Source organism: Rhinolophus ferrumequinum, chromosome 4 (genome assembly GCF_004115265.2).
Source record: "Rhinolophus ferrumequinum isolate MPI-CBG mRhiFer1 chromosome 4, mRhiFer1_v1.p, whole genome shotgun sequence".
Taxonomy (NCBI): Eukaryota; Metazoa; Chordata; class Mammalia; order Chiroptera; family Rhinolophidae; genus Rhinolophus; species Rhinolophus ferrumequinum.
Window position 1 is genome coordinate 104,910,649 of NC_046287.1, and position 121,646 is coordinate 105,032,294.

Genomic DNA, 121,646 nt, shown 5'->3' on the forward strand with positions numbered 1-121,646 from the left:
AGCACTGAATTGCGTTAGTCCGACGCCTCTTTCCTCAGTGTGAGCAGTTTTCAATTTGTGTCACTGTTGTTTCCCCTTTAGTGCTGTTCTCCATGGCCGTTCCCTTCCCTCTTCCCCTCGGCCAACAGTATGGTTTCCATATGTTTTTATATGCACAAATGGTATTTGCCCCTTATCTTCTTTTTTGCTTTAAACTCAATATTGTATTTCGATCTGTCCATGTTCCAATTTACAGCTGTAATCCTACCTAGTACCCACAGCATACACTAGTCGCATTTCCCAGTGACGGACGCACATGGGTCCTGTTCGTGCCCACGACAGTCCACACTGCGATGGGCACTTTGAGCGCGTGCTGGCGTAGACTGGCCTGGTTCTCTGGGGGCGTCTTTCCAGGAGAGACCCATCATAGGCTGAGCAGGTACCTAATTTCACTAAAGACGGCCAGACTGTTTTAACCAGCCGCTGAGATATCCTATTTCCTTGCGTTCACTCGAACATTCTGTGTTATCAGATTCCCATTGTTTGCCAATCTGATACGTGTAAATTGGTACCTTGTTGTTTTACTTTCTCTGCTTACTAGTGAGCAAGTGTTTTCCTTAGCCACTCAGGTCCCTCTGCTGCTCACCACCTCTCCTCCCCTTGGTGAATTTCCAAGATCCGTTTTAACTGCTTATTTTTCTATTGAGTTCCTCATTGGTTTTGTTTTTGTTACATATACCAGGGGGTGCCAAAGAAATGTATACACATTTTAAGAGGTATTATCGATGCTCAAACAGTAGTTTCGCTGTAATCAGAAGTGTCTGGACGCTGATGGGAACCACTTTGAGCATCTCTTTTAATTGCAGAAGTCACACGTGACTTGTATTTATTTTTTGTTATCGGTATATAGTATTAGAGTTTTTTCCTTTCTTAAATGTGTATACATTTTTGTGGTACCCTCCGTATATGTAATCTAGATGGTACCGACCTTAAGAGGTATTTTACAAATACACAGGGATTTTTTTTTTTATATTCTAGAAGTGCCAGAATACACACACACACACACACACACACACACACACACACACACGCATTTATATATAGAGAGGGAGATACATATAGGTATACATATATATAATGTTACTTTATTACAAATTTTTATTTATATGTTAGTGCCTTGTGTTCTTTTTAAAAATGCGCGTAAAGTTATGTTACTATGAGTTTCATTTCAGGATAGTAAAAAGGGCATTACAATATATTTTTTAAAAATGTGGTGGTGGTGGTGTGTATGTGTGTGTGTATGTGAGAAATTGGGTCTCATTTGATTGAGAACCACTGACTTAGATGTTAATCCTTTGTTGGCTTTTAACATGTCTACTTGTTCTCAATCTATCACCCATTGGTTAATCTTGTCTATAGTATACATTATATATTTTTTAAATAGCTTCTTTAAGATATAATGCACATACCATATAGTTCACCCATAAAAAGGATATATTTTGGCGTTTTTTGGCATATTACATTACTAATTAAGAAAAATTTTGTAATATATATATATAACATAAAAATTGCCATATAAATCATTGTTAAATGTACAATTCCGTGGCATTAATTATATCCACAATGTTGTGTTACCATCAGCCCTATATATTTCCAAAGTGTTTAATCACCCCAAACCACACTTCTGTAGTGATTAAGCAATAACTGCCCATCCTCCCTCCTCCCCAGCTGGTAACATCGACCCCACTATGATGTTGCCTATTCTAGGTACCTATGTAAGTGGAATTGTACAGTATTAGTCCTTTGTGTCTGGCTTATTTCACTAATATAATGTTCTCATGGTCCATCAATATTGTACCAGATGCCAGAATTTCCTTTCTTTCTGTGGCTGACTAACATTCCACGTGTGTACGCACATGTTGCTTTCCCATTTGTCTGCTGATGGGCAGCGTTTCCCACTTGTCAGTCTCAAGCATTAAATTATGAGGCGTCCGATTTAGCAGATTACCATCTTTCAAGGCCTTTTTCTTTAACAACCATAAGGGAGAGTTTCCCCTTGCCCCAGGAATCAACCCATTTTCAGTGTAAGATCACATTTCTTATTTTATTCCGTAGGTTATAGTCCGAAACTGACATTCATCACCCTGATGCTCAAATGACACCAGATCTGGCCAGAGGGCGTCCTTGTCACAACTTTGACATGTCCCCGTTTTTTCAGCACTTCCTACTAGGCACCATATGCTCCAGGCACCTCTGTGCCTTCCCTGCCCCATCTTGGGACCACCTATCTACCCAGGGAGTGAGACATCTTTTCTTTTCTTTTCTTTTTTTAAAGATTTTATTGGGAAGGGGAACAGGACTTTATTGGGGAACAGTGTGTACTTCCAGAATTTTTTTCCAAGTCAAGTTGTTGTCCTTTCAGTCTTAGTTGTGGAGGGCGCAGCTCAGCTCCAGGTCCAGTTGCTGTTACTAGTTGCAGGGGGGCACAGCCCACCATCCCTTGCGGGAGTCGAACCGGCAACCTTGTGGTTGAGAGCCCACTGGCCCATGTGGGAATCGAACCGGCAGCTTTCGGCGTTAGGAGCACAGAGCTCAATCACCTGAGCCACCGGGCTGGCCCGAGACATGTTTTCAATATTTGCAATATTCTTATTTGAGAAACATGTTTTAGAAATAATTTTTATTTCCAATGTTTACAAATATACCATTTTATATTATTATATATTTAATGTCAATTAATTTCTAGTGCCATTTTAAACATTCACCTACAACCCCAAAAATGCGAAGGGACTCTGATCTTGTGATCAGGATACTCCCAATTACACTAATTTTTAAGAATATGAACTAATGAGGTTGGCAATGGATGAGAATATTTACATTTAAAAAACAATGTGTTTTTTTTAAAAAAAGATGTAAAACAAAACATGCCTCAGTAATTTTTGTATCTTTGTAAATACTTTATTGTTTCCAGATAGAATACTGAAATTTACTTGTTATTTTAAAGACAACTAATATAAGACATAAGGCAGACATGAGAAAACCTGAAATATTAACTTATTTTGCCTGCGAGGCGCATCAGGACTTGTAGAATTGATACTGGCCTGTATGTCAGTTACTTGTTTCTATAATTACTGCTGACCCCTCCAGACAGCATATTGTGCTACTGTATCTAAGAAATCAGCGAATAACTAGGTTTTCCATCTCATCAAGTACAAAGCATTACTTCAATTCTAGGCCTTCTGACAGAATCTGTTTTTGTAGAAGAATATTGTCTTTTCTTTTTACTAAGTTCATTAATTAAATGTTATTAAGATATTATTGAATCAGAAAGCAAACAAGGCATCTTTATATTACAAAAAAAAAAAAATCAGTGAAGACTTAAGAAGGTCAACATCTGGTACTTAAAAAAAAATTCCCAAATTCTGACAATCGGAGCAATAAAATTCCCACATGATCTCCTATAAAAGACCTTTTCCAGCTTGTTTCCAGACTTCTTTTACTCCTCCAATACTTTCTTTTTTCACACATTTCCAGTATTCTTGTACACTTAGTTGCTGTGGTACCTGTTCACCAAAAGTAAACATTAGGGGTCACTCTCTTCAAGTTAAACGTGATTCTTCTATGAGTTGTTACTGTTTATTTCTCACACTCCTCCAATACTACCCCGGTGGATTAGGTTGTGAAACACGATTGCAACAGGACTGTACATTAAGGTAAGAGACGGAAAGTGAATGTGATGTAAGAATATCTGCAGGGTGACTAAGGAATGCAGGCAGAGGATAAGAGAGTGGAGATTCCTCCCCAAAAGATAAGGAAGATGTTGAGTGACCATCTTTCATATATTGGTTTTAAAATATAACTATTTCATGATGTTTTCCTTTTATAATACTTTATAATGTTTTCTTTTTCCTGGTGAACTTTATTTAGCTTTGTGGAATACAAATTATAAGTCTAAAACTTTGATTAAACCTTGGCTAAAGCTAAAAAGAAACTATAGGTCACAATATATTTGATGAAAAGCCTTAAGAAATCATATAATTCATGTTTTAAGTACTTTCTGAATTAAAAGTACCGTGTGGTTATTATTCCTCTCAGCTCCACGAGAAAGTAAAAGTTAGGAAACCTTTGGACTCTGGTGACCACAGCAGCACAGCAATGCTGGAAATCCACCAAATGGACGCCAAAGTCTACTTTACCTTTTCTCTGTATGTGTTTTTTTTCCTATCGCTGATTTACAGTTCTTCTCTTTAATGTCATTTGAGAAATGGCAAAGAGGCTCCTGGGTATATCAAACTGTGAACTGCAAAGGTTGGTTTAATTTCCAGGAATGTGACCAAGAGGTGCTGGGTGACTGACCACAAAGCTTGTGAAATATGTTTGCTAATGGGAATCACATTTGTTCATTTTCCATCAATAATGTTTGCAGCAGCAAATGAATGTGCTTTCCTAGGTCGCAGACAAATAGCTTTGTTTTTGTGCATCCACAGTACTTTCTCTCTCCCTTTCTTCTGGCCTAACTGCCTATTTACGACGAGGCTCTCTCTGGACCCGAGCTTCCAATCTGCAAACAGTTTTCATGCGAGTGCTTCCAGCAGACTCTTATCTAACTATACTCTGGGTTTGATCTATCCCACAGTTATAGACCAATATGTGAGTCTGAATAAATAATGACAATAGCTAACACTTACTGCAAGCGTCTCAGTCACTATACTAAGTATTTTGCACTTAATCCTCATAATAAGTCTTTCTGGTAGATTCTATTAGTTTCCTCATTGTACAGATGAAGAATCTGTAGCTCAGAAAAATTAGGTAGCTTTGCAAGATTTAACCTTTAATAGATGATAAAGCTGGGATTTGAATCTAGGTGTTTTTAACTATCGAGCCCAAAGTAAAATTCTAGGCCATGATTTCTGAATAGTGCTTTCTGATTAGATTTTTTAAAAAAGCAAAGAAAAATGTTAGATTCCCATCCCGTTTATAAAGATATCTCTTTATAAATGATGAAAACTCCATTTAAGATGATACATTTGCTCAGATTCTAGGTTTAACACCATCCATTTAATTACATGTAAAAACGTGGTGATTTAAAAAGCCAAAATCTGTTACCCATAAGCCTCGATGCATCCTGTTTTTCAACACTCCCAGGAACTCTCCATGACTGAGACACTCATCACCATCCAAGTCAAAGATCTTGAACACGGTGTCCAAAATGTTGTCCGAGAGCTCCTGTCCTGTGGCTACTTTCACTGCTCTCTTAAACTCCGCTGGAAAAGAAAACAAACGACTCATCAACCACGTGAAACAGTCTACGTGGAACTAATCTAATTTTCCATAATCTGAGAAGTAAAAACAAATCTAAACATTTACTACATGGGAAGTAAAACAAAAACAAATATGCACATCAAGAATGTATTTAAATGGGCCGGCCCGGTGGCTCAGGCGGTTGGAGCTCCATGCTCCTAACTCCGAAGGCTGCCCATTCGATTCCCACATGGGCCAGTGGGCTCTCAACCACAAGATTGCCAGTTCAATTGCTCCAGTCCCCCAAGGGATGGTGGGCTTCGCCCCCTGCAACTAAGATTGAACCCAGCACTTTGAGCTGAGCTGCCGCTGAGTTCCCGGATGGCTCAGTTGGTTGGAGCGCGTCCTCTCAACGACAAGGTTTGCTGGTTTGACTCCCGTAAGGGATGGTGGGCTGCGCCCCACCCCCTGCAACTAGCAACGGCTGGAGCTGAGCTGTGCCCTCCACAACTAAGACTGAAAGGACAACAACTTGAAGCTGAACAGCAACCTCCACAACTAAGATTGAAAGGACAACTTGACTTGGAAAAAAGTCCTGGAAGTACACACTGTTCCCCAATAAAGTCCTGTTCCCTTTCCCCAATAATAATAATAAAAAAGATGAAAACCTTAGTTAAAAAAAAAAAAGTAATAAATCTGGCGGAGAAATGCCACGAAAGTAACTGCATGAGAAGCAGCTATTTTAATCTAAGCTTTCAAACCCAAATATCTCCTCCTCCTTCTCAGGGGCAAAATAAGAAAGGAAAAGCAAACAGAGTAACAGTTAAATGTGAGTGTTGGTGTTATAAATCCAGAATAAACATGATGAATTAATTAAAAGGCCAATTCATTGTTTTACTGATAACTGGCTCCTTGGTTGGTATCATCCAGTTGAAGAATATAGTGATATTGTCTAAAGATGGTAACAACTAAACGATTCATAGAACTTACCTAATCGGACAGGGCGATGAGCTAAGCTAAACATCTGCATGGCAATAGTGAAGTCTTCCAGGTGGGTTGTAAAGTGACAAAACGACTTGAACTCGTCCAAACTAATGCTCTAAAACAACAAAATGGAGTTCTTAGCCCAATTTTGTAAGTACATTAAATAATCTTATAAGTATAAGTCCTCTTTTCTATCATAAAGGTCATGAACTTCTATCTTTCTAAGCAAGTCTATTAAAAAGTTTGAGACACAGAATATTGTAATTTTAGAGATTAGGAAGAATCCCAAGAGATTAACCAGCAGCCACTGTATATGGTTGCGGACTGTGCACTGTGGGAATGGGTCTCCTGGAGTCGTGCAGTGTAAGACCCCGAGTGGTCCCGTGCTATGGACTCAACTGTGTCGCCTCAAAATTCCTGTGTGGAAGACTTACTCCCCGTGTGCTGTATTTGGAGATGGGACTTTAGGGAGTAATTAAGACTGAAGGAGGTCCTAAGTCTGGGCCCTGATCCCCAGGGCCTGGTGTCCTGATCAGAGGAAGGGACCCCAGAGCTCTCTCACTCGGGCGTGAGCACAGAAGACGCCCCGTGAGGAGACGGCGAGGAGGAAGCTGTCAGCTAGGAGCTCACCAGACACCAACCCTGCTGGCATCCTGATCTCGGACTTCCAGGCTCCAGAACTGTGAGCACGTAAATTTGTGGGTTTAGCCCCAGTCTGTGGTGTTCTGTTATGGTGGCCTGAGGAGACTAATACATCCTGTTAGGAGGCCTCCCTCCTAGCTTTTCTGCTTAGTTTTATCAGTGGCCATAGCATGGAGTGAGGGCACTGGGTTTTGTAGTTACAGACCTATGCTGAAATTCCAGTTCTGTCATTTATTATGCATTTACGCATTAAATAGGGTAGAATGTCAGACCCCTCAAAATTCTTGATTTTTTAAGACCCCATTACAAATTAAAGATTGGTCTATTACATGTGATGTCAGTATTTGCCCCCATTTTCTTCTAACTTCGATTATAATTTGGGGGAGGATGAGGGCATGAAACAGACCTTAATTTTTAGGTAGTAACTTCATAAATTTTTCTTAAAAGCTTCCGGGTTTGCCCAGAGAGAGATGTATACTCCACTTCTAAGATGACTGTTTCCAGTTTTCTTCTGTACTTACTCAATTTCCTTTTTCTCTTTAACATTTAATTCTTTGATCCATCTGGCATTTGTTTTTACAGTAATGAGTGAGGTAGCGACTTACCTTCATTTTCTCTCTCAGATGGCCAGTGGCTTGTCCTAATGCCATTTATTAATAATTCTTCTTTTACCCAACCAATTTGTAATAGTTTACATATATTAAATATCCATGTGTATTTGGGTCTATCTCTGGATTTTACATTCTGTTCAATTGATATGTCTGTTAAATTCATTGTAACTGTTTTAGTTACCAGTGGTTGTTAGTACATTTTAATACCTTGGCATTCTTTTTTTTTTTTTTTTCCAAAACATTTTTTTTTTGAGCAGTTTTAGGTTCAGAGCAAAATTGAGGGGAGGTACAGAGTTCCCATACACCGCTCCCCCCGCCCTCAGCATTCTTTTCATATAAACTTTTATGGCATTTTCATGGAAGCCCATTAGTGTTCACCAGTGTCTGGTTCTCCGATTCCTGCACCCAGGCAAGACTACACTTCTGTGCCTCCTTGCAGTTAGGCAGGGTCATGTGATCAGTCTGGTCAGTAGCCAAGGATCCTGACATTTCCAGGACAAAACATTTATGAGGTGTGATAAAAAACTACAGTGAATGTTTAAATTAAAAAAAATATATATATATTACGGTAAGAGACACATTGCCATTAATCCCCCTCAAAATACTCCCCCTCACTTTGAATACATTTATCCCATGGTTTTTGCCACTTTCTGAAGCAGTTCTGGAAGTCCTCTTTTGTGAATGTCTTTAGTTGAGCTGTCATGGCTGCCTCGATGGTCTGAATTGATTCAAAATGTTTACATTTCATGGTCATTTTGACTTTGGGGAAGAACCAGAAGTCGTATGGTGCCAGATCCGGTGAATAAGATGGATGAGGACACACTGTAATGTTTTTATTTGACACAAATTGCTGTACCAGAAACAATGTGTAACATGGAGGCTTTGAACAAATACAGTGACTGCTGCTGCCAAGTGCCACCCAACGGAAAAGGCAGGGATCTTCAATACAGGAAGCGGTGTGTCAAACCTTAGCAACAGTGTGTGACAAATTTCAACGTGTTCAGGGCAGTCAGTTGGGTGTGAGCTTGAAAGAAGGTGTGTTTTAAAGTGTGATCTAAATCATCCTTCATCATGACAATGCTCCATGTCACACATCAATTCTGGTATGGCAGTTTCTGTCAAATAAAAATATTACGGTGTGTCCTTATCCTCCACCTTGTTCCCCGAATCTGGTACTGTGAGACTTCTGGCGCTTCCCCAAAGTCAAAACGACCATGAAAGGTAAACGTTTTGAATCAATTCAGGACATCGAAGCAGCCACAACAGCGAAACTAAAGACACTCACGAAAGAGGACTTCCAGAACTGCTTCAGAAAGTGGCAAGAACAATGGGATAAGTATGTTTGAAGCGAGGGGGTCTTTTGAGAGGGATTAATGGCAATGTGTCTTTTACTCTAATACTTTTTTTTTTTAAATTTAAACATTCACTATACTGTTTGATCACACCTTGTAAGTGCCAGGATGTGGCTCACTCCTTCCTTTTCCTTCCCAAGCCTCTGAGGATGGTGTTCTTTTTCAGCTGGTGGAGCTCCAGGATGGCTGTGCCTCGAAAAGCCTGGGTCCTCAGCAACCACGTGGGTGCCCTCCCCACCGGCATGGAGAGGTGGCATGGTTGACAAAGATGCCTTTGTGTTGGCCACAGCGATTTCAGGATAGTTTGCACCTGCCGCAAACAGAGGATGTTCTGACTGCTGTGACCATCCCACTTATAACTACCTTAAGGGAGAGCTGCTGTGCTTATAATACTAAGAACTTCTACTCAATCACAGGGAATGTCTCTCCAAATTAGGTAAGTTTTGTTTTATAGCCATCAAGATTTTACAGTTTTTTCCTCATATATTTCTTGTTAAATTTATTTCTAATTGTTATGTATTTCTATTGAAATTATAAATGGGAAGTTCATTATGTTTTATCTTTTTCCTCAGTACAGAAATAGCTTAAAAAATTATAAAAAATACATGCCCATTAAAACAATTTTTTTGGAATATAGTAAAAACAATAAACTAAAAATCACTTGAAATCTCACCACTGTACATTAATCATTATTAATAGTTTGGCAATCATCATTTCATGTAATTCACATATACACACATATATGTTACTGCATTTTGGCCTGGAATTTTGACAGCTATTTCTCATATAATAGCATTGTAACAGGCACTGTATTTAATCTTTATTGTTTCTAATGGTTTTCGATTAGATTACGTTCTCTAAGCATATAATCATATTACATGCAAACAAAGACAACTGTCACCTCCTTTCATGTTTTAATATTCTTTATCTTGTTAACTTGCACTGGTTGAGATTTCCAGAACAACAGAAAGTGATGGCAGTGATAGTTGACACTTCTGCCTAATTCTGACTTTACTGGAAATGCCAAACTCATGGCTGCTATACTGACTTTACCTTAGGCAGTATATCATTCGCAAGAAAATAGTATGTGGAGAACATACCTCAACTTGATTTTACATTAAATAATAGAGATCAGTTTAGTCTTAATTAATTTGGAAGTCACTGTATTACATAGATACGTCTAACTTATTATTTCATGTTCATCACAAGCGTAACAGAAAGGCATACCAACCTCTCCTGCTGACAACTTCTCTCTCACATTTTTCCAATAAATGTCGTTATTTTCAGTGTTAGTGAAAAAAAGGAGCCACTCAGCAAAGTCTTCTTTTCTCATGAAACTCAAACCTTTAGAAAACTGAAGGAATTCCATTTCTTGGACCTCTATTTGTAGATTTTCCATAAATCTAAACAAAGTACAAAGTTAATAGAAGTAACCATTGGCCTTCAACAGTAATATTGTAATGGGGACTGCAAAACACCTTCAGCATCACCTGCTGAGTGGCCAGCCTCCTGGGATGTGAGTGGGTGATCTGCTGACCTGCATGCATGAAGCCTGAGAACTCTGCAAAGCATTGTGGGAACAGGCGGGTGCAGAGTCGCTAGTCAAGTGCAACACCTGCTTCAATGTGACTTCTTACCCTCGTTTTGTTTGTGCAAATTATACTCGGCAACCCACATTCTGATGAATTTAAGACTTAAAACATTATCAAAACGTTGCTGTCTTACAGCCATAGAAAATAAAATTGCATGGAAAACAATTATTTTCCAATTTCAAAAAATCATCAGTAATAAGACAAACTTAAAATTCAGTTGGGATACTGCTTTGAGAATGTCAATCATAACTAATGGTTCCTAAGATTTTTCAGGTGCCAAAGGTTGATTGAAGTAATCAATGGCTATGCATCAAAAGCTTAAATTTACCTAAAAATATTTATAATCTTTTGGACAATAACATATGTCTATGTGACTCAACATTCTTCTTCTTCTTCTTTTTTTTTTATAAAAACACATGGCACTTTGATCAAACTGTCATCAACAGCGTCCTGTGAAAGGTACAAGTTGAAAGAATACCAGATTAAAAAATATTTTCTTTGAACAAGGACCCAGAAATGCTGCACTTGATTTATTTATAACCTAAATCATGTGAAAAGTCTTATTATCTCCATGAGGTTTAACATGCTGCAGATCCTGTTATCCACCTTTCCACATGTGAAAAGATCTGTGCTATCTGTCACGTCACAATTTAATGGAAATACACATGGGGTGAAAAAGAGGTACATTCCAGCATTGCAGGAGAAAAGCTGCCACTGTTAACAATTACTTGCTTCAGATTCTACACGTGTCCCCTCAGCCTTAGAGGCAGGCAGGGGAAGTGGGCTTAGGCTTCTATCTGTGTGGGAGGTAAGGTTCTGAATGTATTCTATACACAGGTTTATCAGTGTTATGCGTCTTTTGGGGTCAAAGAAGAATTTTATCTAGAACTTGAAGCATTTCAAGTATGGATCGATAGATCAACAAAATCTTCTACTAATATGCTTCATCCTTTGTTTTACTAAGTTTTATTGTACTGTACTGTGATGACATTCAATTTTTTCTTATTAGGATTGTTAAAAGAATGCTTTACTTGCAAATGAGTGTACAGTGAATTAGGGAAGTGGGAAATATAGTATAAGAACATTACCACCTTGCTCCTTCCCATTTTCTTTTGCTTCAGGTTCTATCTGAGGCTGAAATATTATAAACTTAATTGCTGTTAAAACTATACATTGTCTGGTTTAAGCTACTTTCATCTTAACTAATTATACTACTATTGAAGAACGTTATGTTTTATGATAATAATCTTTTCTAAGTCTAAAATTATATATCTTGTTATGACATGAAAATTTGGAACATGATACCGGACATAAATGTATGAATTGAAGAATTTATGTTCCATAAGGCCACCAGATGCACTTGGAACACATTTAAATAGTTGGTAAATTAGTGGGCTAAGTGGAGACGCTGCGGAGAAGCTGCTTTTCCTTAGCTGGGTGCTGCTGGCCCTGGTGTCCTGGAGCTGGTTCACCAGCTGTGACGGTGTATGTGCACAAGTCCCCCACCCCTACTCCGCGTCTGGCACCGTGAGGCCAGCTTGCTGGGGGACTCACACCATAATCTGCAAATGCTGTCCTGCCAGAGAGCTGAGCGAGAGCTGAACGTCAGCCGTCCTTACCAGGACACCACTGCTTACACACCTTGGAATTGATGACAACTCCATGATTCAGGACATCCTCAACTAATAAGTGGTATTTCAGAATTAAAAAAAAAAAAAGTCCTAAAAGGTACATCAGTATCAATATCCTCCTAATTTTTCCGGACAAGAAAACTTGACACCACTTTTATCTCCTATTTCCCTAATTATTTTCAGCTTTAAAAATTTATTGGGATAAAAAATGAGGTCGAATGTACCACACCAGAAATAAACTTGGAGATTTTTTCTGCTCACTACTCTTAAGGCTAACCATTAGAGTTTAAAAGAATGGAAAGAAATGCAGAACAAGAAAAGGCCCCAAGTAAAGGAGGGAAGCGAGAACAAGAGACAGGAAACAGCGCACAGAGGGGCCCAGCCATCAGCAGCAGCCTCACTGGCTGAACATCAGTGTTTTCTTCCCTCAACTGTAGACATGCTGCCTTTTCAAATTTAAATTACCTGTTGATTTCATAACAATGAATACACACCAAAAAGTTCCAGGAGCCAGGATTTAAATTATACTTTAGTTTTTACTTAAGTGCCTAAGTGGTTTTTCAGTTAGAAAACCTTTTGACTAGTTATAAAAGTTAAAAAAAACCCCACAAAACCCACAAATTTATCCACTTGCTCCCTCATTAACTGGCTGAGTTTCCCTTGACAGGCGGTGGTATCTACTTAATGTGTCTGTCCCTCTGGCCACCTGGTCTGGTATTACTTCCTTGAAAGCCCATTCAGTGCACCCAGCACGGACCTGTGGGGCTGACTCTTCCAGAAACTTTGTGACCACTTAAACCTTTTAAGACAAACCTGAGTCTGAACATCACTTCTTTAATCTCTGAGGTATATGACCCGGGACCAAGTCCCTTCATCTCATCAGGTCCCAGTTCTAAAAAGGGAGACCACGGGTCTCAGGTGGTGAGAACAGGTGAAACAATACACGTAAAACACGCAGTCACAGGCCAGGCACACAGTAGGCACGCAGCAGACGAGGTGCGACGGCATTGAGCACTGGAACTGCCTCCCCTCACCCTTCCGCAGGCCCAGACTCCACTCTTCACGGCTGCGCCGCTCTCTGCTCCACCTCCTCCGCCCACGGCTTTGCCGGCCTCCACAACTGCAGCTTGAAGAAAAGCAGACAGGAACCGCACACAGTGCTACCGGCTGAAACTCACGGTCTACACCTCCAAACAGGCCCTCAACCCTTCCAGACACCTCGCCAGCCAGTGAAGCTCTTGTTGACTTTGCACCGTGGTTATTTGGAGCCCTCTACACCCTCTACAAATCCATCTCAATGGCCTTCTGTCTGTCCTCAGCAGATGACCCTGCCCTAACTTCTCAGAGAGATTAGGGATCATTCTTAGGAAATTTTCTCACTATTGAAACGTGACAGCCCTAGAAAAAGGGGAGTTCCTTCCTTTGTGGATGGCTTACTGGCCATCTGAATCCCGCCTCTATTCTCATGGTTCCTCCAGTTTTCTGTTTTAACTTAAAAAAACCCTTCTCTCTGAATTTTTAAATAATCAATCCCTGGGGGAAAACACACTGAGAACCCTACCCTTTATTTCAGTTTTGGACTTTTTACTTTAGATGTTGAGTTGAGGAGCCTTTTGGGAAAGAAACTGAAGACACTCCAAGCTGAAAACATGTAAGCGAGAGAGCTGAGGAAATGCAAACAGAGAAAGAAGCCAGGGCAGCTGAGAAAGAGAACCCCTTCGGAAACATCTGGTAGCTGGGAAACAAGCTGTGGGAGTGTCTGAAAATAATTCCGGTGGATGTGCATGCAGCACACATTCTGTGCTGCCCACGTGTTCTGTTCTGTGCGCTTAGGACATACTGTCGCATTTAATTCTCATATCAGCCTCAGACTTCCCATGTGGGGGACAGAATGTTAATGGAAACGAAAGGGGAAAGAATAGAAGATTAGGAAGGAAAATATTTGCATGAATTAGAGATTTCCTTTTTTTTCATGATTTGATTATTATAATATTAATTATTATTTATAGTTTTAAAGTTTACTTTTATATTTACTCAAAACTTGTAAAGTAGGGAGGACAAGCATCATCATGTAAATATTTTAAAGACTAAAAGAAGGTACAGTTGACCCTTGAACAACAACGTGGGCTCACTTATACTTGGATTTTAAAAATTTACACGAATTTTTGAAAATCACGTATAAGTGGACCCATGCGGTTCAAACCTGCATTGTTTAAGGGTCGACTGTACTCAGTTGTTTCTTCACTTATTACCTATAATTTCCCTAAGTGAATATAAGTATTTGCATTTACCTTCGAAATTCTCTATAATGAAGTTTTCTTTCTCCTCTCTTTCCAAAGAAATGTATCTGAAGGGTTGTGTTAATTTCAGGTTCTTTCACTGTTGGTTCCTGTAAAAAAAAAAAAGGCTGCGGCAATTTCAAGTAATTATAACCAGGAGAAAAATAGACTCTGTAGCCTGGAACTCTCAGGACAATATCCACAAAAGCTTCCGGTCGCAGCACCACCACCACCACCAACAACAACAAAGGTAGAAGAGAAGTAGCCATTATATCCGTCTGTTACTTTGCATAACACTATTCTGTAATCATCTTTGCTCAAGCAGGAGAAAAACAATGAGGGCTAAAATACTCAAAACACTCAAGGTGGACCTCGACAGTAAGCAAAATTTTAGAAATGTTCACGCATTTTGACCCAACAATTGAATTTCTGGGAAGTTATCCCTCAGATATATCCACCTAGGTATAAAATGACATAATTACAGGATTATTAATTGCAGCATAATTTGTAATAGCAAAAGACTAGATATATTTAAATATCTTTCCAAAGGGGAATGGTTACATAAATCGGCCAAAGTACTATGGAGGCCCTAAAAGGAAGGACACCCAGCTATATTAAGGAAAAAATGGGACAGTGGAACAATGTATAGTATGTATGCCACTGCTTGTATGTATAAAAATGGAATAAAGATACATAGATGTAATCAGTTACATATTTACCTACATGCTTATATATGCGTACCTCTGGGGGACTACACGGTGCTCACTGATCAAGGGGACATGATGCCTGGGAGGCAAACCCTACCCTATATACTCCTGTGAACCCTCTGAAGTCAGGACCATTGAATATAGCACATCTACTTAAAACATTTAGAAAAAAGTGAGTTACTGACAGTTTTCCCAACTATTTGGAAATACTTATTTGTACAAACAGAATAGAGAAGCTATTATAATATCAACTGTTTGCACATACCTGGCATTCTGTGTCATTAGTTCTCATCTTCACGTCATCTTGTTTACTTATGATCCTCTGTAGCTAAAAAGATTGCAAATATGAATTTAGATGTGTCTACTGGATTTTTCACAACAACCTAAAAAACAGAGACTGAGTTTTTGTTTTAAAACATATGTTAGATATTTAAATTCTTTTTATATTGTAACTGCTAATATTACGTTTTTTCTCAGATCATGTAAAAAACAAAGGAGAAATAGATATGCAAGTATTAACAATATTATTATTCTGATTTTTTCTCCTAAGAAAGCTAGATTACTTAGTATATACATACTCTAAAGGCATCACTCTATAACAACTTCATGATTACCCTCATTCTTCAAGAGAATTTTTATTCGTTTTTTTGTATCACTGATAGTTTGTGGCCACATTTTCAAGTATACTCATGTAACTCTTAAGAAGCTATTTATATCATGTAAATATTGTTCCTTTTCCCTTTATGCATTTATAAAGTATTAAAATAATTTAAAGACCTACATTTCTACCAATTATAAAACTGTCAATAGTACCCTGAGACTGAGCACATTAAAAACCTACCTTTCAGAGTCTTTTGTACCAATCCTCCTGTGGAAAGCAAAGTTTTTAAGAAAAGATTTAAAAAAAAAATGAATATAGGGGCGGCCAGTTGGATCAGTTAGTTAAGAGTGCAGTACTCATAACACCAAGGTCGCCCGCCGGTTTGATTCCTGCATGGAATGGTGAGCTGCGCCCTCCACAACTAGATTGAAAACGACGACTTGACTTGGAACTGACGGGTCCTGGAAAAACACACTGTTCCCCAATATTCCCCAATAAAAACTTTTTTAAAAAAAGGAATATAGACAAAATCTAAAACTACGAATTCAAATCAATTAGGAGGCAGACCTTCACTCGTTTTTTTTTTTTCTAGGCTACTTTTTTGTTAATACTTTAAAAATTGCTGCAACTAAATTCCAAATTAATTATCTCAAATTCAGCATCTTCCACTATGCTTATTTTAGGCAAGTGATTTATCTCTAGTTATCTAAATCCCTCAAACTTTTCAACACAGTTCATACTCATTTTAGGGAAAAATGTTGAAAAGCTTTATACTAGTTTAATCCTTCATTTTGTAAGTTGACAATCAAATAGTATAACACCAAGTTCAATACCCAGACATTTCTCCCTAATGGTGGTAAGTCAAAATTTATCATATAGATAACAATTTGAAAAATAGAAATGTTATTCATAAAATGATTATAAATTTTTATCAAATATTCAAAACTTATTTTTCTTCTATTATAAGACAATTATTATAGTTGTTGTAATCTTCACATAGTCACTGTCAAATAGTTACAAATAAAACAAAAATAGCAAATAGGAGCTGTTCATTGAAATAAGAATTTGTTAGGAGACTTACTATATAATATTGGCTTATTCTAATTGGTGTGGGACTTAGAACAAGGGTCTGTCCTAGAGTCTGCCCAGTGGGTTTAGTGCCAGATAAACTGTCATGTTAGTCTTACTGAAAACATTTTGGTTTGGATTCAGGGAGGGGGTTATAGCAAGTTGTAGTGTGCTTTAAAGATTATGGTACTGCACATTTAGTTCTATAGTAATCACTCCATTTGAAAGATCATAAACATTTTGTACCCAGGTGTTCTCTTGTGCCAAAAGATCTTGCCGGTCTAGTGAGACACTTTCTAAAATGGCTGCAGATGACGCTGATTCATGACAGCAATGTATGAAGTACCCCGCCTGTGATGCAAGTCCTGTTCTAAGTGTTGGGAACACTGGGGTGAAGGACAGATGATGTCCTTGCTCTCATTAAACTTACATGCTAATTGGCAAGTGAACAAATCAATAAGAGAATTTCAGATAATGTTAAGTGCTACAACTAGGATACACTAAAATAAAGTAGGGTACCAGGATTCAAGACTACTGGGAGGGCTAACTGTTAGACAGGCTTCTTCTGGGTCCTTCTCTTTGTGAACATGACATGTGGCTGAGATCTGAATGACTCGAAGCTACCAGAGGCATGGGGACAGGTTATTCTAGGTGGAGGGAAGAGCAAAGTTCCTTGTGGAAATAGGGGTACTTTGTTAGAGAAACAAAGAAGTCGTTACACATAAATGGTAAGAGAAGCAGGAGGACACATTCACCAAATACAAATTGTGAATGTCTAAAAAGGTATGGACAAACTGGCCAAATTTATATTGATCCGTGTTTTCAATTTCAGGCTGAAAATGGAGAAAAGTATGTAGGGTTGATTTAACTTATTTGTGTTTTCAGATCATGATAGTTTAAATTCTGAAGCAACAACACTATTCCAAAATCAGGAATAAAGCCTAGTGAAGGTTTGTATTCCTTTAATGATAACTCTCGCAGGTACTTCACAGGACAGAACTGCAACAGCACCATATTAAGGGTACAATCCCTACCAGTGTGAAACGGGAAATAAAAGAACCACTGTAATAAAAGGAGAAATTTATATAAAAAAGACTTGTCATCAATCTATTATTTAAAGAAATTGCACTAGGACCCTGGCACTTATCCCAAATAAGCATTCCTACTGCCATCAAGTTTGCACGTCCTGCTCACTCCTCGTCAAACGGCTTCTGCGATGGCTCCCAGGGACTCACCAGGCCCCAGGGCTCTGTGTCAGTCTGTCCTAATGACCACTCTTGGAGAATATGCTATGGAACTGCCCTCAGGGTCCCCTCTTCCGACTTGGGCTCCGCACACTCTGGGCTCTCCCTCCCTTCTTTGTCCTCCACTTAGGACCTGCTCCTTGCAGCTGCGTCCCTGGGCCTCAGCTTCAGCGGGACCTCCTACCTGAAACCATTTCCAAGACTGGCCTTAACCCTGTGATGTCACACGCACAGCTTAATGGTCACCTAATTTAATTAATAGAATGCTCCCTGCTCCTGGTCACATTTTTTTTTTTTTAAATTTATTGGGGTGACAATTGTTAGTAAAGTTACATAGATTTCAGGTGTACAATTCTGCATTACATCATCTATAAATCCCATTGTGTGTTCACCCCCCGGAGTCAGTTCTCCTTCCATCACCATATGTTTGATCCCCCTTAACCTCATCTCCCATCCCCCACCCCCCTTTCCCTCTGGTAACCACTCAACTATTGTCTGTGTCTATGAGTTCTTGTTTCTCATTTGTCTTGTTCTTTTGTTGTTTTTGGTTTATATACCACATATCAGTGAAATCATATGGTTCTCTGCTTTTTCTGTCTAACTTATTTCGCTTAGCATTATACTCTCAAGATCCATCCATGTTGTCACAGATGTTCCTATATCATCTTTTCTTACCGCTGTATAATATTCCATTGTGTATATATACCACAACTTCTTTATCCATTCATCTATCGAAGGACATTTTGGTTGTTTCCATGTCTTGGCCACCGTAAACAAAGCTGCAATAAACATTGGAGCACACGTGTCTTTATGTGTAGATGTTTTCAGATTTTTTGGGTAGATACCCAGGAGAGGGATTGCTGGGACATATGGTAATTCTATTCGTAATTTTTTAAGGAACCTCCACACTCTGGCCACATTCTTGATCCCACACAGCTGCTGGCTACACTGGTCACCGCCACAGGGACAGCCTCCGAGCAGTTTATCCAGCTCAACATTTCCACGCTCAAAGAGTTAACATCTTTTCCAGCCCATTCCTTTGAATTCTTAAAACAAGAAAGGCTGACATGGAGAAGAGCAGCTCTAGAACCAGAAGGACTTGGAACCAAATCATCACATCATTCTTTTCCTTCCCAACATTTACAGCCTTTCTTGAGAGGCTACAACCATTATGCCCAAAAGTATACAACCTCATTTCCCATCTAAAATTAATGAGAATATGTTTTACTTTAAATGGGACATAGAGGCAAAGTTCTGAGAATTAAAGTGTGGGTGGAAAAGGGGCCACATATTAAACCTGACAAGCTCAGGACACTGAAAAGAACTACATAAGATGGCGTGAGCATAAAAAATTTCATAACTAAGTGGGCCATGGCAGGAAGTCACATCTTTAGCCTGAAGCTTCCTTCATAGTCAATCTTCACCTTAAGTGAGTCTGTCTATTGTCTTTTTGCACCTAAGATGACATCTTTGGAATGTCAGTAATCACTTTTTTCAGACCAGAGCAGGAAAGTACAGAATCCCTCATTATGATTCTTGTCCCTTGATTAACAGCTCTATGTGATTACTAACCATCCTGTACCCAACTATGGGAAAGAAGTACCTGTCTCTCCAATTTACTTTTATCCAATCCCAGAGATTTCCCCCCCCTTTGCTTTCTCCCACCCCCTTAATATACCACCAGTGGGTTTCATGTAACCCTCCTCCTTTGATTCTATGTATAAAATAAACTGTAAACTGCCATTTCATGGAGCATTTTCTCAATCCGTTGAGATTTTGCTTCCCAGCAACCGTCATCAGTTTGGCTCAAATAAACTCTTATAAGCTTTCTCTTAGGCTGGATGATTTTCTTCAACAAAAGTATAACCATAAAGTCTTAAATACATACGTCAATATCAAAAGAAGCAATTCCCCAAATCATGAAAACATGATGAAGTAACTACATAGAAAAAAAACGGACATTTCAGTCATTTCATTTTTTCTTGTATGTTGCCACACAGCAGCCTACCCGTCTGTCTCCTCGTACCTCGCCTAAAGAAAGGAGAGTCTGTGAGACTAATCCTTTCAGGGACTTTGCTTCACCTTTGTGCTTACACCTTATGCCTCCCTGTTTGGCCCCAGAGGATAGCTGGTTAGCCAATGACGGGTAAGATTCCCCACGGGGAGGACAACTCAAGCCAGGCACAGCCCAGTGGGGACCAGCAGGAGAACCCACGGGGTTGATAGAGGTGGGCATAGACCCCCACCTTCCCCCGGCTAAGGAGAGCTTCTGCCTGTGTGGCTGCATTCCTTCCCACAACATGCTTGGGAAGAGATTCAAGGGTGTAGTAATAACAGTTCTCCATCTATCCATTTCAATAAGTTTCAGCATAAAGGTTTTGTCTCTTGGGGAGGTACATACTGAAACTGACAGTTCAGCTGCTTGCAGGCAAGGGTAATTAGTTCAAATCAGTTTCTTAGTACAATGTGTGAAATTCACAGACCTTGGAGAAGACAATGTTGCTTTCTTGTGTGTGCATCAATATTGGGGGGCTTTCAGTCCTTTGAGGCTGTGAGACCTTTGGCCCCTGTTTCATAACTGTCTCAATTTTTGTTTCTTACTTTCTTAACCCTTCCCGCCCCTTCTCATTCACTCACTGCCTGTGTTGCGCTGGACGCAATACTTGTATATAGTGAAAACATGTATTTATAACTTCAGCCTTCAGATAGCAGATTTCATAAAGTCATTATTCATTTAAAATAGACAAATGTTTACAAAGAACATTTAAATTAAATTTCATAGTTGCTTATGAAATGGTATTTGGAAGGTTGACCTGTCTGAGGAAATAAGAGTCCTGTCAAGAGAGATGGTAAACTATAAATATAAAATATGCCAGTGTTAAAAACCTCACAGTGTTCTATAGGAAAATCAAGAAAGATAATCTTTTTTGGGAAAAAAATATTTAGCATTATAAATTTGAATGTAAGTTTTATGTATGAATTCAATAAGGAATATCTTTAAACCTTGCACTGTCACATAATCATCACCTGTTTTGTGTAAAACAATAAAAATGATGTACTTTTTGAATGTGCATACATCAAAACCAAAAGGTTAATTTTCACTTTTTCCTTTATTGGCAACTTGGGACGCACTTCGGGTGTCGGTTCCCAGAGGACACTTTTCACAAATCATGAGGGCACCTCTGCCCAGTGTGCCAGCCTTCTCCTGTCTGTCATGTCCCTGACCCTGTTCATGTACACGCTGGTTCCCTCCAGTCCCTGCTTTGCTGGACGCTCTTTAGGATTAACTCCCTGAGCTGCCAAATAAACCCAAACACTGAATTTAGTGTGCAAGCAGAAGCTAAATCCACTTTTGCTTGGTCAAGTGAATCCAAATTCTGCAACAACTCCTGTCTAGAAACAGACATTGTGGTCTTCAGCATCTCATCCTCAAATGTGGATCACACTCATGAATCCTGCTGGAAAATCTTCACTGATCTCACCTCTCCTGCCATTACGACCAACTGTGTCCCAGAGAGCCTGTGGCACCATCTCTAAAACGTGGACACTACTCCTCATTTTGTAGGTCGCTGTCAAGATTCAACAATGTGACACTTACGTAGGACATAACCAGTCCTTAAGAAGAGTCTTTTGTCTTTGATCAGTCAGTACTGTCACTATTCTAGTCAGGCTGATTTCTTCTTTCCCATCATTTCTCTAAACCACCGGAAGCCAAGTTCCACAGCAGCTCCTGACTGTACGTTCTGCTTTCCACTCACAGGTGTGAGCCGGCCATGGCCATAGCCCAGCGGGCCTCCTTGCTGTTTTTTTTTTTTTTTTTTTTTTTAATTGGGGAAGGAGAACAGGACTTTATTGGGGAACAGTGTGACTTCTGGGACTTTTTCCAAGTCAAGTTGTTGTGCTTTCAATCTTAGTTGTGGAGGGCGCAGCTCAGCTCCAGGTACAGTTGCTGTTGTTAGCTGCAGGGGGCACAGCCCACCATCCCTTGCAGGAGGTGAGGAGACAAACCGGCAACCTTGTGGTTGAAAGCCTGCGTTCCAACCAACTAAGCCATCTGGCCACCTGGGAGCTGAGCAGCAGCTCAATGACTCCATTCTAGTTGAGGAGGGCACAGCTCGCTGGCCCATGTGGGAATCAAACCGGCAGCCTCTGTTGCCCAGAGCTCGCGCTCTAACCAACTGAGTCACCCGTCCGCCCCCAGTCTGTCCTCTTTGATTCACCTCTCAGACTGTGGCCAGAGGTGGATTTGGGAACACTGAAGTACAATCGGCATGACAGCTGCCCACTAGTTTCTGACTGAAATCGCTTGTTATTTTCTTTACCTAAGTACACCCGTATTTTGTCATCTGCAGTTTCCAGTTTCACTTTCTTTAAAGTGCAGCAAAATGTAAAGAAATGGGTGAAATTAATGTCCCCAAATTATTACTTCGTCATGTATTCAATATAAAAATTGAGGGTTTTTACATTTCTCGCCTTTATCCTCAATACCCAGTGTGTATTTTACACTGATGGGACATCTCTCTTCAGATGTTACATTTCATTGGAAATACTTGATCTGCATTTAGATTTCATAAAATTTAAATTGAAAAAGTAGACTCACATCCCCAAGCTGTTCCAAACATACCTAAAACGTTCCCAATACCTGAAGTCAATGTCAGTTTTTAAATTTAGATTTTAAATGAATTAAAATAAAAAAACTCAAGTTTCCCTGTCACAGCTGTATTTCAAGGGCTCAGTTGCCACATGGCTGCTGGCCACTCCATTGGGCGGCCAAGTGCAGACGCTCCACTTTCTATATAATTTTAACAAGCTTTGGTGTCTGTTTCTCAGGACACTGGAGACTGGAAGAAAAAACCAGATGACTGGAACTGACATTTTTTTCCCATGAAGTACTCTAAAAGATTAAAAACAGTGACCCCTGGCACATACCCAACAGTTTATGCGCAGAGGTATTTTTTAATATTACCATCAACTTTCTTGGAACAAAGTGGAATTTACTGGTTGGATGTCCTAGAATTATGTCTTGGGAGATTTCATTTAAACATATTTTTAGCTTTTCAAATATTAGCCTTAGCAAATTCCTGGAAAATATGCCTCAATTCATACCTATTGTGGCTTTTCCATTTCCCCCTATTTTTATGAAGGCCTAAGATTTGTTTTTCTTATCTTTTTTGTGTGGGGGGGGAGTGGCGGGGGAAGGTATGAGAATAATTTTTAACATATCTATGAAGCCCTTTCTATTGTATTATAATTTGCTGAAATTGTAAAAATAAAAACCCTAAAAAATGTAGACGCTTAAGCTCATTTCTCTTTTTGGAATCTTATGTTCTGTTCCTTAACTGTCTCTCAAGGTTCAAAAATTTAATATTTTTGAATGTATAAATGATTTCTTGACATTTTATCTATAAGCAGTGGATATAATTTTGATTTTTATGGAAGTGTAAAATTATCACAAATATCTGAGTGTCTTATGATAAACTAAAAATAACTAGAATTCACTTACCTTAAAAAATTCCTTTTTCTCAACCATTTCATCACCATCTGCATCCAACATTTTAAAAGCAACATGAAACCCAGTATGGGGTTCTGCAATCAAGTGATAAATGAATAATTATTTAAATGTTGGTGAAATACAAATTACTTGCAGATATAGTCAGATCTTCAAATTTGAAATAAGTTACCAGAAACCACATGAGTAGATGCCTACACAAAGAAAAAAGTGCTCTGTTCCTGTGACAGTTTCAAAGGCTGATATAGTTCCGTGGGTGTGCTGTGCTGTCATTAAGTGTTCTGCCCTCAAATCAAAGCAAAATTTATTTGAGAATCTCATTTCTTTAGTCTTCCTATATTCTTATGGGATCTTGCCTACTTTCACTTTCATATTGATTTTCATTCTTTATTGCTCTTTCTCTTTCTCAGAGTAGGGCTTTTTAGAAAAAAAAATTATTTTGAAATAATTTTAGACTTATGGAAATGTCAGAAAGATCATATGGTGAGTTCTCATATACCCGTCACCCAACTTCCTCTAATGTCATCATCTTATATAACCACAGTACCGGTATCAAAACTAAGACATTAACCCTGGTATAGCATTTTAAACTAAACTACAGACTCTATTGCGATTTCATGTTTTTCCACTGATGACGTTTTTCCTATTCTAGGATCAAGTACAAGAAGCCATGTTGTATTTAGTTGTCATGTCTCCTAGTTACATCCAAGATGTGAAAATTTCTCAACGTCCGCTTGATTTTCATGATCTTGACAGTGTGAAGACTACTGGTCGGGAACTTTGTAGAATGTCGGTGAGGGTTTTTTAACATCCCTGAATGAGGCGAAGTCTGACTCTGCTGGTCAACAGGCCTTCTGCTAAACAGATAAAGTTATGGGGCCACAGTGCAAAGGGGGTGTAATAATCTAACCCAACAGTATCATCTCGCGTTTTGGAAACTAAAGTACCAATAACATTTTTAATGGTAAAGACATAAAAACTAAACTCCCACAAACCTGTTCAGTATACTACTAGAGAATGCCACATGATCATTGAGAAAAATTGTGCAATACTTACTAGTGAGGATTGTAAGCAAGAAAAGATACTCAGTATATGAAATGAGCCCTGAAAGAGATAAAATAAAAACATTGGAAAATAAGTTTTTGGTGGTTTAGTAGTAATCATATATACACTACACGTAAACTTAATTCAAAACACATTCTTACTTTAAATTACGTCTCTTTGGTACAGTAGAAAACATTTATAATAGCGAGCTAGGTACAGTACTAACATTTAAAAAAGATATGAGGTTTCACCAGGTTACCAGTATTAGTAAGGAGCAGGAATGGGTGCTGGCTGGGAAATAACAGGTACCACTGGAGGTTTTACCTGCATGGCATGTACTTTATGTAACTGCTACTCAAATTTTACTATTCATAACATCTCAAGTAAAGCAAATGTATAAACTGAGTAGAGTAACAAGAGATTTGCACATACCAAGGGTCAGACTACATATTTACATGGAAATACTGAAATCTCTGTGGCAGTACTGCTTTTCCTCTGGGCAAACTCTCCTTCCCACTCCCACATGCCTCCTGGGTGGGACTGCCCATTGACCCGAGGCAGATGCTGACGGGTCTTGGCAGCCACCTCACCCTGCAGAGCTGGTGCAGGGAGGGCACCAGGAGGCTACCTTCGTCTGGCTGCAGGGGTCACGCTGGGCCACACAGAGTGGGATCTCTGCAGAGATGCTGGACCACTCACTTCATCTCCCCGTCAGGCTTTGCTGTGAGAATGTCTCACTTAGGATGTAGGTCATGGAGACAGCCCACAGTGCAGTCAGTCGCTAACTGGCAGGCCTGAAGGATGGACCCTGGCAATGCCCGACCCTGGAAGTATGCTGGGCTTGAAGCTCGTTCTGTGTCTGACCACGAAATAAACTTCCTTTCTGCTCAAGTAAGTGGTGTCAGGTTATATGTGCTTGCCATAAAAAGAATCACAATAAACACAGAAACCATATCTGATAAATCATTGCTTCTTGATAACGTAAAAGAAATTTCCCTCTGGATCATAACCTTGGAATAATAGCAAACTACACAATTCAAAAACTTTATCATGGAAAACTTCAGTCACATACAAAAGTAGAGAAAAAAACATGATGAATAATTACGGGTATCGGCTTCAGTCATGATCGGCTCAAGGTAGGTCTTGTTTAATCGTACCCTCTCATTCCCTTTCCCTCACAAATCCCATGTGTCATATCATTTCATAGTGGAGAACTCAGGCTGTATCACCAAAGGGACTACTCCCTAACCCCAAATATACAGAGGGTGCCCAAAACGTCTACACATTTTAAGACAGAAAAAAAACTGCATTAAAATTGTAATAATATATATCGATAACAAAAGATGAATACAAGTCACGTTTGACTTCTGCAATTACAAGAGGTGCTCAAAGTGGTTCCCATCAGCGTAATTTTAATACAGTATTTTCTTATCTTAAAATGTGTATACATCTTTTGGCACCCTCTGTATTTACCACCCCTAAAAACTTATCAATAATTCCCTAACATTATCAAATTAAAATTAGTGTTATAAATGTCCCTGTTTCAGAAATGTTTTAAAGTGTGCTCAAATCAGGATTCAAAGAAGGTCCCTGCATAGCACTTAGTTGACACTTTCAAGTCACTTTTTTTTTGTGGTAAAATATGGTAACATAAAAGTTACATTGTAGCCAATTTTAGATGTGCAGTCCAGTGGCATTAGGTATATCCACATTGTTTTGTGACCATTATCAGACGGTTTTCATCATCACAACCGAAACTCCACAAACACCAGCTCCCTATACTCTTGTGTCCCCAGCCCCTCTAGTCCTCTTCCTGTCTCTGAGGGACCTCGCATGGAGGAGTCTTACAGTATGTGCCCTTTGTGACTGGCTTACATCACTGAGCACGATGTGCTCAGGCTCACCTGTGTTACAGCCTCTGTCAGAATCCCCTTCCTTTTTGAGGCTGAATGACACGTTTATGTCGCCTTGTGTTTCCCCACCATCTGTGATTGTTCCCACCTATGGCTGTTGCGAGCAACGCTGCTCCAAACGCTGTTGTACCAACTAAGACCTGTGGAGTCTCTGCTTTAATTCTGGGTACACACCCAGAAGAGGACCTGCTGGGCCCCGGAGGAAGTCTGTGTCTCTTTTTGTGAGGAACCTCCACACAGTTTCCCACAAGGACTGCACCACTTTATACAGCCACCAGCAGTGCGCAAGGATTACAATTCCTCCACATCCTTGCCAACACCTGTTATTTTTTATTCTTGGTAATAATGGGTGTGAAGTGGTGTCTCATTGTGGTTTTGACTTGCATTTCCCTAATGATTAGTTATGTTGAACACCTTTCATGTATGAATTAGCCATTTGTATGCCTTCTTTAGAGAAAAGTCTATTCCACTTGTCCATTTGTAAATAGCATTGTTTGCTTTCTGTTGCTGAGTTTAGGAGTTCTTTACACATCGTGGATATTAGCCCCATATATGATCTGCAAATGTTTTCTCCCATCCTGCAGGTTGCCTTTTCACTCTCTCGATGGTATACTTTGATTCACAGAAGTTTTCATTTTTCTTTTGTTTCCTGTGTCTTAAATCTCTTTTAACCTCTAGGTTCTTCCTTGTCTTTTTTTCTTCCTCTCTTTCAACTTATTTGTTGAAGAAGCCTGGTCATTTGTCCTGTAGTTTCTCGTAGCCTAGAACATTTTGATGAGACTGCATTTTCTTGGTGTCACTTTACGTGTTCCTCTGACTTCCACATTTTCTCCAAATTGGTTCTTCGAGCCAGAGCCGTGCTGTACACACCGGGAGGCCACAATGCCCATGTTTACAGAAAATGCAAAGTGCCACTGAAAGATGCTGAAGGTAAGAGTTACAGGGCTTCGGGAAAATGTGAAACCATTTCCAGTTTGGATGATCAGAGGTGTAATTCTAAAAGTGGTATTTGAAGGATGGATGAAAATTTTAATTAAGCAGGTGTGACATAAGTGGGAAAGTCACATAAGATAGATAAAGCTGAATGTGAAAATGAAAAGGAGACTGTCTGAAGTAGTAGTACACGGGGGGAAGCAGTATGGAAGTACAGAAGTGAGGAGCACAGGCTCGAGGGCACGATGGCTGCCAGGGGACGCCCCCCTACCCCACCTCCACCCCCGGCTCTGGCTCCAGGTCACACAAAGCAGAAACTCCAGCCAGAGCGGTTCAGAGTAAGGCAGGGAAGGATTTTTAAATGCAGGTAATTCGGTGTCTTACCTGTAACTTCAGGTATACATTTTTAAAATGTTCTGAATGACTTACTTTTTTGTACCACCACCTTTTCTGTCATTGTTTTTATTTTGGAGCAGGTGTACCTCACTTTAGTAAAAAAGCCTATATAGTAAGTCTTCAGATTTTTTTTAAAAAATATTCAGTGTTTATGTGAAGGGAGAATAAACTGAATGCCTTTTGTCATATCTCGTACCTGAGAGAAGTGCTCTAATCTTAGCTGAAGGAACAAAGCTTTTTATCCCTTGATGGCCGCACAAAAGGGAGTAGCTCTTTTCTAATTTTCAAAGGAATATGGTGATGTGAAGAAATGGCTGAAGTGCTAGATGGAACTGGGCTTGGTGCCAAAAGAAGACCTCATTTTTCTCTTGACACAGGTCCCATCTTTCACACAAGGGCAACTTTTTGAAAAAGAAAATTTCCGAATCTTTCTTTGAAATATTGATGTAAATATAAAGCTTAGATAAGCACAAGTGTAGGATTATAAATAGTATATTTCTACAATAGCATTTTAGGCATCTGTCCTCTGAAAATGCTTTCTAAAAAACTGACACTTCAGAATATTATAGGAGAAACAATTTAATACATGTGTTACACTTAATTGTAAAATAAATGCTGTTAAATGGTAATGTTTCAAAAACCACATGTCAAATAGGGAAGTATTTTAATTAATTTATATTTTAAAATTTGTTAAAGAATCCTTAGGGGCCACTAAAAGAGAATATTAAATTCTGTTACTATGCTTCTCTGTAAATATTTTAAAATTGGAACCATTATAAAATATAACTTGCTATTGAGCGCAATTTTGAGAACGCTGTTCTCCAAAGAGAAACAACATATCTTATAATTTAGATTCAGTTCATCTTTGAGGATGGTATTATAATGAGAATTCTGTTCAGTTTTAAAAAATACATAATAATTATGACTTACAGTTTCCTTTTTTTATGATGCATGGTTGGTGACATTATTTTCTTATTTCAGGAATGTAGTACCTTTTGTTAGTTATGATATAGTAGAAATTCTGATAGTTCTTTTATGTGGATTCTTTTCTTACTTTAGCTACTCTGCCTCGTCCCTTCTCTCTAGCCTTTAATGAAAATTGATGTTTGGATAATTTATCTGTAATTGCTCAAAGAGTTTGAGAAAGCTACTTTCTACTTAATGAGGATTTTATTACGATTTAAAAAACACCTATTAAATAACATGGTGTTATAACATTCTCTATTAGATTCTCTACTGTAGATTCTCTAAGATACAGCTGCAAACCTCATCACTTAATTGCTTAATAACATTTTCGTTAAATAAAACACAGCACAAACGTAACAAATCAAAGTTACCTTTATCGCCAAGGTCTCTGAAAAAGTTCGGTCCACAACCAGCTCTTTGCACTGCTGCCAACACATTCTCCATATCCTTTAAATACACATATTAAAGTCTTTTAATTTAACTTATAAAAGTTCATTTTCTACCTTGTAAAAAAAGGAAGGAAGAAAGGAAGGAAAGAAGGAAGGAAGGAAAGAAAAAGGGAGGAAGGGAGGAAGGAAAGGAGAAAGGAAGGAAGGGAAGGAAGAGGGAAGGGGAGAAAAGGGGGAAGAAAGGAAGGAAGGAAAGAAAGAAAGAAGGAAAGAAGGAAGGGAAGGAAGAGGGAAGGGGAGGAAAGGGGAAGAAAGGAAGGAAGGAAGAAAAGAAAGCAGGAAGGAAGGAATGAAGGAAGGAAGGTGGGGAGAGGGCAGGTGAGGAAAGGGAGAAGGAAAGAGGAAAGGAAGGAAGCAAAGAAGGAAGGAAGGGAGAAAGGGAGAAAGGGAGGGAGAAAGAAACCCCCTCTGCCCCACACATGGCTTACCTTTTTTGTCAGCTTCTTGACTGATGTTTTACCTATAGCCAAGGAGAAACATTATTTAGTACCCATATTCCTTGGTAAAAACTCACCTCCATTAAAAGACAAAATAAACAACTAGTTATTAAAAAATAAAAGTTTGGCAATTTTAGCTAATACCTTTAAATGAAAGTCATGAGCCAGAGAATTCTAAGTCTAAACACAAAGACACTGTGTGTTCTTTGTAAGACCTATTTTCAGTTTCACTCACCCCATTTCAGACACATGAAATCTTTTTTTAATTGAAGTATAGTTGGCATACAGTATCCTATTAGTTTTATGGGTGTATCATAGTGATTTGGTGTTTATATACATTATGTAATGACCACCATAAGTATAGTTACCATCTGCCACCATACACAGTTATTACAATATTATTGACTGTATTTCCTGTGCTGTCCTTTACATCCCCTTGACTTATTTATTTTATACCTGGAAATTTGTTACTTCTTAGTCCCCTTCACCTATTTTGGCTGCCCCTCAACCTCTTCCCTATCTGGAAGCCACCAGTTTGTTTCTTGTATCTATGAGTCTGTTTCTGTTTTGTTTGGTCGTTTGTTCTTTAGATTCCACATATAAGTGAAATCATATGGTATTTGTCTTTCTCTGTCTGACTCATTTCTCTTAGAATAATACCCTCTTGGTCCATCCACTGACATATGAAATCTTATAACTACCTTTGACTTATCTTAAGTTGTCTGCATCATAAATTCTTGCCAAACATGATTTCTTTCTTCACATCATTATTAAAATCTGTCTTTTTGCTTTCGCTGATTAAAAAAAATACACATTCATGCTTTAGAAAGCTACCTTTTTAAACCCTGAAAAATTCTCTTAAGCTTACAGCTTCTCCAAATTTAAAAGGATAGCCAACATGACTGTCCATTCTAAAGTGATATTACTTTTAATAATTTCCTATTGGATAACAGAGATCTAAGGTGCTTTTAGGTTTCCAGCCATCTTCTCTACTGCTTACACCATTTTCCTCTCACCCACTATAACTCTAAAGCTATCACACTACTTCTTTTGTTGAGACTTACTCTATAGCCTCAGGCCTCGCACAGCTAGAATAATGCTTACCTGAGCAAGATGCATCACAAACTTCCCTTCCTCTTCTCAAACTACCTATGAAGCTCCTTAAGTACAATTACATGGTCTATGAAAATTCAGGTGACAAAGTAAAGAAATGTACACTTTTACATGTGCCTGTAGTCTGGGATGCTTAATTTGGACTACAAATCGAGTGGGGACAAATTCTATTATTTGGTCTTAATAAACTGTCAAGATTTTGTTTTTGCATTATTAATCAAAACACTAGTTGTGAATATGATTAAATAATTTTTAGAAACATCTATGACGATGTTTATAATCTTAAGTATTCCAATTTCGGATTTTTATTCATTGACACACTATTACTGTGTTTCCCCGAAAATAAGACCTAACCAGAAAATAAGCCCTAGCATAAGTTTTCAGGATGACATCCTCTGAACATAAGCCCTAATGTGTCTTTTGGAGCAAAAGTTAATATAAGACCCGGTCTTATTTTCAGGGAAAGACGGTATGTGTCAAAGAACCCTAGATTCGAATGTTAGGTGCTACCGTGTGAGGTCATCAAATACATAAAGTCACCATTTAACTGACAACTCCTAGTGTCTGTGTGGATGTGTACGTATACTATGAGGTAATACAATGCTGACGACAAATCCCAAAAGGTGTGTAACACATGTGTTACTTGTCTTTCATATTTTGTCAACTTAGAAAAAGAAACTGAGCGATGTCATCAAAATGGCGGTGTGAGGGGAGCCTCTGGAAATCTCCCTTGGAATTTACAATAAATCGAACAACTATAACTCCACAAAGGACTTCCTGCACAGCAGACAGGCAAGACGAAGAGGCTCACTACTGAATTTACCTAACTGTGGGCAAATTGCGCGAGCGGGGGAGGAGGGAAGGGAGAAGTGCGGAGACGGAACCCCGCAGGTGCAGGACGCATTCCTATCTCAATGCTCCGAGCTCGCTGCATCCTGGAACTACCGCAGCTGTGGGAAAGGGAAGAAATCGGACTGCTAGGGGTCCGTTTATGGTCCACAGGGCTGAGGGGACGGCAGAATCCAACGCTCACGGCAGAGACCTTGGAGCAAAGACTAAGGGAAGAAGGCTGAAAACGGTGGTTTAAGCCCTCACTGCCGCAGAGAACAGAAGGCTTAGGCACTTAAGACTAGCCGCCCCCTCCCAATCCTCCCAGAGCTCGCCCCGCCCCCACCTGCCTGGGGCTAGAAGCGGAACAGTAGCAGTGTCAGATCAAAAGAACAGAATATTTGCAGTTCTGAGAACTGTGGTCCGCAGCCACAGATTCACAGCCCAACTAGTTCTGGCAAAGGGGAAGAAGCTGTGGAAGCAGGATTGGCTATGGTGGTGGTCGCCGCCATTGCTCTGGGCCATCTCTCACAACTCACCCCTTCCCTGGCCCCACCTATCTGGGCAGATCCCTGCAGGAGTAAACAGAACTGCTGAAACACACGGGCTCTGAATCTGGTGCAGGAAGAGCTTTGGAACTTCAAAAGCTCTCCACATCCATGCATGGATGCAGCGCCCTATGACCTAGGCGAACTGTTAACAGAGGAGAAGCCTGCCTTTCAGGAAATCCCCCCACTGTGTGAGATGCTAGAATAGTGCAGAGAAAACATAACACTACAGTGTGAGAGAGAAAAAAATGCTGCAGTCGGAGAGAAAATAAAACACTCTACCAACACGTACTGGAAAACAAAAGAAAGACCTCTTCCTTTCAACCTGTTGCACAACCCACTCCTGTAGATGCCTAGGAAGAGAAATAATAAATCATTAACTGCCATGAATAACCAACACAACAATACAGCTCAGAAAGAAAATAAAAAGTCTCCAGAAAATGTACTTAAAGACATGGAAATAAGTGACTTAAATGACAGAGAATTCAAGATTGCAGTTCTTAAAAAACTCAATAAAATGCAAGACAAAACACACAGGCAGTTTAATGAACTCAGAAACATATTCAAAGAACAAAATAAACATTTAACCAAAGAGACTGAAATTAAAAAAACAAAAACAAACAAGTAGAATTTCTGGAGATTAAGAACTCAATAGAAGAAATGAAGAATGAAATAGCCAGCTTAGGTAGTAGAGTTGACCAGATGGAGGAAAGAACCAGTGACATTGAAGATAGAAACCTGGAAATGACACTGATGGAAGAAGAGACTTGAGACTTAAAAGAAATGAAAGTACTCTACAAGAACTTTCTGACTCCATCAGAAAGAGCAATAATGGGCATACCAGAAGGGGAAGAAGGGGAGAAGGGAACAGAGAGTATATTCAAACTGTCAGTGAGAACTTCCCAAACTTGTGGAAAGAACTGGACCCTCGAATCCAAGAAGCAAGTAGAACACCTAATTACCTCAACCCCAACAGTCCTTCTCCAAGGCACATTGTATTGAAGCTGTCAAAAATCAATGACAAAGAAAGAATCCTCAAAGCAGCCAGGGAAAAGAAGATGGTAACCTACAAAGGAAAGCCCATTAAATTATCATCAGATTTTTCAGCAGAAACTCTACAAGCCAGGAGGGAGTGGAACCAAATATTCAAACTATTGAAAGAGAGAAATTATGAGCCAAGAATAATATACCCAGCACAGATATCCTTTAGATATGAAGGAGGAATAAAGACCTTTCCAAACATAAAGAAGCTGAGGGAATTTTCTAATACACGACCTGCACTACAAGAAATACTAAAGGAGGCTATTCGACCACCATCAACAGGGACAATCTGTGGCAACCAAAACATAAAAAGGGGGAGAGTAAAGGCCTGAACTGGAATATGGGAATGGAGAAAGTAAGCGTGCTGAAGAAAATGGAATACTCTAAATATCAAACTTTCTTTTACATAAACTTAATGGTAACTGCTCAAAAAAAAAAAATCCAGAACTGAAATATATACTGTAATTAAAGAAGAAACATAGGGAAAAATCATAGAATACCACCACATAGAAATAATAGACAATAACAAAAAGGCAAAGAAACAATGGAGACACAGTCTTACCAGAAAACTAAAGATGGAATAACAGGAAATACTCACATATCAATAATCACCCTAAATGTAAATGGGCTGAACTCACCAATAAAAAGGCACAGAGTAGCAGATTGGATCAAAAAACTAAACCCAACCATATGCTGTCTCCAAGAGACACATCTCAGCTACAAGGACAAGCGTAGACTCAAAGTGAAAGGGTGGAAAAGGACACTCCAAGCAAATGGTATCCAGAGAAAATCAGGTAGCCATAATGATATCAGATGAAACAAACTTCAGGGCGAAAAAGGTAACAAGAGACAAAGATGGACATTTCAAAATGGTAAAGGGGACTATACAATAAGAAGACATAACAGTCATCAATATTTATGCCCCCAATCAGGGAGCACCGAAATATACCAAGCAACTACTAACAGAACTAAAGGGAGAAATTGACCAAAACACAATTAGACTAGGGGATCCAAATACATCATTGACTGCTATGGATAGATCATCCAAGCAGAAAATAACGAAATAGCAACCCTACATAACACATTAGATGAAATGGACATATTGGCATTTATAGAGTACTTCATCCTAAAACATCAGACTATACATTTTTTTCCAATGTACGCGGAACATTCTCAAGGATAGACCATATATTGGGACATAAAACTAGCCTCAGCATATTTAAGCAGACTGAAATCACATCAAGGATATTCTCTGATCACAAGGCTTTGAAATTGGATATGAACTACAAAAAGAAAGCAGGAAAAAACACAAATACATGGAGATTAAACAACATACTGTTAAAGAATGACCAGGTCAAAGAATAAATTAGAGGAGAGATCAAAAGATACATAGAAACAAATGAGAATGAAAATACATCCTACCAAAATTTTTGGGATGCAGCTAAAGCAGTTTTAAGAGGGAAATTTACATCATTACAGGCCTATCTCAAGAAACAAGAAAAATCCCAAATAAGTAACCTCACGTTACACCTTAAAGAACTAGAAAAAGAAGAACAAATGAAACCCAAGGTCAGCAGAAGAAAGGAAATAATAAAAATCAGAGCCGAACTAAATGAAATAGAAAACAAAAAGACAATAGAAAAACTTAATGTGACAAAGAGCTGATTCTTTGAAAAGATTAACAAAATTGACCATCCCTTTGCTAGACTCACTAAGATAAAAAGAGAGAAGACAATAATAAACAAGATCAGAAATGAAAAGGGGAAGTTATAACGGATGCCACAGAAACACAAGACATCATCTAAGAATACTATGAAGGACTATATGCCACCAAATTCAATAACCTAGAAGAAATGGACAACTTTTTAGAAACATATAGCCTTCCTATGCTGAACCATGAAGAATTGGAAAATCTAAACCAGGGGTGTCCAAACTGCGGCCCGCGGGTCAACTGCGGCCCGTAATCCATTTTTTATTGGCCCGCAGCAAATTCCAAAACTATATTTAGTTTACTTAAATAAACCAGGTGACGCAATACGTACTTCACCTCGAGTGAGTGGCCCGGCTGTTTGTGTATTTTACCGCATATGGCTGTTGGTGAAAAACGTTGAAAAAAGTTTGGACACTCCTGATCTAAATAGACCGATCACCAGTAACAAAATCGAATCAGTCATCCAAAACCTTCCCAAAAGCAAAAGTCCGGGACCAGATGGCTTCACTAGTGAATTCTGCCAAAACTTCAAAGAGGATCTAATAGCAATCCTGCTCAAACTCTTCCAAAAAATTGAAGAGACAGTATTCCCTAACTCATTTTATGAGGCCAACATTACCCTGATACCAAAACCTGGTAAGGACAACACAAAAAAAGAAAAGTACAGACCTATATCTCTGGTGAATGCAGATGCAAAAATCCTAAACAAAATTCTAGCAAATCGAACGCAACAATGCATTAAAAAGATTATTCATCACGACCAAGTGGGGTTCATCCCCGGGGCACAAGGATGGTTCAACATACGCAAATCCATCAATGTGATATACCACATAAACAAAATAAAGGACAAAAATCATATGATTATATCAGTTGATGCAGAAAAAGCGTTTGACAAGATACAACATCCATTTATGATTAAAACACTTAATAAAATAGATATAGAAGGAAAATACCTTAACATAATAAAGGCCATATATGTCAAACCCTCAGCTAATCTCATAATTTAACGGGGAAAAACTGAAGCCCTTTGCTCTATGTTCAGGAAAACAACAGGGCTGTCCCCTATCACCTCTGCTTTTCATCATAGTGTTGGAAGTCCTTGCCAGAGCAATCAGGCAAGACAAAGAAATAAAAGGCATCCAAATTGGGAATGAAGAAGTTAAATTGTCTCTCTTTGCAGATGACATGATGCTATATATAGAAAACCCTAAGGACTCCACCAAAAAGCTATTAGAAACAATCAACGAATACAGTCAAGTTGCTGGCTACAAAATCAACGTACAAAAGTCCGCTGCATTCCTATATACTAACAATAAAATCTTAGAAAAAGACATAAAATAAACAATTCCTTTTGCAATTGCAACAAAAAGAATAAAATACCTAGGAATAAACTTAACCAAGGATGTGAGAGACCTATATGCTGAAAACTATAAGACATTTTTAAAAGAAATTGAAGAAGACACAAAGAAATGGAAAGACATTCCATGCTCACGGATTGGAAGAATCAACATAGTTAAAATGGCCATATTACCCAAAGCAATATACAGATTTAATACAATCCCCATCAAAATCTCAATGGCATTTTTTAAAGAAATAGAACAAAAAATCATCAGATGTTTGGAACCACAAAAGACCCCGAATAGCCAAAGTAATCTTAAGAAAAAAGAACAACGTTGGAGGTATCACACTCCCTGACTTCAGCTTGTACTACAAGGCAACAATAATCAAAACAGCATAGTTATTGGCAGAAAAACAGACACATAGACCAATGGAATAGAATTGAGAACTCAGAAATAAAACCACATAAATATGGACAGATAATTTTTGACAAAGAAGCTAAAAACATACAATGGAGAAAAGACAGCCTCTTCAATAAATGGTGCTGGGAGAATTGGAAAGCCACATGCAAAAGAATAAAACTGGACTGCTACCTGTCAGCATGTACCAAAATTAATTCAATAATTCAAAATGGACCAAAGACTTAAGCATAAGACCTGAAACAATAAACTGCATAGAAGAAAACATGGCTACTAAACTTATGGACCTTGTGTTCAAAGAGCATTTCATGAATTTGACTCCAAACGCTAGGAAAGTAAAAGCTAAAATAAATGAATGGGACTATATGAAACTGAAAAGCTTCAGCACAGCAAAAGAAACCATTGACAAAATAAAAAGGCAACGAACTAAATGGGAGAAGATTTCTGCAAACAGTGCCTCCCATGAGAGGTTAATATCCAAAATATACAAGGAACTCATGCAACTCAACAACAAAAAAACAAACAACCCAATTGAAAAATGGGCAGAGGACCTGCAGAGACATTTCTCCAAAGAGGACATACAAATGGCAAATAGACTTATGAAAAAGTGCTCAACATCACTAATCATCAGAGAAATGCAAATAAAATCCACAATGACATATCACCTCACCCCAGTCAGAATGGCTATCATCAACAAGACAAATAGTAAGAAGCGCTGGAGAGGCTGTGGAGAAAAAGGAACCCTCATACACTGTTGGTAGGAATACAGACTGGTGCAGCCGCTATGGAAGGCAGTGTGGAGGTTCCTCAAAAAATTATGAATAGAATTACCATATGACCCAGCAATCCCTCTCCTGGGTATCTACCCAAAAAATCTGAAAACATTTATACATAAAAACACGTGTGCTCCAATGTTCATTGTAGCTTTGTTTACGGTGGCCAAGACATGGAAACAACCAAAATGCCCTTCGATAGATGAATGGATAAAGAAGTTGTGGTACATATATACAATGGAATACTATTCGGCAGTAAGAAAAGATGAAATACGACCATTTGTGGCAACATGGATGGATCTTGAGAGTATAATGCTAAGCGAAATAAGTCAGACAGAAAAAGCAGAGAACCGTATGATTTCACTGATATGTGGTATATAAACCAAAAACAACAAAAGAACAAGACAAACAAATGAGAAACAAAAACTCAGAGACACAGACAATAGTTTAGTGGTTACCAGAGGGTAAGGGGGGAGAGGGTGGTAGATGAGGGTAAGGGGATCAAATATATGGTGATGGAAGGAGAACTGACTCCGGGGGGTGAACGCACAATGTGATTTTTAGATGATGTAATACAGAATTGTACACCTGAAATCTATGTAACTTTACTAACAATTGTCACCCCAATAAACTTTAATTAAAAAAAAATAATAAAAGAAAAAGAAAAAGAAACTGATCATGATAAACATGCCTTATTCTGCTTTTCTTAAAGTGGTGTCACAAATTATTCATTACCATATGCACTTTCATTTGTAAACAATTAAGGTTAATTCCACAGTTTTTTAGGGATTAGTCCTTGCTCCCAACTAATATCTGGTATCTTGAAGGTGACATCTTGAGGTGGCAGTATAGATGGTTTCTAAGAAATGAGATTATTTCTAAGTGATAGCTCGATTCCTTTCTGGGATTTTAGAAATCTTTGTGTTTAAAATAAATCCTTCTACTTGAAACTGAAGTGAGGAAAGAAGTTGAATTGTGCTTCCTGGAGCTGGAGTCTCGATGCCAAATAGCTGAGCCAGTACAATTCAACACTATGTGAGTGAAACACAACAATAAAGGCACGAGTGAACTGAATTAACAGAACACCAGAAGCACACCTCAGAATCAACTGTCCAGCACTACTGAGGCAGATTCCATGTCTGTCTTACCTTTATGTAGCCCAGTGCTTAGCATGGAAATATTTGTGGAATTAATAATTGAATAAAAAGTTAGAAAGTTTTCCAGATGTCTTCTTACTCAGCTCTGCCTTTCAGTGGTTAATAAATTATTTTCTCCACTTTACAAATAAAACAGATAAGGCCCAGTGACGGGCGAGAGGAGTGAGGTCACGATGTGGACACTGGAGGGTTTCAATCTCATACAGATTTTTCAAAAACAGGTGGTGGACACCTTGGAACGTGCGGTCTACTTTCAACACCTCGTAAAACTTCATGGAACTGCATAGTTGAGCACGATCTGATCACAGAGGCAGTTCTGCTGCGTTTGGTTGTAATTCAGATAACACTGGTTATTTCATGTTGATTACCAGTTCTGTGTGGTACTGGCATATATATTCGATTATCAGAAATGGAGAAACTATGTACTTAATGAGCTTCTCTTGTTAAAAAAAAAAACCCAAAATGAAATCAATAATTAGAAAATGAGAAAGAAATAATCTCTGCTTATTAAAAGTTTGGGGGCCACTGTCTTACATATAATTCACTTTTAGATGAAAAAAAAAAAAAGGTAAGGCAGAGTTACCAGGCGTGGACACCTCTCTCTCACTTCCTCTTTCTTCCAGGTTAAACTTGTCCACAAGTAAGAGAAGGGTGAGCAGGGGGTTGTCTCGCCCAGGCGTGCCCACTCTCACTGCCGTTTGCTCTCAGCTGTAGCAGGAGAGACCAGGGCACCAACAGAGGCCCAGGGTCCGAGCTGCTGTATCAGGAGCAGGAACACAGGACAGAGTAAACACCGTTTTCTATTTAAGGATGAAACCCATCTGTAAACAGTCTAATTTTTCCTTCAGCTTTTTCTAATTTGGGGGTCTGTTTCTTTTGGGGCAGAGGGAGGAGAGGACTCCTGCTTCTCTTTTCTTGGCTATTTCTATTTTCACACACATTCCGAAGTTCAGTCCTACTTTCATAGCTATTTCATGTGCGTCCGTGTATTCATATATGGAAATAACAGAATGGGGGAAACAGCAGAGAAGCAGATCCAGAATAGAGCTGTGAGGTTTGTTGTACAACATGAAAGACCGGGAAACACACTGGCTGTTCTCGGCAGGTGCGTGCAGCTCTCCCAGAACTAGGTTGGGGTTCTGGCTCAGGGAGCAGGATATTTCTAAAGGTCTCCACCCATTCTAGAGTCCACCATGTGCTTTTTACTGTTTACAGAGAATTTCTTAAGTGAAAACCTGGAACAAGCACATCTAGTTATAGGCAAATAGCCATTTTAATATTTCAATATGCAAAACTACATTAATACATGTTAAGTGTCGTTACAGTTCAAATAAATCTTTGCCTTTAGCCAAAGCAAAAGTATTTGATAATCACAACTATAAAAGCCTTACTAATGGTGTCTGATTCAATTTAATTGTGCTGGAGGTAAACGGACTGATACATAAAAATTAAGACAACAGAGACAGTTCCATCATTTCATATCTTGTATAAATACGTGGAACAACTTGGCATCAATATTAGGATTAGGAGAAGATGGGGCTGATCACTCCAATATTTGCTCGAATTCAGTCACAGCTATTATGGAGACAACACACATTAGCAAAGCGACTAAACTAACACCACCAATATCACTAATAAAAGTGGTTACCGCAGAAAGAAGAGGACGACAAATTCAATGGTGTTATTTCCTTCAACAAAGCATATGGCTTGTTTATTTTTTCTGGAATATTTAAATGGTGAGAATGAGAGATACCATCTGGTTAGCATTTCTTCTAGAAGGAGACAAAAAGCCCCTCAACTGACTAAAACGCCTTGTCAGCTTTCCTAAGTAGGATCTGGAGATACATTTAAATTGTTTTTTAAAAGTAAAAAAAAGAAATGTGACCTTTTTTGCAACCTCAAGCACTGTGAAATAGAAAGAACATTATATACAACAACCTATTTCATTAGTTTGAAAAATAAATATAAAGGGGTAAGTACAGCAGCGAAGAAACTAAATAATGAGGACAGGTGAAGATAAGAGAAAGCTATCCAAATAAGAGATGCTTAAATCAAGACCTGAAGAATTACCCCTCTTAACTCTCCGTATCACCCCTTTATTCATGGTTTTGCTTTCCGCAGTTTCATTTACCTGTGGTCAGTCATGGTCTGAAAATATTAAATGGAAAATTCCAGAAATAAACACTTCCTGAATTTTAAATTGTGCGCTGTTCTGAGTTAGTGTGATAGAATGTCTAGCCATCCCACTCTGTCCGGGACGTGAATCCTCCCTTTGTCCAGCGTCTCCACGTGGTACCTGCTCTCCACCCAGTAGTTACATAGTAGCCGTCACAGTTCACGGATCTATTGTCCCCATACCACGGTGCTTGTGTTCAAGTCACCCTTATTCTACTCAGTAATGGTCCCAAAGTGCAAAAGTAGTTTCAACTTTATCACAGGTATGTATTTGCAGAGGAAAACAGTATGTACAGGGTTTGTTGCTAACCAGTTTCAGGCATCCACTCGGTGTCTTGGAATGTGTCCCCTGTGGGTAAGGGGTGGATGACTCTGGAATGAATGAGGTCAGAAGAGCGGGGTTAGCAGCCTTCTTGGAATAGCATGTGAATCAGTTCTGAGACAGGGAGGGTTGGAACACTCTACGAACCGAGAGGCACCCGTCAGCCGTCAGTCTCTTTTCTCAAGGTGAGAAGGAAGGAGAGGCTGAGTGTCTGTGCGAGCAGTTTTGGTGGCAGGAACCTGAGGTAATTACTATCCAGTGACTTCGATTTTCTCTCCGAGCAGGTAATCTGGTAATTGGCTAGAGCACATAGGACAAAGTGGAAGGCTGGGGCTTGTGTCGCAAGTGGCTGATATAAAGAAATACAAATGACTTTTGTACAAAGATGCTGTAACTGTGACCCTGCTAACTCACTTATTACTTCTAGTAATTTGACTGTTTGTAGACACTCTGGGATTTTCTATGGAGATAATCGTGCCTCATCTGCAGGCCCATGTTCTTTTCTGGCCTTTCTGTGCTGCCTAGGCTTCTAGGACAGGCTGAACCAAGTGCTGGGAGCGGACAGCCCCGTAGCCCCTGACCTACAGGCAAAGCTTTCCATCTCTCACTACTAACAATGGGATCAACAACTGGTCTTATGTCCATGTGGCATTTAGGACCTAGCTGCAACAGTGCCATACTGTCACCTCCATGCATGCTCTCTGAGTTGAAGCAGGCACAAAGGTTCAAGGCGAGGGGACACAGACTCCAGCTCTTGATGGGGAGTAGCCAAGTTCAGGCCGAGCACGTGGTACAGCCATTTTTGGAGTTACACCCTGCTGCAGAGGCTTCACCGATCCACCCTTCATGTGGACCGTTCTTCCCTCTGTACTCGTTCTTCTCAGAGCATCTAGTCCTGATTATTCCAGCCCTCACTGACCTCTCTGCTGACACTTTACCACAAAGACAGTCTGTTACCCAGACTCATACTAGACTGTGAGTTCTGTTAACACAGAACTGTTAACACAGAATGTCTGTTCTCCTCACCACAGTATCTCCAAGGCTTAACACAGTGCCTGTTACACAACAAATCTCAGTCCAGGTACGGCATACAACTCATCACCCAGCTACATCATTTGTACTGACTGGCGTGCTTACTTACTTATTAATCTATTGCATAAATGTTTGTGCCAGGCAGACAGACAGCGTCAAAGAAGAGCCCTAACGCTGCTGTTCACTAGCAGAGGGGCGCGTGGGCCAGGCGGGGGGTGGGGGTGGGGGGGGGACACGCTGGGGGCAGCACCTGTCACACACTTGGTTCTGCCTCTGGTCATTGTCAGAAATGTGCCAAGACAGGTAGGCACGGGGTCTGGCGGTCGGGTGAGAGGTCTGGTCTGGAGGCAGACACATAGGACAGTGCTCAGGAGACAGCTACCGCGCTGACTGGCTAAGCTCCCCGCAGGAGAAGGGAAAGGAGGAGAAGGCTGCTTGAGACCTAGCCTCGCTGGCAGCTTCGAAGGCAGGCGTTCGCTCTGCATCTGCCGGCAGACCAGACTGAGGACGATCTCATTCACTGCCAGAGTACTTACCGTGCTGTAAGGCGCCCATTCAATTTCATACGTGACTGACCTGAGCTGCTCCACATACATGGTTACTACACCTATCTGCAAACGCCCATCAAAACCAGGCCCTGCGATCAGGAATCACAGCTTGGTACTCTGGTAGCGGCCTCCACTCAGGAACGGTTGTGGAACAAGTCTGGGAACAAAAATCAAGGCTCCACTGGGAGAGAGCAGAGACTGGGGCTGTGCTGTGCCTTTCGGCACCGCCGCCTCACTCTTCTAGGCTAACATTCTGCTAACATTTATGACGCAGGCCGGAACCGGTGAGGGCCTGTGGGAGGAGCTCTCGCACCGGGCCACAGAGGGCCCTACTGGAATGACCAGGTCCCAGCAGGTTCTGTGGGGGTGACCGCTCCGCTCTGGCCCCTGCAAGGCACCTCCTCCTCCTCCTCCTCCATCCGTGATGGGGTCGGGTCCTGCGCTCATCTTGTCTGCATGCACCACACTTCTCTTCCCAGATAAATCCTCTGTGATGATGGGATACCCACCGGAATTCCCCGAAAATAAGACCTAGCCGGACAATCAGCTCTAATTCATCATTTGGAGCAAAAATTAATATTACTATAAGACTGGGTCTTATGTAATATAATAATAAAAATAATATAATATAATACCAGGTCTTATATAACAAACAGCTCTAATTCATCTTTTGAAGCAAAAATTAATATAAGACCTGGTCTTATTTTACTATAATATTATAATACAATATAATATAATACCAGGTCTTATATAAGACCGGGTCTTATATAAGACCCGGTCTAATATAATACAATATAGTAATATAATAATACAATACAATACAATACCGGGTCTTATATTAATTTTTGCTCTAAAAGACGCATTAGAGCTGATTGTCCAGCTAGGTCTTATTTTTGGGGAAACACGGTAGTTGAATTTCATGGTCGACAGCATTTTTGATGCCACATTGCAAAACCGTACAAATAACTTTTAAAAAATGCACAGTAAACAGTTTTTCCAGTTTCCTATTACAGCAATCATAAAAATACACCAGAAGTCATATGTATATGAATATTAGAAAAAAGAATCTAAGTCTTTTTTTCCTCATATTGGCAAGTTGAATCATTTTAGTATTACAATTAAATGGTTTTAATTTACCTCATTTTACTTTTTATTTTTTGTATAGAAATCCCATAAAGTAGGCTTAGAACTGAAGGAAGGCTTGGAACTGAAGGAATTCCAAAGAATCTCAAATTTAGAATGATTTTACAGAGGCTGTGAGAAGAGTAAGAATGTGTTTGCGCTTGGATTGTGAAAATCCAAAGGATATTTTAAAATGTTCATTCTATTATATTACAGCTTTGTCTATAACTCATCCGTTCTTTTTAATGATTCCTTTTTATATCACTCAGAGAGCAAGATGATTATAAGCAGAAGAATGTCCACATAATATAGGAAAATAAGGAGAGAGAGAAATCATCTTTCCTGACCTCCCACCCCTCAAGAGGAATGATCTGTCATTAAGAATAAAAAACATGACTTTTGGGCTTTGGACCTCTTGTCACACTGGAAAATGCATACTTCTCAGGTGGGAGTAGGTTGGTGACAAGCCAGGGGACATTTAAGTCTTGCTGTTTGACAACTAAGGGAATCCATTAAGCTCCATCTTAGGTATGTGCGTGCATGTGTGTGTTTACAAGAAAGTCTAGAAAACAGAAAATGTGTGTGGAGACTGGAAAACTCAACATATCTGTGCAGTGTTCAAATGCTGTGAGAGCAGATCACTCATGGCACTGATTTTCTGATTAACTGAAAGCATGGGAATGAGACTTCTTAGTGAGTCCTCGGAAACCAAATATATTAGGTTGGTGCAAAAATAATTGTGGTTTTTGCAATTGTTTTTAACCTTTTACACCGCAATTACTTTTGCACCAACCTAATATTACCTCCCTGTATTTTTAAAACTTTCAATTGTATAAAAACAAGTTGGCTTACAAATCAGCTCACCTTTTTGTTAGAATGGCACTGCATGAATGTTTTGGTTTGCATACGTGCTTAGAGCCATAGGGAGTTCTCTAATATTAGAAAAGAACATAGAATCATGTTTTTATTTTTTAGAGTCTCATTTATTTTTTCCTAAAATATAATAATTTTAATATTTTCAGTTGGGAACAAGAATTGGTATTTTTTCATATATGTATCTTTTATAGCTTTATTGCAATGTATTTCATATACGTAAAATTCATCCATTTAAATTGTATACTCCAGTGGTTTTTAGTATATTCACAAAGGTGTACAACCATCACCAAAAAATGCAAATCAAAACTACAAGGTAACTACACCCACTCGGATGACTGTAATTAAAAAAGAAAGAAAATTGAAAAATAATGAGTTTTTGGGAGGATGTAGAGAGGCTGGAACACCCTCATTCATCGCTGGTGGGAATGTAAACAACATTTAAGAACTGAAGAAGTAATTCATGCTATAATATGATGAACCCTGAAGACATTATTCTAAGTGAAAGAGGCCAGACACAGAAGGACAAATATTATGGGATTCCACTCACACTAGGTACCTAGAGTAGGAGGAAACTCAGAGAGACAGACAGTAGGTTGGTGGTAGCAGGGGTAGGAGGATGAGAGTGACCACTAATGGGGACATAGTTTCTTTTTGGCACGATGACACGTTCTGGAGTTAGACAGTGGTGGTGGTTGCACAACCTTGTGAATATACTAAACACCACATTTTAAAATGATGAATTTTGTGGTATGTGAATTATATTTCAATTTTAAACAAGTTTTGGCTAGGAGCAATTCAGTTAATTAATAATACAATTAATAACAGCTAAGATTTACTGAGCACATGCTATGTGCTCATGCACTGTTCTAAGGTCTTTATAGAAATTATCCAATCTGCAAAATGACCTTATGCGATAGGTACTCTTCTCATCTCCACCTTCTGGATGAAATAGATTTACAGAAGAGATTATGTGTTCTGGATTATTCAGCCAGTAAAAGGAGGCAGTCTAAAGTCAATGCTTGTATCTTTGTTGTAGTACACAAAAAAGGATCTAAATTTTAAAAGTTCAGAGATGCCACTGGAGAGGAAATTCTAATAGCAGAAGGAAATTTGGTGGGTTCTGTGCTAGTTTTGAGTTCATAAGAGAGATTTAAAAGGGTGTTCAAATGAGATGTCTCAAAATTGAACCTGAATGCTGCCTGGCCCTTCCCCTCATTCTAGAAAGTCATTGTAAAGTACAACTTCTTTTAATTAATTTAATGGTAGTAAGAAAGAAATTGAAGATAGAGATTTCTCCTTAAATGTAGTAAAACAAGACAGTATTTATTATTAAAAAATCAATGATAAATTTTGCAGTCAAGGAAAAAGTAGAAAACAGTGCATCTATCAGGCAATTTGGCAATATACTTCAACAGTCTTAAAGAATGTGTATTTTATGATAATATTTCTAGAAAAGTAGTCTATAAAATAATCAGTCATTCAAAGATTTATGAAAAAGTACATTCCTATAGCATCGCTCATAATAATTAAAAGTTATAGACAACTTAAATGTTCTAACAATTAAATTATGGTATATAAATGACAGTCTTGTGTCATCATAAAAATATTTTAGAAAAATATTTATTGAGAAAGAAAACTGCTCCCATGCATTCAATAGAAAAAGTTAGGTTATAAAACAGTATATAATATATAAGGCATGATCTCAAATGTGTAAAAAGAAGTCTGTTTTAGTGCTGCTTACTCTGGATGGTGGTGAGAGAGTTAAGTTACCTTCTTACATTTTCTGCTCTATACTTTGTAATGTTTCAGTTTTTAAAATAAACAAGTTTTTATAACAAAAATGTGTTATTTCTTAATTTAAAATATTTAGCTGCTAATGTTTATCTGATGAGACCTTAACGTGGATTTTGTGGATTAAAGGCTTTAATCTTTTAATTTTAGTCTTTTAATTGGGAATATTAATTGTAACCAGTAGTTGCCGCAGGCTTTCCCACATTCTCTAACATAACCATCCTGACAGCACTCACAGGTGGACACGACTACTTTACAGATCTGGAAACAGGCAGGAGGGGTTTGGTAGGTTACCTGAGGTCCCAACAGGGCTTTTGCGGTGAAGAACGGATTCCAACAGGCCACCCTTTACCTTGGTCGCAATGACACAACACATTGCATGGCACCTTTACATATATTGCTTAAATACTTCTCAAACTTGTCTGATCAAAACAATCACCGGGGCGGGGTGCTTGTTAAAAATACAGAAATATAAGAGAGGGAGGTAGAGTGAAAGGGTGTCCATGATGGACTCCATGGCCCAAGTTCAATCAAGTCATGGGGGAGGGAGGGGAGAACTTGAGCGTTTTAACTCCTGCCTAGGTGAGTTATCAACCATGCAAGTTTGGGAAATTCTGTATCACAATTGATTAGAAAGAATGAAATGGGGTGGGGGGTGGGAGATGAGGGTAAAAGGGATCAAATATATGGTGATGGAAGGAGAACTGACTCTGAGTGGTGAACACACAATGGGATTTATAGATGATGTAATACAGAATTTCTCTCTCTCTCTCTCTCTCTCTCTCTCTCTGAAATCTATGTAATTTTACTAACAATTATCAACCCCAATAAAAAAAAGTGAAATGATACTCAATATTACAGAGCAGGAAACAATGAGAGAGATTAGGAAACGAGTCCCACAGTGGCACAGATAAGAACTATATATTGTAACTGCAGCAATTTAAAAATTTTAAATTCACTTGTGTAATTTCAAAACTCTTGAGATAAATCCACAAAGACAGGCTCATACTAGCAACTTTGGCACATGCACCATCACAAATTCTATGGCCATCAAATTATAACCCTTTTAGGAGTTTTCAGAGGAAACTGTTAAAATGTCCATGGGTTAATCTTATTTTGGCTTATTTATTTACTTCTTTGCAACAAAATCTATATTGTAAGTATAAGTAGGGCATGCAGGGCAGGCAAGGACAGTCAGGACCGGCATGGGGCTGAATTCCTGTGGAATCTCTACTGGATATTCCTCTCTTCCATCTCTTCTGACACACAGTTTTGCTTACTCTTGGCTCTTAAGACGTTAACAAATAGAGGGTTAAGCTGTGACAGCACTCTTAAGGGGATTTATATTCTCCTGGAAGTGGGGAAAAAGCTTTGAAGGAATTGAGCAAAAACCATAGTCTCACAAGTGGGGGAATGGACACTTCCAGAGGTAAGGGCAACACTGAAGGAGAACGAGCAGCCAGCCCCCAGCTGGGAGCGGCTGGGGAGAGGGCTTAAGTTGCCTCATCAGTTACTGTTAATATTAGTAAAACGCATTGTTTGCAAAACATCCAGAGAGATAAATACCAGGTAAAATTGAGTTTGGATCTAATGAGTCTCAGATTCTTTTGTTTCTTTCTGTTATACATGGAGAGCATGGGTCACTGGGCTGGCTCTGTTTTCCTTGTTTTGCTGTTCATCATGATACGTAGGAATGCAACCAAGATTATTCTTCTTATCCATGATGAAAACTGGAGGTTTTTCTTATGCATAAAGGATGCATTATTTGGCCTGCAAAATTACTGAATTCTTGATTTAGCTAAATGCCTTCTGATAGAGTTTAATTGCATTCCACTGAATAATAAAAGTGGAAACATTACAAGAAACTGATTTGGTTAAATCAAGGGTTGTATAAAAACAACAAGAGTGAAACAAAGAAAAAAACCACATAAACTTTGAACTTGATGAGAACAGCTTGGGCCTGTGGCTACAATAGGGTAGAGTAAAGCAAATACTGGAGCCAATTGAAAGAATATAAACGAGGAGGAAATGCTTTGATGACACTAAGCACGAGAGTAAATAGCTGAGATGTTCAATGAGGAAGAAATTACAAACGCTCATTGAGAGAAAGTCAAAGGAGTGAACCACTGAGCTGGGTGAAGAGAAAAGAGACATTAATACATATTAGTTACAAGTATATGATATGTTAATATTTTGAGGATGCTTATCAAGCTTTTACAACCTCCACTTGAAACCCTTATATGAAAAAATGAGCATAAGTTACACTATAGGATGCAGCATAGACATTTCTGATAACCAAGAACTGTTTGGCTATAAAATATTTCTAAAGAATTCTTTCATTATTCTTTTTTTTCTTTCACACTATCATCCTCTCTGTTTTGTACCTTTTAGAACGAGAATTTCTAGGAAAATCCGTACCTGCTGTTTTCATGGCCTCCTGATTCTCTCTCTTCCTGCCCACCACTCCCTTGAAATTGACCTACGAAAGGTCCTAGTGAACAATGCTAGTGATCAAATCCATTAGTCTCTTCTTGGTTATCATCCCCCTGGACCTTTCTGGAACACCCACGCTGCTGACTCCATGACACTACATTCTCCCCTCGGTCAATGGTCTTGTTTAAAAAAATCTCTGCGAGTGGCTCTTCTTGTTTCACTGACCTTTCAAATGTAGAGTTCTTTAAGAAGTGTTTTTAACTTTTTCTTTTTTATACAAACAATAAACACTTGATGCAAATGAATTAGAAAATTACAAGAACAAAAAGAAAATATAAAAACTGATAATTCCAAAAGCAAGAATGAACTATTAGCAACTTGGTGAATATCCTTTAAACTGTATTTTATGTATAAACATATATACATAAGAAAAAAATGGGTTCTTATTTTTCATACACTTTTTAAAAAACCTGTCTAATTGACAGAATTGAATGAAAAAGACAGTTCTACCATAATAGTTAGAGACTTCAGTACTCGACTTTCAACAATGAATAGAACAGACACTAAGGTCAATAAGGAATGCGAACAACACTATAAACCAATTAGACCTAACAGACATACAGAACTTTTTACCTAAGAATATCAGGATATACATTCTTCTCAAGTGGACGTGAAACATTCCAGGACAGACCATATCATAACTCAAAAAACAAATCTTAATACATTTAAATACTGAAATCATACAAAGTATTTTTTCTGATAACAGTGGGATGAAACTAGAAATGAGGAAGAGAGCAAAAACTGGAAAATTCACAAGTATATGGAAATTAATCAACACACTCTTAAATAACCAATGGGTCAAAGAAGAAATTACAAGGGAAATTAGAAAATACCTTGAGAAGAATGAAAACAAAATCACAACATACTAAAACTTTTGGGACACAGTAAAAGCACTGCTAATTGGGAAATTTATTGCTGTAAATGTGTACATTAAAAAGGAAGATCTCAAATCAATAGCCTAATTGTATACATTAAGGAGCCAGAAAAAGAAGAGCAAACTAAACTGAAAGCTAACATAGGGAGGAAATAATAAAGATTAGAGTGGAGATAAAACAGAACAGATTAACAATAGAGAAAAATGAATGAAACCAAAAGTTGATTCTTTGTAAAGATCAACAAAGTTGATAAACCTTGAGTTAATTTGACTATAAAAAAAGAGAGACGCCTTAAGTTGAATTACTAAAATAAGAAATGAAAATGGGGACATTATCACAGATTTTACAGAAATAAGAAGAATTCTAAGAGAATGACTGTATGTCAACAAATTGGATAACTTATGAAATGGACAAATAAGTAGAAATAAACAAACTAGCAAAATGAACTCAAGAAGAAATAGAAAATGTGAATATACCGAAACAAATATGGAGACTGAGTCTATAATTAAAAAAACTTCCCAACAAAGAAAAGCCCAGGACTAGATGGCCTCACTAGTCAATTCTACCTGACATTTAAGGAATCTCAAACTCTTCCAAAAATGGAAGGAGAAACATGTCTGAACTCATCCTAAGAGACTAGCACTACCCTGAAACCCAAACCAGACAAAGATATTACAGGAGAAGAAAACTGTAGGCCAACATCCCCAACTAATATTGGTATAAAACTTCTCAACAAAATTCTAGCAAACAGAATTCGACAGCACATGAGAAGGATTGTACACTAGAATCAAATGGGACTCATCTCTGGAATGCAAGGTTGGCTCAAAATCTGATAATCAATCAATGGCATTAATAGAACAAAGGAAAGAACCCAAACAATCAATTCAATGGAGGCAGAAGAAACATCTGATGAAATCCGACACCCTTCCATGATAAAAAAAAAACACTCAATAAACTCGGAAAAGAAGGGAGCTTCCTTAACGTTGTAAAGGGCATAGCTGTAAAACGAGAGCTCACATCATACTCAATGGTGAAGACTGAAAGCTTCAGCAGTAAAATTAGGAAAAGGATGCCCACATTCTTCACTTCTATTCAAGATGTGACTAGAAGTTCTAGCCACAGCAATTAGGCAAGGAAAAAAAACTAAAAGGCATTCAAATACAAAAGGAACAAGCACAATTATTTCTATTTGTAGAAGACATAATCTTATATGTAGAAAATCCTAAAAGAAATTCACAAAAAACTGTTAGAGCTAATAAACAAATTTATCAAAGTTACAGGATACAAAATCAACATACAAAAATCAGTTGTATTTCTATACACTAGCAATGAATAATCTCAAAAGGAAATTAAGAAAACAATTTCATTTGAAACAGCATCAAAAATAAAATACTTATGAATAAATTTAACCAAGGAGGTGCATAACTTGTATACTAAAAACTACAAAACTTGCTGAAAGAAATTAAAGATTTAAATAAATGGAAAGACATCTTGGATTATTGGACTGGAAGATTTAATATTGTTAAGACAATAATACTTGACCAAAAGCAATCTATGGATTCAGTGCAATCCCTATCACAATTTCACTGGTGTTTCTGACAGAAATAGAAAAACATAGCTTGAAATCTACATGAAATTTCAAGAGACCCTGAATAGCCAAAAGAATCTTAAAAAAGAAGAACAAAGATGGAGGTCTCCCATTTCTTGATTTCAAAACTTAATACAAAGCTACAGTAATCAAGACTGTGACACTGGCAAAGGACACACCTACAGATCAACAGAACAGAATTGAGAGCCCAGCAATAAACACATTTATGCTCAATAGAACTTTGGCAAGAATGCCAACACAATTCAATGGGGAACAAACGGTGCAGGGACAATTCTTTTGTTACATGCAAAATAATGAAGTTGCACCCTTTTATCTTATACCATTTACATAAATCAACTCAAAATGGATCAAAGACCTAAAATCAACATCTAAAACTATAAAACTCTTAGAAGAAAAGAGGGGGCAAAACTTCAGGATCTTGGATTTGGCAATGGTTTCTCAACTATGACACTGAAAATACAAGCAACAAAAGTAAAACAGAAATTTGAGTTCAAAATTAAAAACTTCTGTGTACTAAAGGATGCTAGAAAAGACAATCCATAAAATAAGAGAAAAATACTATTTGCCCATTTCATCTAAGTTATCTAATTTACTGGCATACAATTGTTCACTGTATTCCTTTATAATCCTTTTGACTTCTGTTAAGTTCAGTAGTGATGCCCCTCTTTAATTTCTTTTTCTAATAACTTGAATGTTCTCTTGTTTTTTTCCCTTGGTCAATTTTGCTGACATTTTTTCAGTTTTTGATATTTCTTTTCAAAGAACCAGCGTTTGGTTTCATTGACTTTTTTTCCTACTATTTTGCTAGTCTCTATTTTCTTTATCTCTAATCTTTATTATTTCCTTCTCTTTGCTTTAGTTTAGTTTAGTTTAGTTTAGTTCTCTTTTGCTTTGGTTTAGTTTGCTCTTCTTTTCCCAGTGCCTTAAGATGAGAGATTAGGTTATTGTTTTGAGACCATTCTCTATCAATATAGGCATTTATGGCTGTGAATTGCCCTCTAAACACTCTTTAGCTGCATCCTGCAAGTTTTTATGTATTGTGTCTTCATTTTGATTCACCTCAAAATATTTTCTGATGATACGTTTAATTTCTCCTTTTAACCTTTGCTTACTTAGGAGTGGGTTGTTTAATTTCTATATTAAATTTAATGAAGTTTGTTTAATGGCCTAACATATGATCTATCCCGGAGATAGTCCCCTGTGCACTTGAGAAGAATGTGTATTCTGTTGTTGTATGGAGTGCTCTACAGCTGTCTGTTAGGTCTATGTAGTTCGTTGATAGCATTCTTAAGTCTTCTATTTCCTTTCTGGCCTTCTGCCTAGCTTTTCTATCCATTATTAAAAGTGGATATTTCATTACTTAAGTCTCCAATAGGTTATTGTTGAATTACCTATTTCTCTCTTCATTTCTATTGGTCCTCTGAATTTATATATATATATATATCACACAGGGGGTGCCAAAAAATGAATACACATGACTTGTATTCATCTTTTGTTATCGTTATATATTATTACAATTTTAATACTGTTCTTTCCTTTCTGAAAATGTGTATACATTTTTTTGGCACCCTCTGTATATTTTATATATATATATATATATATATATATATATATATATATATTTTATAGCTTGCTGATGGAGTGATCCTTTTCTCATTATAAAATGTCCCTATTAATCACTAGTAACATTTTTTTTTTTTTTGGTTTTCAAGTCTATTGTATACTTTTTGATAATACTATAGCCACTCCAGCTTTCTTGTGGTTGCTGTTTGTATATCTTTTTCCATCTTTTTACTTCCTATTTGTAACTTTGCATTCAAACTGTATCTCCTGTTAACAGCATATAAGGTGGATCTTGTTTTTTCATTTAGTGTCACAATTTCTGCCTCTTAATTGGATTGATAGATGCATTCATATTTGAAGGTGGCATTGATGTTGCTGGGTTCATGTCTGGTATTTTAGTATTTGGTTTTCATGTGACTCATGCCTTTTTTGTTTCCCTATTCCTCCTTAATTGCTTTGTTTACATTAAGTAATGTTTGCTAATGAGACATTTAAATTTAACGATCTTTTTAAAATTTTATAAATTTCAAAAGTTATTTCTTTAGTGGTTTCTCTAGGGCTTTCCATATACATTTTGACTTACCAGAAATAGCTTCAGATTTATACTCAATTTCAGTGAGATATGGAAATGTTACTCCTATGTCATTCTATTTCCTTTCTTCCTTTTTATGGCATTATTGTTATACATGTTATCCCATTAATGTTACAAAACCCAAAATACATTGTTATAAGTAATTTCTTTACCACAGTACAATTTTTCTCATATCTACCTCCTTTGTGCTATTATTGGGCAAATGTATTACATTTCTATATGCTGTGGGCCCAATAATATACATATCATTATATGTGTGATATACATATAACATACATGTATGCATAACATACAGGAGATACAGTTTGGATGCAAAGATACAAGTAGAAAGTAAAAATATACATAAATGTACAATAACATACATATGTAAGTATGGACAATATGCATTTTACTTTATACAATTATTTTTAAAGTCAGTTGAAAGGAGAAAATATACTCGTATGCATTTATATAATTTTTTAAGGTTACATTAATTACCTTTACCAGTGTTCTTTGTTTGTGTGGATTCAAATTATTGTCTGGAGTCACTTTGTTTTCCCTGAAAAGCTTCCTTTTGTATTTCTTCTAAGACAGATCTACTAGCAACAAAGTATCTTAGCTTTTGTTTTTCTGGAAAAGTCTTTCTTTCTTTCATTTTTGAAAGACAGGTTTGCTGGATACAGGATTTTTTGCGACAGTCTTTCTCTTTGAGCAATTTAAGTATTGCCTTCTAGGCTCCACTGTTTCAGCTGAGTAAGCCACTACCTTATGTGGGTCCCTAGTAAGTGACAAGTCATTTCTTTCTTTTGGCTGCTTTCAAGAGTTTCCTCTTTGACTTTCACTGTTTTTACTAGGATGTGTCTGTTAGTGGATTTCTTTATGTTTATCCTACTTGGAGTTTGTTGATCTTCCTTGATGTATAGGTTAGTATCTTTCAATAAATTTTGAAAATTTTCTGCTATTATTTCTTCAAGTATTTTTTTCTCCTCCCTTCTCTCTCTTCTCTTCCTTTGGTACTCCCATTAAGCATATGTTGGTATACTTAATGGTATCCCACATTTTTCTGACACTTCATGTTTTTTTATGCTTTTTCTTCTCTGTTCTTCAGATTGAATAATCTAGTCTGTCTTTACATTCACTGATACTTTCTTCTGCCATATCTAATCTACTGTTGAGCCCTGTTAGTGAAATTTTAATTTGTTATTATAATTTTCAAGTCCAGAATTTCTATTTTGTTCTTTTTTATGATTTCTATCTTTTATTTGACATTTTTTTATTTGATGTGATATTGTCTTCATACTTTCTTTTACTTCTTTAATCATGATTTACTTTTGTAAAGTAAATTAATTTTTTTCCTGCTAAATCTGAGATCTGGTTGCAATCACAAGCAGTTTCTGTTGATTGTTTTTGCTCAGTGGGGTGATACTTTCTTGTTCCTTTGCATGTCTCATTGTTTTTGGAAATGGGACACTTTAGATGATATGAGGTGTAATAAAAAACTATGGTGAATGCTACTGCCGACGGCCATCCAATGAATAGGCAGGGATATTCAATATGGGAAGTGGCATGTTGAACCTTAGTAACAGTGTGTGACAAGTTTCAACTTATTCGGTGCAGTCGGGTGTGAGCTATGGTTGAAAGAAGGTGTGTTTTTTTTTTGTTTTTTTTTAGAAGGTGTGTTTTAAAGTGTGCTGTAAATCATGGATCATGAACAACGCCTTAATATGAAATGGGCAAATGATTTCATCCACCATCATGACAATGCTCCCTGTCACACTTCACTTCTGGTATGGCAAATTCTGTCAAATAAAAACATTATGGTGTGTCCTCATTCACCTTATTCACCAGATCTGGCACTGTATGACTTCTGGCTCTTCCCCAAAGTCAAAATGACCATGAAAGGTAAACATTTTGAATCGATTCAGGACATCGAGGCAGCCACGACAGCGTAACTAAAGACATTCACATAAGGGGACTTCTAGAACTGCTTCAGAATGTGGCAAGAGCAATGGGATAAATTTGTTCAAAGCAGGGAGGAGTCTTTTGAGGGGGATTAATGGCAATGCGTCTTTTACTGTAATACATTTTTTTCAATTTAAACATTCACCGTATTTGTTGATCACACCTCATATACGTGTATAGTAGCAACTCTGGACACTAGCTCCCTCCTCACCACAGGGCTTGTTCTTTGCTTGTTTAGTTGCTTAGTGTCTGGCTGGATGGCTGTGGCTGGCCCTTCTGATGTTGCTTCTCAGGGAAGCAGTTTGGGCATGCCCACAGTCACTGGGACGACAACTGTTCTGGCAGCTCTCTTGGTCTCTTTCCCTGACCATACCAAGGTGTTAAGCTCCACTAAGTGCCAGCTGACTGCTTACTGTTTTCAAGAATGCCCTGGGACATAAATTGTTCTAGATAATATTACAATGAAATCTGGGCTCCTCACACATTGCCCTAGCCCACATCCCCTGTGCCATACATATATAGCTATCCATGGGCAACACTTCTAGCACACTTCAGAAAGTGTCAGGAAGCCCAGAAATTTTCATAGAACACTTCTGTAATACAGAGGCCAGAGGTCAGGGCCATATTCACTCTCTGCAAAGTAAAAGGGACTCATTTAGAAACAAAGAAAAAGAATCTCTGATATCATTTGAAAAAACGGAGAACTGACAGTTTATGAAATAAAAAAAATTATGTAATTACAGCTTTTGGATTTTTGCTTCGAATTCTATTTTTTCAGATTTTTTTTTTTTTTTTTTTTTTACTCATGGCATCATGACTCTATTATATGACTCTCCTCATTCCTCCAATTTAGTTTCATTTTATTTGCCCAATTTAAAACATCAGTACCACCCAAAACTAACATGCTGGATAAAATAATTATTGTATTAACAATTCATTTAGTGACATTATAAAAACTTATCTATTTTTCCTCTCTCTTTAGACATACCCATATACAAGTCAACTATTTCTTAAGATAAAAGTTTAACTGTACTTGTGTCACAAGCAATGAAATGTCTAAATAGTAAGTAAATGCATGGTACAAAGAATTATGATAATTAAAACAAAGAAAGCCTGTTACTGAAAAGTTCTGAAAAACAGGGGGGTTTTGGCCCTAATATTTGTTTTTTTTTTTTTTTTTTTTTTTTTAACTTAACACAAAAAACAACTCACGTTCCACGTGCTCAAACATCACCGAGAAGAGGAAGTCCCGTGGTGTCATATAAAACTCCCCCTTGTGCTCCAGTGACGAAAACTGCATGAAGCGCTGCTTACGGAGAGACAACTTCCCCATCATGTCTCTACTGTCTCCGCTTTTCTAAAAGAAAAGAAATCACAAGGTAAGATGTCTTTCAGTATTATTCCCCAACTTGGAGAATAATAGAACTATTTCTAGAATAATCTTTAAAGAGTGATCTTAGTGTTTAGGTCTGATAACCTCCAAACTTTCCAGTCACTTATTTAACAATATTCATTAGGTGCTTGCTCTGAGAGCAAAGGCACTGGGTACGGCAGTGGCCGAGACTAACTGGAGGTGGCTTCTATTCCCAAATGGGAGAATGACAATTAATGAATACATGGGTAAAATCGTGTAAGGTAGTGAGAAGTGCCAAGAAGAAATCTGAATCAGGATAAGAAACTGACAGGGAGTAATGCTTTAGATAGGACAGTCAGGGAAGGCCTTTCTAAAGAGGTGACATGTAAGGAGAATAAGTGAGGTCCAGCTGGGGAGCCACGGGCTTCTCGGCAGAAGAGCCAGAGGTACAGTAAGAACAAAGATCAGGAGATGGAATAAGCGTGGTGTGTTCAAGGAACAGCATGGCAGGAGACAAGATCAGAGAGACAGGCAACAGACCACACAGCTGTGCTTTCATAAAGATAAACATATCATATCTGATAAACAGCTCTGCTTTTAGAAATATACTTATATCATGGGTGGAACGTGCAAAAGACCAAGAATGGGCAAAGTATGGTTAGTGTAAGAGTCTGTATGCCAGGCAATGGGGCCTAGATCTTGACCCAATGCTGACACAGACAACACTGAAGTATTCATTGCTGACCTCTCGTTGAACACTTGCTACGTGCCAGGCACTGTGCTAATTAATGAACCACATTACACGGATTCAGTTAATCCTCACAATACCTGGCCAGTAGATACCACATCCAAGAGGAGCCTGACTCCGAGTGGGTCAGCCTCTTACGTGGCACACTGTCCTACTCAAGGCTGGGCACCGCACCCAGGCACACACCGGTTCCACCAAGGTCAGTACAGCAGCCCTGACACAGTGTGAGTGCCTGTGCCAGCCACAGCCCGCTCTCCCCGGGGACTGTTTTCCTTAGGGCATCGCCCTCCTGCAAGCACCACATCCTTCCTGGGTCACACCACTCCCCTTGCACACTCGCTGGTCCTGTCATTTACCCTGAAACACAGCTGATGTTCAGTGAGTGCTGACTGGACTGAAATGGGGGAAAACACGAATTCCAGTCACTCAGAGCTGTCCAGACTGAAAGCTGTCAACAGGTCCTTTCTGGCGGATCTCAGCCCTCTGATCAGTATTAACTCCCTCTCCTCATGTGACAGCTGGCTTCTTCAAGCAGCTTGGCCTGTGCCTGCCTTGCGTCCTGTCCAGTGCCTACCAGAACACGGGCCCCACGTAGAACGCTGGGGTACCACAGTGACCGTGTCCCTGTGCTCCCTGCAACTAGTCTCCTCATGCCTTTCCTTCCCTTTCCCTTAAATTACTACTATAAAAACCACTCAAGGGCCATGTTGTAATTACACAAGCAATCAAAAAGTTGAATTTTATTATACTTTCTGAACATTTTATACACAAGGCAGATATATCATTTTATTCAACAAGTCAATATTAAGTAGCTATAGGAAAGCAGTGCTAAACAAGTGGGCATTAATTCCCACCAGAATGTACTAAATGCTCTGGCAGTGAATTTCCACACAGTATACAGATGGGACAGGGAAGGGGGGTGGGTAACAGTCGTCTCAGTACATGTCACAGCGCTGAAGTTCTGGATGTGACAGAACATAGTGTGTCAGAACCGAAAGAAGCCGAAAATGGGCATCCAGAGTGTTAGCTTAGACAGTACCTATATTACGCTAATGTTAATATATCGTCTATCAAGAGATCAACAAAAGCAAATAATCTATGCAGAAATATAGCATATTTACAAATCCTTAAACAAACGTTGGCTCTTTTTTATTTCCTAACATCTAAGTTGTTCTTGACTGGTTAAAGAAGTTTACCTCTACCAACAATTTCATACTTTTCATAAAAATAAACAAATTCTTCTTTCCAAACTGCAACCAACTACAAGGGATCAATTATTTATCCTCAACTGGTCTCATAACAAGTCAATTAACATACATTTTGTACGTTATATGTGTTACATACTGCATTCTTACAGTAAGTAAGCTAGAAAAAAGAAAATGTTATTGAAATCAGAAGGTTTGCAAGTTTATTCCAATTGTTGCAAATCTCCGAAAGTTTTCCAGTATATTTATTGAAAAACATTTATGTATAAGTGGAGCTGTGCAGTTCAAATCTGTGCTGTTCAAGGGTCAACTGTAGACACAGCTTGGGCTTGTGACAAATACTGAGACTATGGGATGCAAATCCTTTCATCTTTCCAGTATCGTTAACATACACTTTTAAAAGAACTTATTTACCACAAGTGTATTCTTAGTTGTAATGAGGTATCAATTATAGGAAAAGCATCTAGACAAATAACAATTCAACATGCTGACACATAGATTTGGGGATTTCAGGACGTCAAGAGAGAGGTGACTATTGTCTCCTAGGGCGAAATCAATTCTTTTCAAAAATAAAAAGTGTAAGGCAAACCATAATTTTAAGCAATTTATATAGAATGTAAGTTTCAATGTGAGTGTTGCTCTTCATGTCTAAAATCCTTGTAGGTACCAAGGGCTGCTTCAAGGCTATGGAGAGAATACCAGCACTAGAGAAGCTCGGAATCTCCAGTTATCATAGGATCTGCTGTATAAACCAAGTTTTCATTTTTTTTCCTCTTTGGATTTTTAGTTTTTACTCTCAATCTACATAATAATCTACTTTAAAGTAAAATCCGGAAGGTTGTTTTCTCTATGCTAGTTTCCCTTCCAACCCCCCAAAGAAGTATATTGCACCTTCCTGAGAGAGTTAACTCTTAATAAAAGAAAACCCTACAAATCAACGAGAAAGCATTAAGGTTCTTAAAACTTTCCTCCCATACTCGACAGGAACACAAAACCAAAAAGAAGCAAGCACAGCCAGGCTGATGCTAGCTCCTAACCTCCCACTTACAACTTCTTCTAGAAGGATCTTCCAGATACTGACAATTTGGACAAACTAAGACAACACTAAGACTAAAAACTGGTTTCTACTTCAGGGGAGAAGAGTGCCGTGTAATGGAATGAGAGGAGGGGGTTCTTCACAATGGCGGCTGTTAGGGTCACCTTACACAGTCGTGTGCACTGCACACCTCCAGGGAGCGCCAGTCACACGTGACCATCGCACAGTTGTCCAGCAAAGGACGGCGAAGTGCACGAGGAGCGGGATCGTTTTCTAATTTGCATGAAGGTTCCACATCACCAGGGGCAAATGCTGTCATTGGTGTCTCCCAATTTGCAAGGGATTGTGCAAGTGGAGAGAAGTGCAGTGTCCCACTGGAAGCTCCCATCACTCACTGCACTCACCACAGGCCCAGCACTTGCCATCTTTCCCACCTGTGTCCTGTCAACGGCGGGACCACCCTGGGCAAGTTACAGCTCGGCTGGACAGAAGAAAACACTGGATTCAGGGCCTTGCTAATCTAAAACCTATGCACTACCTATGAGGGCATTTCTCTGAAGAGGCAGGCGCTCCCAAATGGGGAATGAAGTGAAACGCAAAGACCAGCCCGTGGGATGGGACAAACCTGACGTGACAGCACAGGCAGAACTTCCAGAGTAGATCTAGGACACAGACATGTTCCCAACTGCAGTTGAACATCCAACTCTTGTTCAATCTGTCAGGCAGTTGAGTGATTGAACAGCTGACATAAGCTATTACCATCCTGTTCTTTAGCTAATATTCTAATACACAGATAACAAATGCTTAGATCAAAATGGAGAGGAGACACAGATTCACACCAGTTTTTGCAAATAACGCATTTGTATAAAACGGGATGCGGGCCTATGCACATAGTGTGGGGAGAATGAAGGCAAGAGCAATATGAAACAATTAACAAGGAAAACCACATTCTGAAAGGAAACAGAAAGAAAACGAAAGAGGCGATGGTCTCTGTAACATCAGAGAGCAAAGATACGATCAAGATGACAGAAATATTTGAAAAGGGAGCCGGCCTAGCTAAAGAAAGAAAGAAGAGAAAAATACCATTGTAAAACTTTAACAAACTTTAAGAAACAGTAATGGTTAGACTCCACACTGCAGAAAATCTATGAACAATGTGATAGGGAAAAAAACACACAGAAGGCAGAAGAAAAGCACAAAGAAAGGCAATCAGGAAAAGAATGTCCACATGTGAGACACCAAGGAGGCGACACATGGCTAACGGCTGTGCTCCACGAAGATGGAGTGAGAAACTTCTATTTAAAAAATACAGTGGGGAAAAAAAAGAACAAAGACTCGACTTTGCTACTCTGTCTGCCACTGCCCTACGTGTGTGTACTCTAGCTTTGAATAATCCTAGACCTCAGGGAAGACTGACCAATTTTAATCTCTTTCAGAAAACCTAAATACGGTAGATGTCAGAAAATCTAAATATGGTTCTAATCATGATGCCCGCACTGCTGGATCCAACCTCTAAAAATCTGTGTTCTAAGGGTTAATACAAAAACACATTACGGGAAAGGATCAGACATGGCTGATTTCTGAGATTATTCTCAAAAGACCTGCATCACCCTTACATAGCTTGTTGGAATGGCAGCTGTGCAAGGCACAGCACATCCAAGCCCTTCACCCCAAAAGGCCGAGAGAAGCGCTCGCTGTAGTCCAAGAGAACTGTTCCCATGGAAATGGACCAGACGGCACCACCCTCCACCTTCACCTGAGCGGGGTTTCGTAGGTGCTGTGCAGACACAGTCTGCTGGCCTATGTATACGATTACACATAAATAACTGAGGGGCTGGCAGGAGGGAGCAGCTGCCTGGGAACCAGCTCCTCCAAGGGCAAGAATGCAGTGGGGACATCAAAGGGCTGGGCCAGGCTGCTGGTAGCTGTCACCCTAATGGGAGTCATGGTAGGTGGAAAGGGATGGGGGTGAAGACGAATTCCTATTTACTTCTCAAATCTGCATCTCAAGCTAAATATATGAGAAGTGGGGGCAGGAGAAATGCTGGGGTTGGGGGCTATCCCCAACATGTGAGACCAGCCACATGGTTCTGGTTATATATAAAGTGCTCCCTGGATTTCCAGGATTACTTGTAATGCAGGAAAATATGTGACAAAGGAATTAAGAGCAATGAGTGATGTGAGCTGGATAAAAGAGATCTTTGAAAGCTGATGACTTCTGTTAAAACAGTTCAGTAGTTTATTGCCTTTAAAGCAACAGGTGCTTCACCATTCTGTCTCTACTTTTTATCCATGAAGTGACAAATTGGAAAAAGTTAGTTCTCTGTTCTTTGTTGAACATTCTTTGGTCTCTACATTTCTCAGGAAGGAAAGTGAGAAAGAAAGGGCCTTCCTTCCAATGCCTTCAATATGTTCAATGCATACGCACTGTGCTGGACGCCGCGTAGTAAACCTGGTTCACTTGGGGCTCTTATGTTGGAGTTTGTAATAATCTGGGTAAAATGCAATTGCTTACTCGTCTTTGAACTTTCTGGGTGTAATGGAAAGACTATCTGCTCTTCTTAAAGAAACCTTTACAATTGGAAATTTTCAGTCATTAGACAGAACTTTTCCATTTGGTTCTGGATCAGAGAGATTTTATTGCACGTGAAACAAAATACTGCCAGACTAAATGAGAAATATTCACCGTATGCATAAGCTATGTTCATGATAAATTCTACAAAACGGCAGCATATTAGCCAAGGAGACAAGAGTCATTCCTGGGAAAGTGGGAAGCCCTGGGGTCCAGTCCTGGCTTCTGAGGATTGTTTGCTGTAGTGATGGCCTCGTCTGGACAGCTTTCCAGAGACTGGAAGAGGTCTGGTGTGGCTCTTCTTAGATGAGCATGGTAAAATGAAATGGCATATGGTTATAGATACCAATGAAAAGAATGCCCTAGTATTCTGACCGAGGAACGGTGGCCACTGTCAGGAGATGCTGAGTAGAACGGCAACTTCTCTTCTAGTTAACTGCCTTCTCTTTCCTGATGAGGTCACTGAGCAGAACACTCATTTTCCCTTCCTCCATAACGACCTTTCAGGAGGTATATCTTAACCGCATACACTTTTGATTATGATCTAAACAGAAAGTTTAAATTAGGTTTCAAGTGATTAAGCAAAGACTAGAGCCCTAGCTTAAAAATTTCAACACCTTACTATAGCTTCATCAATATCACTCATTGCAACCATAAGTAATGTTTTTCTTAAGAAAGAACTGAGTTACTCTTTCTTTCAACACTACTTTGTGAGATATTTCTGCAAATACTCAACATCAGTTCGTTTAGTAAACACTGTGTGTCTCCTACACCAAGCATTGCAGAATTAAGGTGACAAGTAGACAGGCGCTCACCTTCTGGGGGACGCACAGCAGAAGGTGGTCGGCGCTAGACCACAATGGAAGGGACTTCTAGTATTCAGGAAACTGCATGTTCCACAACCGTAGGTTTCAAACCCGATCATTACTTTTCCAATGTTACCAACTGTCACATTTTGCTTCTTACTTTTCAAAATGAGATATGCTCCAGACCAATATTTTTCAGGTTTATACAGAGGATGCCAAAAAATATGTACACACATTTTAAGAAAAGAAAAAACTGCATTAAAATTTAATACTCAATATATACCGATAACAAAAAATGAACACAACTCATGTGCATACATTTTTTTGGCTCTCCTGGTATAATTAAACCTAAATAAAATACAATAACAGGTCAGTCCTCAGTAAATTTATCTGGATTCTGTTCTCTTGTCTTCAGGCAGCTGTGAAGTACAGCCGAGCAGTAACAAGGGACCTTCAGTAATACAAGCTATGATCTAGTTTCAGGAACCTTACACAGCCATGCAAAAAGGGCTCCTTGGAACTGAAGACTTCTAGTAAGCCTGGGGACAGTGCTGCTGTCTGAGGGCTGAGTCCTCAACAGAGGCCACCACGAGGGTTAACGCTTAGGATACTGTATCCTACAGTACGTGGCACAGGATGGGACAAAGAAGGGGTGGATTAAGGGACCCTCTCTCCTTCCTGCCACCCCTTGCCGGGAACAGCTGCTGTCTGGAGCTGAGCATTTTATGTGGGACTGCAGGAGGAAAGTGACTCACTCACACAGCATTTTGTACAGCCCCCCCTGCTCCCACATTCTCCACCCCCCTCTCAGGGCTTCCATATCCCCAACCCCAGCAACTGTCCCCTCCAGACGCTCCCACAGCTTATAAGTAAGACACTCAGTAAAAACGGCTTTTTAAAGCTTGTCACTCAATACTAATGGCAGTTTGCTTCCTAACACCAAGTCCCGTAAGCCCCACACCTTCAGCTTAACCCTACACAAAATTTGGTCAAAGACTGGAATTATTTTTAAAAACGGCCATATGTTACTTGCATACAAACAGAAATTTTATCCAAGACAAAAATGGAACAAATTTGAAAAAAACCTTCAGGTAAATGGAAGATAATGAAAGCCTAAACAAAGGGGCAGAATTGCAATTTCTTATTAAAAACAAAAATTACATTTTCTATTTAAAAATTCCATCGATGCTATTATTTTTACAAATTGTTTTTTTTTTGTACAAAACAAATATTGTATTGACTTACATATAAACCTTAGTCTTGTTCATTGCAAACATTTTCCTAAAACTGATTTGGTTTCCAGAATGTTTTTAGCTTCAATTCATCTACTCTTTGATGAGCTTCAGTAAACCTTTACTACATACCTTTCCATAGACAGACTAAATAACCATTTACTGCTTCTCACTGTAATTAAAACACTTCACAAAGGTAAGCACATAATAAATCTAGCTAGTCGTTTCTTGTCCCTCTTTTCATTTGGCTTATTTGTTAAGAATTCCGGTACTTCTCTCCTCTCGGAGTCCTTTCAATGCACCCATCTGGGGTTTGGCGTCCTTTGGTGCAAGCACACAGGACGCTGAGCAAACTTCAGCAAGCCCTAGTGACTGCGGGAATTCCTCTAGAACACAGAGGGTCTGTGCTTTCCGGAGCCGCATGCCCACTGCGTGCTTCATGCTGTCCAGTGGTCCAGGAGAGTGTGCCAGGAATGAATGAATCTTTAGGAATGGGAATCAATTCCAAACTCAAAGTGTGACATTAAAAAAATAACAATTTAAAAATAAATTTCGGCCTATGAACCAATATGCAAATGTTTGGTTTGGGTGCTTATTTATTTTAAACCCTATTGATAATTAATAAAATATCTTTAGACAGCTCGGTAGGTAGTCTGCCATGTACAACTAAAGAAGTATGCACACAAGTAGAAATAAAGGCCCCTTGATTAAATCCCTTTCATTATAAGCACAAAGTACTGCATACTGTTAATTACTTGAGATGAAAAAAATGTCTTCATGGCCAGAGGACAGAGGTAAGGCCCTGGACAGCTGGTGGCCTTATTTTCCGCCTATTGGGGAAATCATAGAATCTCAGAAACAATTCCACAGCTGCTCCACACTCTCCCGTAAACCTGGATGAATGCGCTTGTGGGTTTCAGGCCTTACACCATGTTTGGTTTAGGTTTTAACGGATATTTTCAGCTTCGACTTAAAGTTCACTGACGTATCTTAACACACCACATCTAAGATAAAATTTGCTATTAAGACGTTATTTGTAGGAAATGAGCAGGGGACGAGCCAGACAGTTCCCCAGCACTGACGAGACAGGTTGTTTCCCGGCAAAGGTATGCACACTTATGCTGTTTGCATCTGTCGATGTTTATAAATAAAATCACCAGTAAGGGAAGTAGTACAGAGTACACAGTACAAATATACAACACAAAAAGAAAAGTAATACAGCTATGACTACATATTTGGGCAAATTTATTTACTGTTCAAGCAAAGCTCTGCTTTCTATCTGTGAAGTACAAACATGGGACAAATCTTTAAGACCTGGCATGGATTTCTCAAAATCTCCCTCTCTGCTTTTACCTTATTCTTTGGACATATTTCATAATGAGATATTCATGCTCTCAGTAATTTCTGAAGGTAACAGTGAAGATTTAAACATTCCATCATAGAATTTGCTATGCAACGATTAGAAAATCAAACAAATTGTTTTTGTTAGTTTCTTTTTTTTGTTTGTTTTGAGGTAGCACCAAACACAACTAAACAACTGCTAACTAACTGGAAAAGAATTTCCCACTTGACTGCTTCAATTGCCACCACGATTGGTCCTCACACACTTTTCTCCTTCAACTCCTCCACCAGCCTCTTACATCTTTCACAACAGTTGGTTTCAAATGAGGAGTGCCGTGCTCCACCTTAACCTTCAGGTACAGGAAAGCAGCAGTGTCACTGCCAGGGAAGCATACACTATGCCAGCATCACCGCTAGCATTTACCAGGCAACAGTGGGGCTGCACCAAATAGGAAGTTCTTTGGGGTGCATGTGAAAGAAAAATTTTTATCTTGACCCCTGAGAATTTTAAGATCTTATATGAGAAACAAAATTAATGGAAACAAAATTTATGATAAGTGGTTACATACGTTAAGGGTTGGCATGGATAAAGCTAGCACTTGGGTAATCTTTCTCTTTTAAAATTTACTTGGTGATTAATTTACTCCTGTATTCTTTATTTAAAAGTTTATACAAAAGGATAATCCTAGGTAAATCTTGGGAAGAGGGTGGGGACAAGAAGGGATAAATGTCTGCAGGCTAGAACAGACAGCCTGACGTTCTGAGGGAAAGCGGGTAACCCAAATCTCCAACCTGGAATTGCTGTAAGTCCCAAAGAGTAGCTGAATATTTAGACTTGGATGGCTTTGGTCACTTTGTTTAGTGTAAAATTAGTTTGCAAATACTTATAGCTATTGTTACTCTTTTAACTTATAATTTAAAAACTTTATACATGTAATATATATTACGAGTATTAATAATATTTCTGTGAATTTACAGGCAGACTCCTTAGGCTCTGAGAACTTGAATAACCCAACTCATTCACAGGCTAGAAGGTGTTCATTTCCTCTTAGAGCATGTGTTTTGTAGAATAAGAGCAAATAGTAATTTTTTACTTGACTTCAGCTAAACACATATAATTGCAAAAGGAAAGACTAAAGTCTGCTTCTGCTTCTATATAACAAATTGTTTTTGTCCCCCCCCCCCTCGCTCCCCGAAAAGGACCTCCAGATTGGTAGTAAGATACATGCACTGTCCTTCTATTATCAAGGAAGGAAAGTAAGACAACCTCTCATTCATGGAGGACAAATAGCTGTGCCAAAAGCACAGATTACATCTAATTACAGGGTATAACTTTGTCATCTTTCTTTTCAAAACCTAGCCATTTACACACTTTGATTTTTGACTTCCACTTGGGTTTATTAACATCAAAGCTTTGTCATCACTTATCTGTTTTCTAGAGACATTTTTACCTGAGGCAATAAAAACTTCTTTGCATTCCTGCTTTACTGTTCCAAGAAAGCTTTAGTCTTCATTAGGTTTACAATATTTCATGGTTATTAAACTTGTGTATGTTGCTATAACATTTACTGCCCTTAGCACACCGATTTTAAATGTAGTGTCACGAAACCCAATGCACTGCACACAATTACACTCCAATCCAAGGACACTCCGGCACAGTCTAGTTTCACGCACTGCTAATGTCTTTCTAGTGTCTTTTCCCACCCTTTTCACAAAAATAATCGCCACAAATATCATCAGAAAATATGAAATAAAAACAATGTCAATTTTATCATACGAATTTTCTAGGCCTCCTATAGCAAATTAAAATAGCTCCATCTTTTAATTACAATGAGTTTTTATAATATTTGTTGATATGCAATAGAGTCCCACATCTAACAAAACTTGCAAAATCACTTCCCAAGTTAATACATTTCTGTTTGACTGTTTAAACATGATGATTGATCCACTCATTACTTTTATTTAAAATTTGTGTCCACTTGTTTTAATCAGGTTGTACCTATAAAATAAGTTCAAATGTAAATTTAAATAATATCAAAGAAAAACAAATCATCTTTGGTGTTCTCTTATTATTTTAGAATTTTAATAATTTTAAAAGTTAATACCATGAGGCAATATATTACTCATTTTAAACTAACACCAAGGTTTCTTAAAAATAATCTGTTAAGTAATACTTTTTAGCAACATTCGAAAAACCCACCAAAAGAAAGTCATCAGAAAGTCTTGGCAATTGGTCCTACACTCATTATAGTTGTTTCTATGCTCTCCTTCACAAACTCTGTTCAGCTATCCCCTCTCCCCCTAAATCTGTGGGTGTTGTTCCCGTTGCAGTCACTATAGGTCCCTCTGACACAGCCCACAGTTCCCGATTCGACCTCCTAATTTTCCAGAGCAGTTTACACTCCGGTTCTTTTGGCTTTTTTGAAAAATAGCTGGAAAGTATGACATTAGGTCACACTGCTTTCGCTCCTGTTACAACGCAAGAAAACTTGTTACTATTAAAGGCCAACCCTTGTACCCACGGACTTGACTCCATGTAACTTCCTGTCTTAAAGACGTCAACCTATAATTATCCCTACAGATCTGTAACAATTTTTTTTTTTTTTTAAGATTTTATTGGGGAAGGGGAACAGTTCTTTATTGGGGAACAGTGTGTACTTCCAGGACTTTCTTTCAAGTCAAGTTGTTGTCCTTTCAATCTTAGCTGTGGAGGACACAGCTCAGCTCCAGGTCCAGTTGCTGTTGCTAGTTGCAGGGGGCGCAGCCCACCATCCCTTGCGGGAGTCGAACTGGCAACCTTGTGGTTGACAGGATGCACTCCAACCATCTGAGCCGTCTGGGAGCTCAGCGGCAGCTCAGCTTAAGGTGCCGTGTTCAATCTTAGTTGCAGGGCGCGTGGCCCACTGTCCCTTGAGGACTGGAGGAATTGAACTGGCAACCTTATGGTTGAGAGCCTGCGCTCCAACCGAGCCATCTGGCACTGGCCCATGTGGGAATCGAACTGGCAACCTTCGGAGTTAGGAGCCCAGAGCTCTAACCGCCTGAGCCACCGGGCCGGCCCTGTAACAGTTTTTGACTCCTTACTGCATCATTCTATCTGCAAATGTCCTCTATTGTCTCACATCTTAAAATAAAAACAAAACCTGTCCTTGGTCTCATATCACTTGCTCACTGTGCCTTTTAAAATACCCTTTACAGCAACCCTTCTCGAAAATTATCTCTATTCACTTTCTTTGCTTCCTTACTTTAGTCTCTCTTCAACACATTCCGATTCCATTTCTGTTCCCAATATTTCACTGAAATTCCTCTTATTAAGAGGTCACCAACAACTTCTGTATTGCTGCACCCAAAGCTCCATTTTCTGTTCTCACCCTTTCAGCCACAGACGTAAGTGGGCACTCTCTCCTTCTTGAAAGGTTTTCTCATGACTGTGCTGAAATGGTAAGCACACCATTTTGCTACTTATCTAATACTTTTTGGGGGCTATGCAAATGTCCTACTTGGAGATGATAAAAAAAAACCAAACTGCCATATGAAACTTCTCGCTATACTTACTATGATGATGCTACCATATCCTCTTTATGAGACAGGAAATACTGTTTTATTCCCAGAACTAGTTATGCTTCTGAGCAACTGACTAGTTATGCGCTGCTTAGTGACACGGACACGTTCTGCGAAACGTCATCAGGTGGGTTCATCATGGTGCAAACAGCAGAGCGCGCTACACACTGTGCTGGGCTGCGAGGCATGCGGCCATCGGCCATTGTGCTGCAGTCCGGCAGCAATGGAATGTCCTTACACGGCACATGACTGCACCAGGCAGCATATAACTCGCCCGTTACCCTCTTTGAACTTGCTGCTAAGTTTAAAACCAAATTCATGACTTACCTCAAGCTTAATACAGGATCTCACAAAAGATTATATTTTAATCATTTTTAAAGCTTCATCTTGTATCATTATTTTCCTCTCGATTTAAAAATTGTAACTCGCAGTAGCATTTTTCTAAGCCACTTTAAATCCTTTCAGTATCAAGGTCACCATAAACAAACATTTGAACACAGTTTTAGTCAGTGGGGCAGGTGCCCCTCTCATTTGCCTCAGCTGCTTTTCCAGGTATCCTCTGCCCTCTTCCCTTCATTTGCCTGCCGTTTCACTGACTATATCCTTGGCAAGTCAGCTGTCATTTTGTGTTACCTATGCTGGGAGCTCTCGTCTCGTAGCTCCATCAGCCAGAGCTGGCTGGAGCCCCTCTTCCTTCCCCACCTTTGTCAAAGGTGAGGGGCATGGGCACGTGTGTCCAAGGCACAGCTTTCAGGACACTGATTACACATGGGAAGATCGAGCAGCCACATAAATATGGTGGCGATGGATCGAAGACCTTTGAATAAAACGGAATCCGCAAGTCCAAACAGGTATGAATGAACGAATGAATGAATGAAAAGAAAGCCTCACAAAGCCTCAAAGTACCCTCCCCAAAATACTTACTGATTAACAAGTACAAAACACCCATTAATTAACTTTACAATGGAGAAACCTGAGAGATAACATCTTAACCAAATGATAATAGTATCATCAGTTGAAATCTACACTGTGTGCCTCCAAACATGATGCACTAAAAGAACAGAGCATGGCCTTAGTGTTATTCCTAACAAAAACGCCTAAATCACGAGGAAACATCAGCCAAATCTAAATGAATGGACATTCTGCAAAGCTAATGTGCCACTACTCAGTGATAAGTGAAAATGCTTTAAAACTGCAAACAAGCATAAGAATATAGATAGATTAAAGTTTGGAGGAAAGGCACACTAATTATAAACTGAATTTAGCCATTTTAAACACAGCTTTAGCTGGGCACTCCATCCATCTATATTTGCGATACACTAATATATGTAATTCTTTATTTATGCATTAAATAACCATGATATGGTAGCAGGTGTAATAAGTACTCTAATTTTAAAGTGATATGTTGAGATATCTGTAACAACTGTAATATAATAGGAAAATATCTGAGGTTTCCATCGATGACAAAGTCAGCTGCTTTGAATACTACTGTAGCTTGTTGCCTACATTCGTAATCGAAGAGACATGTTAAATTCTAGGTCAATGAAAACAAAAATGTAATATTTTTCTACCTAAGGTCATAGACCCCCTGAATTCTACGCCTGCAACTTTTGGGGCCCATGAAGGTCAAGTACCCCTACAGTAGATCCCCGCTGTCCTCAAGATAAACATTTCTATCATACGTCTTAAGAGGCACTTCATGATCTGAACCCCTGCCACCACTCACCCTCAATTTTGAAACTCATGTTTTGCAGCTCACATCCTACTGAGTCAAACTCTTACCTTTAGATCTCTGCGATGCTATTTCCTTTGCCTGCAATATTCGTCCAGCTCTTTGCCCAGCAAACTTGCAATCATCTGACAGGTGTCAGTTTACATCACTGCTTCAGGAAACCAGGATTTTGTTTGATGAACTTCCCCACTGCACCTAGCACTTGCTACCCTATCACAGTATTTCCCACACTGTAAGAAAACTGGGAAGCACTTGAACTGTGTCTCAAATCCCTGCTCCTTGCACGCTGCCTGGCACAGAGCAGGCACTTCAATAATTGTGGAAGGAAGAAAGGAAAGAAGGTAAATTCAATTTATTTGCTGTTTCATGACCTTGAATTCTACCCTTAATTCCTTATTGACCCTCACAAATGCAAGCTGTTGGTCACAATGGGAACCAGAAGAGTGTGTGACTCAATTAACATAAAATAACTATTTTTACTAGAAAAATCACTTAGTGTGATGATTGAAAATGAAGGGCATTATTACTATAATTATAAATCCATATCGGGAAGATTTTACCACTTTGCAATACTAAGTAAAATGACTATACTAAATAAAACATAAAATAAAATAGTGCCAAGAGATGGCATGTATCTATGTCAGTAATTGTCAACTATGCACACGACTCCAAAGTGGTGGTAGTGGCCGTGGCAGAGGGACTCACAGGTTCCTCTGGGGCTTGGGGTGTGTGCTTGTGCGTGTATTTTATCAGAATCCATGGTTCTGAGATCTGATTTTATTGAAGTGGATCAATGATGAAACAGCCAAGTCTGAGCATCAGAAGACCTTTTTGTCCACCTGAGGCATAATCTCTGTAGTTGTGAGAAGCAAAAGTATAAAGTAATATAAAACAGTTAGGGCTCATGTCTGGATGTGTATGTTTATAAACGTTGACAGTGGGTAACTGAGGGCATGCTGATGGATGAGACTGTGAGGCTGGGGGATATATGTGTATGAAAGGCTACTCAGTTCTGAGCAATCATGAAAAGATTTTACTGCTGACCTTTGCAACTATGAAGGTTTCTACACTTGATCTGAGCTCACAATTTTTAAAAAATTAGAAAAAAAAAAAGAATCAATGAGGTGGAGGGAGTCTAACTGCACAGGCCTCTCCCTGCTGCGCTCAGCCGTGGCTGCTGGGAGGAATGCATGCTCATCTTCAAGTCCACTGCGAGGATTAAAGGATGAGAACCACTGCATTAAATTGGTCCAACAGCAGATCAAGCCAATGTTATGTCAACAAACCTTGTTAAAAAAAAAACGGATAATAAAATGTTTTCTGTATTACTTTAGGCTGAAAGTACCAAAGGTCAGGAGGAGGAAAGGGAGCTGGGGGGAATTCAAAATACTACACTGATTTAAAGTTTTTAGTGTCATGTCAGGAATTTAAAACACAAACAGGCCAGGAAGAAAGCAATGAGACATGAACTGAAATCAGACTACAAATTGCTGAAGGGGTAAAACTGAAGTCATGTTCTGGGAAGAGGGTGTGAATCCACTTTGATTGGGAGGCGTGTCTGAGTGGTGACAGGCCACTGTGATTACAGGGCTCTGAATGACAAAAATAAAGAATATGGATTTTATCAGAGGCAGACCCAGGCACTAATGGTTTCCAAAGGAAAGTGTACATAGAGTGATATTCTTGGAAAGATTAACCTAAGGGTCCTATAAAGGGTGAATGAAGGGGTTGAGAACAGAAGTAGAGAAACCAATGATGAATAATAAACTAAACTGCTCAACACAAGATTAACAAAAATGGTGTTAAAACACTAGAAGGTGGATCCTGCCACCTATAATCAGAAATGATATGAGGATACGGGAGAGTTATTGCACGTGTTATCTACGTGGCATTTTAATTGAACACAAGTAAAAGATATCATTTGTCAATAATTTTAACTCACAAAGCCTGTTTTTGTCTCTTTTGTTGTATAAGTGTTCCTTGAGTTTTTCATTTAAAAGGCATAATGTAAACCTAACAAACTAACAGAAAAATAAAATACTGCTTTTCATTAAAAAAAAAAATCACACACAAAAACGTATTACAATGTCCATAAAATAATTAAAAAGTCGCACTTTTTCAAATTTTCAAATGTTTCACGTAGCCATTTTATACGAAACTAGGAAAGTTGACCTTTACCTTTAAAATGTGGGGGGTTTTGCACGAAACGCCTTTTGCTTAGTGCTCGAGTCCACAGAAGCATTAAGGTTTATGATCGATCATGTGATAATGTTCCTTACAGCTGCTCATAAAATCTGGAAATTATCAGCCGGCTAATTAAATTTACGATTTTAAAAAAGTCATCTACCGTATTAGGACAACTTCACCATGCTCTGCAAAGAGGAGAAAGGGGGCGCACGACCCCTCCGCGCACGCGTCGCCGACCTGAGAGGGCGGGGCACCGCGCAGGGAGAAGTGTGCGAGTGCAGCGTGGAAGACACGCCCACACCCATGACCACCGAACTTATTTCGCCCAGTTCTGTCTGTGGAGCTGAGCTGCAGGCCTCTCTACTCCCGGGAGAGACGGGACGTGCTGTCACAGGCTCGCGAACTCGCGGGGCACGCGGTGGGGGTCTCACTCACCCCCCGCCCCGTCGGAGTCTCCGCGGCGCCGCTGGCACCTTACTCCGCCCCCCCGTGGCCCCCGGCGTCTGAGGGAGGAGGGACTCGGTGGCGGCTGGCTGAAAGGGCCCGTCCGTACCTGCGCCAAAACCGTGAGGCTGCCCTCGGGCGCCGTCACATTCACGCGGCCGTGGTGCCACGCCACTCCCGCTCCTGTCAGCGCCACGCCGGCCACTGCTGCCGCCAAGGGGCCAGGGCCCGGCACGCCACTCCGGCAGGCAGCCACCCCGCGCCGCAGGCTCGCGCCCCAGGCCGCCAGCCGGACGCCTCGGGCCGCCGCCATCTTTACGGAAGCGCCCCATCATGGCCCGCGCCCCTCGACGCGAGAACTGTCGTGCCCGTCGGGCCTCGCGAGATCCTGCGGCCTCCGCCCCACACCCCCGAGCCTGCGCCCTGCAAGCGCTGTGAGCGACCTCGGAGCCACCGGCAGGGACCGAGGGAACGCCTTCCGCTGCGGTGGGAACGGCGGAGCTGGAAAGGGGCCGGGACGATCAAACAGGCCCCAGTCCCAGGCTAGACAGATCCCTGTTGTGGAGGAAGTTCCACGTGTCCCGTAAGCGAGGGTGTCACCCTTTGTTGATGACCGAGGGATCCTGGGTTAGTGAGCGCTAGACCACGGACAGGAAGAAACACTCGTGATAACTGTGGTAAACTGCAGCTTGTCTTCCACCAGGCACGATCCTAGCAGTGAGTGGAATCCCGTGCTGAAGTGGTTGGGGCGCGGAACTGGAATATTGTGCATCCCTGAGAACTAGATTTGTTCTAAGTTCCACAAGGGTACCTGTATTAAGAATTTATTAAAACTATATTATGTGCACAAATCTACCTAAGCTGCAGGTACTTTCACACAGGCATTTAAAATAACATCAATTAGTTCTCTGGCCTCTTGTAAAATTTTGTTACAAAAAAAGTGTCTCACTTAAGCAACTAAGCAAACTTCTTTTTTAAAATTTAGTTTTAGATTGTGGTATAAGATACATAAAATTTACCATTTTAATCATTTTTAGGTCTACAATTCAGTGCCTTTAAGTACATTCACATTCTTGTGCAACCATCACTCCATCTAGAAGCTTTTTCATCTTGCAAAACTGGCAAACTTAGGGAAAAAAGTGTCTTCCTCATCTTTCCTATCATATTCTTAAAAATGTTTTTTTCCCCCAATTATAGTTGACATATATTAGTTTAAAGTGTACAGCATGGTGGTTAGACATTTATATAACTTATGAAGTGATCCCCTTGATAAGTCTAGAACCCTTCTGGCACAATACATAGTTATTACAATATTATTGACTGTATTCCCATTGCTGTACTTCACGTTACATGACTATTTTGTAACAACCAATTTGTACTTCTTAATCCCTTCATCTTTTCCACTCATCCCCCAACCCCACTCCCATCTGGCAACCATCAGTATAGTCTCTGTATCTACCTATCCTCATATTCTTGACTGCTCTTTTATTTTTGTCAAATCATATCCTATCCCTGTTGTCTATCTTTGATGAAGTATTTTCTTATAAACTCTCAGAAAAGCCACTCTAATTCAGGCAATCACTATTTACTGAATGTTGAATTTAAACTAGGTTCTGATTCAGTGTTTGATGGATCCATTACATCACATGGGACCAAGTCAGATGCAAGCAGCACCCCTACCCGATGTCCCTGTCATCAGGGATCCAGGTGTTTTCCCCGGTGCAGGTCAGAACACTACCTCGGCCCTGGCTGTTCCATTGCTCATAAGAAATGATTTAGCTGAGGCAGATGACTTGGCTTTATTTTGTTGCCTCTGATTCGTTAGTCTTGACATTTCAGAGTCACTTTACTCATGAACTTTGTCCAGCCTCTGAAGTGTCTCTGGCCATTGGAAGCTTTGCGTGGACACAGAAATGAGCCAAAGTCAAAGGTGCAAAGAATCCTGATCTTATAATCACTGCCTTCTTGAAGTTTTGCAAAAGTAACAAACAAAACAGAAGGGCCGCACTAAATCTAATTTGACAACTTCACTCCTTGGATCATAGGGTCACAATCCACCCTTAGTTAATGCTCCTTTTTTCCCAGCCAGCTTGTCTGGATTAACCTGCAGTTAATGGACGCTTCCTCACTTTCTCCCCAGCTGCTGAAACCACCGTCAGGGTGCCTTCCGTGGAAGTAGTCAGACTCCCTGTGTATAGGTGTGTGAGCCAGACCACAGGTTTCGAATCCTGGCTCTACTGGGATGGTCACTGTGATTTGGGGCAAATTACTTAATCCCCAAGTTTGAGTTTTCTCAACTGTAAACAACTCATATGGTTTGGGGCTGGGAATTAAAGGAGAATTCTATAGGAAGTGACTAGCCAAATGACTGGCACACGGTCGACTCACCACAGATGTCAGTTCACCTTCAAGGTCTGGCTTACTCCTGCCTTTTGATCACAAATGACCGAACGTTCATGATTCCAGATCACTGGCCCGTCTAACGTGAGATTTCCCTGCTTGACCTCGTACCACTGGTCTGTTTTTCACCTCTGCTGATGCTTGTAGCTCCTGCCATGTGTCCTTTTTTGGATTATTGAAAACTAGCTTGTTTCTGTGCCGTGGTGATTATAGGATTTCTAGGATATGTTTGGATATCCTGATGTCTTACCTTGTAGCTTATTCTTGATTTCCATAAACCATGGTTAAAATGGTAGGTTATTTATATTCATACTGGCTTAAGTCACACAGTTCCTGTAGCCATTCAATGAAACCCCACATCTATTACTTAGTCATGACCCCAAGCCCCCAATTGGTGGCGTATTTAAAACATTGTATTTCTCCCACAGTTTGTGGCTGAGGATATCTTGTTTTTCTGTTTCCTCAGTGCCCAGCACAGGTCAGACATTCAATGAATGAATATATGAATAAGTGACTAAACAGATGGCACAAATGAAACTTTGGTGTGCCTATTTCCATTCTTTGGGCACCAAACATACAGAAATATTCCTTTCGTGTAATTTATTTTCCAAGACAAAAACCTCATTTTAAATTATTTTCTTTTACTGAAAAATTTTGAACCTACTTGAAAAACTGCTTTGTAATTAGTTTTTGTGTGTGTGTGTGTCTGTGTGTGTGTATTTGTGTGTCATGTGCCCAAGCTGCTAGCACTCTCATTAAAATTTAACGTATTCAAATTTTTCTTTTGCAGAGGAAACAAATTCTTATAATAGAACTAGTCTCAGCCGACTAACCATTCTAAGTATGAAATCTTCCCTGGCAGCTGCTGACATTTGTTTAAGTACCTTGACTATATTGGTCTTTTTAGGCTCCAGCTTTGTTCATTTCTTCATCCCCAGCTGTAAAGAAAGTCCTTGGCTGGGATGTATTTTCAACCATGTAGTTTATAAACCAATACCCAAATAAAGAACTGCTTCTAAAGCTATAAGATCTATTCTGTTTTATATGGTAATTGAGAAGAACAGAATAGAAACACCGATAGTTTCAAGATAATTCACTTACTCTGTGCTCTTTTCCTGTAAGAGGGACAAAAGGTATATGGCAGAAAAAGTGTTCTTGACGGGCTTTACCTTCACTGAAGAGACCAAGTCTGCATTTCAGAATGATGGTGGCAAGGTGGCATTTAATTATTGGACCTTAGAGAGGAGGAAGAGTGTGGTGGCAGGAGCCATCAGAAAGGCATCTAGGGAAGGGAGGAGACTTGAGCTGGAGCTTGAAAGTGAGAAAGGTTTGGATAGGTAGAGTCCTCCAAGATTGGAAGAACAGTACAGTTGAGAGTATGGGAGAGAACTGGATACAGTGTACATTTACATGACTTGGAACAGAAGGGCTGGCCTTGAGTGGCTTGGGGGCCACAAGGGTGTCATGCAATAATTTCCACCAATATATGGTCAGCTCTCCTGATCCTCTTTACGTTTGTCTTCGGGGTGTTCACACCTCCTTTCTGGCATCCCCACCCACTTTGTACTTGATTTCCTCTGTGTCTCAGACACTCTCTACCCAGTGATTATCTTCTGCCTGTCCAGATTTTATCCTGGCCTTTCTCACCCACTGTCCCCTGGGCTTCTCCAAATTATCTCCCTACTACCTACAACCAAAACTTTTATTTTCCCTGAGTTGTGGTTCTTGAACAAAGGAGATCAACTAGCTTTTCTCATTGAAGACATTTACTGTATTGTATTTCCATTTTAAAAGACAAAGTTACTAACTCAAATGCATCTTGATTTTAGCATGTGTGAGGAAGATAAAATTGCTATCCTGATTCTGACAGGTTGTTCACTGTTATATTATAGAATAATGTATAAGATTGATTATCTCAGGTGGAAGAGAAAAAATATGGAGGGTTTTAAAAGGTGAATTAAGGAGGTTGGACTTATCCTATAGTAATGAAGTAAATGACACACAAATGGACATTATTAAAGGATCATTGCTTGGAATAGACAGAGGTTAAACTATTTATGGTGGATAATTGTGTAGCGGAGGCTGTGACTCACTCTCAGAGGCCCCAGATTAGTCCAAAGAATTGCTACTTCTGTCTTTTTCTGTGCAGTTTGGGACTATGGGTTAATGTATCTGGATATCATGCTTGATACCAGCATGTATAGAAATAGGTCAAGATTCAGTCTTATTGGCAGTGACGGAGCAATGCCAAGAGTCCATTTTCAGTGTCTCTCAGACCCTCCTCTGCTTCTTGTTCCCCTCCCATCATCCCAGTTGGCACCCTCACTGCCGTGTGCTTTGATGACTGCAGTCGTCCCTTGACACACACTGTTGGTTCTTGTCGTCTTCTCCCCTGAAGACGTCTTCTCCCCTGAAGACGTCTTCTCCCCATAGATCTATGTCAGATCAATCTTCCTCAAACATTTCTCTCACTACACTTCCATTAGCTGTGTGATTTAACGTCCCTAACCCTCTATCTCCTTGTCAGAAAATGAGGAGATTGGTTTCAGTTTATTTTTTCAGTTCTAAAATTCTCAGTCTATGCCACTCCAAAGTGACTTTTTTTTCCCTTCTCATTCCTCATACTGTATTGAGTGTGAAATACATGCCAAACATAGTGGCACACCTTAGAGATGCAAAAAACAATAAGACACAGCTCCTTCCCCTTGTGATGCCCTGTCACAGGCCGGGGTCACCACACATTGGATTGTAGCCCCTATGCTTCAAACTTGTAAAACATGTTGCCCCATTTATGTATGTTTATTTCTTAAGTTACGTATTTACAATTAAACATTAAAAAACATAAAAATTTTAATGAGATAAAGGTGAAATAGTATTTATAAAATAAGATGCAATTAATGTTTTGTTCTCAAAATGTTAATAATAGTGAGATCAATGTGATTAAATCAGCTTTGTTAACTTGGCCAGTTTTAAGTTGTGAGATAAGATGGTCGGGCATTATGTTCAGTTAATTTAGACATTAGTTTTTAATACCTGTCAAAGCTCAAAAAGATAGTTCACAAAAATATATTAATTCAAATGAAAGGAGTGTATTACTAACTGATGAAATGAAATCATGATACTTGTGCCTTTTCAAGCTTTTTATTATAAAAAATATATGCAAAATTAGATAAAATGATGAACTTCATTCAAGACGTCAACAGTCACCAACTCACGACCCATCTTGTTTCATCCTACCTCCTCCACGTCCCCCAACCAGGTTATTATGTTGAAGTTAAGCTCATGCAATTTTATTCTATGTATTTCATTATGCATTTTTTCATTATGTATTTTTAAAACATGAGGACTCATAAGAAAACCCACATACCCAAACCACATTTTTGGTTTTGTATTGCTTAATAATGTTTGTAATCCAATGGATACACAAAACTTCACTGAGGAAACAAGTTGCGAAAATTGCATAAAATGCTGGCAAGTCAGGGGGCACCATGGTAATGGGAAGAAGAGTGAAGTCATTGTACAAGTGTTGTGTAACACTTCCGTATCACGGGAGAGTGGTGTGTGTTGTAATGAAATACACTTGCAAATGAGTACGGCGTTAGAAGTTGCAAACAGGATTTTCTCTGAAAACACATTTATGGAACAGATTGTGTATGTCCAGGAAATGTGATTATTTTCAAGTCAGTTATACCATCTCCAAAGTTCTGCACAGCCCAACAAGAATGAAAATTAACACTTTTCTTTCCTTTGCCCCTTTTTAGCTGTAAACCATACATCTCAAGCAAATCAAAGATGACGACTAGAGAAGAGTTAAGACAGATGGCACATCCAGATAAGCACGGGGAAGAAAGGGACAGGGACTGAAAATCTACTGAAATGTGCCTTGATCCTAGGATTCCAGCTGAAATTTCCAAGTCATTGATATGTATTCATGTGCACTGAGATATCCAGAAGATCATAGCCTGTCTTCAACTGCAAATGACTGAGTCACGGAGTTGGTGCAAAAGTTCTGCTATTCTTATTGCTTCTTAAAAAAAAACAAAAAGAAATTCAATTTCATTATGCTTTCTTTCCTTCAAGAGTAGATCTGTTGGTTACTTCCTGCCTTTCAGCTACCACGCTGTGTGAACATGTGGTTGTAGCACCACTAGCATGAGGTGGTTTGTCCAGCAGAACCAGCAGGGCCAAAGGCTGGTCATCTGGCCTCAACCTCAGCTTCCTTCAGGAGCTTCTTTGTCCAACTGACTGGGTTGCCCCACGATTGTTTGGTACTTCAGGGACTCAGAAAAATACACCAACATGGTCACCATTCAAAGGCTCTCTCAGAGACAAGGTTGGTCAGAAGGTTAGAGGTGCTGGAGACCTGGCGAGGGGCATGGGGGCTGGGTGTGACAGAAGACCCTCCAGCAGCTCGCGGGGTGGACAGATCTGCAGCCTGAACACAAGCAGACTGACAGCTGGGATGCTGGCCACCTGCCGCCTGCTTGGCTCGCAGGTAGGTGATGCAGGTGGCCTTGAGGGATTCAGTCTGGCACAATGTCTTCCTGACCATGACCACAGTGACTTCTTTCAGTGTGAGGCCTTCAGCTGCATCCTTCGGGTGTTGGGGTGGGGGTGGGGGGGCTTCAGGCCAGGGTAAGGACCAGTGGCCCAAGATGCGGTTCCCTGACACAGGCGGAACTGTGCGGGGCTGTGTGGCTTTGGAGAGCCAGCGGTTTCAGCCGGACCGAGGGGGACCTCTTCAGAAGTTGAGCCAATCCACTTGAATCTGTGAGTGACGTGTGGAGCGGCATCTTATTGGGGGTGGGTTTCACTCTGGGGGTGTTGGTATATAGAAGAGCCTGCACGGGGGAGTGATGGGCTGCTGCTGGGCTGCCTGCGGGCAGGGGTGATGAGGGAGCATCAGTCTTCTGACAACCACAGGGTGGGCGGCAGATCTGCCTGTTCCACCCAGACCCTCTGAACTTGGATACCGAGGCCAAGTGGCCTATTTGTGCTTATACTTTGGAGGTCCTGATGGCCTCCTGGGGAGCCTGGCTGAGGGGTGGGAGGAGCCACATTCAGAATCAGGTGGGCAAGTGAATTGAAGCACCAAGAAGTGAAGAGTGTGCACCGAGTGGTGTGGAAGGTTAGAGGCTGCCATGTTTGTGTTGGTAGCTGTGGAGGTAACTGAGGGTGGGAGCTTCCTGCCAGCTTCTTCCCAGTCCTGGCATGGCTGCTGGTCAGTGATGTTTTCATGGGCCATTGGCTGTGCTCAGCTGCTTGCACGCAGTTGTCCCCGTGGATGAGCTGTGATCCCAGGCCGGCCCGGGCGCGGGGCGTGGTAAAGACAGTAGGCAGCTTGTATGGCCCAAAATACCACCCTGATATTTATATTACAGTTCCATCCACCAGGTAGGGGGAGTTTTTGTTGGAGTTGGGCCCTTGAAATCTCTAACTTCCTTGATGTCATTCACTTGTTTCAAATAATTGAGTTCCGATCCCAACAAGATGTTCAATTCAAAGGTTTTCAAATGGGTTAGAGAATTTAGTGTTCAGGTTTTGTAAGTGTGCAGATGTGAATTTTTCTAGGCCACACATCATTTTTGGGCAGCAAACCACATAGTGAAGCAAATACAGTTGACCCTTGTGGGTCAACAATGTGGGGATTAAGGGCGCTGATGTCCCTCGCAGTAGAAAACCCTCCTATTTCCACAGCTGGCCTCTGTATCCACGGATCTAAAATACAGTTGACCCATGAACAGCTTGAACTGTGTGGACCTGGGCAACGCAAACCCGTTATTTTACTATAAGACCAGGTTTTATATTAATTTTTGCTCCAAGAGATGCATTAGAGCTGATTGTCTGGCTAGGTCTTATTTTCAGGGAAACACAGTAGTCAATAAAAAATTTAAAAATCACCTTTGCCTCTAAGACATATTAACCTGCTTTTATATTATGTGTATTACTAACAGCCACTTGGAGAAGTGGGCAACAAGTATGGAATACCCATCATTCTATAAAAGAAAGGTATGCAGCTCCCTTTACCATGTGACAGTTGCTTAAATTACTTTGCTGTTTAGTACTAGCACACTGTTTTGTGGTCTTAGAGTTTCAAGGTCACATTCTATCTCACTTTAGAGTATTATAAAGATTCTACAATATATCAAACATCTTAGGAAATTAAGCATCAGTGGTTTTTCAGTCTCAGCACTATTGACACTTTGGGCCAGATAGCTTTGTGGTGGGGACTGTCCTATACATTGCAGGACGTTTAGCAGCATCCCTGGCCACCCCCACTAGATGCCAGTAGCACCCCACCCCCTCCATCCCCAGATGTAAAAGGCAGAAGTGACTCCGACACTGGGAGTTTCCTGGGGGGAGGGGAATCTCTTCCAGTAGAGACCCATCGTTCTCAATGTCAGCTCTCAATGTCAGCTCCAGGAGAGCAGTGAATTTTGCCTGTTTTGTGCATTCTTATAACCTGGGTGCCTAGAACAATGCCTAGCACACAGTAGGCCTTCAGTAACTACTTACTAAGTGAATGAATGAATATTATTTTAGTCATTTTTGTTACAAAGGGAAAAACAAGGATTTTCTCAGTGGGTTTTTGGGCTTTGGTCTTTGTGATTAAGTGACAAATCTCAAAAGGAGTTTGTGGACATTTATCTTTACGTTGAGTAAAATTTTGTCAAGTACTGGATTGAATATTGTTGAAAAAATTTACTTGTAGAGACTTGTCTTCATGTTCTGGATAGTAGTTTTGATTATCATGGCTCTGTCCCAGTAATAGCTAATATCTCAGGGCATGACACACATTAGGACAAGGCTCATCATTAATGATAGTGGATATAAATCCACTAGTGTTTCAAATAACCTTCTTGATAATTTTTTTTCACTTTTTCTGATCAAGTAGTTGTTTTCATCAGAGCAAAGCCCAGGTATTTTAGTATTGCCTTCCATTTGATGTGCTTTTGCAGGAGTCTTTTTAACACCAGTTATCCATCTCATCAGACTTGTTTGCGTTGATGCCAGGTAACAGTCATAGGTGCACTTCCTGGAGGCACAGAAATGCGCCCCTGACAGTGTGCTGTGAACTGACAACATATTGATGTCTCACACCACTCCTTGGGCTCCTAGGAGTCTTCCTCTTATCAAGATACTTTGCATGTTGGCACACATGGGTACCTTACATAGGGACAATACATATTTTTCTTTTTGTGGGATCAAAATAAAACTACATTGAAGTTTTAATATTTTGTTCCTGTGTGACCTGTGGAATGTATGCCTACCTCGGAGAATCAGGTCCAGTGCATTTTGGACCCAATCCAGTCTCCCAGCCTAACATTCTCGTTGTAACAAAGACAGTGTTGTAAGTCCACCAAACCCCGTTTTATTTTCCTCTTCCAGTGTACATAGTAAGTTGCATTTCCCAGCTTCCCTTGCAGTGAGATGTGGTCAGGTCATCACATCTGACCAATGGAGTGCAAGGAGTGTTGACTTGCATCCATTCTGAGCCAAGGTAGCTGAGGGCCAGTATCTCCTCGTCTGCTGGGCATGGGTCATCTTGTGTGGCCATCCAGGAGGCCTGCATACCAGAGGGTATAGCTGAGGAAAGAGCTCCCCATTGGAGAACAGCTGCCAGGGCATAACACAATCCACATTTGACTTTGACTTTTTTGTGTGTCAAGTGACCTAGACCTTGTGGTTGGGTGTTACAGTAGCTAGCATGAAGAGTTCCCCTGCATGACTACAGGTTATCTGTTAGTATTCCCTGAGTTCTTATTCACTGTCTTTCGTTGACATCACTCTGAAGAATGCAGGACAGCAAAATGAAACTCACTAAGACTGAAAGAGTGTGGTTGAAGTTGTAGCCCGCTCTCACATTGCATCCCCTGATGAGAATGAGGGGGGATTTCTTAGTCCAGGAATAACAACACATCCCCATCTGATACCTGGACTGCTCTTCCCTCAGGGACACCCTGCATCTGGTAGCTGGTCACGTTCAGTGCCAACTTGGTGGCTTGTGTCTGGGAACCGCATGATATACAGTATCCTGGCACACACTTCATATTTGTTATGTGTAGTATTAGTCTGATCTCTCACCTTTATTTTCTTGTGTCACTTTACTTTCTTGCTAAAAAATAAAAACAAATCCCGGTTTTAATGTTTCTTCAAATGCCTAAAATATTTTTTGGCAAAGAAGCCATCATGAATATGTTTGAGAATATGTAGAATTTTACTGTTACCTACTTTGTCACATTTTTCAGTTAGAAAATAAACTTGAGAGTTTGTAACATGTCTTCTAGATTTTTGGTAGCTCTCTCAATTTAATAAATATATTTTTGGTTGATTGATTAATAAAGATGTTAACATATGTGTTGATTAAAATGTTAAATTTGAAATGTAATTAAATGAAACAAATGGAATAGAAGTTAAGAAAAGAGACATGATAATACTAAACAATTAGGGCTCAAGACACCAACTGTAGGGATATTTATATGGTGCACATGGCTGTTGATACATAAATGCTTGTCTATTTCGGTTCAAATGCTCTTAGTATTGCAGTCTTTTTGTAAGAAATACTTCATTTCTCAAATGTAGATATTGAGAAGCATAGTATCATTTGGGCATAAATATAGTGTTTACAAATTTCATTAAAATCTTTTAATGAAAGGGAGAAAAGTGGTGAGATAGCACACAAGACTTTTTTTTTTTTTAATGAATATAAGAATTGTGTAAGTATATTTTTCCCGAGTGCAAATATCAAATTTATCATGGCCGCAGAGAAGCAGATACTGAAACACTGATTGCACTGTGATTTTTCCCAAGATGACCACGACGATGAATTACACGTCACTCCATCCAGTGCTGGCAGTGCAGTCCCTACTGGTCAGGTGGGAGGGCAGCGACCGTCCGGCTACAGCAGAGGCCCCCAGTGCAGAGAGAAGGTGCTGTCAGCCGTCTCCTACATCCCTACACATCTGTGATGGGCCCCTGGGAGAGGTTTCAAAATTCACTACGGCTCTGGGTTCTTATTAACTGGTAACGCCTCAAAGAGCTGTCTGCAGCTTTAGAAAGATGTACTATATTTGAAAGCATGGTTTTTATGCATGAACTGCCAGAAAACAAATGTGACTGTGCGTGTAACATTTGCTTATTTTTGAACAAACAAATGTTTGTTTGAATTTGTCTAAAGTATCTTTTTGTATATGACAATATGATGTGTCCTGAGGGTATAAATTTCAGGAATAAGGAATTAGCCATATATAATACAGTATATAAAATATTAAATTGTATAGCATAGATCTGAAGCATTCTTGGGGGCAAAAAAGTAGGTTGGCCTTTTGTTAGAATTTCACAGTGCTTCTCTCTTTGTGAAGCCTTATCAAGGTTCTAAATCCTTCTTCTAGCATGTGTGAGACTCTTCAAAAATACTTTCCTCAGAGATCAAAATTCTAAACTTCAGATTAGGTTAAATACATTTTATAATTCTTCCTGCAGCTGTTGGAGCTATAATGGAGTAAAATGAGAATTGCTTTTTAGGGTGTATTTCTCAACAGAGCAGTTTTGAAAATGAAACCAAATCTTCATGCTCCACTTGACATTGGAATTTAAAGTTATTTTTACAGGCTCCACTGCAGCCCCTATGCGAAACATTACAAAAGGTATTCAAATATAGTTAAGTTAGGAGTTAAAACAATTTTCTTCCAACCTCTTGTTCAGTTTTCTTCCAACCTTCTTCCTCTTGTTCATTTGTATTCCTCAAAAAGAGGAATACAAATTGTATCTTGCTATTACTTTTCATGGTTTTTCAGCATTGATGCTTTAACCAAAAAAACACATTTTCTTGTGAAAATATTTCCTCCCTTTTAATTATAGCCAGATTTGCTGCCTCAGCAGGTAGGGCTTTTATTAACTTGAAAGTATGTTTGGTTTAAGTAGGGGACGTGGGAGCAAACCTTCGAGGAAAGTCACATTTCTGTGACATGCAGTGTGGCATCTAAATATAGCCTTGACCAAATCTCTCCAACTGGGAAATGTTCTGGTAGCCCTGGCAGGGGCAGATCTACCTGCAATTTTACAAAGTAGTGACTGTATGAAGTCACCGAAGCCAAACAGAAAAAGGGCTTAAAATTCATAGTAAATAAGAAATGAGCAAACACGAGTGAGCCAAGGAAGCACTGCCCCCCTTCCCTTTTCCCTGTGCCCCTGGGCACTGCCCGAAGTACATCACTTTGTTTTCCTCCTTCCATTCACCCCTCCCCCCTTCAAGTAGCCTGTGTACCCTTCCTGGAGGACCTTGCCTGCTAATCCCTGGAAAAGCATTTGTGAAAGGCTCCTTTCAGAAGAGGGAGGAATCAGGCTCAAACTACAGCTTAAGGATAGAAGGATTTAGGTTCCTTTACAGGGAAGATTGTTCACTATCAGTTCCATAGTCATTCCGGAAGTCTTAAAATTGAGAGCGTTTCTCATAGGTCTGAGACAGCTTAAGTCTGGATGTGAATCTGGGAGGCAGTGAAATGTGGTAGCTAAAGAGCAAATCCTGGGTAACCCGATCATGGCCAAGTGCACGACTCCAACGCTAGGCTTTTTATATCCAAACATTCATTCAAAGTCTGCTCATTACTCCTGTGAAATTCCAAAGGGCTGGTGGATCCCAGTTTGGGAAAGACTAGTAGAAAACCCTAGATTTACATATTAAAGGAATAGTAATGAAAAAATAAAATAACAGAAACTCAACAAAATTAATGGCTTGTCCTAAGTTATATCACAAAGTAACTACCAAGTCTAGAACAGCAAATTCAGGTTTTCTAGTCTCAGTCGAGCCTTCTTTCCACAATTATGATTAAGTAGTGAATTGATGAGTTTTCTTACAAATAATTTAAATATCCCATAAAATGTAGTATCAGCCAACGATCAGCCTATCACCATCTTTCTAACAAGCACAAATATTGACCGGAATCAATGTAGACAATTCTTAGTAGTTGAGATTGGTGCTTTTTGATGTGCAAATGTGCAAATGACTCGGGCACCTGGTTTAAATGCAAGTGGAGTTCTGTAGGCATGAGGTGGGGCTGTATTTCTAACAGGCTCCCTTGAGGCTTGGGTAGTGACAGACTGACTGGATGGAAGACCTTCAGTGCCCAAGGAAAGGTCTTCTGTCTTCTGCTGTGGGAGAGCTCACACTTAAGGCCGCGGATGAAACAAATAAGCAAAAGAAAGATTCCAAATAAATATATCTTGAATTCTTCTGATTTTTAAATATTGACTATTTCTTTCTGAATGTTAGATTTCTCCCAATTTGATGAAACCCCTCCTGCTCAGTTCTTTGTTTTTTTACTTTTTATAGTGTCTGGAAAACCACTCTATATAGTGGCTGTTAAGAAGTGCCAGCTGACTGTCATTATCATGGGTCCCTGGACATAGATGAAAATTCGGGTGGGCTCAGATCATTCACTCTTGTGATAAAATTCCTTTTAGGAATGGATTATCCGAATGGCTGGGTGGTGGGTTTCTTTGCAACTTCATTAGCCCCACAGGCAGAATAGGGGCTGGCAGTCTCTTCAATGTGGGTGGAGAGCCTGCAGATGTCAAGGCCAATGGACAGAGTGCGTAGATGGATGGCCACTAACTGTTTCCTGGTTAGAACAGAGCTTGAGAGAAGCAATGAAAAAGACTGGGGTTTCCTCAAAAATAGTCTAGAACTGTGCTGTTCTGTACAGTAGACACTAGCCACTTGTGGCTATTTAAGTTAATTAAAATTAAATTAAAAATTTCAGCCCAGTTCTGTGGTTGCACTGCTACATTTCAAGTGTTTATAACTACACGCATTGGGTGGCAATACAGACACCAAACACTTTCATCATCACAGAAAGTTTGATTGGACATGGGGGCAAAAAAGGAATGAACATTGATTTGAGGGGTGGCTGGAAGTTAGAAGAAATGTTTAACTAGACAGGAATTGCTTGATAAACCATTAAAACTAGAGGAGAAGGATAATGGGATGGGGCAGGTTTAGTTTTGGGGGAAGAGAGGGGAAGGATAAAATTAGTTGCTCACCTAATAACCAATTATTTTGATTCATTTTCTCTCTCTCTCTCTCTCTCTCTGTTTATATATATATATATATATATATATATATATATATATATATATATATTTTAATGAGCAGTGGGTACACACTGCATTATCTCACAGCTCCATCCACCTGGGAAAACATATTATATTTCTCTAAGCATAATAGTACTTTCTGCAGTGCTGTAGTAAATTGCTTTATACATATTTTATGCTCTGCAAGCTACTCTTGATTTTGTGGCTTTCCTGGTGGTAGCTGTATGTTCTTGTGTTACCTCAACTTGTAAAAGCTCTTTGGTGCTCGGAGATCAGGACAGAAGTTCTGCTTTTATGTGTCATGACAGTTTTTGAGAATTTTGTATTCATTCATTCATTCAACAAGCATTTATTAAACACCTACTAGATGACAGGCATTTGTTGACTCTTCTACTTTCTTCTCTTCTTCAGTGACAGCTTCTTTCTTCTGGTTGAGATATCAAACACTAATAAAATGAAATTGCCCAGCCTAAGCTTAATATTACAAAATATTTTCTAAGTAGAGCAAACCACGTTGTTTAGCAGTCTGGGCCAAGTGGACGAACGTCTGTCTCAGGAAGAGATAATTTTTATAGCTTTGTTCTCTGGTCTAAGATGCCTTCTGATTAGTCAATATCCCTACCCCCTATATCAGTGTCCTGGGGCTACTGTAACAAATCATAAGTGGAGTGGCTTAAAACAACAGAAACATATTCTCTCACTGTTCTAGAGGCTAGAAGCCTGACACTAAGATGTCCGCAAAGCCTCTGAAGGCTCTAGGGAAAAACCTTTCTTTGCCTCTTCCCATCTCCTGATGGTGGCCGTCATTCTTGCCGTTCCTTGGCTTGCAGTTACGTTACTCCAATCTCTGCCTCCATCATCACATGACGTCTTCTGTCTGTGTATGTCAGTGTCTCTGTGTCCAAATCTTCTTCTCCTTTCTCTTAGGAAGACACCAGTCACTGGATTAGGGTCCACTTCAGTTCACTATGACCTCATATTCATGACATCTGTGAAGACTCTATTTCCAAATAAGGTCACATTCACCCGTGCTAGGGGTTAGGACTTGGAAGAACATATTTTTGGAGGACACAATTCAACTCACAACAGTCCGTTTAAATGTATGTCCACAAACATACACATACAGGTCATTGATTTTAGCCACAATAACAGTAGAAAGAAAACAGGACTACAGGGAGAGCCTGAGGTTCAACAAGAGAAGAAATAATGTTGCTCTGACCCTTGGTCCTTCCAGCTTCTCCAAAGAGCAGATGGGATGAGCCGTGAGGAAGATCAAAGACAATCCAGGACCAGAGGGCAGACTGATGAGCATACTGGACACCAAACGGATTATAAATCATTCCTAGTCCTTTTAAGTTGCTCCTTATGCCTTTTATTCTGCTACCCCTCTTCCTTCTACTTGCCTCTTTTCTCTCTCCCCTAACCCTTCCATTTTCCATTCAGTCTCTCTGTCATCCCCTTTCTTTGAGCTCAAAAGCAGAGGAGAAATATATTTATGTGATCAAAGAACTTCCAAAAGACACTTGCATATTCCCCATTAGGTTTTAGGTGTTTTATGAAATTTTATCTTTTACAAACAAAACAACCTAAATCCAGCATTCTGACAACAAATCATAGGGCAGGGTTTGTAAATTTCTTTATGCTTCTTGTCAACGAAGTTTTACTTGAAACCATTTTTTCTCAAATCCTCCACCCTGTCTTATTTTCCATAATAGATGGTGGTAATATACAACATCTTGTTAATCAATATATAGATGAAAACAAATTAACAAAACAAGAAGGATATCTTAACATTTCCTAAAGAGCTGACTCATGTTGTAGGTTAATCTACTCTGATTTTCATGACTTGTTTGTTCACAAATATTTATAAAGTACTCACTGTGAACAAAGGATTTTGCTAGAATTGGTGGGTGATGCGGATGTAAATAGGACACAGTCCCTGCTTTCAACAAGTTTCCAGTTTGGTGACAGAGACTTACATATAAATATTTCTGATACAAGGTAAAATGGGGTAAATGCTGCAATATAGGTTCAAAGTGTTTGGGGAGTATTTTGGGGAAAGAGGGATTTATTATGACTAGAAGTGCTCCGGGAATAAGTAACAAGAGTTTGCATTGGAATTCCAGAATGGGGAGTATGTCAACTAGCAGACATTCCTTGAAGCACACTGCCATCAGAATACTTGAGCAGGGGTGTTGAGGCAGGACAAAGCGGGATTTGTTCTGGAAGAACATCAACTGTAGGGAAGTGGAGTGGAATATAAGGCTGAAAAGGAGTTTAAAGATCCAAAAGTGAAGGATTTTTCTTTGAAGTCTAGATTGAAGTGTTTGGACCTCATTCTATATTTAATGGAGAATCATCAGTTTCTCATCAGAGTACTAGAAGATCAGTTAGGAAGTGACTGAAATGGTCTAGAAGTTAGGAAATAAAGATCTGACCTAGGAAAGGAATGAGATGTGGAGACTAGGGGAATTTGAGGCACAAGGTACAAGTGGAATCAAAAGAATCTGGCATCTGATAGGATACTGAAGATAAGGGAAAATATGGAGGACTTAGAATCTTGGCAACACCACGAAAAAGGCAGTAGCTGAGGAGGTCTCTGCAGGGAGAAGGGATGTGGTGAAGAGGGGAGTGAAAATTCTATTTGGACTTGTGATATTTTTGAAATGCTAATGTAGGGAAGGCCAGCAGGTAGTGAAAATGCACACTTGGGGTTTTGAAGAGCAGTCAGAGTGAGCATCCTTGAGCTCAGGGATGAATATTATCAAGGAATAGATTTTATTTTGGGGGGAGGGGTTTGAGCTTTTTAATATGGTAAATCAGTGTCTGCTCCGCCTCTCACTGCCAGGCCCAGGCCCCTTCTTGGGCCTCCTATGTTCATACTGCCTGGAAGGCTGCCTGCAGCCAGGGCTCCCACCATCCCCTAGGAAGGATCCAGCACCAGCCTGAGAGGGGAGGCAACAGCGGTTAAGGGGTAGGAGGAGGAAAGACACAGAAGCTCGTTCAGGTGTGTGTGTGTACTTACCTGTCAAGTGTTAGGTTTACAAATCCTGGCTCAAGGACAATGTAGGACAGGAGAGGAGGTGGGCCAAGGAAAAGCACGTGTTTTCTCAGGGACAGACATAGGGTAAGTGGGAAACCCATCCCTGGACTGAACCCTTTTTAGTCTATGGGGACACTGGGTCTGTCTCCTTTTGAAAGTCCTGGAAGGGTGGGAGGTAAGAAGTAGAAGAACTTGATGCCTCACCATTACTGATGGTGGTGACCTCGGCCTGGGCTCCGGCTGTAGAGTCCACAGTAGTGTGGCCTCATGCAGCCCATGGCACTCCTCAATTCGTGTCTGCCCCGTGGATCAGTTCATGCAGGGTGAAACGTGCGGCTGTTCTGGCCACTCCTGGAAACGCACCGGCAGAGGAGCTTCCCCATTCTCCTGGCGTCTGCCACAGGACCCGGGAGCTAGATGTGTTCTTACCCGAGCACTCCAGGTCCTCTTTCTCCCTTGGTCCCTCTAATAAGTCTGGACTGATTCCACAGGGAGCCGCCTCTGCAGCTTGGTGGCCTTGACGGACTCTCCTGAGCCTCCGTCACCGTCGTGCTGGACTGTCTGTGCAGGTGGCAGAAGGACAGGACCAGCGGGCACCAGGCAGCCAGCTGTTCCTGCCTGGCCCATGTTGGGCTGTTACATAAAGGAGGGCGGGAAACGACGCTTCCATGGACACAGGCACATAACTCACCACGGTGGCAGTAGTCCAGGGAACCCGGAACCTCCCGGCAAGGCCTTCCGGTCTCCACTTCTGCACGTCTGGGCAGGAAGCGCAGCAGAAAGGTTCCGGGCCCCTCTCTGGAGAGAGGCGGCCTAACGTGGGACATCTTCTTCAGCCAGTTCCTTGCCATTATCCTAAAAATTCTTACCATTTAGAGCGGAAAGGGTCCTCAGAAGGCTTCTGATTCAACACAGAGAAGAGCAGTGACTTCCCCAAAGCGGTAGTTTGTTAGCAGTACTGCAAGTAGAACTGACTCCAGATCTCAGCTTAGGCTTGTTTCCATGATGCTAGGCTTCTTTTAGTAGTACATTTGTGTCAGTTGCCACTTAATTTAAACCCCTCTCTGGGGACAGAGTCCTAGAGAGCAGTTTCCAGGCTCTTGGCCTAGAGTGGGGAGGTGCTGGCTCCGGCAGTGAATGACCATCAACTGTGATTGGTTGGCCATCAGCTGTAACCGGTTAACCAACTGGCTACCGATGTAACTGCGGGGCTGCGGTTGATTGGTTGGTTGGTTGGTTGGCAGGCAGAGAAGTGAATGGTGGACTGCGCATCGTGTGGCTACTTCTGCGTGTGTCTCGCCCAGCCGCCAGAGAGAATATAGTGGTGTGACTCCCCCACCTATGGCTCCGTGGGTGTTCCTTTTTGGCCTAGCCATATCCTGCGGTCTTATTTGGGGAGCGGGACCAGAGACCCCGCAGGCCGCCCGCAAGACACCTTCACAATTCCCCAATCTCCCAATTCCTGTGTCCTTAGATTCTGCTGTTCCTCAGTCTCCTGAGCACCTGTGGGAGAACATTTGTAACTTTTATCGCTGGAAATGGTCCTGCTTCCGTGATTCTGAGCTGCCATCTTTGACCATAGCCATCTCTCTCACATCTCCCACGTCCTCACCTCCTAGCCTCAAGTCCCAGATCCCTTTGGGTTTATCTGATTCCTTACCCAGCTTAGACCACTCAGTCCTGTCCCCTTGCCTACCTACTTGCTGGTCGGTTCTTTTCCCAAACCAGGGTTGTTGCTCCCTGCCCACCACCCTCCTTTTTGTTTTTTCATTAACTAAGGAATAGATTTTAGAGAGACAGGAAATGACAAAATCTTTCTATACTACAGAAATACTATGTTATTCACACTTAAAGTTAATTTATCATATTGGAGAAGCACTTAGAAACAAAAGCATTAGCATTTACTAAACATAACTGTGTCTAAAGAGGAAAACATATGTAAAATAGAAAACAATGTGATAACTAAAGACTTAAGGATACCAGGGAAAGAAGTGTCTATCCACTTCAGGGTCTAATTTAAAGAATTATTTGTTGATTGAAGGAAGTCTTGTTATTAAACGGGATTTTATATTTTATAATGGGTCATTGAAAGGTTGTAAAATATACTTACATAAAAGTAGCATAATCTTAATATTTGGATGGAATAGTCAGAATAGAAATCTGTACAGGCAGCCAATAAACTGGAAAATATTTTTGCCTGCTACACTGACTTAAGTCCTTATCAATTAGGAAGCTTTTCTAGTTTTATTTTTTTAAATTTTTTATTTTTTCTAATTAAAGTTTATCTGGGTGACAATTGTTAGTAAAGTTACATAGATTTCAGTGTACAATTCTGTATTACATCATATATATATCACATTGTGTGTTCACCACCCAGAATCAGTTCTCTTTCCATCATCATATATTTGATCCTCTTTACCTTCATCTATCACCCCCCGCCCCTTACCCTCTGGTAACCACTAAATCTAGTTTTATTTTGTTTGAAGATTTATTTACCCACAGTAATAAGTGCCCAACAATGGAACAAGGTTCCTCAGGAGGGCTTAAACTTCCCACTCAGGAAGTATTCAAGAAAAATATGATTGACCATCTGTTGAGGCTGTTTCCAAAGGCACTTTTGCTTTGGGAAGGAAGTTGGCCTGAATGACACCCTAAGACTGTATGAGCTCTTGATATTCCCTGCAGGATTAGAAGTTAAAGATTATGTCAGTCACTGCACTATTAGAGGCTGGTTGTTGCTTACTGGTTCCAAGGACTTTCCTGTTGTTGATTCTCTCAGAACCCAAAGTTGAAAGGATCATAGGAGATTGTAAACAACCTTAGTGCCTTTCATCTTTCCTCACAATTCTTATTTTCTAACCTTTTAACATTTTCAGTTCCTGGGTGTGGAGAACATGAGTGGAAACATATCTTAATGGATGTTTTGTTTTGTTTGAATTTCTAAGGCAGCCTCAAAGAGAAGCTTTATTTTTAAATTATATCTTTAAAATCTCATTTCAAGCCAACTCTTGGAGTTTTAATGGAAAAATTATCAAAGTATGTTTATGTTATTATAGTTGAAGACCTTACATGTTTGAATTGACTGTAACACTGACAATTTTGTCTATACATAAGTGGTACACATCAGTATTTTACTTATTTGTTTTCTCATTTGAAACTTAATCTTTTTTCTGTGGTTGGATTATGTGCTTATGCTTACTATTATTATAAAATGAGTCCAATTAAACATAGCAAAATGAAAACAGTCTTTGCAAATCTTAAATATGTGAAAAACAAAGATGAAGTATAAGTACTTAGCATCTTCTCCTACCACAGTAATGTTTTCTAATAGATTAAAAATAAGATCATGGTTCAATCCTTTGGTAGTTTTAAAGCCCATATTAATCCAATTTCTACTCTCATTAGCAAGAGTCATAGTCACATATTTTTTTCAACAATAGGTGGCACTAACACACAGGCATCTCATCTGTATTCAATCCAACAGAAATGTTAATGGGGGGAGGGAAATATAAGATACTAAAAATGCTTGAAAACTAGGAATTTAATTCTGATGAACAATGATATGTTGGCAGCCATGTGAGATAAGAGTGATTCTTGAGCAGGAAGACACTTCAAGATACAAACATCGGTGCCTAAATATATGAGGTAGTGTGCTCTCCTGATAAGGAGGACAACAATAGAAACAACCAGCACTCTTAGAGAATGTCTAACCAGAAAATCTATTTAATGTCTCAAAATAAATCCTAAAGAATGGAGGAAGCCAAAGATTGTATTTGTGCATCCCACTTTAACACTGGCAGGGGTAGACGATGTAGAAGAGTGTGGGGAAGGAAAAAGGGGAGAAGTTTAAGTATAGGATGATATTGAATACTATAGGTATTCAATACTTCTAAAAAAGGTACTATGTACTTTCTGCTCTCTTTCTAAAAACTATAAAAACATGTGATGACCACATAGATATCTAAGAAAATGTCCTCTGGAGAGGAATAAAACCCATGAAGATGAAGAATTGATTGTAATTATCATAAGATGTTTGTACTTACTTTATATCTTTTTATTTGCAAAGCTAGCCATATGATACTTTACTTTTATTAAATTCCACTTAATAAGCACTGCAGTTTGGGTGTTTGTCACCAGATTTCTTTGACCACAGTCAAATAAAGGCTTCTCTCTAAATAAGCTAAATTTAATTTTGTAGCATCACATAAAAATTTTTGCGGATTCATTTAATATGTCTGGGTCTCTTTTTTCTTATTGGAAAAATACAAGGCTAGATTATTTTTAATATTTATGTACTGTTCTATGGCATTGCATATAAAAAAAGAGATACATCTTAGAGCAAGATTTAAAGAAATATAAACACCTAATATACAACTTGTATTCATTATTAATGCTATAAATTAATCCTTTAAATTTTTCCTTCTAGTTATAAGTTGACAAATTTATTTTGAGTCTTTCCTAATCTCAAACATCTATAGGTATACAGTATGGTTCAGATGTTCCCAGATTCCCATGGTCTTTGGAGTAAAATTACATTGCTTTGAATATATTTGAATATTTTCTGCTAACAAAATATTTGTTTTTATTGTCTACTTTTCCTGTTTGCTTACTGAAGCTATGAATATGTTTAAACTTCTAATTTGTATCAAATACTTAAGATTAACAATTCTTCTCAGTAATTGGATAAGTTTTGTAACCTACCATGGCACTCATGAATTATACAAACTACTTTGGAAGATGAAGCATTGGTTGCTAGATGGGCGGGAGGGGTGGGGGGGTGGGGGGGAGGGTGAGGGGATTGGAGGGCAGTCGGTGACCACAGGATGGCCACGGGGTTTGAAAATTAATCTGGGGAACGTAATTTGGTGGTTACCAGAGCGTAAGGGGGTTGGGGGGTGGGGGATGAGGGTGAGGGGGATCAAATGTATGGTGATGGAAGGGGAGCTGACTCTGGGTGGTGAACACACAGTGTGATTTATGGATGATGTGATACAGAATTGCACAACTGAAATCTATGTAATTCTACTAACAATTGTCACCCCAATAAATTAAAAATAAATTTAAAAAAAAAAAAAAAGAACTTCAGAAATACAGTTTGGGGAATATAATCAATAATGTTGTAAAGATTTTGTAGGGGGGTCAGATGGGCACCAGACTTATTAGGGAGGCCATTGCCTGACCACTGTAGATGTCTGACTACTGAGCTGTACACCTGCAGCTAAAGCTGAATAATATTAAATGTCAACTATAATTATTATTTATATATATATGTATATATATATGTGCACACACACATATATATTTATGGGATGTGGGGTACAGCATAGGGAATATAGTCAATGGGATCGTAACTGCTATATATGATGTCAGAGGGGTAATAGACTTGGGGGGTGGGTTATCACTTTGGAAGGGTGTGGAAGAAAGAGAACTTAAAAAAAAAAACACAACTCTTGTCACCCATATAACATGTGGTGGTTTTAAGGACTATGTCAAATTCTCCTTCTTTCCTTACATTCCAAGTTACCCAAGTCGACTGTGTTTGATAATTACCATCTTCATTTGTATATGTATCTCTCCAAGTAGATCCTAAGGTACTTGAAGTCAAATTATTTTCTTGTGTATTTCATTGATACATTTTTGCTCTATTTTCCCTCCTTTTTCCCCATTGAATTATTTCTGTTAGTCGAATATCACATGTCCTAGATTGAGTCTGATCTTGTCCAGAATTCTCTTGGGAGTAATTTGGTATCCTTTTGTCTTCAAGAACATTGTGGCATTTTCATCGTGGACTTTGCTACCACTATTCCAGTTGCTTTCTTCCAGAACGTTATTGTAACTTCTGACTTGCTTATGGACCTCTCCTGATTTTCTCATTATTACTTGGGTTTACATTTTAGAAATTTCAGAAGGGAGAGAAGATAAATGTGTATGTGTAATCTGTCTAAATGTGTATGTGTAATTTGTCTATAACTACAATTAAACGTACTTCTATGGTTATCTTGGTTAGAATTTAAACATTAACTTAGATCAGTGGTTCTTAAAGTTTGGTCCTTGCACAGCAGCCTCAGCACTACCTGGGGATTTATTACAAATGCAAAATCTTGGGTCCATCCTGGACCTACTGAATCAGAAATTTTAGGGATGGTTCTGAACAATACATGTTTTAGCAAGCCCTCCCCCTGATTCACTTGCAAGCTAAAGTTTGAGAACCACTGACTTAGATAATCAGACACGTCTTAGGGCATCATTTCTTCGTTACCTCTTTGTTTTTTTGAGTTAATTTTGGCTCTTCATCGTTTCCTTCCTTTTACTTTCTTTGCACTTATTTATTTTTTTTACTAACTTCTTAGGTGTACACTTAATTTTTAGTCTTTATTCTTTTCTAAATTAAGCATTTAAATCTTTAAATTTTCGTGAAATACTGCTTTTGTTATGTCCCTACAGGTTTTCAAATATGGTGTTTCTATTATTCAGTTATAAATATTTTTAATTTCCTATTATGATACCTTCTGTCACCCATTTTCAGAAAATTTTCTTTAATTTCCTAATATAAGGAATTTTATCTTTTTGTTATTGCATTGTCTTGTGTTTAGAGAATGTGGCTTGTATATTTCTGTAATATGCAAATGTAGAGACTTGCTTTATGTTACTTTTTGCAAATGCTCCATTTGTGCTCGAGAAGAATGTAAATTTTCTAATTATTGGATCCATTCTAGATATGTCCAATAAGTCAAGCTTGTTTGTTGTGTTGTTTTAATTCTTCTATAGCTATAGTTGCTGTTGGTTTTTTTGTTTTGTTTTTGTTTACTTGACTTTGAACTGTTTCTTGTTTGAGAAAGATATGTTGAACTCTCCCCCTTCTACATACACGTCTTCTGATGGTAATTTGAGACCTTCTTTGCGCAGTTCTGGCAATATTTGCTTTTTTATTTTGAGGCATATAAATTTTGAAATTGCAGTAATTTGTTGCTGCACTGAACTTTTTTTTATCACCATGTGGTGATATATCCTTAATAATACTTGTGGTCAGAGAATTTCTTTTTTCTGAAATGAATATAGCTATACTCCAGCTATCTTTTACTTATTAGTTTCCTTGGAATTCTTTTTCCATATGTAAAAGTAAATTAAGATTTACTTAAAAAATTTCCATGTCCATATGTTTTATTTTTTGTGAACAGCATATGGCTGGGTTTTGCCTGTTTTTTATCTGGTGAGTTTAGTCTACTGACATTTATTATGATTATAGACATATTTCAATTTGTTTCAATAACCTTACTTGGTGTTTTCTATTTGTCTAGATTTTCCTGTGTTTTTTCCTTCTTTCTTGACTTTTAAATATTGATTTTTTTAAAAAAAGAATTGCTCATTAAACTCATTTTCTATCTACTGGTTGGAATTCATACATTCTATGTTCGTATTTGAAATTTCACTATACATACTCACTTTATCAATATTTAATGTTAATATTTTTACCCACTTTTGAACAATTCAGGTCTTTAGAACACTTTAGCAGTGGTCACTTTCTCCCAGTTTACAAGTTATTTTCATCCACTATTTTATTTTAGCCTTATCTTTACAAATCAGACATTATTATTGACCCAAAAAACAAATGTTTACTTAAATATTCCTGCATTTCAAACAACTTTTTTTGCCCACGATTCCTGTATCTCAGTCCCTCCTTCTGAAACCATTTTTCCTTTTCCTGAATACGTCTTTTAGAAATGCCTCTACTGTACTCTATTACTGGTAAACACTAAGTTTTCAACTTATCAGAACATTTTTTTATTTTGAACTTTTCTTGAAATATAATTTTTCTGGGTACTCAATTCTAGATTGATAATTTATTCTTAGCATTTTGAAGATATTCTACTGTCTTCCTGCTTCCATTATTGCTTCTGAGGTGTCTGCTCACAATCAAATTGTGGGTTCTTGGTGATCTATCTTTTGCTCTTAAGATATGCTCTTTATCTGTGGTGAATAATAATTCACTAAAATGTATCTAGCTGTGGATTTAAAAAAATTTCTTGTTCAATACATGTTTTCCTTCCAATATCTGTGAATTCATGTCTTTCTTTAGTTCTGGAAAATTCTCAGTCATTATCAACTGCTGTCTCTCCTTCATTTTGACAGTTTTCTCCTTCTATTAGTCTTTTACTTTCCATTCTCCCATATCTATTAATGCTTCTTTCAAATTTTTCACTTTCCTGTTTGTGTATGCTGCATTCTGAGTAACTTTTTTCGATGAATCTTCCAGTTCACTGATTTTCCCTTCAGCTATGTTTCTACTATTTAATCCATTGAGTTTTAAAATTTTCAACAATTGTTAGTAAATTATTTATTGAAATTTTTATTGTGGTAAAATGCACTTAACATAAAACTTACAATTTTAATCATTTTAAGCGTACAGCTCAATAGTATTAAATGCATTCACATTGTTGTGCAACCATCATCACCATGCATCCCCATAACTTTTTTCACCTGGTAAAATTGAAACTCTGTACCCATTGAACAATACCACCCCACTATCCCTTCCCACAACCTCTGGTAACCAACATTATACTTTCTGTCTTTAGAATTTTGATTACTCTAAGTACTTCATGGAAGTGTATTCAGAAAGTGTTTGCCTTTTTTTGTGACTGACTTATGTCACTTAAAATAATGTCCTCGAAGTTTATTCATGTTATAGCATATTGTAGGATTTTATTTCCTTTTAAGATCGAATAATAGTCCATTTTATGTATATGTCATATTTTGTTTATCCATCCAGCCATCAATGGACAGTTGGGCTGTTTCTACATTTTTGCTACTGTGAATAATGCTGCTGTGAACATGGGTATACCAATATCTCTTTGAGACCCTGCTTTTGATTGTTTTGGGTATATATCCAGAATTGGAATTTCTGGATCCTATGGTAATTCTATTTTTAATTTTTTGAGTAACCATCGTACTGTTCTCACAGTGGCTGCACCATTTTTTATTTCTACCAATAATGCACACAGGTTCCAATTTCTCCACATCCTCACCAACATTTTTTTTTTTTTTATTAAATAGTAGTCATCCTAATGGGTGTGAGGTGGTATCTCATTGTGTTTTAATTTGCTTTTCCTTAATGAGCAATTTTCATGTGCTTATTAGCCATTCATGTCTTCCTTGGGGAAATGTCTATTCAAATCCTTTTCCCATTTTTGAATTAAATTTTTTTTGGTTATTGTTGTCTTTTAGGAGTTCTCTATATATTCTAGGTTGGCTTTTTACTCTATTTCTAGTGTCTTGTGATGCACAAAAATTTTTTTATTTTCATGAAGTCCAGTTTGTGTACTTTTATTTTTATTACCTGTGCCTTTGGTGTCCTATCCAAGAAATCAATGCCAAATCCAATGTCATGAAGCTTTTGTCCTATATTTTCTTCTAAGAGTTTTATTGTTTTAGGTCTTTAGTCCATTTTGAGTTAATGTTTGTATTTGGTGTTAGGTCAGTTCCAGCTTCATTCGTTTGCGTGTGGATATCCAGTTTTTCCAGGACTGTTTTTTGAGATGTTTTTTTTCTCATTGAATGGTCTTGGCACTCTTGTCAAAAATTATTTGACCATATATGTGAGGGATTATTTCTGAGATCGTTATTCTATTTCATTGGTATAACTGTGTCTGTCTTTTTGTCAATACCACACTGCTTTGATTACTGTAGCTTTGCAGGAAGTTTCAAAATCAGGAAGTATGAGTCTTCCAGTTTTGTTCTTCTTTTTCAAGACTTGAAATAAATCGAGGTCCCTTGAGATTCCTCATGAATTTTAGGATGGGCTGTTCTATTTCTGCAAAAAGTCATCAAGATAGAGATTGCATTTAATCTGTAGATCACATTGGGTAGCAGTGACATTTTAATAACATTAAATCTTCCAATCCTTGAACATGGAATTTATTTCCATTTATTTATGTCTTCTTTAACATCCTTTGACAGTGTTTTGTAGTTTTCATTATACGAGTCTTTCACTTCCTTAGTTAATTCCTAAGTTTTTAAAACAATTCTTTTGATGTTATTGTGAATGGAATTGGTTTTTGTAATTTTCTTTTCCGATTGTTTATGTATAGAAATGCAACTGATTTTTGTGTATTGACTTTGTGTCCGATTTGCTTTGTCCTATTCATTTATTAGTTCTAAAAGGTCTTTTTTTTTTTTTTTTTTTTTTTTTTGGTGGCATCTTTAGGGTTTTCTACATATAAGATGATATCGTCTGCAAACAAACATAATATTACTTCTTCCTTTCCAATTTGGATGCGTTTTGTTTCTTTTTCTTGCCTAATTGTTCTGGCTACAATTTCCTGTACTTTGTTGAATAGAAGTAGTATAAATATGCATCCTTGTCTTTTTCCTGATGTTACAGAAAAAGCTTTCAGTCTTTCACTAGTGAAAGTCTGATACACCATATGAGTATGATGCTCATTGTGTGTTTTTCATATGTGGCTTTTATTTTATTTTACTTTCATATATGGCTTCTATTTCTAGTTTGTTGAATGTTTTTGTCATGAAAGACTGTTGAATTTTGTCAAATGCTTTTTCTGCATCAGTTGAGATGATCATGTGGTTTTTCCCTTGATTCTGTTGATGTGGCAGGTTACTTTGACTTGCCTATGTTGAGCCATCCTTGCATTCCAGGAATTAATGCCATTTGACCATGGTGTATAAGCCCTTTAACATGCTGCTGAGTTCTGTTTGCTAGTATTTTGTTGATGATTTTTGCATTATTGTCCATAAGGGACATTGGTCTGTAGTTTTCTTTCCTTGTATTGTGTTCATGTAGCTTTAGTATCAGGGTAGTGCTGGCCTTGTAGAGTGAGTTAGGAAGTGTTCTCTCCTCTTCAATATTTTGGAAAAGTTTGAAAAGGCTTGACATTAGTTCTTCTTTAAAGTTTTGGTAGAATTAATCAGTGAAGCTGTCAGGTGCAGAGCTTTTCTTTGTTGAAGATTTTTGATTACTGACTCAATATCTTTATTAGCTATAGGTATAGTCAGATGTTTTATTTCTTTGTGATTTGATTTTGGTAGGTTTTGTGATCTAGAAATTTGTTCATTCATCTAGGTTATCCAATTTGTTGTCATACAATTGTTCATAAAACTGTTGTAATCCTTTTCATTTCCATAGAATTGGTAGTAATGTTACCACTTCCATTTCTGATTTTAGTAATTGAGGCTTCTATCTTTTTTTCTTAGTCCATCTACCTAAAGTTTGTCAATTTTTGTTGATTTTCTTTGAAGAACCAACATTTCGTTTCCTTGATTTTCTCTATTTTTTTTTCTATTCTCTATTTTGTTTATCTATGTTCTAATATTTATTTGTTTTTCTTTCTGATAACTTCGGTTTAATTTGTTCTTATTTTTCTAGTTTCCTAAGTTGTAAAGTTGACTTCAGATCTTTCTTTCCTTTAACATAAGTGTTTATAGCTATACATTTCCTTTTTAGCACTGTTATCCCTGTGTCCTATAAGTTTTGGTATCTTGTGTTTTCATTTTAATTCATTTTTAAGTATTTTCTAATTTACATTGTGATTTCTTCTTTGATTTACTGAGTGTTTGAAAGTGTGTTTCGCTTCTACAATTTTGTGAATTTTTCAGTTTTCCTTTTGTTATTGATTTCTAACTTCATCCCATTATGGTCAGAGAAGATACTTTGTATGATATCTATCTTTTTAAAGCTACTGAGACTTAATTTATGGCCTAATATATGTTCTATCCTGGAAAATGTCCCATGTACATTTGAGAAGAATGTGTATGATATTGATGTTGGGTGGAGTGTTCTGCATAAGTCTGTTAGATTTTGTTGATGTAATGTGTTAAGTCCTCTGTTTCCTAACTTATTTTCTGTCTGGTTGTTCTATTTATTATTGTGAGTGAAATGTTGAGGCTTCAAACTATTATTGTAAAAATGTATATTTGTACCTTAAATTCTGTCAGTTATTGCTTCATGTATTTTGATAGTCTGTCATTAGTTGTGCAAGTGTTCATAATTGTTTTATCTTCTTCCTGTATCAAAACTTTTATTAATTACAGTGTCCTTCTTTGTCTCTTGTAAACTTTTTTGATTTAAAGTCTATTTTGTCTGATATTAGCATGGTCACCCCTGCTCTCTTTTGATTACTATTTTCATGGAATATTTTTTCCCATTCTTTCACTTTCAACCTGTTTTATGTCTATATATCCTAAATTTATGACATTTTAATTGGAACTTATACCATTTTAGCTTCAATAATATACCAAAACTCTGCATTTTACAGCTCTGCCCTCACCCTTTTGGCTGTTAATGTCACAAAATTGCATCTTTATATTATACATTGTGTGCAACAAAACATAAAGTAATAATTCTTTAAAATACATTAGTGTCTTCACTGTTTGAGAAAAGCACCTTAGGAATTGGTTTGGAAAATGAGGTTTTTGAGGAGGGCACTAACCTTTTGACTTTCCCGGGTTGTTGTTCTACCCTAGATCCTGAACTTGAGCTGAAGCCACCAGCCCAATTTCCAGCCTCCAGCCAGCTATGTTCCCTTCAGACAGGCTAGCAGCCACCACCCAGATTGGCATGTGCCAATAAATTAATCTATCCTGTTGCTGTTTCTTCTGATTGGGATTTTGTGCAATTCGTTTTGTATACTGACAAAGACAGCATTAGAAAGCCAGGTGGATTCTGTCAGCAACCAAGGACCTCATTTAACTCCTAAACAGATTTTCCCCCAAATTGCAAGTTTTACATGTCTATCTGTCCCTGGTTTAGTTGTGCCACTAAAAGTGTATAGACAGAAGTTTATCAGCCCCTAGATTCTCTTCAATATACTTTGAAATATCTCATTCTTAAAACTTTTAGTCCATCTGTACTTTTCAAAACAGGACATTATAGCCAGCAGTGTTTAGTGGTGATATTTAAGTACAGTAAATAAAAAGCTAAAAATAAGTACAAGTTAAATGTTTTTAAGAAAAAGCAAACATATAAAATAAAATGAAAATTACCCCTGTGGGGACAGAGCCCCAGAAAGCAGTTTCCAGGCTCTCGGCCTCATGTGGAAAGGTGCTGGCTCAGGTAGTAAATGGCCATCAGCTGTGGCTGGTTGGCCGTCAGCTGTAACCATTGAGCCATTGGCCACTAATATAACTGCCGCGGCTACGGAGGGAAGTCGAGGAGAGAGGAGGAGACTGAAGGAGAGTGGAGGAGAGTGGAGGAGAGTCGGTCGGTTGGCAGCAAAGCGGACAGCAGGTCGCACGTCGTGTAAACCCAGCGAGACCATAGTGGTATGACTTCCCTACCTATGGCTCCGTGGGTATTCCTTTTTGGCCTAGTCATATCCTGCGTTCTTGTGTGGGGAGTGAGACCCTGCCTGACACCCCGCACGACACTTGGCGTAGTCGGCAGGATCCCCTGCACTACACATGGCGCAGCGAGCAGGGTATGGTGTCGGCCGAAACTCTCCGGAATGTACTGGAGCAGTTTACACGTATAAAAGCTCAGTTTCGTAAGCAGCGTGTGGTGCAGGCCAAAACCTACCAAAGCATGGTGGAGCGGTTTGTGCGTGTGAGAGCCCAGCTTCAGGAGGCCCGTGAGGAGCGACACCGAGAACGGGAGGCGCGGTCCACCTGGGAGACTCAAACCTCCAGCTGGCACACCACCTTCTTGGCCATGGAAGGCGTTGCCTTAATTTTGATGATCTGCTGCGGCCTTAGGATCCGATGGTTGTGGACATCTTATAAGGAGGCCTCCACCCACTCAGGCACCTGTCACGGTGAGCAAGATTCCGACCAGGTAGGAATGGAGTCTGACTCTGGGCAGGAGGACGTGTGGCCCCCACACAGTGTGTGGTGTCCGGTGGCCACTGTTCTCAGGAGTTGGACCCCCAAGGAGAGGTGGGAGGACATGGATGGCTCTCCGGCCAGCATGGAGAGGGCCCTGCAGGCTCTGGCTGAGCAGTTGCCAGAGGAGGAGAAGGCTACAGCTGGCCGTATGGGCCGGCTGTTCCTCATGGCCTTGAGTCTCAATTCGGAAAATGCGCTTAATGAAATGGCCCAGGTGCCGGACCAGGTGTCCCGTATGGAAGCGCTGGAAGCTCGGGTCTGCTTGTTGGAAGCGGGGCCCCACAGTGGAGGCTCTGAGGCAGAGGCGGAGGAAGCCAGTGGAGACAATGTAGCTCCCAACCCCCAAGCCCGGCCAATCTTGAAGCAAAGAGTAAAACGTGAGCAACCTTTGGGCCCCGGGGGTGTTGCTGCAGGCAACCCAACTGTGACTGAGTTCACAACCTGCACCCCTTACACTCCCACTGAGTTGCAGGAGCTGGGGAGGCGGTACAGACAGAGCCCTGGAGAGCCAGTCTCGGCTTGGCTATTACGTTTATGGGATGAGGGGGCAGACAGCATTCTCTGCTCCCCGGGCGAGATGGAAAAGCTAGCCTTTGTGACAGTGCATCCGTCCCTGTGACAAAGGTTACAGAACTGCCATAGGTTGGCCCACGACCAGGGCAACCATTCTCTAATGGAGTGGCTCACTGCTGCGGTACCCACAGTATGGGGACAGGCTGGCGAGCTGCCAGACACTGTGAGTCAATGGCAGTCATATACGGAACTTACGCAAATCATCCGTGAAATGGGTATGAGACATGCTATTTTTAACCTTAACATGCAGGGGCCGGATGACGAGCTTTTTACAGCCAGCATGAGAGATCTGGTTTTGGATACTGCACCTGCAAGTGCTTTTGGATCCTTGGTTGCTATTCTTACACCTTATGTAGGGCGACGGATCCATGAAGTTACAACTGCCATGGCCACCCTAGGGGATGTTGAAAGCCGGAGGCAAAGGAAATTAAGACAGGAGGTTCACACAGTTGAGACCTGGAAGCCCAAACCAAAGGTAAAGGGGTGAGGTCGCGGACCTCAGAGAGTAACACGCGCACAGATGTGGCGTGATCTTGTGGCAGCAGGGGTCGATCGGGAGAAAATAGACGGAAAACCCAATGCACTCCTGCTGGAACTTTGGAAACAGTTGCGTCCGGAACAACAATTCCGGAGTAGCATAAAGGAGATGTCTGGGCAAGCACGACCCGTGTCCCTCCAGGACTTCATGCAGCCACTTGAGGACAACTCCTTTCAGCTTGATTAGAGGTGGGGCCAAGGTACCCGGTCAGAGGGGACGAGCAGGGACCGGAGGCCCCATGTGGAACTATCCATACATTGGTCCCCTTCTAATGTGCAGAGGGTTTTGGCCCTAGTTGACACTGGCGCAGACTGCAGTCTTGTTTATGGGAACCCAGAACTGTTCCCTGGACCAGCAATCTGCATTGATGGCTACGGGGGAAAGACTGTGACTGTGAAAGCCGTTTCCTTACCACTGGGTATAGGAAGGCTTCCCCCTCGTACCTACAAGGTTTATGTCTCCCCCGTTCCGGAGTATATTCTAGGGGTGGACATGCTACAGGGCCTCAGCTTACAGACGACGGTAGGAGAGTTCCGTCTCCGGATCTGGGTGGTGAAAGCGGTGACACGCGGGCATGCTCACCACCCTCCTCAAGTGTTACCACAGCCCCGGCGCGTGGTTACAGTGCGACAGTACCGCCTTCCAGGAGGGCAGGAGGAGATTGGTCGTACAGTATTGGAACTGGAGAAGGCACATATTGTGAGGCCAACGCACAGTCCCTTTAACTCCCCAGTATGGCCTGTCAAGAAGCCAGATGGGACCTGGCGAATGACTGTGGACTATAGGGAGTTAAATAAGGTGACACCACCCTTGCACGCTGCAGTGCCTTCAATACATGATTTAATGGATCGTCTGACTGTCCGCCTGGGGGCATATCACTATGTAGTGGACTTGGCCAATGCTTTTTTCTCCATTGACATTGCACCCGAGTGTCAAGAGCAGTTTGCTTTTACTTGGGATGGGTGGCAGTGGACTTTTCAAGTCCTTCCGCAAGGATACTTGCACAGCCCCACTATCTGCCACGGGCTCGTGGCCCAGGATTTGGCACAGTGGGATCGCCCATCCTCTGTGGCCTTGTTTCATTATGTCGATGATATTCTGTTAACATCAGATTCTCTTTCTGATTTAGAGCAAGCAGCTCCCTCTCTTCTCCGCCACCTGAAGTCACGCGGCTGGGCGGTGAATGAGGAAAAAGTCCAAGGCCCTGGCTTATCCGTCAAGTTTTTGGGTGTTGTGTGGTCGGGTAAGACAAAGGTTATACCTGAGGCAATCATTGATAAGATACAAGCCTTTCCCCGGCCGACCAAGGTCTCCCAATTGCAGACATATTTGGGTCTGCTAGGATATTGGCGGGCGTTTGTACCCCATTTAGCACAAATGGCAAGGCCCTTGTACAATATGATAAAAAAGGGGGCCTCACGGGATTGGACAGAGGCTGTAGAGCAAGCCTTCGTTGCCACAAAACGGGCAGTGCAGCAGGCACAGGCTCTGCAAGTAGTGGACCCTGGTCACCTGTTTGAACTTGATGTTCACGTAACCCAAGAGGGGTACGGATGGGGCCTCTGGCAACGGCAGGAGCGTCTCCAGTTGCCAGTGGGATTTTCGTCCCAATTATGGAAAGAGCAGAGGTCCGCTACTCACTAATAGAGAAACAGCTGGCCGCTGTGTACGCAGCCCTAGTGGCCACAGAAGCCATCACAGGAAGGGCACGGGTGTTGGTTCGAACAACCTATCCTGTCCAGGGATGGGTCCGTACGTGACCCAGGGACCCAAAACGGGGGTGGCACAGACCACCACCCTCACCAAGTGGGGTGCCTACTTGGAGCAACGTAGCACCCTTAGTTCAAGCCCTTTGAGGACAGAGCTACAACAGGTCCTGGGGCCTGTGGAACTTGTAGCCCAGGCTGAGCCAAGCGCTCTGCCTAGAGGGGAGGACTTGGAGCCCTCTCCCTACAAAGAAGGACAGCCCCCAGTACCTGAGGATGCCTGGTTTACTGATGGTTCCTGCTGAGGGGCTGCAGCTATTTGGATGGCTATTGGTGTGCAGCCCAAAACAGACACCATTTGGTTTGATACTGGGATGGGCCAGAGTAGCCAGTGGGCTGAGCTACGGGCTGTGTGGATGATAATCAGCCATGAGCCTGGGCCCCTAGTTATTTGTACTGACAGCTGGGCGGTGTTCCGGGGCCTAACGTTGTTGCTCCCTACATGGAAACACCAAAACTGGTTGGTAGGACACCATCCACTGTGGGGTCAAGCCATGTGGCAGGACCTTTGGGACCTAGGGCAGAGAAAAGAGGTGATCCTAATGCATGTCACAGGTCACTCCCCCTTAGTGTCCCCAGGTAATGATGAAGCAGATGCCCTAGCACGGGTCCGATGGTTAGAATGGGCTCCTGCCACTGATGTGGCCCATTGGCTGCATAGGAAATTGCAGCACGCCGGAAGCCGAACCATGTGGCAGGTGAGCAGACGCTGGAGTCTGCCTTTGAAATGGCAGGAGATAGCAGATGCCTGTTATGACTGTGCCGTCTGTGCCCAGGACAACCCCCAAAGGTGGAGGCTCCCCTGGGAGACACAGCAGATTACGCGAGGGAGGGTGCCCCTCACTCGCTGGCAAGTGGATTACATTGGACCCCTGCCTAAGGCCCGCAATGCGATATACGCGTTTACAGCAGTGGACACTGCTACGGGATTGATGTTTGCTTGGCTGTGTCCAGCTGCAGATCAGCGGCATACAGTGGTCGCTCTTACACGGCTGTGCGCCCTCTATGGGCGCCCCCAAGTCATTGAAAGTGACAGGGGTACCCATTTTACGGGGCAAGAAGTGCAGTGCTGGGCTGCCAGGATGGACGTGCAATGGTTGTTTCATGCTCCGTATAACCCACAAGCAGCTGGCATGATTGAACGCTATAACGGCCTTTTGAAGCAAGGTCTCCGGGTGTCAAAACACCCTCCCACAATGCGTGACGGGGCCTCGCGTTTATGGGATGTCCTGAGAGTCCTGAATGAGAGACCACGGAAGGGAGGGCCCGCACGAGTGGAAGCTCTGCTACATCGAACGGCCGCTCCCATTCAATTACAAGTTACCACCAGTGAGACTCTGTTAAAGCCAGGATACGGCAGGAATGGAAACATTTTGCTGCCAGCACCCACATGCTTGAAAGCAGGGGAACGGCAGCAATGGACTTGGCCCTGGCAGGTCAAAAGCCCCCACTGTCGATGGTTGGGCCTGATAGCCCCATGGGGGGCCGGTTTGACTCATGATTTGCAAGTGACGCCAGGGGTGGTGGCTGAGTAGCCACCACAAGTGACTGTAGTATACGAAGGTCCTGATACTGGGATGATTTTGCGGGGAGACTATGTGCTCTCACTATGGCTTATTATGGGGTCCCCTGTTCTGTTACATGTTGAAACTATGCAAGGGACCCCAAGCACTGCCATAAAGGTTTGGTACCACAAACCGGGAAAGGTGCCAGTGGCAGCAACCCTCCTTTCCCAGGACAAAAAGCTAGCGTGTATCCTCCCAGATGGAAGGGATTTGCCACTGTTGGTTCCTAAAACTACCGTTTCTTTTCGTTCGTAGGTGTCAATAGGCTAATATGGCACAGGGACCCTCGCGGAAGACGCTTGTCGCGTAGATTCTGAGGCGAGAACCTGTAGGGGTGGAGTGTGGGGACAGAGCCCCAGAAAGCAGTTTCCAGGCTCTCGGCCTCATGTGGAAAGGTGCTGGCTCTGGTAGTAGATGGCCATCAGCTGTGGCTGGTTGGCCGTCAGCTGTAACCATTGAGCCATTGGCCACTAATATAACTGCCGCGGCTATGGAGGGAAGTCGAGGAGAGAGGAGGAGAGAGGAGGAGACTGAAGGAGAGTGGAGGAGAGTGGAGGAGAGTCGGTCGGTTGGCAGCAAAGCGGACAGCAGGTCGCACGTCGTGTAAACCCAGCGAGACCATAGTGGTATGACTTCCCTACCTATGGCTCCGTGGGTGTTCCTTTTTGGCCTCACCATGTCCTGCGTTCTTGTGTGGGGATTGGGAGCTGAGACCCTGCCTGACACCCCGCACGACACTTGGCGTAGTCGGCAGGATCTCCTGCACTACACCCCCCAAAATGAAATACATTAGTGTCTAAAGTGAACAATTGTTAGTTTTTATGTATAAATATTTTATCTTTAATAATTCATTATTGCTTGTTAATTTTTGTGATTCCATTTAAACATAATATACGTAAGTATTTAATAGTGTATCGGTAGTAATTTAAATATCTGATGTTCCTGAGTGTCTAATTCTGTTATTTGTTGTTTCTGTTGACTCTTATTCATGGTGATTTACCTTTTCTGTTTTGGTTTTGTGATTTTTTTTTTTTTTAATTGGGGAAGGGGAATAGGACTTTTATTGGGGAACAGTGTGTACTTTCAGGACTTTTGTTTTTTTTTTCTAAGTCAAGTTGTTGTCCCTTCAATCTTAGTTGTGGAGGGTGCCTTTCAGCTTCAAGTTGTTGTCCTTTCAGTCTTAGTTGTGGAGGTCACAGCTCAGCTCCAGGTCCAGTTGCCGTTGCTAGTTGCAGGGGGCACAGCCCACCATCCCTTGTGGGAGTCCAACCGGCAACCTTATGGTTGAGAGTATGCGCTCCAACCAACTGAGACATCCGGGAGCTCAGCGGCAGCTCCGCTCAAGGTGCCGTGTTCAATCTTAGTTGCAGGAGGCGGAGCCCACCATCCCTTGCGGGAGTTGAGGAATAGAACTGGCAACGCTGTGATTGAAAGCCCACTGGCCCATGTGGGAATCAAACTGGCAGCCTTCGGAGTTAGGAGCAGGGAGCTCCAACTGCCTGAGCCACCATGCTGGCCCAGATTTTTTTTTTAATTGGGAGCTCATTCTTGCTTTATCTTAATAAATGAAAAATCTGGAGACCTAAATTGAGGATGTTTGTTTCTTCTGGAAACCAGGGATTTCACTGGGCCTTGTAGGGTCTTTGGTTAAATCCTTGTGTCTTTATTTCAACTCCTCTCCCTTCATGATGGCTAGGTTGATATTAGTGTTTACACCAGGGCAATGCAGCCCTTTCCTTGTGTTTATAAATTACTGCTGATTTTTCCTCCTGGTAAATTTAGATTATGAATCAGTTAGGATAAGTGAGGCTACATTGTGTTAACAAACAATTCCAAAACTCTCAGTGGTTTAAAACAACAAAAGTTGATTTTTTACCCATATGAAGCATGCTGCAGGTCAGAGTACCTGCCTCTCCAGGGCACCTGCTCTCCATGTGGTGACTAAGCAGCCCCGGTTACTTTGTTCCTATGGTGCCACTGTCTCGGTGTGAGGCCTCTGCTTTCATGATGTAAAAGGAAGAGAGAGCATAGAGAAATATACATGAAGCCTTTATGCCATCAACTCAAAGTGACACTTGTCATCCAGTTATATTTATTGGGGAGTTATGTCATTCCCCCAGCTTCAGGGGACCTAGGAAATACAGTCTTCCACGTGCCCCAAAGGAAAGGAAAACTGGACATTGGTAAGCCTCGTAATGACTACCACATCCCAATTCCTGAAGCTCAGAAATGCAGCAAGAATGGCATTTCATGTAGAGTGCATTTTTTTTTTCCACACTGAGAGAGCTTTTCAGATGATCTAGACTGTGATTCTACTGAACTGGAAGGACCCAGGTTGTTCTTATATGCACTAAGATTGGAGAGCCAGCAATTGTCACAAGTCCTACTTTGAGTATTTAAAACCTCAATTGACGAATTTTGATGAAGGTGTATCGAATAATGAGATATTACCTAATTTTATTTACTCAAGAAAAAATACTTATATTCTTTAAATATATGAACTAGAATATAGTGGGTATGAGTTTGGATAGAGGTAGCACAGAGCAGTGTATAAAATCAAAAGGAAGATATTTGAAAAAACATAAGTCAAACAGGACTGAGAAAAGTAAATGATTTTTGGAAAAATTTATAAGACATACATGCTATCATTTCACTACTGATTTCTTGAAGCAATTGATCATTTTCTGATTCCTCTTTGATAAGTATCGATAATGGTACTCAGTGAAGTGAATCAATTCTAGAAAGCTTAGGATGTGTAACATTAATGGAATTAGTTCTTTTAAATTCTTATTAGAATTATTAATTTGTTACTTTTTATTGATGGTTTTCTTTTTAACATGGTGTTATAATATGAAAGTTTATATCTATTTTTGTCTCTAGGCTCTGAAATAAGCTGCATCAAGAAGCATAATAAAGCATATCAAGATTAACAATGTTAATTGATATATTTTGCTCCAAACTTTAGGAAGATTTATTAGGATCTCTGTTTCTAAGTCTAATGTGAATTAGAGTTTTGAATCATTGCTATGTGTGCAGCTGGAAGAAACAACTTAAACAGGAAAGAAATCTATTACGTCACAACACCATTAAGGAAACAAATATAGAATTACTAGTGTTTAAATCTATTTTCAGTATTTTAAAATTATATGTTGCATGAAAATGCTAAACTTGAAGAAGCTTATTGAGTCTCTAGTTTCTTTGAGCAGCTGCCAAGAGCTAATGATTATAATTTGTATTATTATTCTTAATAATAATAATTAATAGTAAAGTCTATCTTAAAATGTGATGCTTTTAAAAATAATATTGAAGATGACAAAGTGTATATATTTTTCCCCTCAATAAAGTTTAGATTGTAAAACTACATCATAATTATTGTTTCCTATAAAACACATTGTATTTTAACTGGGATTATTTCCTGTAGTCAAGATTTTTAAAGAAAATACTTGTGAAAAATACACCAAACTCTTTGGGGAAAAAAGTGTTATCTGAATACGGGAAAATATATTATTATCCTAATAACTGGACTAATGACGATCGGAAAGGACCCGTTTGTTCATTATATGCAATAATACACGAATGTTTGAATTCTCTAGAAGTTAATTTTATTTTTGAATGGCTATTTGACCTCAACATTTTAAAATATTTTTTTCATGATAAATTTGACATGGGATTCCGCAAATTTCTCATATACTGATTAACAAAAAGTTTTTTCTTAGAACTTCAGCGTGATGTAAAATGGCCGACATAACTGACGTCACACACCTGGCACCTGGGGTAATGCTCAGTACCAATGAGCCCACGGAATCTTCCCAGCAGCCTGGGAAGGTAGGTAAGTCAGTACACTTAACTGCAGAGGCTCAGAGAGGTTAGGTAAGGTTAGGTTTAAATTTGGAAGACACCTTTGAAAGAATTTATTAACTCTCTAATTTTACAAAGGAAATAAAATGAACCCAGATATTTTTTTTCTTTTCTTTTCTGCATTTAGCAAGGTCTAATGACTCCTATTTAACTACCTGCTTCTAGATAAAGATTTTACTTTATTTGTAAACACCATCTTGCTATTAGGCTTTAATAATTTAGCATTCTAAATATACACTAGCAAAAACAAAGGCTGCTGTTTTGGGTTGTTAATGACAAAGGTCTTCTTTACTTATTATGTAATCATGAAGCCACATTTTCCTACCTTTGACTCTTTTTTCTTACCTGTGGTTATTGATTAATTCTTATATAACGTGCATCCAGTTTCTCTAAATGGAAGGTGACCACAGGATGAATCTACTGGTTTGAATTGACAATAAAAAGCAGGGATATAAAAATAAATGCTCTACATGTGCAGAAAATGTCTTCAGAGAATGTTTTATTTTATTGGAAGGCAAGAGATCAATTCCATAGCTGTGGTCACCAACCTGATGGCATGGGTAACAGTGTTTGGGGGGCTAGCCGACCCCTCACACGTCTGTCACTCTATTTAGTAGTGGCGGTGCTTCTTGTAAGCACCTTCTCAAACTGAGTACTGCCCTGTGTCCAGCGCCTTAGTGGACAGGCTCCTGCTGCAGCTCTTAAGAGCTACTCTCGCTACGTAGTCCTGGTCTAACCCTCCTGTGCCAGCAGCAGCAGTGCTGGGACTTGAGGATGACTTCGGCAGTGACAGCAACGTGCCGGTGGGGAAGGGCTCAGCTTGGATCAGCGAAGCAGCACAGACATTACTAGTGCGTGGACCCGTCGTTTCCGGGGGTTTTGGAACTGTGGGATAGCAGGAACTGTGACAGCAGAGGGCCATGGTGACGAGAGGGAAAGCAAGCTGTGTGCTGCCTGCTCAGCACCAGCGCGGTGCAAGGGGCTGTAAATATCGCTTCGTTCAGTCATTCAATCGAGATGTGTGAGCTCCACTTTCTAGAGCAGAAATTCCCTGTCTGAGAGGTCAGGTGACTCGACTGAGGTCGCGCACCTCATGTGGGCAAACCGGAGTTCGGCTGTGTCCATGTGGCCCGTTCTGGGCCTGTCCAGTCCTGGTACCCTCACTGTGCCGCCTCTCCCAGGCTGTCCCCCCAGGCTGCCATGCCAGTTGCTCCCCCACTGGCTGGGCTGAACCGAGGCCGGGACAGGAGGCTGGCGGGAAGGGAGAAGTCAGGCCATCGCTGTCTTTCCCTCTCCGCCTGGCTCGGCCAGTTTTGCCGTGCGTCCAGCTTACGCTGCGTGAGCCTGGGTTCCAACAGCACACCTCCGGGTCTAGTTCACGATGTTGTCGTTAACCCAGGTCGCATCACTCAGCAATTCCTTCGCCTCTGTAACACCTCCGTTCCAGGTCTGTTTGACTCTGAAGTTGATTTGTAAAAATGAATCAACTGATTTAAACCCAAGACCTGCCACTTGCTACCTGACTTCTTTTCTCTAAAATTGAGTTAAAACTTTGGCTTCCCTCTGTCCTAGGATTGCTTGAGGCTCAAATGAGAAAATGGCGGGGGAGCCTTGGGAGCGAAGGACACACACTGTCATTGAATGTTTCTGTCGCTGAAATGGCAGCGCACACGGGCCTGGGACCGTGGACTTGGCACAGCCTTTCTGTCTCAGCCTTCTGTCTGACGGCCTTGAACACCACGGCTGCCTGCATCCTGCGTGCAGGTCCTGATATCGGTTGACCTGGGGGTGGCCTAGGCAATCCAAGATTTCAGGCGTCTCGCTGGTTCTAATGAGCAGTCGAGATGAGGTTCTCGAAGTGCGGCTCTAGGTCCTCTGGCATGACCATCACCAGGAACCTTGTTAGATGTGCACAGTCTTGGGTCCCACCCAGACCTGCTGAATCAGGGACTCGCGAGTGGGGTCCCGCCATCTGGTTTAACAGGCCCTCCCCTCAGGTTGGGGTGGCATGAGAGGTGAATCTGCCACTTCCGCTGCAGAGGTTCAGCTGGCCCTGGCTGTGCCCCCTTTTTCCTGTGCTCTCCTGTGGCTGGCCAAGGGGGCCTCTTGCCATCCCAACCACAGTTCTGTGCACTTCTGTTACTCTGTGCATGGTGCTGATCGCATGGCTCTCTTTGGGGTTGCCTCCCACAAGCCAAATTTGTACAGTGGGTGGAATTTGTTGGTGCAAAAGCCAGGTATAAAGCAGCCGCTGTATGCCAGAAACTGTGAGAGCGCCGTCGTCAAACGAGTAGAGGGTCTGTGCCCTGATAGCACTTATGGTCCAAGGAGAAACCGCCAAGCAGCTGAGCAATGAAAGTCTGTCATAACACATGCTACCTACGAAAGAGCTCTTGCCCTGGCATGTTTTCCAAACATGAGAATAGCGCTATTATTTTCCTAAGGACAGTGATCGTACGATGTACTCACATCAGGTTTTCTTCTTCACATAATGAAGATAAAGTGAATTTTCACATAATGAAGATAAAATGAATGCACAATGTTTGACAAAGGGAAGGACCAGTTTCATTAGCCGTGCAGTCATAAGGCTATGATGGTCTCAGGTCCTGAAGGGACAGGACCTGAGGTGAGGCCAGCAGGAATCTGGACAAGAGAGTCCTGTCCCAGGCACTGTCAGAAGTTCCAGCAGAGGAGGCACTTGATATGGAAGCCCTGAGAGGTTCACCGCCCCTGGTAATGCACAGGAGGGTTAGTCAAGAAGAATTTGGGAGGCAAGGCCTCTGATTGCACAGTGCACAAAATGCTGATGCCCTCATATAGCAGGAAAGGTGTTCACTTAAGCAGTAATTAAAAAGGTGACCATCCTCGAAAATGTATAAATGTATGATTTGGGACCTGCTCTGTTTTGGAGAACTAAGCAATTTGAAATGGTAGTGCTCGTTCTGTCCACAAGAGGACGCCTATATTCTTTGTTCTATTTTCCATCTGGAAGCAACTTTATATTTTCATTCTGGCCCAGAATAAAGGGAAGAATGACTTCGTGTTGCTGTTTGCAGAGCTGGTTTCATGTAATGTTGACAGTTCTGCTACATCCCAAGCAGTTATGATTGTTTTCATTGGGACGTTGGGATATTGGAGTAGGATGTCAGAAAAGCATGGGCTGTGCCTCTCCTAAATATCCTTATGACACCTGGGCTCTGCGCTATTTGGATGATCTGTAGAAACATTTCCCTCATTAGTACCTATGAGCAAGACCTGTCAGTAAAGTAATAGTCTCCAAAATATGCTCCTGCATGTTGTTACATAACACAGAAAACAAGTGGTTGATCCATTTAAAATCCTGAACCAAATGAATGATGCATCTTCTTACTATGCAGACAGTTTCAGTCAATGGAGACACTGCCAGTAATAAGCTCAGACATGAGTAACCTGACACCTTCAAGTGGCACCCAGGAACAGGAACGGGGCTGTCTGTCCCAGAAGTGAGGAGAGCACATGTAGACAAACACACGAACTCCTCTAAGTGGCCAAAAAGGGTGGGTGGAGAAAGCTGAACATTAAAAATCTGTGGCTTCTGACTTGAGTGTGAAATTGAAACAGAGATAATGGGCTAAGCAGATAAGAGAGCCTGGAAACACAAGTAAAATTCTAATGACAGTAGACAAAAATGCAGGCAAAGCCAGCGCTGTGACCCAGGGCCTCTGCTATGCCTCGTGACCCAATCCATTGGCACGTGGGTGAGGATGCCATTTTCAGAACAGGTTTATGCAATTTTCTACTTTCCTGGGAAATAAGTCCTTCTCCGTTTCCCTCCCCCTCCCAGCGTTTTACCTCTAAATAATGCAAACAGGAGAGGGGCTGCTAGGTCAGGCTATCTGCACGATGCTCTGGAAGGCAGGAGATGTGAGAACTTCTGACACTAATGCTTCGCTGTCTTTGCTCTGAGACTTTCTTGTGAGATGGAGAAGAGCTAGGGAAACCCCCTTCCTATACTTTATCATGTTCAGATTTTCTCTGAAAGTCTGAATTGTAGATAACAGCTCCCAGCCCTTGCGTGTGCCCTGGCGTTCCCACGGCTGACTGCAGCATGCCGCCTGGGCAGTCCATTTCTGTGGATATACTCAGCAGGGACCAGGAGAGAGGGGGCTGCTTGTGCAGCTCTGAGCATGGCCAGTGTGCTCCATGTTTTGTCATTCTCTGGGGGGTAATTGGAGTTGAGAGGGTAGGACCTCTAATCGAGCTGCTTCTGTCCCCTAATGGATGGGGCCTGGAAATTAGGGCGGCCCCCGCTGTTCCCCCAACGAGCCACCAGCCAGCCTTTTAGGAAGTTTGAGGCAACTGCCTCATGGTGGCCTCACTATTGGCAACAATTACAGAATAGCCTTTTCAAACAAGACCATGTTAATCAGTTAGAGACTAATCTCACTGAGTGACAACATCCCTGTGACAATGTCCATTGAGTGACCAGGACTTCAGCCAGCAGTGGTTTTCTTGTGTCCTGAGAAGGCCGAAGCAGTCATGCTGTGACACTAACCTCTTTCCCTCTGCAGAACACAGCTGGCAATCCCTCTCCTGCAAAGGTGGCCCCTTTCATATCTAAGGCACTTCATGTGACAAGTGCAGGGCGGGATGCAGAGAACAGCCATGTGCCCTGCTCCAGCCTCTGCCTCCAGATTTACCTGCAATGTTTCAGAAGAGAAAACGAGGGACAAAAGGCAGAGCGTGTTCTCATGATGATAATCCAGAAAGATAGCTGGGCTCACGGGAGCTGTGAGTCATCAACCAGGTTCCCGTCACAGTTTTAAACACTGTGAGGGTGAAAAAGCAGGGGCTCCCAGGCCTGGCTGGGACAGCCACTGTACTTTAAGGTCACATGGCTTGGCTTTACTGGCTCCGTTCCAGTGGCCAGCCATGCCAGGGTGGGACAGCAGTGGCTTGAGCGCCAAAGGACCAGGACTGGGGGGAGGTGGGAAGGGGGTGCCGCCTCTCAGGATCCTGCCATCACGGGGTCAGCCTCGATGGGGGACCTGCTCACCTTTGCCCTGCGGCTGCCTCATCTCACCCTCGCCCCAGCCCCAAGAAGAACCACTTCAGTTTTAGCCACGATAACTCTTCCTCTAAATAATTTGATTCAATTATTTTTACTGAACTTAATACATTGGTACCTTTGCCATAATATAGACACATACTACTTCTTCTGTGTAGAAGGCCTCAGTGTTGCATGAATTGTTAAATATCTTTAAATATGAAAACTATGTAAGAAGAAAACTTAAGACAGCAGTATGTATACTGGGTGGGTTAAGAGATAAGCCGGCTCCTTTCACCATCGTCATTTTCCTTGAGCATTAATGGATGGGTTCAATCTGGACAGTTTTGGCAGGACAGAGAAAAGCGGAAGCTTTGAATTTGTTTTCGCTTTTGAATTTGTGTGTGTGTGATAGCTGCTGAGGTGTCATCTTAGAAACGTAAGGATAAGAGGAAAGCGACAAATACATTTAGTGTCCGAAGTTTGCCGTCTTTTTCAGGGTGAAGCCTGTGTTTCAGCCGTAGCATGCAGACATAGAAATGGCTCGTACAAAACCATTTTCACTGGAAGAAAATCCCTGATTCAGTTGCAGTGAGGATCCAGTGATGAATTCAGCTCACAAGTGACCAATTTAACTTCCATTACTTGTGCATGAAAATAATTGCAGGTGCCAAAAGGGAGGGGAGCTCTTAAACGAGTAGCCTCAGGTGTGCTGGGCTAGTCATGCCCAGTCAGGTTGGCTTCTGTGATATTGGCTGTCTGCTTTGCTTGAGTCATTCAGGGACTTACAGCTTTAAGAGGAGGAGGCACAAAGAAGAAAAGCAGACGTCACCTCACTTAAAATGAGAGTTTTCCAGTGACTGATTTTATTCTTTTCACTGCAGACTTTAGAGAAAGCGAGCAGTTCACAAAGCACCTATTTTGGGTTTGAAATATAAGTTGTGGTTTCCCCACTTGTTAAACATTTGCCTAAGACACTTTGCCTAAGAGTTGATACAGTGCTTGTAAAGTCATGGTGTTGGGGGAGTTCTCGAATTTCCTGAGGAACTAACTTTTTGTTGTTATTCTCCAAATAGAATGGGAGTTAGCCTAAAATGGCAATGATTCTCAATCAGAAGTAGATTTAGGATACAAGGTGACTTTTATATGTGATCTTTGGGTTAAGAAGCAAATCCCTTACTTTGAAAATTAAACAATGTTTTCCTTGGAGAAATAAATAAGAGAGCCCAATGGACCCAGTAAACATTCTTGTCCTGCAGTGACTCAGTCTGTACAGTGGGACTCAGTCTGTGATGGAGTGGAACCATGTGAGGTGACGGGTCCACAGAAAGCCTCCTGCACGAGAGCATAGTGGGGGCCGCTGCGCCGGGTCTGGGGAGAACAAACAGCCAGCCGTTCTGTACACTCGTCAGGAGATACGAATAAGAATGCGTACAATTTTAAATTTAGCGCATTTTTGTTGCTCAATAAATATATAATAATAACCATCATCACATTTTTTATTAGACACTGCATTTGTGAGCAAGCTTGGTGGTCTCCTTGGACCTCTGCCAAGATCCAAAGGAGCCTTCAGAGTTGTTCAGAGTCCTTTGGTAGGGATTGCTCTCTTTTCTCCATAATCTAAGGAACAACAGCAAACCTACCTACACTAACGGGAAGGTGAAGGAAGTAACTTTTATTTTATCTGAGAGTCAACATACTCCGGCTTTTCAAAGCCAAAGACGTCTCTCCAGAAATCACTGTGCCCTGTAAGTTGAGTAGAAAATAATGGCTCACAAAGGAAAACAAAAAAATGTTAGCCTTTTGTTCAGACATTGGGTTTTGACACAGGTGTCAATGTTCACTGACATGCTCCTCACCCAGGACGGCCAAGCTGGGGCTTAGCACAAAAACATCACCTCGCTTTATAGAAACCAAAAATGAAATGTGGTCAAAGGCTCAGTTAATACCGCAACATCAAGGCTAACGCACATAAAATGCCTTGAGTGACTGAGCACCGTTTTGGAAAGTAGTCACAAGCATTATTTTGTAGAACTTCAATACGTTTCGCCTGTATTCACGCAGATGGCCGGACAGTGTCGTCACACATCCTGATGACCAGCAGAGCCGTGAGCAGGACAGGAGCATTTCATTTTGAGGGTATAACTTACCTATCTGATAGACTCCGACCTGGAACATAGAAAAGTGAGGCAGTGACCAAGTCTTATGTAGCGTTGAATCCTGGCATCTAGCAAGGCTTTGTGCTTAGTAGGAGCTCAATCTGTGTTTATTGACTGGAGCTGAACATTACAAACAGGTAGGGGAGGGCTCACGGGGAGAACTGTGATGGTGAGAACTATGCCAAGGGGCTGTCACTCTGGAAGGTCCGTCCCCACATCTCCAGGGCAATATCTGGCTTCTCAGAGCACGGGCCACATTGTGCAAGGTGGGCACTGACGGCAGGAGGAACTATACTAAGTCTGAAGGGTGTTCCCTGTCGCATAGGCTAGAGACTGGCATCCAAACACCTGTCAGTAAGAGGAAGTTGTTGACTTAGGATACTATAGAAAATGAAGTGGCTGTTAAAAAGAAGCAGGTGAGTCTACATGTGCCGGCATGGGAGGAGGCCCACGGTGCAGCACTGATATTCCAAAAGCAAGCTGATATCAGTATGTGTGACTTGTTCCCACTTAAAGAAACTACCTTATATGGACATGCAGGACTTAGAAAAGGCCTGGGAGGGTACACATCAGGTCCTAGTGAGTGCCTAGGAGATCCCGGCAGAGGCTTCATTTCTACTTCATGCACTTCTGAATTGTTTGAATATCTTCCAGCAAGCTTGTATTACTTTTCAATAATGTGCGCATTATGTATATATGAGGTCTGATAATTAAGTTTCGTCAACTTGTTGCAACAATGTTGCTAACCTTTTTTTGATATCAGAGGTATTATTCTTTATGAATTGTACCAACAGGACAAAGAGTTAATGAAATTTACTATTTGAATGTGCTGAAAAGGTTAGACGACCTGAACTTTTCACTAACAATTCATGGTTCTTGCATCACGACAATGCAGTGGCTCACACGGCACTAACTGTCTGAGGGAGTTTTAAGCCGGTAAACAAATAACTGTATTGGAACATCCTTCATACTCACCTGATCTGGCCCCCAATGACTTCTTTCTTTACCCAAAGAGAAAGGAAATATTGAAAGGAAGACATTTTGATGACATTCAGGACATCAAGCGTAATATGATGACAGCTTTGATGGCCATTCCAGGAAAAAAGTTCCAAAATTGCTTTGAAGGGTGGAC

General features: G+C 40.2%; 1 protein-coding gene and 2 non-coding genes across 3 annotated transcripts; 2 read left to right on the forward strand and 1 right to left on the reverse strand.

The window, feature by feature from the left end:
- Positions 1-2,912: 2,912 nt before the first annotated feature.
- On the reverse strand, positions 2,913-74,013 carry MICU2 (mitochondrial calcium uptake 2). The gene is made up of 12 exons (XM_033104444.1): positions 73,773-74,013; positions 56,658-56,802; positions 29,570-29,601; positions 29,064-29,139; positions 24,497-24,544; positions 23,435-23,517; positions 15,284-15,346; positions 14,324-14,421; positions 10,041-10,212; positions 6,211-6,319; positions 5,086-5,243; positions 2,913-3,542 (listed from the first exon to the last, which is right to left on the reverse strand). The coding sequence occupies exons 1-12, from the start codon at positions 73,974-73,976 to the stop codon at positions 3,438-3,440; spliced, it is 1,293 nt and encodes a 430-aa protein (XP_032960335.1). The 5' UTR covers positions 73,977-74,013; the 3' UTR covers positions 2,913-3,437.
- LOC117021867 (small nucleolar RNA U2-19) lies at positions 71,821-71,899 on the forward strand. The gene has a single exon (XR_004422952.1). It is a non-coding gene; the product is annotated as a small nucleolar RNA U2-19 (small nucleolar RNA).
- On the forward strand, positions 72,047-72,116 carry LOC117021865 (small nucleolar RNA U2-30). Its single transcript, XR_004422950.1, has one exon. It is a non-coding gene; the product is annotated as a small nucleolar RNA U2-30 (small nucleolar RNA).
- Positions 74,014-121,646: the final 47,633 nt, after the last annotated feature.

Bases quoted from the DNA above. Each gene is read 5' to 3' on its own strand.
- MICU2 (XM_033104444.1), bottom strand. From the start codon at position 73,976: ATGGCGGCGGCCCGAGGCGTCCGGCTGGCGGCCTGGGGCGCGAGCCTG. The intron at 29,140-29,569 runs GTAAGCCATGTG...GTGTATTTAAAG, and splicing joins TCAAGAAGCTGACAAAAAAG to GATATGGAGAATGTGTTGGC. The intron at 3,543-5,085 runs GTAACAGATTTT...TTTGGTGAACAG, and splicing joins GGATGCATCGAGGCTTATGG to GTACCACAGCAACTAAGTGT.